General features: G+C 44.5%; 4 protein-coding genes, 2 long non-coding RNA genes, 1 other non-coding gene and 2 pseudogenes across 10 annotated transcripts in view; 3 read left to right on the top strand and 6 right to left on the bottom strand.

Annotated features, from left to right (window-relative positions):
- Positions 1-9878: 9878 nt before the first annotated feature.
- On the bottom strand, positions 9879-15996 carry LOC118722455. The gene is made up of 3 exons (XR_006742156.1): positions 15020-15996; positions 14361-14572; positions 9879-11894 (listed from the first exon to the last, which is right to left on the bottom strand). It is a non-coding gene; the product is annotated as an uncharacterized LOC118722455 (long non-coding RNA).
- Positions 15997-21385: 5389 nt separating this feature from the next.
- On the top strand, positions 21386-21470 carry TRNAR-UCU. The gene is given in 2 exon segments: positions 21386-21422; positions 21435-21470. It is a non-coding gene; the product is annotated as a tRNA-Arg (tRNA).
- Positions 21471-26266: 4796 nt separating this feature from the next.
- LOC118723067 lies at positions 26267-26737 on the top strand (annotated as a pseudogene).
- An 8839-nt stretch (positions 26738-35576) lies between these two features.
- Positions 35577-36236, bottom strand: LOC123652690. The gene is made up of 2 exons (XR_006742155.1): positions 36118-36236; positions 35577-35880 (listed from the first exon to the last, which is right to left on the bottom strand). It is a non-coding gene; the product is annotated as an uncharacterized LOC123652690 (long non-coding RNA).
- Positions 36237-37086: 850 nt separating this feature from the next.
- Positions 37087-54231, bottom strand: DNTTIP2 (deoxynucleotidyltransferase terminal interacting protein 2). Of its 3 annotated transcripts, none has more exons than XM_045584329.1 (7): positions 54220-54231; positions 51105-52592; positions 48576-48732; positions 44779-44874; positions 42351-42515; positions 40534-40643; positions 37087-37493 (listed from the first exon to the last, which is right to left on the bottom strand). In XM_045584329.1, exons 2-7 carry the CDS (start codon positions 52535-52537, stop codon positions 37400-37402), a joined length of 2055 nt encoding a protein of 684 aa, XP_045440285.1. In that variant the 5' UTR covers positions 52538-52592; positions 54220-54231; the 3' UTR covers positions 37087-37399. The 3 variants fall into 3 exon arrangements, with proteins under 3 accessions (XP_045440285.1, XP_036299812.1, XP_036299813.1); XM_036443919.2 differs by lacking the exon at positions 54220-54231 and adding an exon at positions 53644-53799 and having other exon boundaries at positions 51105-52690; XM_036443920.2 differs by lacking the exon at positions 54220-54231 and adding an exon at positions 53644-53799 and having other exon boundaries at positions 48576-48714; positions 51105-52690.
- Positions 54232-58323: 4092 nt separating this feature from the next.
- Positions 58324-61473, bottom strand: LOC118722454 (long-chain-fatty-acid--CoA ligase 1-like). Its single transcript, XM_036443921.2, has one exon. The coding sequence runs from the start codon at positions 61456-61458 to the stop codon at positions 59359-59361; it is 2100 nt and encodes a 699-aa protein (XP_036299814.1). The 5' UTR covers positions 61459-61473; the 3' UTR covers positions 58324-59358.
- Positions 61474-72685: 11212 nt separating this feature from the next.
- Positions 72686-92118, bottom strand: GCLM (glutamate-cysteine ligase modifier subunit). Of its 2 annotated transcripts, none has more exons than XM_036445598.2 (7): positions 91691-92118; positions 86577-86642; positions 85345-85429; positions 82443-82502; positions 79399-79601; positions 77994-78108; positions 72686-73578 (listed from the first exon to the last, which is right to left on the bottom strand). In XM_036445598.2, exons 1-7 carry the CDS (start codon positions 91814-91816, stop codon positions 73409-73411), a joined length of 825 nt encoding a protein of 274 aa, XP_036301491.1. In that variant the 5' UTR covers positions 91817-92118; the 3' UTR covers positions 72686-73408. The 2 variants fall into 2 exon arrangements, with proteins under 2 accessions (XP_036301491.1, XP_036301492.1); XM_036445599.2 differs by lacking the exon at positions 91691-92118 and adding an exon at positions 90160-90222.
- LOC118724816 lies at positions 80257-81466 on the top strand (annotated as a pseudogene).
- Positions 92119-119653: 27535 nt separating the features above from the next.
- ABCA4 (ATP binding cassette subfamily A member 4) overlaps positions 119654-143050 on the bottom strand; it is a 203725-nt gene continuing 180328 nt past the window's right edge. The window contains exon 50 of the mRNA XM_036445578.1: positions 119654-120023. Within this exon, the coding sequence (XP_036301471.1) occupies positions 120018-120023 (6 nt within the window). The 3' untranslated portion in view covers positions 119654-120017. The remainder of the gene's footprint in view (positions 120024-143050) is intronic.

Below are 143050 nucleotides of genomic sequence, written 5' to 3'. Positions count from 1 at the left end.
GTCGCCCCTAGACCTCTTAGAATACTTGGTTGAGGCTCTCTTGTATCCTTTATACCATGGCTCCTCCAAAGTCACCTGGACACAATCCTCTGCTGCACCAAAGCATCTCAAAGTGCGGTCCAGACCACAGCACTGGTGGTGTGTTAGACACGTAAATTCTCAATCCCCATCCCAGGCCCCAGTGAAAATGGGAAATCTGGGGCAGCGGGAGAGGGAGCCCTCCAGGTGATTGTAGTGCAACTGGCCTGCTCTCCACCATTCCCATGGGCTTTTCCTACTTCATGATCTTTTCTATGGCAGCTCCTCATAGCGTCTTTTTACTGTTACTATTTTCCCCTGCTTATTCATTCTGGCAATTTTACCTTCTGGGAGGATTGTCCCAGCAAGGCTGTAGGTGGTGGTTCCACCCACCCCAAATCATTCCTTTTCTCCATTTCACAAGCCCCAGAATGCTCCTGTGTCCCCAGCCCCTACTGAGATGTAGAACCTATAGCTAGCTCCGGTCTGCACTCAGCTAGCTCCGCTGTTCCTTGTATCGGTGTGAGTTACACACACTCTTCCCGAAGCACTGGCAGGAAAGGCCACCTTCTAGGTCAGCAATTCTGTTATCTGTAAGCTTTGAGTGCAGCCACTGTGGCCAGCCCAGGGCAAAGGCCAGGCTCCCCAGTGGCTGAGCCATTTTCACTGAGAAGAGGCCTCTCCATGCCCTCTCCCCTAGAGGGGGCTCTGTCTGCCTAGAATCGGGTGTGGCTACAGGGTCCAACCCCTGCAGAACCAGGGCAGCCTCTTTTTAATTGGGGGGGGAGGGGGTAACTTTTTGTTTAGATATAATTCCAAAGTTATGGAAAAATCATAAGTGTAGTATAAAAAAAAACACACCCATATACCTTTTACCCAGTTTCACCCATCACTTACAATTTGCTCCATTTCTTTTACTACGTTAGCATTCTCTCCCGTATTTTTTCTTAGCCACTGAAAAGCAAATGAGAGACACCATGCCCCTTTACTCCTGAGTATGTCTAAGAACAAGGACATTCTCTTATATAGACACTAGTACAATTATCAACTTTAGTACAAACTTAACATTGATACAATACTGTTATGTAAACTATAGTCCAAATTCAATTCCTCAATTGTTCCAATAATGTCCTTTACACTACCCCCTTTTCATTCCCCTACCCAGAATCCAATCCAAGATTAATCATGTATTGCATTAAGTTGCAATGTCTCTTTAAATCTCCTTTGGTTTGGAACATTTCCTCAGCCTTTCTCTGACTTTTTTGACCTTGACATTTTCAAGGGCACTAACCAGTTATTTGGTAGAGTGTCCCTGAATTTGTTTACCCAGTGTTGCAGGATTCGATTTAGGTAAGCATTCTGGGGGGCTACAGAATCACAGGAGATGACGTGATATTCTTTTCAGTGTGTCTTATCAGAGGGTCCATGATGTCCCTGGCACTGATCTCTGTAAAGCCTCTTTGTGAAGGCTGCCCTCTACTGGCTATTTACACTATTGCAGTTGCTATGCCTCTGCTGCACAGGCTGACCAAAGGGCCAGAAGCCCAGTACAGACCCTGACACTTCATTGCTTCTGACACCTCGGGAAAGTCACTCAGCCTTACTGAACCTCGATTTTCTCATCTGTAAAATGAGCACGGGAGTGCCTGAGTGCCTCCCTCACGGGGATGGCTGGGTTTAGATGTGCGGTGTGGTTCTTCGCCAGCCCCGGACTCCCTGAGTGCCAGCAATGCTCTCCAGTACTCGTGTCCGCTACCTGCAGAACCCACAGCGGGCCCCGTCTGTGGCGGCCATGGCAGAGCTGCCTGCTTACCTGAGGCTTCTATGAGCAACAGGTTTCCTGGAGTCTATTTTGAAGGAGCTCAGGGAGGGCCAGGCCCTGCCTTCCATGTTTCTGCCCCAAGCATCCACCTGGGAGCCCCCACTGGTCTGTGCACTAGCTGCTGCATCCACATCCCCAGGGTTGCTGCCACCCTGCTGCTCCCAGGCTGGGGCACAGAGAACTCACGCCCTCTGATCCCCACCAAACCCAGCAGACCTGTCTGTGCTTTCAGCACATTTAGGCTCAGGGCTTTCACCTGCGCTAACCCGGGAAGCGGGAGGAGTGGGGCGGAGATTGTGCAAACTATTCTACAACCTAGTCTCTCACCCCATTTTTTAAAAATATATTTTATTGATTTTTTCACAGAGAGAAAGGGAGAGGGATAGATATAGTTAGAAACATCGATGAGAGAGAATCATCGACCAGCTGCCTCCTGCACACCCCCTACTGCGGATGTGCCCACAACCAATGTGCATGCCCTTGACCGGAATCGAACCTGGGACCTTTCAATCCGCAGACCAACACTCCATCCACTGAGCCAAACCGGTTTCGGTTCACCCCATTTTTTTGTTGTTGGAACTTTGGACGCACCTGCCTGCCTGTTTTCTTTGCAACTTTTAACACTGCAACTCTGCACTGGGAGAGGGATGCACACTTACCCCATAGCTCAAGATGCATTGGGGGAAGGGAACAAGCAGTGCAGCCATTGTCTTAATAACCCCTGTGCCTGAGGCAGGCTTTCAATGGCCCATGTCTTGGTACCTCCCACCTGGCCCCAGCCTCCTCATTATGGCTTTACATTTGTTAAGTGCTCTCCCAGGATGCCATAGAGATCCATTTTTGTATGGCCCAAGGAGAAGCTCAGAGAAGGAGGATTATAAGAAACTAGTGGCCTTGTGCACTAATTTATTTCCTTTCATGCACATTGAAAGGAAATAAATTAGAAGAAATATTTTTAATAACCTAACCCACGTCCGAAGGTAAAATCACACAGCCCCGTGAGGAATGGGGCTCCCTCCTTTCTGGTTCCGGGGTTGTGTCTCTGAGAACCACCACTGCCAAGTCACCGCAGCTTGGCAGCGCCTGCCTTGAGTGTCTGCCTCCTGGTGGTCAGTGAGTGTCATATGTATGTGCTAGTGGGACAGTGGGACGGTCACTTAGCCTATTATATCTATAATAATAAAAGCATAATATGCTAATTAGTCTGGACGTCCTTTCTGACCACCTTCTGGATGACCTTCTGGATGAAGCCGGTCTGTGAGAGATGCTCGGGTCCCGGGTGCCTGCCGGCAGCTGGAGGGAAGCCCAGGTCCCAGGTGCCAGAGGGAAGCTGGTGCTTGCAGCCAGGGGAAGAAAGGCCTAGTCTTGCACAAATTTCATGCATCGGGCCTCTAGTATATCGATAAGCAGATCAAGAAAGAGAGAAAACATTTGTCCACATGAAATTAATTAGTTGTCTCTTACTCAGATTTACTCATCAGAGCAGAAGCATCTGTTGTGGTGAGCTTGAGCCCTTCCCTGGGCCTCTGTGGGGTCTTGGGAGTCTTGAGAACAGTGACTTAATGGATGGTGCTCTGAGCCTGCTCAGAGGGAGGAGCATCACACAGGCAGGTGATCAGTACACGCTGACTTACGAGTGCACATCCCTTGTAAAACAGTGGAGGTTAGGCCAGACAGCACAGGCATGGTGGAGAGGGGCCCTGGTGAATGCCTGGCCCGCCCAGCTTCCCCTCACCTACATGACTGGAGGAAAGTGATTTCTCACCCATGTGAGAAATACCACTGCCTGATTCATTTGCCTTGCAGGCTGCTTCTGAGTGGAAAATGAAATAAAACATGGGAAGGACCCTGCGCCAGTTGTGTAGAGATGCCCTACATACCAATTAATGTATAGGCAATGTGTGTGGACCAGAGCCCTAAAAAGGAGTCACTTTATACCGCAGTTTTACAATGTTTGTTAGGGAGCAGCCATGCTTGTCTCCACCTGGTTAGGAGCTGCTGGAGCAGACTGCAGATTGAGCAGCCCCAGTCAGGGACTGTGTCAGGTTTGCTTGGGCGCAATTCACACCCGCGCTGCTTCCTCATTCATGTGTACACACACACACACACACACACACACACACACACACACAAATGCTGGGAAGAATAAGAGTGGGACACTCACAAATTCATCTTTACTTCACAAGGAACAGTTAGGTGAAGAATTAGGCCATACTGCTATGCAAGGAGCTGAATGCTATTTGGGAAAATAGAAAGTAAAATAGAAGAGCCCTTCAAAATAAGGACTATGCTGTCTCCTTCACCTCTTATACCCAGATCCTAGGGCCACGGCTGGCACATAGGAAGCCCACCTTGACCTCCATTGTTCTATTATTGTACCGTAGCTTCTGCTTGGGATCTGACAGGAGAAGAGTGTTTATGCTTTCTTGTGACCATATCCCCGAAGCAATACTTGGAAAGTATGCTGCAATCTCTAGCTTTGCTTTAATTAGTGAATAATTAATAAATCCTTTGGAAACTAAAACTGTTTAAACAAGCAATTGATGGTAATATTGAAGCCATTTAAGCTGTTGTTCATTGAGTTCTTGTTTGACAATGGCTAAACAACCAGCATAGCTAAGGCCAAAATATTCAGGAATGCAACAAAGATGAAGACAGAATAAAACAAAATCCCCTAACCTATCAGCTATAATTATAAAAACAGGTGCCAACTTGTATTTTGCTGAAATCCTGAAACTGCCTTCAGGGGCAAGAGAGCAAACAGTACACTAAGGGAAAGAGAGAGAGCACCGCAGCTATAATAATAGAACTGCTTTGTCTGTCCCAAGCCTAGGGGGGCAATGCCTTCCTGGATTGTTCCACAGCATTTACTCTTCAGCCATCTGTTTCCCTCCTCCCGCCACATCCTGTTCAGCCAGCACTGTCCCGGTGACGGGAATCCCTGCTGTGACTTTAAGGTATTGCTTCAGCTTCCTGGCCTCTCTGCAGGAGTTTTATGTAGCTTATATGTGAGGGTGCACATGCATATATGAGAAGAGGGCATCCACACAGGGGCTGAAAAAGGTCACCCCCAGGGCAGGCCAGCATGGTCTGGACTTGCTTCTGGTTCTGCGGGCCAAGAGCCAAGCATTCCTAGAGTATCTATTCCATGCTTGTTTGTTTGTTTCCATTACTGTCAACATACAATATTATATTAGTTACTGGTGTACAACATAGTGATTAGACATTTGTAGAACTTAGGAAGTGATCGCTCCAGTAAGGGGTTAATATCCAAAATATATAATGAACTCATGCAACTTAACACCAAAGCAAACAAACAATCCGGTTAAAAATGGGCAAACAGGAGAAACCAAGATGGCGGCATAGGGTAGACATCCGAATGCAGCCTACCACAACAAATTTGAATTTAGAACTGAAAAACAGGGGAGGCATTGCCCTGAAGCGCCAGACGGCTGGCTGAGAGGAGGCTCTGCCATCTGGGAAGGAGAGAGAAGGCACGCTGAACCTCAGGAACTGTGAAGGTACGGAGAACTGTGTGCGCAAAAAGGCGCTGGCTTAATCCCGGTGCGGAGAGGAAGGGCCGGACCGAGATTGCTGCTGGCTTACTCCCTGCACACAGAGAGGGCGGGCCAGGCTGAGTTCACTACTGGCTTACTCCTGGCGCGGAGAGGGCGAACAGCTAACGCGGCTGGCTTTCTTGTCCGAGAGGAAAACAGAATCACCCTATTGCTCTGATAAACGGCCCCAGACAGGGAGAGGCCAGACTGTCAGGCAGTGGGCAGAGATCTCTTGGAGGTGTGTGAAGCCAGAGGCCATTACTGCGGGACTTGGGGAGGAGCCGAAGGGAAAACAAAGTTTGTCTGCACCAACCCGAGACTCCGCCCTACCTGTGGCTGAGCACAGAAGCTCTCCCAGAGGCTGGCTTTCTCTAAGGAGGGACTTGCAAGAATCCAAAACTTGACTGCGCCTTTACCAAAGAGGTGCGTGTGCCTGCAACCAATCTTCCAAAACTCTCCACGAACAGGACTTTTCTAAGGTGAGACTGACAGGGAACCAAAGATTGTCTGCGCCACCCCGAGACCCCACCCTATTCAAGCAGAATACGGAAACCCTCCTAGCTGAGACACTGCTGATCCTCACAGCCAATTGGCTTGGAGATCAATGCTTCCCAGTGATACCAACAATAAGCAAGGCTTAACAACAAGACTGCACACACAGCCCACAAAGGGCTACACCAAGACTGTCCACTGCAGGTAACTGGGAAGGCTGTGCTACTGGGCTCTACCAGAACACCTAGCACACAAAGCTATTCCATCAAATCAGGGAAACAACTAAAATGCAGACAAGAAGAAGGACACAAAGGAAGGAGATGGAGGAAAAGAAAAGATTGGACATTGAGTTCAAAACTACAGTTATAAGGTTATTCAACAATATCCTAAAAAAGGACAATAAAATAAATGAGACCTATGAGGATATGAAAAGGGAGCAACTAGAAATAATAAAGGATCAACAAGAAATGAAGAAAACATTGTCTGAAATAAAAAATATTATACAAAGTCCTAAAAACAGACTAGAAGATCGCAAGAATCAAGACAAAGATTTAGAACACAAAGAGCCAGAGGACACTCCTCTGCAGAAGGGCGAAGATAAGAGAATCCAGAAAGTTGAAGATAGTGTAAGAAATCTCTGGGACAATTTCAAGCGAACCAACATCAGAATTATGGGGATTCCAAAAGAGAGAGAGCAAGATACCGAAAGAGTACTAGAAGAAATAGTGACAGAAAACTTCCCTCACTTGGGGAAAGAAATAGACTTACAAGTCCAGGAAGCCCACAGAACCCCAAACAAAAGTAATCCAAGGAGGACCACACCAAGACACATCATAATTAAAATTCCAAGAGCAAAAGACAAAGAGAGAATATTAAAAGCAGCAAGAGAAAAGCAGGTAGTGACCTATAAAGGAGCACCCATAAGATTGTCAGCTGATTTCTCAACAGAAACCATGCAGGCCAGACGGGAATGGCAAGAAATATTCAAGGTGATGAATAACAAGAACCTACAGCCAAAAATAATCTACCCAGCAAAGCTATCACTCAGAATCAAAGGACAGATAAAGAGCTTCACAAATAAAAAAAAGCTAAAAGAGTTCATCACCACCAAACCAGAATTATATGAATTGCTGAAGGAGGTTATTTAGGAAGAGGAAGAAGATAAAGATAAAAATTATGATCAACAAATATGTAGCTATCAACAAGTGAATCTAAAAACCAAGGGAATTTAAAAATCTGATGAATAATATTAACTGGTGAATATAATAGAATCAGAGGTATGGAAGGGGAGTGGACTGACGATTCTCAGGGAAAAGGGGAGTGGGGATGCGGGAAGAGACTGAACAAAAACTGTGCACCTATGGATGAGGACAATGGGGGATGGGAAAAGGACAGAGGGTGGGGTGGGAACCTGGTGAAGGGGAGCAATTGAGGGGGGGAAGAGGATCACATTTGTAATAATCTGAACAATAAAGATTTATTTAAAAAAATAAATAAATAAAAGTGAAAATAATCTAAATAAAGCTATCTTTAAATAAAAAATAAATAAATAAATAAAAATAAAAATAAAAATGGGCAAACAACCTGATTAGACATTTCTCTGAAGGGGACATAAGGATGGCCAATAGACATATGAAAAGATATTCAGTATCACTAATCATCAGGGAAGAGCAAATTAAAACTGGAACTGGACAACCAAGGGGTCTGGGCTGCCTGTCACTACTTGAGCCAGTGAAGCGGAGACAGGGTTGAATCATATATGAGGGTTTATTCCAGTGCTGCCGGCAGTGTGGGAGAGCAGCAGGTCAACAGAAATCTGCTTTACCCCTCCTCATAAGCCAGATGCTTGCATCGGGTAGAAGGGCAAATATGACATGGAAAAGGAAGAATTACAGGCATGCAAAGTAGGCATGGTGTAACCGTGACAGGTTATAGGCAATGCGGGCTGGGGGTTGCAAAGGGTAGGTGCCTCCGGGCGCCCTCAGGACCAGATCACAGGCAATAGGGGTTGCAAAGGGCAAGCATCTCCAGGACTTTGTAAATCTTTCCATCATGGTAGGCAGTTCCTGGGAAAGGAGGATGGACTGCATTCCGAGGATAGCTCCCAAGTCCCAAGGCATGCAGTTCTCAGCCAGGTTAGAATTGTTCTAATCAGAACAATCATAGTTAACAGAGCATGATTAATATTTCATACAATTATAGCTAGTCCTCAATATTCTATTTCTGCCCTTAACAAAACCACAATGAGGTACCACCTCAGAATGGCTGTCATTAGTAAATCAACAAACAACAAGTGTTGGCAAAGATTCAGAGAAAAGAAATCCTGTTGGTAGAAATGTAAATTGGGGCAGTCACTGTGGAAAACAGTATGAAAGTTCCTCAAAAAAAATTAAAAAATAGAACTACTAGCAATTACATTTCTGGGTGTGTAGCTGAAGAAAACAGAAACACTATTTTGAAAAGATATATGTACCCTTCTGTTCATTGCAGCATTATTTACAATAGCCAGCATATAGAAACATCCTAAGTGTCTGTCAACAAATGGATAAAGAAGAGGTGGTACTTATATATATAATGGAATATTACTCAGCCATAAAAAAGAATAAAATCCCGCCATTTGTGACAACATTGATGGACCTAGAGGGTATTATGCAAAGTAAAATAAGTCAGACAGAGAAAGACAAATACCATAGGATTTCACTTATCTGTAGAGTCTAAAAAACAAAGTAAATAACAAATGAAACAGAAGAAACAAACTAATAGATACAAAGAACAAATTGATGGTTGCCAGATGTGAGGGGGTTGGGAGGATGAGTAAAAAAAGTAAAGGAATTAAGAAAAAATATTGACATGCTCTCTCTTATGTGTGGAATCTATTGAATAAAATAAACTGATCAACAAAATAGGATCAGAGACATGGAGGCATGAAGCAGACTGAAAAATCTCAGGCAGGATACGGGAAGAGATTAACCAGAGAACATATATGTAATATATGTATAGTCCCCCATGGACACAGACAATAGTGTGGTAAAGGCTTAGGGTAGAAGAGGAGCTGGGGGGAGGGGGGAAGGGAGGATGTCTGTAATACTGTCAACTATAAAGAATATATATTAAAACAAAGAAAAACAAATTACTAGTTATAAAAAGTCATATATATAAAGTACAGCATAGGGAATATAATCAATAATATTCCATGGATTTTTAAAATTTTATCTTTATTGTTGAAAGTATTACAGGTGTCCCCTTTTTCCTCTCACTGAGCCCCTCCACCCCACTCTCACCCCCTCCCCACTATTGTCTGTGTTGATGGGTTATGCAAATATGCATATATGCTCTTTAGCTAATATTCCATGGATTTTTTTAAAAAAACTACCAATTATTGAGCACTGTGCTAAGTTCCTTATATCTATAATAAGAAAAGTGTAATAAGCTAATTAGACCGGACAGCCAAACACCTTCCGGATGTTCTTCCAGACAACCTTCAGGACCAACCCTGGGCTGTGAGGGCCAAGCCCCTAGCATGAATTTCGTGCGTTGGGCCTCTAGTATGTTATCTAATTACCTCATTAGATTGACCTCACAGCTACATAGTGAGAAGGGCGTGTTTTTGTTTATTTAATTTGTGTTTTTTTAACATTTTACAAATGAGGAAATGCGTCTGAAAGAAAAGTTGAGTAGCTTGACCTTTCATGTGACTCAGACGTGCCAGAGGTGCAGTTTGAACTCAGGCTGACACTAAAAACTGTACACCTGTAATACTTTCAACAATAAAGATAAAATTTTAAAAATCCATGGAATATTATTGATTATATTCCCTATGCTGTACTTTATATATTTGGACCTTTTATAACTGGTAATGTGTTGTTCTTTGTTTTAATATATATTCTTTATAGTTGACAGTATTACAGATGTTCCCCCTTCCCCCCTCCACCCAGCCCCTCTCCTACCCTAGGCCTTTACCACACTATTGTCTGTGTCCATGGGCTATACATTATACAAATGAGGAAATGCATCTGAAAGAAAAGTTGAGTGGCTTGACCTTTCACGTGACTCAGACGTGCCAGAGGTGCAGTTTGAACTCAGGCTGACGCTAAACACTGTGCTCCCAGCCACTAGGTTCTCAGGCTCCCCATCCTACATCCTCGCTGGCAGCATTCTACTCCTTGAGAGTCAAAAGCATCCCAGCCAATTACCAACTTTAAAGCCAGAATCACACGATGAGATCAGCATGTTATAAAGGCTCCTCCAGGGCTCAGGAGGGTGAATTAGGGGAAGATGCTGAGGGAAGAAGGCCCAGAGGCGGCCGATGTGTCTCCATCCGGAGGAGGCCTCCCTTCCCTCCTACCCTGAAAGGATTAGTGACTATTTTGGAAATGCGAGAAGAAAAATAAAATGCATAAAACGTTGGTGCAAAATCAAGTTAGTATTGGTGCCCCAAAGTCTGGACTGTGCTTCTGCTCTGTATTGCTGTGTCAGAGTTGAGAGGATCTGGTCCCAAGCCCCTCAACCTGGCTGAGCAGTGAGGACCACCCAGACCAGGCAAGCCAAACCACACCACGGCGCCTGCGGAACAAGTACTTGCCGTTCGCTTGTCCATCACCCCAGACAGAATGTAAACTGGAATCCAAGAGACAGAGACTTTGTCTGATTTGCTCTATTCTAGCAGACATTCATTCGACAAACGCTTGTAGAGTGAACAAATGAGCTCTGGGCCGTCAGCCTAGGCCTGGCCACGTGGCCTGGCCGCTCCACCCCATTCCTTCCTACAGTGCCGTTGCCTTCGTCCTGAGAGTTGCCCTGCCAGTACATACCCTGCTCCCAAAGGATCAAACAGTGTGGACAGAAACAGCTTCTCTCCACGTCCTTCTTCCCAACGCCCAGTGCGGCTGCCCCTCAGGCAAGTGCTGCTTGGCAGTTGGGTGTGCAGGTGCGGGGCAGGAGGTGGGGTCATCCACGGCCAGTGGCAGGTGGAGGCCGGCTCCAGCTAAGGAAACCAGAAGGGGCAGGAGGACAGTGCGTCTGACAGGGCTGGCCGGGCCCTCCAACTGGGGCTGCTACTCTCCAGGCCCCTGTGAAACTCAGCGTTGGGAGAAACACGGAGCAGGTTCTGATCTAGCAGCTCCGCCTTCCGCCTTCCACCCTGGCCACCCTCACGCTGAGATGCACCATCCCTGCCCCCTTTGTTCTCCCACCTCCTCCTGACAGAGGTCCTCCTCCGCTCTCTGTGGCCCTCTTCCCCGCCCACTCTGTTTCCTGGCTTTATTCCTCCCTGGCTTCCTGTCACACTACCCTCTTTGTCTCCTCTGCCCATTCTTCAAATGACATTTTTCTGGTGCCCTCTGTACAGTAAGCTCAAAGCTGCCTGCAGGGCCTTTCCTCCTCCTCCTCTCTTCTGTCTCATAAAAAAAAATTTTTTTTTAAATGCATTTAGTCTGGATTTGAATTTCCTTCTGGCCTGAGGGGCATCCCTCCCCGGAGGAGGGCTCTGCTGTCCTGAGGAAGATCCTGAGAGGCAGTCTGGTCAGGGCCGAGAGCTGCAGACCTGGGTTTTGTTTATGCCATGACCCCTCCGCCGCTCTCCTGCAATTCGCCCAAATGCACATGAGCTGACCATGACCCCCAAGTGGGCTTAGTCCGCTCTGGAATGCATTCCCTGGTGACACAGAAGTGGGTGACATTTCCTCAATCCCCAAGGTCAAGTTAGGGAGCCAGTACACACAGAAGTCCACTCCATGATACAAGATACGTATATGAGTGAAAAACCCACACCCCCAAACCAACCTCAGGGCTACAGTCCCCTCCCCAGTGCTGTCAGCTCTGAGCTCTCACCTGAGCCGTGGCTCCCCCGGCACACGTTTCAGCTTGCAGTGCAGTGTGTGCAGGGCAGCCGGCCTTCGGAGCTCCCCCTGCCCTCTGTTCTGTGCTGAGGAGCTGAGGAGCAGCGCCCTGGCATATTCTGCCTGCTCCTGCAGTGAGGTGACGCACTTTCAGGCTTAAGCTTCTCCCTGGTGGAGAAAGAGCAGCCAACACATTTAGAAGTTAAGGTCTCTTCAGAGAGAGAGTTCCAGGAGTCACCGCAGCAGGAGAAAGCAAACAAGGCCACACTCCCGCTTTCTGCATTCCCTGCCTGCCTCTCTGGGTGGGGGTTCCAGGTGCCCTTTTACCCTCTGAGCTCAGCCTCCTCCTTCCCCAGGGCCAGTGCCTCGGAGTCAGCACCCTCTGCCCGAGTGTTCACAGAGCCACAGGCCACGGGGAGCAGGGACAGAGTGTCACTGAAAGGGCATGCAGTGTGAGGGAGGCTGTTCTGCACTTTCTTTCCTCCGTTTCCGTTCTGGGCAGCCTGCTTCAGGATGCAGCCAGAGTCCGTTTCTGCCCCTCTGCCCACGTGCCAGCCCTCTACTGCCCCAACCATCGCTCCAGCCCAGTGGCTCCATTTCTGGGTTTTGGCCGGATTCATCTTTCAAACCTTCCAAGAGAGTGAGGAGAAATTTCTTTCTCCAATTCTTGACACAGAGAAGGAGTTCGGGAAACATGAGTTGAATTTGGTAAGGAATGAAAGGAAGGAGGAAAGGAAGAGAGAGAAGGAGGGAGGGAGAATTCTGCTCTCTCGAATGGCCTGCCCCCTGGGGCTCCAGACCCAGGGCTTCTGAAAGCTCTTAAGCAAGGTGTGCGGTGGTGGAGGAGGGCTTGGGGAGGCAGAGCAGAGGCAGTGAGTTGGCAGGTGCTCCAATGCAAAAGCCAGCCAAGGGCTGAGAGCTCACAGTGCCCCCTGCCGGCCCTAGATCCTCCAGGTCGGCCTTACTGACCTTCCCAGGCCCTGGGACTGCCAGGGACCCGGCTGCTGTCTTCACTCTTGCCATTTCTTCTTGCCTCTCTGCTGCACTTTTCTCATTCCTACTCCTTTAAGACCAGGGACACATCTCCATCCCTCCCCAGAGGCCGGGGCTCTTTTCACTCTACCAGCCTGTGCCCACATTCCTGGTAGAGCTCGTGACAGACTATGCCTGTCTCTGTGTCTCTCCCTCTGACAGCTCCCTTCACCCATGTATTGGTTCATGCTTCACTTGTTGAGGGCCTACTGTGTGCCAGGAAGCGATCCGGTGGTGGTGATGAAGAGAGACCGGGCTCCCCAGCTCTGCCACAGAGTCCGCACCCTGAGGAAGAGACTTCAGGAGCAGTGAAAGGTGGTGAATGTGTTGAAAAGGGAAATCGGGGTGCTGGTGGAGGCAAATGTGAGGGAGGAGCACGTTATCCTGGGGTCGGGGGTGAGACAGCGGGGAGGCAGAGAACGTTTCCCTAAAGATGGAATATTTCAGCTGAAACCTAAAGAATGAGAAATTCACGGCCAAGGAGAGAGGTAGTTGTGTGTGTGTGTGTGTGTGTGTGTGTGTGTGTGAGTGTGTGTGTGTGTGTGTGTGTGTGAGTGTGTATGTGTATGAGTGTGTGTGTGTGTATGAATATTTGTGTGTGTGTGTGTGAGTCAGTGTGTGTGTTGTGCCAGGTGAGAGAAACCCACACAGAGCCCTGTAGCCAGTGAAGGGAAATAGGCCGGAGAGCAGGTGGGGAAAGAGGTGGAAGACCAGGAAGGCCAGGGCCAGGGCAAGCTCAGAAAGGAGGGGGGGGGGGGGGGGGGGCTGTGACTTGTTTGTTTTATTAGTCCCGGGGCCCCGCAGAGCAGCAGGTGCTCAAGAAGTGTTTATTGAACAAATAAAGAAGTGAAAACATGTTAGCTTAAAGAAACGGAATTTAAACAGGGCCTGGGAGTCTGAAAAATGAAACAAAACCTCCTCCTAAGGCCAGCTGTGCCACCACACGGGCCACTTCAGCGTTAGCTGGGAGCCCAAGGCTGGCACAGGGACAGGCTGTAATGAGCACATATGGATGCTTTGCGCTGGTCAGATTTAGCAGGACAAGTGGGCCGCTCTCCAAAGCTGCCCATGTGGAGCCGTGGGGGGGATCTGAGTGGCATCAGCCAGGCTGGGATTTTGCCCACAGGGGAGTCTACAGTCCGAGACCTGGCCGCGGGCTGTCTTGATGCTACTCATCCTGGAGGGGTGCTCTCTGCTGGCCCCACAGCCCGCAGACCTTGGAGGATCAAAGCATCTTAGAGCTACAGAGGACCCTAGGAATCACCTGGCCAGCCCTGCTTTACAAATGAAGACACTGAGGCCAGAGAAGTTGAGTGACTTACCCTAAGTGAGTGGCAGGACCAGGCCAGGTCTCAGGTCTCCTGAGTCTGTATTCAGTCCCCTTATTAGTACATTTAAAGGGAAGACAGGAGGAAGGGAGAAGAGAGAAACGAAGGGAGGCAAGAAGGGAAAAACGTTACACTGCTGCCACTTCATGGGGAATAAAACCAAGAACAGAAGTCCATAGTCAAGGGCAACTAGGAAGTACAGTGCCTGTAACAGACTGCTAACCCGAGTTAAGGCGACATGCTGAAAGGCAATGAGCAAGAACACAGCGCTCACCTTTCTCTGCTAAGGGCTCAGCCCCTGCGAGGGCAGTTTCCACCTCATGGATCCAGGATGCTGTTGCCTGCAGTTGTGATCACATATTTTCCTGCTTAAGGCTGTTCCACCCTTAACAAGGAGCCAGGAGCTGGGAGCTGGGACAAAACAGCCAAAGTTTGTCTGAGTCCCTGCTCTTGCATTGTTTCCCAGTATCTCTTCTCACCTTCCTCCTCCTAGTAATAGGAATCCTGACTTTTTAGCTGCCTGGAACAAAGACCACATTTCCCAGCTCCTTGTCACTAAGAGTTGCCTTTGTGACTAAGTTCTGATCAAGGAATGGAAGCAGAGGGATCGGTGCAGATTGAGGAAATCAACTGAAGGCACTGATTCACTATCCGGGGAGATTTAGCGCACACACACACACACACACACACACACACACACACACACTCCTCCATCCCACCTCTCCACCCCTAACACGGACATCTGGCAACATTTGGAGAAATTTTTTGGCATACCTGGGAAGGAGGAAGTAACACTGCCACCTGGTGGGTGGAGGCCACGGATATTGCTAAACATCCTACAGTGCACAGGGCAGCCCCCAAAACAAACTATCTGCCCCACATGACAAAGTACCAAGACTGAGAAACGTGCCTTAAAGTTAGGGGCATGCTCACCGTGCTCCTTCCTCCACCAGCTGGCTGGAGTCAGAGCTGCCACTTTTGACCAAGAGGGAGAAGCAGTTGAGGATGGTGAGGCAGCAAGAGAGGCGTCTGGAACCGCGATGCTCCTGGAGCTGCCCTATCAGCTGTGGACGGCTCATTTCCAGAATCGCACTTTCGTTCACTGCAACGTCTGTTGCTTTGGGTTTTCTGTCCCTTATAGCTGAACTTCCTGACACATCTTCCTCCCTCTTGTTCCTTCTTCATTGCCTTCCACTTCAGTGAGCCCCTGCCCATCCACCTCTTGCTCCTGGTCTTTGTACCCCTTTGCTGCTCTCAGGTTTCACCTCCAGATTTACTCAGGAGCTATATTCACCCATTCTGTGTGATCTACTTTAAATCCCGATACTTTCTCCAAGATCCACCTTATTGCAGCCCTGAGACTATCCAGAGCCCCAGCCAATCAGGTTCTAACCAGTCCTAAGAATATGTCATATTAATTGAGTTCGAAACATCTCTTTTTAACCCAATTTGCAATGTGGAGACCTGTTCTCCCAAACTGGGGGCTATCTCTAATGATTAATGTACAGTCGGGGTGCCGGCCCAATAGGGTGGAGTTTTGACCAATGGGAATGAACCTTGGCCCTTATAGGCACCAACAGCTGGGTATCGGCCCTGGTCATAGTGTAGCCTGATAATTAATCCATTCACCCGTGCACTGTTTCAACACTGGTGTGAGTCATGTTCAAGGCTCTACCATAGGATCTGCTATGACAATACCTGCAAGTCTTTCCATTTATGATTATTGTTTACCACGGGCTTAAAAATGACAAACCCAGCTCTCCTTCCAGGGAGCATGCCCCCATACCTTTCCCTCCCTCCTCCCCTGCCCTGCCTCAGGCAGGTTACCATTAGCTTCCTCACTCCCACGCTCTAAGGGCACTTCCTTTATCCTATAACTTGTTTCCTAAGCCCATTTCTTCTAGGAATTGCTTTTTTATCTCTGTAATTTAACCAATAAATTATTTTTAAAAATAAAGATAAACCCTTGGCCCCGAGTAGGATCTCCCAGGGAAACAGAAGAGAAGGGCTGGCCCCTCTCTTATGCCTCCTCATTGCTTCTGGTGGAGAACTCGATCTTTAGGCCTTTCCTTTCCGGGATTTTTAACTCTGCTACTGGCAAGCTGAGAAAAAAGCCATAGTGACCCCATCACTATACAAATGACTTAACAGTGACGTCATCACACTGTCAGGAATACAAAAGTAAACCGTTTGTAGTCAGGGATAGATGTTCCAGAACAAAAGCGGACTTTCAGCCAGCACATGTGCCACTGCTTCAGATTGTCCACCCGACACCTTGAAGATATAAAATGCTTAGGATGGATCATTCCAAGGGGAAAGTGGGCAAGAATCAGAGAACAAACAAAGAGCATCCTGGCCAGCCTCCGAGTCCTTCCTGTGCATTGGAATGCGCAGCCTCTACTGCTTTCCAGCCTGTCCTGTCTCCTTCACTTCCCCTGCCCACCGAGGCTGGATGCAGCAGGTTCAATACCCTTTCCAAATGCAGGTTTCTCCCTGATTACCCCTCTCAGGATGTGATCTCTCTCCTTCCCTGAAAGTCGGATACCACTGCACCTCTCTCACTTGGAACCCTTTCTACCTTGCCTCACAGTTGTGTGCCTGTCATTATTCCTATGAGGCTGTAAGCCAGGCACATCCTTTTTCTTTGTAGTTTGACTTGCTGGAGAGATGAAGTCATAGGAAAACACCAAGTACAGATTAATTGGGATGTAATGTTCTCCCTGACCCTCTGCAGCTAGTCAAGTCAGCCAGCACTCCATTCCCTAAATTAATCACCAAAAGGAATAGCTCCCCAGTGCCTGCTGCATTAGATCCTCCTCCTCCTCCTCCTCCTCCTCCTCCTCCTCCTCCTCCTCCTCCTTGTTCTCCTCCTCCTCCTCCTCCTCCTCCTCCTTTTTGTTCTCCTCCTCCTCCTCCTCCTCCTCCTCCTCCTCCTCCTCCTCTTCCTCCTTCTTCTCCACCTTTTTCTTCTATATTTTTAGTCCTCACCCAAAGGTATTTTCCATTGATTTTTTTTTGAGAGAGAGAGTGGAAGGGAAAGAGACAGAAAGAGAAACATTAATGTGAGAGAGGCACATTAATTGGTTGCCCCTGGGCCGACCCAGCCTGCAATTGAGGTCCGTGCTCTTGACTGGAATCTAACTCAGGGCCCTTCAGCGGGCCAACACTCTATCCATTGAGCCAAACTGGCTAGGCGCACTTTCCTCCTCCTGAATCAAGCCTGCCTGTATCCTCTTTGCCACTACTGGACTCAACCCTTCCTGCCCAACCTTATCTCCCTCATCCCCAACTATACAACCATAAATACCCACTTGTCTCTCTGTTCTGTATTAATGTCCAAATTCCTTCATTCTGGAAAATTTCCTTTCCCTCCCCCTATTCCCATATTGCCACCTACTATAGTTTGGTTATTGGCTTAAACTCAGGACCAAGATATTTATTTATTTACTTACTTATTTAATTTTATTTTTTAGGATGAAAAGGGTCATCATTTAAATACTGCAAGTAGATTTTGTCTGGAAAGAGACAAGTCTTCGTAAGTTCTTTGGGGTGGACCATACCTTTGTTCTGGGAAACTAGATGGTTGGAGATGCATGAAAATAAGAATCCACATAAGGATCTTGAGAAGAGAACTGTGAGAAAATCATGAAACTGAAGGTAGATGTTTTCAGTCCGAGAAGCTGGGTGTTCTGTTTAGTAGCAGACATGACGTCTACAGTCAAGTAGGAGTAGGTAGGGAGGCAGAGAATGTTTCTTGGATTGCAACAAATTTAGCTGATGCTGTATCTGAATTTTGGTTTCTTCTTGCTGGATGTGGGATTTCTTTATTGAGAGTTGCTTGCTAACAACAAATGCCAGAACTGAGATAAAATTTTACAAGGACTAATCCCTGTAATCCTCACAATTTTAGTGTTTTTCAGATGAGGAAAAGAAGGTTCTGAGAAGTTAAAAAATCATGTCTTGCAAAGAGGAGGCAGGTTCCAAGATGTAAACACTAGGAGTCTGACTCCACAGCCTGTGTTCCTGACCTCTATAAGTCTTTGTTTTTTTAAATCTCACACTTTTTAAAAATATATATTTTATTGATTTTTTTACAGAGATGAAGGGAGAGGGATAGAGAGTTAGAAACATCGATGAGAGAGAAACATCTATCAGCTGCTTCCTGCACACCCCCCACTAGCAACCAAGGTACATGTCACTGACTGGAGTCCAACCCAGGATCCTTCAGACCAGAGGCTGATGCTCCATCCACTGAGCCAAACCAGTCAAGGCAAAATCTCACACTTTTAAAAAATTTGGGGGTTATGTTTTATAATTAGGATAGTAGTAAGTGCTTATTATTTGGGAGTATAAACTCAATATTTTATTGGTAGGGTTGTCCAATCACATTTTGCCTCTTTTTCATACACTATCTTGGTATTTGCCTATTGCTCCATATTCATGGCCATATTTCTCACAAGGAATTTGAAGTCTCCGTGAATTGTATCTTAAACTTCCACTCCGTGTCCCACAGTAGACTCAGCTCTATCCTCCTTAAACACTCGCTGCGGTGAATTAAACTGGTACTCCACCTACCTTCTCCCTCTGGAGCAAAGCAAAGCGAGTGAAAATATATAACAGTATAGTAGACTTCTACTTCTGGGGAAGGCTGAAGCTGCTTCCAAGCATACAAACAGAAAAATATCTTCACTTAAAAATAATTATGCTGTACAAACATGAAAAGTGTTATTACAGATTCCCAATGATGTATAATGGATTTGAACTTTAAAATACCGAAGTGAAGTAGGGTTTAAGTTAGGGTTCTGCTGTCCAGGGAACTCAAAATTGCAGAAGAGCAGAGAACAGCACGCTTATGGGTGGGTATAGTCCATGCTTTGGCTCCCTCTGTTGGCAGGACAGAAGCGGTAATTATGTCATTCTTTTACCTGCAGGAATGCTTGATTCTGATTATATAATAGCCACTGTTCAGTGTATGTACTGCCTGTGAATATTCTCTCAGCTTTAACAAAGGGGGAGACCAAACCACCTGTAACTCTCTCCTCAGATGGCAACTAAATACAATCTTCACCCCTTTTACACTGCTGCCTCTGAAGCCAGGCTCACGATAAACCGCTTATTGTCAGAGAACACATGCAGCCCTCATTCAGCTGTGGCTTTCCCACTCTTTTGTTGTGCGTGAATAGTACAACCTTAACTGCTCACGGTTTGTCATACAAGCCTGCTGACCCTGTATCTTTTTTAAAAATATACCTTATTTAAATAAAAAAAAAAAGAGAGAGAGAGAGAGAGAGAGGGGAAGGGAGAGGGATAGAGAGTTAGAAACATCCATGAGAGAGAAATGTTGATCACCTGCTTCCTGCACACCCACACTGGGGATGTGTCCTTGACCAGAATAAAACCCAGGACCCTTCTGCCCACGGCCGGCTCTCTATCCATTGAGCCAAACCAGTTAGCGCTGACCCTGTATGTTGGTAACGCTTTCCATGACATAAGGAGTTTGGAATCAAATATCTAAAATTCTCTGATTCATTAAGTGGAATTAAGGACACACACACACCTTTCCTTAGCACGAGGGTTCTTTCCCAGTTCCCCTTGCCATAACTTTCCTATGAGTCTAAGTTGTTACTTACTTACTCATGTCAATGACTCATTATTGGAGAGTGACTGCTCCACCATCTCCAGGCCAAATTCCTCTGTGTGATGTGCCTACAGGGGTACTGAGCACCTCTCTTCCCCTGACTGCCATGTTCAATCCCAAGGACCAGTGAAGACTCTGAGATGCCACCAGTGCCGGGCACATTGCAGAGTTCGATAGAACTTTTGTTTAAATAAGTATGATTGAAAGTCATATCCTATTTTATATTTACATACATTTTTATTGATTTAAGAGAGGGAGAGATAAAAACATCAATGATGAGAATCACTGATGGGCTGCCTTCTGCGCGCCCCCTACTGGGGATCGAGCCAAAAACTCAATGCTCAACCATTGAACCACACGGGCCAGGCTAATCTTTTTATTTTATATTTTATTTTATTTTATTATTTTATTTTTTGCAGCTTCTCTTCTTTATAAAGGGGACAATTACCTGCTCATAGTATTGTGTGGGGGTTAAATAAGAATGTAAGATACCTAGGGCGCTAGGACCTCCCTTTCTCTCTTTAGAACACTGATCGAGACTGCTTCGATGCTGGTGATGTCGGGCAGGTGTGCTGGGCCGGGGGAACGGCGGGCCCCCGGGCTGAGGCTGCCCGGGTCCGAGCAGGGCTGGGCCGCGCGCGGACCAGGCTGCAGAACGCGAACGCGCACCGCGGCGCCTCCGCAGTCTCCACCGGGGCGGGGCCCGGGAAGGGGCGCGCTGATTGGACCGGGAGGCTAGGGCTTTCTCCCGCAGCAGTGGTTGCTTAGCAACCGCGCAGCTTTTATTTAGATCTTCTATTTCAAGTGGCTTCAGAGTCGTAAAGATGGGGCACTGGAGAGCCTCCCACCCCCCCGAAATCACTCCCCTGGTTCGTGGCGAGCGCGCCCCCGTGAGCAGGCTCTGGCTGCGGCGCCCGCCGCCCCGAGCATCCCCGCCCGCGCCCCCCGCGCGCCGCCCCCGCAGGCCGCCGCCCCCGCCGCGGGCTCCGGGCCGGGCCTGGCGGCTGAGCGGCGCCCCGGGCAGCTCCGGCCCCCGGGCCGGTCCCCGCGAAGCTGCGGCGGGGGGCGCGTTGCCTCCCTCGGCCCCCCAGAGCCCGGGTGCCTCCGAAATTGGCTCCGGGTCTGCGGGGAGCGAAATGCAAGCCCCGTTTCAGCCAGCCCCGCGCACATAAGCACTCACAGGCCCGCACACAGACGTGGCCGCCCGCGCTCCGAGCGGCGGGAGAGCCCGGACCCGCGCGGAGCCGCCGCTCCGAGGTGCGACGTCAGTGCCGGCGGGACTCGCCCGGCTCAACAGGCGCAACGGCCGCCGGAGCCCGCAGCGCCGGGCGGGGGAGCCGGTAGGCGGGGCGCCGGGCAGGAAGGAGCGGGGAGGAAGCCCGCGGTGATTTGTCCGGCGCGGCGGGGTGCGGCGGCTCGGAAGGTCCGGACACCCGGCCCTCGGACCGCCCGGCCGGGACCGGCGGCTTGAGGCCGCTCGGATGACGGTGAGAGGCGGCCGCCGGGGGAGGACGAGCGGACGCCGGCGGCCCCTGTCTGGTGGCGGCTGCCCGGCTGGCACGGTCTCGGCGGCGCAGAGGGACGGCCCCAGGGGCCTAGGGAGCGGCGCCCGGCCCTCGCCTCTGGTTTAACAGAGCAGCTGCGCGGAGGCTCCAACAGGTGGCTCCGTGGCGCAATGGATAGCGCATTGGACTTCTAGAGGTTGAAGGCATTCAAAGGTTCCGGGTTCGAGTCCCGGCGGAGTCGTAACCTTTTTTCCTCTATTGTAAATCTCTGTCATTTCTCTCCTTCCTCTCCTTTTCCTGAACTGTAGAACGCTTTCCGCTGCGTGATCTCTCTCTCTCCCCTCTCTGCATTAGGCTTCTGCAACCCTTTTCCCTGCAGCCAGTCACACGGATTTTAATCACCCCAGCGGCGGGGGCTGGTGCCTCAGGGCCAGGGCTGGTGCCTCAGGGCCAGGGCTGGTGCCTCAGGGCCTGGGCACAGCAGACCAGGAATCTAATGCAGGAACTGGAAGGAGGGCCCCGGCGGCGGCGGAAAACCCATTGTGCACCACTGGGAACCTGGCCTCGCGATTTGTCCTAAATGAAGATTGCGGGGAGGCCGGGTGCTCGGGGGGGGGGGGGGGGGGGGGGGGGGGGAGCTGCCCTCGCGCCCGGGGCTGATCCTCCTGGGACTGCAGTGAGGGGCAAGGAAAGACTAGGAAACGCATCTCCGCCCTTTGCTGCGCGGTGCCGGCTCACTGCCCCGCCCGCCCAGAAGCCTTCAAAATTGTCGCCGAGATCCTCGTGGAATCCTGGCATAAATGCAGATTTCTGGGCGTTACTCCCGGACTGTGATTCAGTGGATCGGAGGCGGGCCCAGAACCCGTATTTCTGATAAGAATGCCCGCTCCGTCCCCTAGGTCCCTATGCGGAGGTCTCAGGTCCCTCTGGTCCTTCAGGCACCACATGGCACCTCTCCTGACCATTTGTACCTTTGCACAAGATAAGGATTCCACCTTATTAAATGCGAGCAAATTAATAAAAAGTCACTGTAACAAACGAATTTCATTCATGCAAAAAAAATTTTAAAAATCCGAAATATTCAAGAAAGGTACAAGGAGCAGTAAACACCCTTATTGTTCCTGTATCCCAGTCTATAAGCTGTTAGTGAAAATAATTTCTTGAAAATATTTTCAGATTTTTATGCACATGTTAGCATTTTTTGTATCTATTGTCTTGTGTGTTTATTGATGACAGTCATTTAGGTGATACAAAATTGGTAGTATACTAGCTCTTTTTATTTTTCTCCTTTCTCTTTACTTTTTTCTTTTTAAATATATTTTTTATTGTTGATAGTATTACAGGTATCTCCCATTCCCCCTCTCTCCCCGCCCCCCAGACCCCCCATTACCCGCCTCTTCCCAGCCCTTACCCAAGCCCCCAGGCCTTCACTACCCTATTGCTGTGTCCATAGGCTATGCCTGTATGTAAGTTCTTTGGTTTATCTCTTCTCGTCCCCCCAACTCCACATTGAGATATACTTGCTCCTTCTCTTAAGGCAGGTAGAGCTGCCTTGTTCCAATGTACATGTGTATCATGGAGATTTAACAGCCCCCAATAGTTTGGCATTTAGGTATCCAATATTTTCCTATGACAAACAATGCTTCGGTGAACACCCTTGTTCTTACATTCTTGTACACAAGTGCAAGTATATTCCTAGGAGGTTGAACTGGTGGGTCAAAGGTTTGTTTGTGCATTCTTAGATAGCTATCGCTAAATTGCTCTCATAGAGACTGGACCATTTTACTCTCACCAGCAATCTGTGAGAGTGTCCATTTCCCCACAGCCCACATGCTATCAAAAAAGATTTCTAGTTGTAGTTTCATGTCTTTTATTATGAACGAAGCTGAGCCTCTTTACATACATAGAATAATTTGTATTTCCTTTTTGTGATTTATCTGCTGTGAGTTTTCTTGACTTTTGCTATTGCATCATTTGGTCATATTAAGGAGACCAGCCCTTTGTGATTATGTTATCATCTTTTCCAGGTTATTAGTCTTTTGGTTTTGTTTATGGTATTTTATTTTTTACCTTACTGAAATTCATATATCTGGATTACCAATCTTTTATGGCTTCTAGGTCTGGGGTTATATTACCTTCAGATTATTAAATAATTTCATCATATTTTAGTGTTCCTGGTTTTATTTTTATATTCAAGTCTTTACTTCACCTGGAAAGTATTTTTTTTAAAGGAGTGAAGTGGGAGTTTTGTCCAAGAATCACTGATAATGAATGCCTCTCCTTTTCTACACTAATTTGAAATGCCCCCTTTATCATTTTCTGAATTTCCATATGCATTTGGTTTTCTGGATCCTCTTTTCTCTTTCATTGATCTGCCTATTTTAATTCTGATTGACCAGAACTGTGCTATTTTAATATCATAGTAGCGCCAGCCCTCTCTAAAAATATGCTTTTTAAAAAATATGTTTTTATTGATTTTCAGAGGGAAAGGAAAGGAGAGGAATAGAGATAGAAACATCATTGAGAAACGTCATGGATTGGCTGCCTCCTGCAAGCCCCTGCTGGGGATTTAAATCTGAAACCTGGGCACATGCCCTGGCTAGGAACCAAATCAGTGACCTCTTGGTTCCTGGGTCAACATTCAACCACTGATCCACACCAGCCAGGCCTTCATAACTTTTTTAAAAAAAAATTTAATGTATTTTATTGATTTTTTACAGAGTGGAAGAGAAATTGACAGAGTTAGAAACATCAATGAGAGAGAAACATGGATCAGGTTAGCTGCCTCCTACACCCCCCCCACTGGGGATGTGCCCACAACCAAGGTACATGCCCTTGACCGGAATTGAACCTGGGACCCTTGAGTCCACAGGCTGATGCTCTATCCACTGAGCCAAACCTGCCAGGGCAATAATATTTTTTATGCTCATAGAACACAGAGCTGATACTACAGGAGATCCCCTCAACCATCCTTTACCTTATTTCCTCATCCTAGAGACACATGGAAGAGGGATGGGATGGGATGGGATGGGGTGGGGTGGGGTGGGGTGGGGTGGGGTGGGGTGGGGTGGGATGGGATGGGATGGGATGGGAGGGGTGGGGGTGGGGGTGGGGGTGGGGGTGGGGGTGGGGTGGGGTGGGATGGGAGGCAGTTTGGCAGACATGAACAGAGCAAGGACAATGTTCCGGGTATAGAAGGTCACCAGGGTGGGAAGCAAGTATGGGGTTGGCCCTCATCCCCAGGGAGACTTTTCCTCCCCTAGAGTATTATTGGTCATGCGGTTTGGACCTCCTAACCCTCCCTCCCTAGTGATAACATCTAGCAGGCAGTTGTATTTCAGTTCCAGGCCCAAAAAGCAGGCAAACCAGACCAGTGACCCGCTGGCTGACCTCAGGACCAGCCACATGGAATAATGACCCCAGTCCTGGCTGGCTGGGTAATCCTGGAGATCCTGACCCTGGAAGGACACACCTGGCAAGGTTATGGTTATGGATGTTAACCTGGAAAACTGCTGAATATTCTATTGAGATCTTCCCCTGGGACTTCCCCCAGAAACCCCTCCCTTAAAACCCTCAGGACGCCTGGCTCAGTGGTGGAGCAATGATCTATGAACCAGGAGGCACAGGCCCGGGTTTCTGGCTCGATCCCCAGGGTGAGGCATGCAGGATGCAGCTGATCAATGATTCTCTTTCATCATTAATGTTTCTCTCTCCCTCTCCCTTCCTCTTTGAAATCAATAAAAATAAGATTTTTTTAAGAAAAACACACCTTAGAACAGAAGACCCAATATTAATCAGCCGCCTCCTGCACACACCCTAATGGGGATGTGCCTGCAACCAAGGAATTGAGCCCTTGAGTCCGCAGGCCGACGCTCTATCCACTGAGCCAAACCAGCCAGGACTGAGTTGTACACTTTTTAAACGGGAGTTTGGCTCAGTTGGTTGGGTGTCACCTCATGAACCAAAAGGTTGCAGTCAGGACACATGTCCAGGTGGCTGGCTTGATCCCTGGAAGGAGGCATGAAGAGGCAGCTGATGGGTGTTACTCTCTCTCCCTCTCCCATCTTCTCTCTCTAAAAATCAATCAATGTGTAATTGTATGGTATGTAAATTATATCTCAATTTTTAAAAAGAGGAAATAGCCTGGCCAGTGTGGTTCAGTGGTTGAGTGTTAACCCATGAATTAAGAGGTCACTGGTTTGATTCCCAGTCAGGACACATGACCAAGTTGTGAGCTTGATCCCCAGTAGGGGGCATGCATTCATGTTTCTACCTCTCTATCCCTTTCCCCCTCTCTAAAATCAATAAAACAGCCCTCACTGGTTTGGCTCAGTGAATAGAGCATCGGTCCCAGGTTTGAGTCTGGTCAAGGGCATGCACCTTGGTTGCGGGCACATCCCCAGTGGGGTGTGCAGGAGGCAGCTGATCAATTTTTCGCTTTCAATTATGTTTCTAACTCTCTATCCCTCTCCCTTCCTCTCTGTAAAAAAAATCAATAAAATATTTTTTAAATAAAATCAATAAAACATTTTAATTGTTTAATTAATTAAAAAGGAAAAAATTGTTTTTTAGTTGAATAATTTGTATTTTCTGGACATATATTTTCAAGGGAGGTCAAATGGTATTTTTACTTTCTCCTTTCTGATTTTTATGCCTCATCCTGTTACTCTTGTAGTAACATCATCTAGTATATTCAGAAAATGGTAATTTTTCATGGAAATGAAATGGTAAGTAATTTTCATAGCAACTCTTTACAGAATAATTTCAGCAGGCACTGTGTCCTGAGGGTTATGCACACCATGTGAATGAGTATGGACTTTACCCTAAAACAATGGGAAGTCACTGAGTAGCTTATAGGGGGGATGTGTCTTGTACCATCCCTCTGGCTGCAGTGTAGATCCCAGGCTGGAATCGCTCAGACCAGAGGCCAGAATACCAGCCAGGGCAGCTGGAATTATCTAAGTAAGAAAATGGTGAGAGGCCTTTTCTCGCCAGCGCCTCTGCGTTGCCCGGAGTGTCGGCTGAGCAACATGACTTTCTGCTCTGGAGAACCACATCAACCCAATGGTTGCTGTTATTACTTCTGACGGGAGGAGGATAGTGGGAACACTGAAGGGTTTTGACCAGACCATTCATTTGATTTTGGGTGAAAGCCACGAATCAGAGTGTTCAGCTCTCCACAGGGAGTAGAACAAGTGGCCCTAGGGCTGTACATCGTAAGAGGTGACAGCGTTGCAGTCGTTGGAGAAATGGATGAAGAAACAGATTCTGCACTTGATTTGGGGAATATTCAAACAGAACCTCTGAACTCAGTAGCACATTGAGGAAAAATCACATACATTGGACAGCTGTAAATCTTTGTACAGAAACTGATAATGCTGAGGAATATGTGTGGAATTTTTATAAACGTGTAATTGTGCAATTTTGACTTTATTGATTAATTGTGATATGATATGTGAATTGTAATATTTTTACATTTTGTTGAATAAAGATTTTTTTTGTCTAAATAAAAAAAATGGTGAGAGTTGGAATTGAGAAGGTGGATTGGAGAGACATATACAAATTGGAATGTACAAATTGGAAACATTTCAAGGGAGGCTGAGTTGATGGTATTTATTTGATTAAGGGTTATCTAGTGGAGAAGGAGGGAGCAGTCAGAAAAGCCTCCCATTTCAAATAGGCAGATGGGTGGATGCCAAAATATCCACTGGGACAGCTAAGGAGAGAGAATGGGTTTGGGGAAAACGAAGCACCAGCACGGATTGGCCTGTGCTGAGTTTGATGCCTCCGCAGACCCTCCCTGGAGAGGATGTACAGTGGCAGTTGGATATGCAAATACCCAGCACCCAGCAAGCTCTCAGTAAATGTATTTATTGAATGAAAGAACCAAAGGAAGGTAGGTATGTGGGAAGAGAGCAAAGGAAAAGAAGAGACAGTGTGGAGCCCAGGAGAACGATCTAGGCTTGAGACTTAAAATTCTTTATCCTGCAGATGGCATTTAACACTCTGGACTTAGACAAGATCATGCAGGGAGTGTGGAGTGAGAAGAGATGACAGTTGAGAACAGAAATGCAGAGCACAGACATTAGAAGGATGGACAAAGCTTAATGAGGTCTTCAGAGAAGCCAGGACAGTACCCCTAACTGGTTTGGCTCAGTGGATAGAGCATCACAGGTTCAGTTCCTGTCAAGGGCATGTACCTTGGTTGTGGGCACAATCCCAGTGAGAGGTGTGCAGGAGTCAGCTGATCAATGTTTCTAACTCTCTCTCTCCCTCTCTGTAAAAAATAAATAAAATGTATTTTAAAGAAAGAAGGAGGAGGAGGAGGAGGAGGAGGAGGGGAAGGAGGAAGAGGAAGAGAAGGAAGAGGAGGAGGAGGAGGAGGAGGAGGAAGAAGAAGAAGAAGAAGAAGAAGAAGAAGAAGAAGAAGAAGAGAGAGAGGGGAGAGAGAGAGAGAGAGAGAGAGAGAGAGAGAGAGAGAGATGAGAGATAGAGAGAGAGAGAGCTGCGCAAGAGACGAAGCTCAGAACGACCAAAGCAAGCACAAGCTAAGGCAGTCGATGAAGGACCTTCAGTACAGGAAGGCGTGCCGTCCTCCGCCCGCCCCCCCCCGCAATCCATCCCGACCCCTCCCTCCTCCCTCCCTCAATCCCCTCACGACCCCCGCCCTCCCAGAATCCTCCGCTCTCCCAGCTGGTATCTCTCTCTGTTAGGTGTCGTCAAGCCCGTTTTTTACCTCCAGACTGATGGAACAGTTTCCTCTAGAGAAGGGAATGAAGAGGAAAAGGGCCACAGCTCATATTTTTCTAAACAACTGCTGTATGGGAGCAGCGTTAACACTCACCATTTAATTACCTCCCAAATGTTAAGAAGTATGAATTACCCTCATTTTACAGATGAGAAAATTACGGTGCAAAGATGTTATGAGTAAACTGAAAGATTAGCTTAGAATGATGGAAAAGCGCCTCCTCTTCTGAGGCCAGTAGGAAGAGGACAGATAAAAGCATGAAGGCGGTGAAGGGAAAACTGCGGTGCTCATGTCTGAGGACCTGTTGTGTGCTCTCCTCCGTAGCTGTGTCCAGGACTCCAGGAAGGTATTGACAAAGTGGGAGCTGCCACACAGGGAGTTCCCATCTTATTGCCACTTACGGCCAATGCAGACTCTAACGACCAGTGGCCAGGAGTGGTTTCATTTCAACTTCCTGCTGATCAGGGACTTTCCATATCCCATCAGCGTTTAAAAAATAAAGCTTCTCCCAGGCCCCCTTCCTTGTGGCACTGAGCAGCCCCTTGGAGATGCTGGCCTTGGTTATTGGCCACTTCCTTTACAGCAGCCTGTGCTCATGTGCCCAGTTCTGAGGCCCCTGGGTCAAGCCTTTGCCACCTCCAGCCCCTGCTTTACACCCACTGTCTCCACAGATCTTTTTTTTATCAAAGGTCTTTAGTTCTCACGCACTATGCACTCAGAAAAATCCAGGCTTAGTTTTGTTATTGGTTTTTTATTCTCCAGCTTTCAGTGCCAAAGAGGCTAGGCTGTTAGATAGGAGGACACTGCCCAGGAAATAGATTTCAATAAAACCTCATTCACTTTCAATTTTGTATCTAATCTATTTTATTTTTTATTTATTTTTTTTTTTTGAGTATTGGCTTTGTGCAAGGAACTATGTTGGAAGGAAATATAAAGAGGAATTCAATCAATCGCATTTTCTTAGAGTTATCCTAGTGAGGGACAGAGAGCCATGGATTGGTGATTCAATTAATTAGGATTGGATTTGAGTGACAGGAAACTCGAAATAACAGTGATAGCGATTTGATCATAAGAGAACCAGGTTTCTCCTCATTGTTTTTCCTCAAAATACAACTTGTCACTCTTGTTCCAAGATGATTGCTTCTGCCTCTACCATCAGGTCAGCACACAGCTCCTCTCTAAACTCGCCTTCCTTTGAAGGACACTGTCCATAAGTTGCATATACACTTTCACTCCCATCCCATGAAAAGGTGGGAATCATAGCTTCCCTCACCCCCAGGTGGCTATATTTCTAGCTATAACTCATGCATTCCATAACAGTAAAAGAAGAGAAAAGTTCAGCAGTTTCTGCTGGTGATACTGAAGCAGGTATGCAGATAGCTAAAGTGCAAGGCCAACATAAAATGGAAATGTGACAAAAGAGTTATACTTACTTGCTCTGTGACCTTAGGCAGGTTACTTAACCTCTCTGTGCCCGTTTCTTCAGGTATAAAATGAGGATTATACCTACCTCATAGGTTTACCTAAATTTTTGTATATGTATGTAATATATATGTTCCATATGTACACGCATATGGAACAGTTACATAAAAATAAGTTGTATTTGCTAAGTAATTACAAATAAAATAAAAATAAGCACAGTAAAATGGGAAATTCAAGAGTATACACATCAGCCAAAACCGGTTTGGCTCAATGGATAGAGCATTGGCTTGTTCAAGGGCATGTACCTTGGTTGCGGGCATATCCCCAGTAGGGGGTATGCAAGAGGCAGCTGATCGATGACTCTCTCTCATCGATGTTTCTAACTCTCTATCTCTCTCCCTTCTTCTCTGTACAAAATCAATAAAATATATTTTTTAAAAAAAAGAGTATACATATCAGTGGAGAAAACATGAAAAAGGAAAAACATGAAAAAGGATTTCATGAAGAAATGTAGACTGCCAGCTCTGTGATGCCTGGGACACCTGCCCCCCCCCCCCCCCCCCCCCCCCGCCCCCTGTACCAAGCACAATGCCTCGCACAGAGGAGATGCTCAAAATATTGAAATTTTTGAATAGGCCTGAAAGGTCAGTAGTATTTTATTAGGTGGGATGGAGGTACGAAAAAGATATTAGAGGAGTTAACCATATGAACAAAGACATACATGATAAAATTCACTGTATCCAGCACAGCAGCTGGCATGCATAGACCTCGGTGTATGTAGACTGCCTGCAAGCATTCAATATCAACATTTGGTTTGGCTGAAATGTATTAGTCAAGTCCAGGCAGAAATACACATCACTTTAGATTTCTGGTCGGCAAACTGCAGCTCGTGAGCCACATGCGGCTCTTTGATCCCTTGAATGTGGCTCTTCCACAAAATACCACAGCCTGAGCGAGTCTATTTTGAAGAAGTGGCGTTAGAAGAAGTTTAAGTTTAAAAAATTTGACTCTCAAAAGAAATTTCCGTAGTTGTACTGTTGATATTTGGCTCTGTTGACTAATGAGTTTGCCGACCACTGCTCAGAGACTATAATATAAGGGGTTGTTACACAGGTGGTAGAAATGCTGAAAGTGTAGGCATCCAGAGATGGCAACAGCAGGACACCTCTATCACCCCTAGTGCTAGAGAGAGAATGGGAGGAGATGGTGTTACCAGAACCCAGAAGCCTGGGCCAATGGGTGGGAGGCTGCCTGGTGGGATCTGGGAAATAAGCGAGCCACAACCCAACTCAGGGCAGTGAGGGAGATAAATACCTGGACTTCTCCCCTTCTGCTCCCCAGACTTAGGGCATTGTCTCACCTGAAAGGTAGTTGGCAAGGGAATTCGAGAAATGTAGCTTCCGGCAACCCAGAGTAACAGGCAAATGATCAGCACAAATGGAGTTTGGTGCACGGACAGGGGACTGGGGAATATAAACCTGTGGTGGCATCATTTTATAGAGGATCTTGAATGTCAGATCTTGAATGTAGGGTTTTCCACATGTTTTGTTAAGCAAAGGTGGCTCATAGAAAGTAAAATGCAGGAAGTCACTAAAACTGTTTTAGGAAGACTTCCCCAATGGGGGTATGATAGCGAACAGAGAAATAATAGCTTTCCTTTGAGTACCTACTATGTGCCAGGCAAAGGGAGTGCTAAGTGCTTATTTAATGATCTCAGAAAGTAGATGTTTCTGGTTCTGGATATGAGATGACTTCATGATACCTGGCTGGGCATATCACAGTTATTGGAATAATGTGCATGTGGAGCAAGGCTGTAGAGATAAAGGATGGAGATTTTTGAGTCTTCTGAAGAAAGGTGAGAGCAGAAGCTGAAAGAGAGGGAGGACAAAATATTCATGTCACACAGTATAAGAAATAAGAGATCAGGCATTATGGGAAACCCACAAGTAAGAAAGCCAGTGAAGAAAAGTTTATTTTCCTGCAGAAGCCAAAAGAAACTACAGCTTCAAGGAGGGAAAGGTCAGCCCGGCCAGCATGGCTCAGTGGTTGAGTGTCCACCTATGAACCAGGAGGTCATGGTTCCATTCCCAGTCAGGGCACATGCCTGAGCTGTGAGTTCGGTCCCCAGTGTGGTGGGGGTGGGGTGACAGGAGGCAGCCAATCAATGATTCTCTCTCATTGATGTTTTTTGTCTTCCTTCCTCTCTGAAATCAATAAAAAGGTTTTTTAAAAAGGGGGAAATGTCAGTGGTGTCAAACATTTCCTGGTCAGAAGAGATGAAGACAGAGGGGAGAAAAGCCATTGACTATAGCAGATGGGATGCATATAGAAATTGTTTCTCTAACAGGTGGAGTTAAGGCAGCCTAACCGGATGGCCTTGGCAGGCTGAGTGAAGCAGGAGACAGGGTAATCTGCTGAGGGTAGGAGTGGGTGTTGGGAGGCCTCTGGGAGAATGCAAGCATGCTGTTTATCTCCCATGAGCTCCTTGGGTGTAAGAGCTATGTCTTCTTCACTGGTGTACCCTGGTACTTATGTAATGCATAGGACTCAATTTCGTGGTTACTAGCTGACTTGCAGAATGATGAATGAATGAACAAATGAGTGAATTTGGTGGGAGTTAACCCAAATTGAAAATAAATGTGGAGTAGCAGTGAACGCTCAGCTGAAAGTAAATAGCTTCATTGTACTTTCCTAAATCTCAGTAATCTGGACAGATAAATAATAGTTCCCTGGCTGGGAGTAAATGAAACAAAGAAACAAACAAAACAAAAAAACCTAGAGAATAAGATGAATGGGATATAGAAATAATTTTTGAAATGTCTAACCAATTGGGTCCAAATTGGTTGGGAGGAAAATGTATCCTGATGGGGGTGGAGGATTGCAGAAAGTGTCTGGAATGCTTGAGATCAAGATTTCACAATATTTGGACTTGGGGCCCAGGCATCAGTATTTTTGAAACCACAATAGGTAATTACAACTGCAGCCAAGGTTGGGTCGGAAAGAAAAGAGGGAAGTCTAACAGGAAAGTGGATTGAAATCGTCAAGAGCTAAGAATCCTGACCACTGAAGATTTAAGTAATGAGTAGAAGGCCATGATAGTGATTAGCTGAGGTGCAGTGAAAATGAAGGTAATTGAAATTGATGAGACTGAGCTTGAGGAACTGTAGGGTCATCATGATTCCAATGCCTCAGACTAAATCAGGATAATTATTTCACTAAAAAATATAAGTCAACTCTAAAGGACTATAGTCATGTAAAATATGCAACAAGGGCTAACGTTGTGATCAAATGAAGAACGAGGAAAGGCACTGGGCCAGTTTAACAACCTTTTATTTCACTTGGACATCTGCTACCCTCCAGATCAAGGCAGCTGAGATGACCTTCTGTCATAGCTGAAGTAGGGAGAAGTGACAGATTTGGTTGGAAGGTCATATGTTACAGATAAATTCCAAGGGCCCTCCCCCATTCTGCTACCCCCCTGCCCTTTGGTAACCATCAGCTTGTTCTCTATATCTATGGGTCTGTTTCTGTTTTGCTTTGTTTTTTTTAATGTTTTTATTCATTTCAGAGAGATAGAAACATCAATAATGAGAATCACTGATCAGCCACCTCCTGCTGCCCCACACTGGAGACCGAGCCCACAACCCGGGCATATGCCCTGACCTGGAATCAAACGGTGACCCCGCACCCCCACCCCAGTTCATAGGTTGAGGCTCAACTACTGAGCCCCAGTGGCCAGGCTGTTCTTTCATTTCACTTAGCATCATACCCCCTAGGTCCAACAATGTTCTTGAAAAATGGCAAGATTTCATACCTTTTATTACTGAACTAGAGGCCCAGTGCATGAAATTCATGCACAGGTAGGGGCCCTAGGCCTGGCCAGCAATTAGGGCTGATCTGTGGGGTGACCAGGGCCCAGCTTGCACCCGCCTTGGTCTGGCGCCGCCCACTCACCTGCTCCACCATCCCACCATGGTCCCACTTCCATTAGGGTCCATCAGGGCCAGCAGCATCTCCACTGCTGCCTGCTACCAGTGCCACATCGCCCCCTGGTGATCAGCACACATCTAGTTCCTGGTCAGTTGAACTCCCAACCACGGGGACAATTTGCATATTAAGCTTTTATTATATACCTGATATATAATAAAAGCCTAATATGCTAAGTGTCTGGTCATCCAGTCAACCATTCAGCCAATCAAAGCATAATATGCTAATGATAAGCTAAGGCCATATCATTAGCATATTAGCAACCACTTGCTATGACACACACTGACTAAAAGGGGCAGATGCTCCCACTGGTAGTTTAGCTTGCTGCTGGGATATGCCCAATCAGAACTGGGCAAGACAGGGCTGGACATACCCTGGAGCTCTCCTGCAGTCTCTCCCCAGCTGGCCAACCTACCATGGGGACTGCGCAAGACAGCCCCGATCGGCCCCAATTGCTGGCCAGGCATAGGTTCCCCACCTGTGTATGAATTCATGCACCGAGCTCCTCTAGTAGGATATTACAGTGTGTGTGTGTGTGTGTGTGTGTGTGTGTGTGTGTGTGTGTGTGTTAATTCACATCTTTACCCATTTATCACCTGTCAATGGGCACCAAGGTTGCTCTGTATCGTGGCTATTGTAAATAATACTGCAGTGAACATAGGGATGCATTCATCTTTTTGAGATCCTATTTTTGTTTTCTTCAGCTACATACCTAGAAATGTAATTGCTATCACATGGCAGCTTTAATTTTTTTTTTTTTTTTTTTGAGGAATCTCCACTGTTTTGCATGATAGCTGCACCATTTACAATCCCTACAAAACAGTTCCCTTTTCTCCACATCCTTACCAGCACTTAATGATTTCTGATGGGTATGAAGTGGTATATCATTGTGATTTGCATTTCCTTGATCAGTGATTTTGAGCTTTATTTTTGTCTATTGATCATCTAGATGTTCTCTTTGGAGAAATGTCTACTCAGGTCCTCTGCCATTTTTAATTGGATAGTTTTTGAGTGTTAAGCTGTATGAGTTCCCTATATATTTTGGGTATTAACCTCTTATCAGGGATACCATTTGCAAATAATTTTCTCCCATTCAGTAGGTTGTCTTTTTGTTGTTTATGGTTTCCTTTGTTGTACAAAATCTTATAAAATTTGATATAGTTTTTATTTTTGTTGTTGCCTTTACCAAAGGAGACAAATCGAAAAAGATAAAAGACTGATGTCAGAGTTTGCCTGTTTTCTTCTATGTTTTACATTTAAGTCTTTAACCCATTTTTTCATATATGGTCTAAGAAAGTGGTCCAATTTCTTTTACATTTATCTGTCCAGTTTTTCCAGCACCACTTATTGAAGACTGTAGTGAAAGCTGTGATATAGGTTCACATTCTAGAGGTAAGCTATGACTTATTCTTCTACTAACTCATTTTCTCTTTCATTAATGAACAAGATGTCAAAATTTCAGAATGTTGCATGGGGTTTGAGGTCAGAAATTTGGTGCCTGAGTGCTACCAGTCCCTGCTTTGCAAACTTCTAGAAGAGCACCCTGGCTGCAGAACTTCTCAGGTAAGCCATAAAGAATAATCCACCATCCCTTACCTTTAATAGAAAAAGTCTGGCTCGGGAATGCCACAAGTTCAATTTCCGCTTGTTTGGAAGAGAGTGACAGGCTTCTCCCTAATAGGGCGATGGGACTACACAGGGTGACCTCTTAATACAGCAACCTTATTCACTTCAATCTGGTAACTCTCCTTACCTTAGAGAGCGATTATGGAGGAGGTACACGGGAAGTAGAACGTCCTAAATACTACGTGCTGAGGCCGTTTAACCATGCTAGAACCTTCAGTGCCACACAAAACTTGTGAGTTTTGTTTTGGTTTCATAGCAATTTTTATGCTATACTGTTTAAGAAAAATTTCAATTATCATCCTACTTTTAAGAGAACATTATAAGGTGCCAGACATGTTGGGGAGCGTTTCGAACCTTCCAGATTTGCTTAGCTGTCAGCTGAATACTACTAATTCAATAGCATGTAAAAGCAACAAGCTGTGCCCCATCAAATCATGATACAATGAAAACAATGGTTATTCTGAGTCACTGATTTTTGGGGTAATTTGTAACGCAGTAATAACTGGAATGAACATGCATGATGAACCACCCATCACCTGAGACTAAAACAGTTTTTGTCTTGCAGTTGGTGTTTAGTATTTACTAATAACCTTTTCCATATCAGAAACTCCCCATACCTAATTTCGCATTTCATTTTGAGATATTTTCTTTGATAAAACACTGATCTGCTATGACATTTAATTACAGGTCATGTTGTTGACCCTGCTTCATGGACTCTTATTAGTAAGTGGAAGCATTCCTTCTATACTTTTAAAGCAGGAAACATTTCTTTACTTGCTGTTTCTAAGAGTAGGATCCCATGAATTTATCCCAAAACTTTACTCAAGGGTCTACTGAACTTTTCTATACAGCCTCCTGCCCCTTACCCCTTTTCTTTCTTTTTTTTTTTTTTTAAAATACATTTTATTGATTTTTCACAGAGAGGGAGAGAGATAGAGAGCTAGAAACGTCCATGGGAGAGAAACATCGACCAGCTGCCTCCTGCACACCCCCTACTAGTGATGTGCCCGCAACCAACGTACATGCCCTTGACCGGAATCGAACCTGGGACCTCCCAGTCCGCAGACCGACGCTCTACCACTGAGCCAAACCGGTTTCAGCATACCCTTTTCATTTTCTTAAAATTCTGCCATTTATGGTCTCGATTGCCAAGTATTGCCTCTCATCTCACATTGTTATGGGAAGGACCCAAGAACGTTTTCTCAGGTCTTAATAGGAATGTTTCTTTAAAGTAGTTTTTTTTGGCAGAACACTGACATGGAACTGATTTTTGTTATTAGATGTTAGAAAATTCACAGCCCACCTTTACCATATGTGTCACAGAATTGTTTTATTAACTTTCACCCTGGCTTCATCTAATTTATTCCATCCTCAATTTCCTTTTTCTAATTTCTTCACTTAAAAAAATAGCTGTGTTGTATGCATTTTTTAAGTAAGCTATCTTAAAAACATTTTGAAACAAGACAGGCCATTTTATAAATCGTTCAAGATCTTAAGGTATTGCCGAAAACAGTTTGGCTCAGTGGATAGAGCGTTGGCCTGTGGACTGAAAGGTCCCGAGTTCAATTCTGGTCAAGGACATGTACCTTGGTTGCAGGCACATCCCCAATGGGGGGTATGCAGGAGGCGGCTGATCAATGACTCTCTCTCATCGATGTTTCTAACTCTCTATCCCTCTCTCTCCCTCTCTGTAAAAAATCAATAAAATATATATATATTTTTTTAAAAATCTTAAGGTATTTTGAAAGTCCTTCTTTCATCAGCTTTAATCCAATCTTTCTAGGTAGTCTTCATTATATTTTAAGTCCTTTTGTATTATTCCTTCAGTTTCAACTATGACTTTTATACTGGCCACAAGTAGATCTGTGTATCTCAGTCCAGAACTCTGTATTTTTTGGACCTAAATTTACAGCTAACAAAAGAGCATTTCCTGTCTACTATCTTTCCCTTACACACACCCTATCCCCCACATCTTTAATTAAAATACTGTTAATTACAATATAATTACATATATTTTTTTTATCATATTCAAGTATTTTTAATATATTAACAAACATTATACTTTCTAAATCTCTTTTAATTCAATTTTCTTTAATAACCAAGCATTGAAAACTTTACAAAATGTCCATTAAATCTGTTAAGATTCTTTTCCTTTTCCCCCCCTCTATGGGTCTAAACATGGGTTAGGTTTTTGTAGACCCATCTACTTTTACTCCAAGGGGCACATGATAGGATCTCACTCAAATCAACTTTTCAAAACAGAAAAATCCCTATAAATAAATAGTGCCAGTCTGTGTTAATTTTTTGTGATGGTGTTAGTTTTGAAAGACATCTTTAGTAAATAAATAAAGGGGAGAGTGAAAATACTGTGGCTTGCTTGGCGAATCTTAATTGCGAAATTTCTTCTTCTTTCGGAACTTCTTTCCTGCTGCATTTGCTGTTTTTTCAGCCATGATCTCTGAGTATTTCCTTCGGTTATATCTAAAAATAAAACCCAAACTTTTAAGTTCTAAAGTATGACAAATCAGACTTTAGAAGTTAATGTAACATTTTGGGAAGGTGGAACCCGCTTTTAAATTTCAATTTTTTTGTGTGTGCATTTTTACCATCTATTCATCACATTTGTACTAAGTTCCTGTGTTTGTATTTTTACCATCTATTCATTATATTTGTACTAAGTTCCACTATGTGTAAGGAGCCATAGTAGGAGTTAGGGCAGAGGAGTGAACCATACAGTCAAACTCTCTGCCCTCCTGGAGCTTATAGTCTAGTGAGAAAAAGTGACAACTATAGAGGGAAGCTTCTGAAAACTTTCAGACACTAGAAACTCATGCACTACATCCAGCTAATATCAAATGCTTTAAGTATTTCTGTGAGATAAAAATGTAAATAAAGGATTAAGTAAAACAAAAAGTTTGAACTTACCTGTAAACACACAACATACTTCTTAGAACCTTAAGAAATATTCCAAAGACCAATGGTTTCAAAATATGGTCTGGGAATGAGACCCTTGCAGGAGTCCGTTAAGTAAACACTATTTTACAAATATACTGACATTGTTGCCTACCGCATGAGTGTACAGGGAAGTTTTCTTGAGGCTACACACACAATGTGTTGTATCATAACAGACTGACACAGAAGCAGGTATGAGGCTCCAACTGTCTTTAAGCCAGACATTAAAGATATTTAAATTTAATTATTCTTGTTTTGTTCATGAAAACATGTTAATCTGTAATGGGTTTATTACTTGAAAATGAATTGATAAATATTCTTAAAGTTTCTAAATTCTAATTTCCATTATGGTAAATATTGATAAATGTAACCCACAGAACACAAGTTCTCTGGGTCTTCAATAATTCTTCAGAGTGTGAAGGCATCCTCAGACCAGAGAATTGCTACTATAGGCTATATTTCCCCATTGAGCTTTGGAAACACAGAAGCATAATTTATTGCAGAAAAATAATGCTGTTGTAGCTAGAAGCTGTCAGTCCACAGTTAATTACGAAGTTAAGAAATTCTCTAAACATACAAAATTCATTTGTTTTAAAGCACATTCACTGTGTTAAATGTTACCGTGTTTCCCCGAAAATAAGACATCCTCCGAAAATAAGATCTAGCGTATGGAAAGATAAGACATCCCCTGAAAATAAGATCTAGCGCAACTTTGGGAGAAAAAATTAATATAAGACACTATCTTATTTTCGGGGAAACAGGATATCACATTACTAAATCCGAGGATTAGCTAAAATTCTCTCTAAAACAGAAGCTATTTAAGCCTTTACAACTTTACAGCTCATTCAATGTCCAAAATACAACTTATACAGACTTTCTAACAAATCTAAGGTTAGATTAAAAATAAAACAAAGCCAGTCCTGACCAGGTAGCTCAGTTGGTTAAAGCATCATTACAACAGGCCAAGGTTTTGGGTTCGATCCCTGGTCAGGGCACCAACGAACAAATAGATAAGTGTAACAACAAATTGATGTTTCACTCTCTCCCCCTACCCTCCCTCTATCTCTAAAATCAATAAAAATAATTTGAAAAAAATGAAACAAAACCAAAAACCACCTAACAAAGAAAAGCACATTTTCCATACCCACAATCTATATTATTTTTAGAACCCTTAATAAATATTTTCATTTTTGCTATTAAACCAATCTGGGATTTTAGCAGAGGTATGCTTTTAAATCTCCTATAATATTCTAGAGGCCCAGTGCATGAAATTCCTGCATTGGGGGGGGGGGGGGGGGGCCTCGGCTCCCTCAGCCAGGCCTGCACCTTCTCCAATTCGGGACCGCTCAGGGGATGGCAATTGGACATCTCTCTCACTATCCGGGACCACTGGCTCCTAACCGCTCACCTGCCTGCCTACCTAGTCAACCCTAACCCCTCTGCCTGCCAGCCTGATCGCTCATAACTGCTCCTCTGCAGGCCTGATCGCCCCTAACTGCCTCTGCTTTGGCCCCACCACTGTGGCTTTGTCTGGAAGGAGGACCAGATGACTGGAAGATGTCCCAGTCGACCTTGTTTAATTAGCATATTACCCTTTTTATTAGTATAGATAAGTAGCTGCTTCAAGGAGCTTTAAACATATTCAAATTGTTCCACATCTACTGCCCTGCCTCTTTCTTCCTCTTCACAACAGAACTTCAAAGAGTTATGTCCATTTCTTCACTTTCTTTTTTTAAATTGCTGAGACTTCTTAAAAGTCTTACTTTAAAAAATATATTTTTAAATTTATTTCAAAAAGGGTGAGGGAGAGAGAGATAGAAACATCGATGATGATTGAAAAATCACTGATCGGCTGCCTCCTGCATGCCACTTACTGGGGATCAAGCCTAAAACCCCGGGCATGTGCTCTGACCCGAAATCAAAGAGACCTCCTGTTCGACACTCAACCATTAAGCCACAACAGCCACACCATTTCTTCATTTTCAACTCACTCTCCAGTTGTTTTCTTCCCCATCACTCCCCTAAAGTCCCTGCCAAAGTTACTGTAACTAAATCCAAAGGAAGTTTTTTTAGTTCTTATCTCTCAGCAGCATTTGTTAATCACTCCCTCTGGCTGATACCTGCTTAAAACATTCTTTCCTTGACTTCTATGTCATTGTGTCCTCCTGGTTTTCTTAATATCCCCTTGGTTATTCGTTCCTAGTCTTTTTTTGCAGGCTCATTCATCTCTAGCCAGTCAAATATTTTCATCTCTCTAAAGCAGTAGTTCTAAAATGGGAATGCTTATGCTCTGCAGGGGACATTTGGAAATGTCTGAAGACATTTTTATTGTTATGAATGGAGTATTGCTACTGGCATATAGTGGGAAGGGGCCAAGGAGGCTGTTAAACATCCTACAATACACAAGAAAGGCCCTCCTAATAAAGAATTATCCCATCCAAAATGTAAGTAGTGCTGCTTTTGAGAAAGCATGCTAAAATAAAGCATTTAAAAATATCTGAAATTTTAAGTTTACACATATTCTAAAGGAAAGCATACATTTTATAAAGTGAAACATAAATTCCTTTACCTTCTAAACTCAGAATCGGCCAGCAGTTCTTCCACAATAGTTTTCTTCCTTTGCTTCTTGGGAATTCGTGAATGATAGAAGTCAGCTGGATTGTCAACAATGGTGCCAATCTATGAGCAATTGATAAAATAAGTCATATGACACCTGAATGCAATGCTGCTTTCCTATTTCAGAGTAGCTCTTATTTATAGAAGTGAAAAACATAAACATACATTACACCAACATTAAAATTAATTTTTGCTATTTTTAAGAGCAAAAATAAATCACCGATTCAATCTGCATTAGGTCCTAATGACATTTCTTCATTAGTTTATAATAAACCCAAAACTCCTTATATAATTTTGTGTTAGACAGTAAAGTGAGTTCTTGATGAACAGTGTAATTACAGGAAAAAAGTGGGACAGATAATATAAACTCCTGTTTTAGCTTCCCAATTTAATGAAACCGATACATAAATTCTACTTCACATCTATTTCATCTCCTAAATCAGTGGTCGGCTAACTCATTAGTCAACAGAGCCAAATATCAACAGTACAACGATGGAAATTTCTTTTGAGAGCCAAATTCTTTAAACTTAAACTTCTTTTAATGCCACTTCTTCAAAATAGACTTGCCCAGGCCGTGGTATTTTGTGGAAGAGCCACACTCAAGGGGCCAAAGAGCTGCATGTGGCTTGCAAGCCGCAGTTTGCCAATTACTGTCCTAGGTTATTATAAATCCTGTCAGCTTAGAACCTTTTTACTGACCATTCTTCATTAGTTCATAGATTCAAACCATTTTATATAGGACAGCCAGGCACTGTCCTAGGAATAGGGAAGCAAAGATAAAGATCTTATGGTCCCTGGCAGTGAGTAGCTCAGTCTTAGAAGATCCACAGATAGGTAACTACAAAATTAAAGCATAACACAGTATTATGCTGAACAAAAGATTACAATGCTCTAAAAACTGAGTGACCAATTGTGTCTGAGAGAGAGAAAGGTTTCACAAAGGATGACATTTTATCAATAGCTTGGATTTATATGGGTAAAATTTCACCAGCAAACATGGCAGAGCCACGCACATGCCAACAACAGTCTGTGTATATTCTGAGAAGACCGAATAGTTGAGTGTGTTCACGCATAAGAGGGCTATGTGACAAAGTGAGGGCTGGTGAACTGGTTTGGGTGCAGATTGTGAAAGGCCCTATCAAGGCCACAAAGGATCACTTTAGGTATCATTAAGTGATATTTGTGCTATCACTGAACAGATCGCCCCTTTTTTAGAACAACTAGCTGCAACATGGCGGATGTACTAGAAGGGAGAACAGATTATTCTAATTAATAATCCAGATGAATGACATGAAAGGTAGTCAAGAACTAAATGAACTTGAGAGCTCCAGAGAATGACTCCATGACTCCATTGGGCTTTCATCTGAAAATACTTTGAAAACCAATTTTTAAAATTTGTTTTCTAGTTGCCTGGGGATACCCTCTACCTTGAAAAGAAGAGTGGGTACAAATGACTCCCTCCTTCCCCCTCTATTCTGAAAGAATTCTTGCTCAAAAGCTAGTAGGATTCATAGATGGAACACTCACCTTATAGGTTCCTTAACTTTTAGAGAGCTGACCTAGGAACTAGTTACCATCTGCAACACTGTCTCTCTCTATGAAAAGCCATTACAAGCTGGTGGCTATATGAATTGGGTTCTGACTGTTTTATGGCTTGAGCAGATGTGCATTGCAAATATTCATCTAAGAGTAAACAGAAAGATCACACAATAATGCTTTTCAAGCTAAAATCCACAGAATGTCACCACCACTATTCTGTTTGCTTCATACCTGGAAGTACTTAGGGAAGCCATCCCTGTCGTTTTTCTTATAAAACCTTTTTGGGTCCATGCCAGCTCTCATCTTTAGTGCTTTGAGATCATTTTTCAGTTCATCTGTTAATTCTGGAGCTTTCATACCAAACCAGCCATCACCTGCTGTTTTTTGTCGTTCTTTCTGAAATTCAGATTTCAAAAATAAACAACATTCTAACTTTAATAAAGTGTATAAACTCTATCTTATTTCCCCCAAAATTGTACACACAGAAAATTTCATTTAAACAAATAAGGTGTGCCGAGACCGGTTTGGCTCAATGGATAGAGCGTCGGCTTGGGGACCGAAGGGACCCGGGTTCGATTCCGGTCAAGAGCATGTACTTTGGTTGCGGGCATATTCCCAGTAGGGGGTGTGCAAGAGGCAGCTGATTGATGACTCTCTCTCATCGATGTTTCTAGCTCTCTATCTCTCTCCCTTCCTCTCTGTACAAAATCAATAAAATATATAAAAAAAACAAAAACAAAAAACAAAAAAAACAAAGTGTTACTTTACAGACTGTATTAGTCTCCAGATTTATTTTGTATAAAAGGAATGAAACCACAACAAGTGATCTCTATGGTAAATTAGGTACCATATTACTAATTTCATACATGAGGGCTACTTTAAATTTGTTGGTATTTTAGTAAGAATTGCTGACTTACTAGGAGAATAATTCACAGCTTATTTTCTATTGTCTAAAATATGTAGCCTACACAGCCGAAACCGGTTTGGTGCAGTGGATAGAGCGTCGGTCTGCGGACTGAAGGGTCCCGGGTTCGATACCAGTCAGGGGCACGTACCTTGGTTGCGGGCACATCCCCGGTGGGGGGTGTGCAGGAGGCAGCTGGTCGATTTGTCTCTCTCATCGACGTTTCTAACTCTCTATCCCTCTCAATTCCTCTTTGTGTAAAATTAATAAAATATATTTAAAATAAATAAATAAATAAATAAAATAGCCTACACAGCCGAAGCAGGTTTGGCTCAGTGGACAGAGTGTCGGTCTGCAGACTGAGGGGTCCCAGGTTCGATTCAGGTCAAGGGCATGTACATTGGTTATGAGTACATCCCCAGTGGGGGATGGGCAGGAGGCAGCTGGTCAATGTTTCTCTCTCATCGATGTTTCTAACTAACTCTCTTCCTTCCTCTCTCTAAAAAATCAATAAAATACATAATTAAAAAAAAATACAAATAAATAAAATTTAAAAAAATAAAATAGCCTACACAAGAGATACTGTATAAAAACATTTTTGCTTCTGAAGCTTCTATGTAAACATTAACACTTTTCTTTAGCGAGTCAGGTATCTCAGTTATTCACTCCAACAGTCCAGAAATTTGTATTACTTCTTAAAAAATAAAAGTAACCTGGCCAGTGTGGCTCAGTGGTTGAGAGTCGAACTATGAACCAGGAGGACACAGTTCCAATTCCCAGTCAGGGCACATGCCAGGGTTTCAAGCTTGATCCCCAGTGGGGGATGTATAGGAGGCAGCCGATCAAAGATTCTCTCCCATCATTGATGTTTCTATGTCTCTCTCCTTCTTCCTTCCCCTCTGAAATCCATAAAAATATATTTTAAAAAATAAAAAATAAAAATAAAAATTAGCCGTGGCCAGTATGGCTGAGTTGGTTAGGCATCTCATCCCATGCACCAAAAGGTTGCCAATTTAGTTCCTGGTCAGGACACATACCCAGGTTTTAGGTTTAGTCCCCTTCAGAGTGCATATGGGAGGCAACTGATTGATATATCTCTCTCTCTAAAATCAATTTAAGAAAATATTAAAAAATTATTCTTTTAAAAACTCCTAGCAAGTGATTTGCTTAATTTTTTGTTGCATTCATACAACCAATATTATCAAGTATCTACCATGTGCCTAGGTGTATCATATTAGTGACATTATTGGAGCACCTTCCTTAAATTTCCTCCAAACTCCCTTGATAACTTCTTTATGCTTATCAGTTGAAATGTCAGATGGAAGAAAACACCCCCATCCCACCATATTCTATTAAAGAAACCAGTTCGTTTGGTAGATTAAATAGACCAGATTTTTAGCTGGCTACATTAAGTTCCCTACAACATACTACAACAGACAAACAGTTCTTGGCCTTTAGGGAATGGTAGCGTAAGCCTAGAGGAATAGACAGTGATCTTGCATGGTAATTGTCATTGTTTTTAAGGAAAAAAGTTATGCCTATGTGCACTTTCACTTTGTGCACTTTCACTTTGTGAAAATCCATATAAAACATGTTTATGGAACCACATTTTATAAACACTTGGGTATCCGTAACAATTTTCTTTAAAGAAAAAATAAAAAAATAAAATATATATATATATATTTTAGTTGTATACCCTGTCATATATGAATTGAATATATCTAAACATTGTAAATAATGAGCCATTGTACTTACTCTGCGTTGTTTTTGAAGCTGATGTTTTGATTCACGATACGGTGGGACACAGTAGTTTTTTTCAAAATCAGGAGTAATGATGGCTTTCTGCATAATCTGTGAAAATATTAAAATTGTTCTAAAATTACAAAATGTCATATAACTTTTTCATCATTTTTTGCCTTATTACAGAAACATCTTCCAGACTGAAGACTACTCCAAATAAATTCACCTTTTAAAAAAAATGTTATTGATTTTGGGGAGAGAGGAAGGGAGATACAAACATCGGAGAGAAACATCAACATGGATCAGCTGCCTCCTGCACGCCCCCCATTGGGGGTAGAGTGTGCAACATAAGCATATGCCTTGCCCAGGAAACTGAACTAGTGACCTCCTGGGGCACAGGTTAATGCTCAACCACTGGACCACACTGGCCAGGCTATATTAACCTTCTTTATGCAAAGTTGTACCTGTCTTTAAATTTGTATATTATATTACAACTAGAGACCCAATGCACAAAATTCTTGCAAGAGTAGGCCTTCCTTCCCCTGGCTGCCAGCACTGGCTTCCCTCTGGCACTGGGGACCCGGGCTTCCCTTGCAGCCCCAGCTTTGCTGGAGGGTCATCCGGAAGGACGTCCATTTAATTAGCATATGATGCTTTTATTGTTACAGATAAAAATGTTTTAGAAAGCAAATTGAATGATTATTTTAGGAAATCTATGAAATTGATCAGTTCAACTTTCTTTTACTAATCTGAATTTGCACATATTGGATTTACATTGTGTCCATTTGTTATTTATCGGTGTGCAACCAGCCACCTGGACCAACAACTGGAAAATAAAAATAATAGGAACAATACCACAATGGCTCTTGAAATCCCTAAAGAAAACCTGACTGGTTTTTAGTAAGTTCTTTTGATGTTGTTAAACAGGCAAACTCATTAGGGAACAGAGCCAAATATCAACAGTATGCTTGAAATTTCTTTTGAAAGCAAAATTTTAAAATTTAAACCTTCTTTTAACGCCATTTCTTCAAAATAAACTAGCCTGTGGTATTTTGTGGAAGAGCCACACTCAAGGGGCCAAAGAGCTACATATGGCTCGCGAGCCGCAGTTTGCAGAAAACGGGGCTAGACTATTAAGTATGTGATACAGATTTTTTTTTAAAATATATTTTATTGATTTATTCACAGAGAAGAAGAGAGAGGGATAGAGAGTTAAAAACATCGAGAGAGAATCATCGATCAGCTGCCTCTTGCACACCCCCTACTGGGGATGTGCCCGCAACCAGGTACATGCCCTTGCCTGGAATCGAACCCGGGACCTTACAGTCCGCAGGCCGACGCTCTATCCACTGAGCCAAACCGGTTCCTGCTGTGATACAGATTTTGATTCAACAACATATACTTTTTATGTTATATTAATGAGATCATCCTATCTAGTCAAATCTGCTTTTTTCAACTCGGTATGTCTCAGATTACCTCAGGTATCTTTCAATGTCAATGAATACACAGGTTAACAATTTTCTTAATCGCTGTATTCAACACAGGTATCCTTCTGACATTTAGTTTTAACCATTTCTATTAAACATTTTTCCATTAGTCATTATAAACACCACCTCTGAACACTTGTGATTACTTCTATAAAACAAATTCCAAAATGTTATTTAAAAATTATACGGGTAATGCTAATTGCCTTGCATTCAAATACAATAGTATAAACTTGTACCAACAGTTAATTAGAGCCCTTATCTTCATATTGCCACCAACACTGGGTATTATCTTCTTGTATGTTGTCAGTGATGTCTCTTGGCTATTTTCATTTATTGTTGATCATCTTTACACATCAAGTCCTCTTCTTTGGGAATGCCTGTAGTGGTTTTTTTGTTTTTTAATTTTAAATTAGGGTTGTGTTCTTACTAATTTATAGAAATGTATTTTGTATCTTAGTGATATGAATGTGGTCCTTTACTTGTCTTTAACGTGCTTTTAATTGCTTAACATAGTAAGCGCCAAACCTGTTTTGTCTTCTTTTCCCTTTGGCCCACGATATCTGATTTCACCAATATTCTGGCTGCACCAGTGACTGAGGAGGTCTGGATGAAAGTACAGTGTGAGTCACTGGGGACTGACATGGCGCTTAACATGTTAAGTTTTAAAAAATTTTGTGCAGTCAGTTAAATCTGTTAATCTTTCCTAAATTACTTCTCCATTTTTTGTCTTTTTGCCTAGGATAATTAAATATTATAATAAATACCATTTATGTGACTAAAAGAAACCTTAGGGTAATTAGTAATTTCTCCCAGTGTAAGAACTAAAAAAAGACTATTCCTTTGTTCTCAAAGTAGTTATAGGAATACAGAATATATTAATTTGGTTAATAACATGTAACATTATCAATTATTAATCCAGACATCCCCAATTCAGGTTTAGGTTTAGAAGTTTCTGGATAGTACAGTAGCAGTCTAGACTTTCCTATCACTCAGAAAAGAGAGCAGCCGTTTAACAAATTATTAAGAACTTGTTGTGTGTCAAGTATCATACTAGGGTTTAAGACAGTGGTTCTCCATTGGGAGCAAGTGGCAATGTCTGAAGACATTTTTGGTGTTTGTGAATGTGTGTGTACATGGTGTGGGGTGTGGATGCTACCTAGTGGGTAGAGGCCAAGCCTGCTGCTAAACATCCTATAATGCGCAGCACTCTCCCACAACAAAGAATTATCCAGTCCAAGTGCAAATATTCTGAGGTTGAGATATCCTGTTTTAGGAATACAAAAATTAAAAACAATAAAATAACAATTGTATAACTATTAAATTAATAATAAAATAACGATTAATAATGGATTCAATTGATACTGGGTGTTGCAGACACACAAAGGAGGTTAGGGGAAGCACTAGGGTCAAAGAATGTTTCTCAAAGACAGTGATCTATCTCTCCATTATCCTGGGAAAGACTGCAGTATGTTTAGGTAACTATAGAAGTCTTTGATGGCAAGAACGCAGCAAGTGAATAAAGTTGGAGTAATAAAGGCACCTTAAAAACTGAGGAACCACTGAAAAACTTGAACAGAATATCATGCTCAGATTTATGTTTTTAGGAAATCTAGGAAGAATATGGAGAATAGTTTGAAGAACAATGAGTAAGAAGGCTACTGCAGTAGTCTAAAGGCCTGCATGCGCCAGTGACATTGGGGTGAAAGGAGAGAACAGAGTAGAAAGTATGTAAGAAGCCTCGTAGCCTATGTTTTCTGATTGCAAAATGGAAAGATTTTGGCATCATTAACCATGATAGAGAATACAAGAGGAGGAGCTGGTTCAGGCAGGAAATAAAGTATGGCAATTCTTGAGGTCAAGTGCCTGAGCACATATGAAAGAACAGACAAGAGGCACCTGGATTTAAAGTCTTGAAGAAAGACCTGAAGAGGCAGTAAGGCTAGAAAATACAAATGTGCAGCTGTGCAAGGGGATGGCTAAAGCTACCCTATGATTTTCTTCTGAAATTCAATGTACAATTTTAAGTATTTTTCTGGTGAGGGAGGCAGGCACTCACAGCCTTCAGATTCTCATCACAGTCCAGAACAGTTAAGAACTAAAAGTATAGCAAGAAAATAAAATATAACTCTCCCTAGGATCATAACTGGTGGGTACAAGAGAGTCATCCTTTGCAGGTAGGACTTCATAAAAAAAGAGTAACAATTGTTCTGGAAAGAAGAAAAAAAGGAGCACAGCAGGCTTGATGTGATTTCACTGTGGAAAAATTGGTATCATATCAAGGACTAATCACTTCTACAAGTAATTGGCTGGTTCTATGTAACTGACCTCATTTTTCTTTTTCTCCTTGATCTGTGTTAGGGTTTTCTTGTTTGATTGTAGTTTGTCTGCATTAAAATTTATATACAAACCACCCAACTGCTTGATACTCAGACCAGGGTCTATGCTGCTGCTTGTCAACTTCAGACTGAAAGAGAAACGATCACTTAAAGATCAAGTAATTAAATCAAAATGGAAACAATTGAGACTATTTCAAAATCACTTTTTTAAAATATATATATATTTTTTATTGATTTCAGAGAGAAAGGGAGAAGAAAGAGATAGAAATATCAATGATGGCCAAGACTGGTTTGGCTCAATGGATAGAGCGTCGGCTTGGGGACTGAAGGGTCCCGGGTTCGATTCCGGTCAAGGGCATGTACATTGGTTGTGGGCATATCCCCAGTAGGGGGTGTGCAAGAGGCAGCTGATCGATGATTCTCTCTCATCGATGTTTCTAACTCTCTATCTCTCTCCCTTCCTCTCTGTACAAAATCAATAAAATATATTAAAAAAAAAAAAAAAAAAAGAAATATCAATGATGGCCGAAACCGCTTTGGCTCAGTGGTAGAGCGTCGGTCTGTGGACTGAAAGGTCCCAGGTTCGATTCCGGTCAGGGGCATGTACCTTGGTTGCGGGCACATCCCGGTAGAGGGTGTGTAGGAGGCAGCTGGTCGATGTTTCTCTCTCATCGACATTTCTAGCTCTCTAGCTCTCTCCCTTCCCCTCTGTAAAAAAATCAATAAAATATATTAAAAAAAAAAAAAGAAAAAAAAGAAAGAAACATCAATGATGAGAGAGAATCATTGATCAGCTGCCTCCTGCACACGCCCCACCGGGGATCGAGCTCGCAACTCAGGCATGTGCCCTTGGCTGGAATCGAACCTGGGACCCTTCAGTCTGCAGGCTGATGCTCTATCCACTGAGCCAATCTGGCCAGGGCTCAAAAATCACTCTTTCCCCCTTTTCTCCCCTTTTACTGTCAATGATCAAAACAGATCCTATCTTTACAATGAAGTTTTAAAAATCTGAAAAATGCATAATCTAGTAAAAGACATTAAGAAAAAAAATTCTGGGCCCTAACTGGGTTGGCTCAAATGGATAGCGAGGACTGAAAGATCCCGGGATCGATTCCAGTCAAGGGCATGTACCTTGGTTACGGGCACATCTCCAGTAGGAGGTGTACAGGAGGCAGCTGATCGATGTTTCTAACTATCTATCCCTCTCTCTTCCTCTCTATAAAAAAATCAATAAAATATATTTGAAGAAAAATTCTGGGATGAATAATAAATTAAACAAAAAAGTTTTTGGGGGGCACATGCAAATTTATTCTCCAGATTTTCTTTAAGAGGATTAAGCCATATAATATGCCAATAGATTTCTTAACAGGATTTTTATAAAGAAAAGAATTATAGAAAAGAAGATGAGTTGCCACTGGCAATTTGGCTCAACTCAATATGTAGGTAGTGAGTTAATAAATGTACATACTTACATCTCTAAAACCAGTGCGATAATACATGAAAATAATAACTCTGATAAAAATTAAAAATAAAACCAATGAGAAAAGATTCTTCTACTCTGAATTTTCAAGTTATCCAAACTTAGAATATTCTGGGTAACCAAAGGATTTGGTAGTGCTGCTAAACCAAGGAAGTTTTAAACAGATGAGCATCCATATTTCCCACAGGAACTTTTAAAAAAATACTATGTCTTTCCCCAGATCTAACAAATTACTCTTCTGCTATTGGCCTGGGGTCCTACTATATTAATGTAATGAGAATTTCTACTTTATACTACTGAGAAGTCCTTTTTATAAGCAAGTATACTTGGACTTAAGTCTCTTTCTTTCCTAATTATTCATATAAACGGAGCAGCTAAAAGTTTTGATAATCAACCTTTACTGGAAAGTGAAATCATTCTATTGCAGTATCTTTAAATTCTCAACCCTGAATGTACGTTATAATTATACTACTATGGAGGACCGTGGCTTTTAAAAAATAAAATTGCCTAAGTTTATCCTCAGACTGATTTCACTAGGCATCCATTAATATGTAATTCCTTATTAGGATGCCTGTATTTTATGGATACACTGGTACCATGGCCTGTACTTGGAAAAAACAAATTTAGAGCAGAGAAAAAGAAACTAAAGAAGTAGCCCTAAACATTAATGCCTTTCAGTGGGTGATAGATGGCTTTTCTTTATTTTTCAGCTTCTCTACAATCAACATATAGTAAAAAACAAATTCTTTTTCTTCCCTTTTATATTGCTATTAACAATCATGCAGGAAAATACTAACAAATGACTTTTAATGTATCACCAAAAGAAGCACTTTTAGCTATCACTGTTGGGGAAAATATGATTAACATAGGCATCCAGATTAATGAAGGAAATTCTGGGTAAAAGAGCGCTTCCATATAGAACTCGAGGCAATAATTTTCTCAACTCCCTGGCTTTTTAATATTTTATATTTTTATGGTAAATTAGCCACTTGAAATATGTATCAAAAACTCACTTTTTAAAATAAAGGCAAGACTTACAGTTTAGACGTTGTGCCACTTAGTAAGTCATCTTCATCACTAAACTCATCTTCATTTTCATCTTGGTCTGATGGTTCTTCAGTTTTTTCATCCTCCTCTTCTTTTTCTTCCTCAATGGCAACCTCACTTGCCTTGTCTTCCTCATCCAAGTAAAAATTTTTATCAGCACTTAATCCAGGAGTTGTGTCAATTACAAACAATGCATTGTCACATAACTTATTTTCTGAGTCTCCATGTAATGAGCCCTTTTGAACACTATTTTCAACAAAGCACACAGTGTCCTCTTCAACCTCACTGTTTTCAGACTGCTGGCTTTCATCACTGCTGAGAAGTAACAAAACAGAATCATCCTGGGATGTGTTGAGCTCAGACTTGTCCAGTTTGGTATCACACGCAAAATCTCCTTCTCTTTCCTCATTCACGTCCTCACTATCAGCTATAATTGTGCACTCTTCTTCATCACTACCACCGTCATCGCTAGATGTGAAGTCACTTCTTTTTGGGGTGCTCTTTCTCTCTTCAGTCCATCTGTCTATTTCCACAACTGCAAATGTTTGAGCTAATGATTTCATTATAGCCTCAGAGTTCAGACTTGAGGGCTTTGATGTAGTTTTGTTATTTTGGGGGGTCGAATGCCTTTGAGAAACTAACTGCTGAAGGCCAGCGTCCTGAAGTTCAGGAAAACTCAACTCGGAATTTTTCTCAATTTCTTTAACCTTATCTATCCTTCCTTCAGCTTCTTCATCTAAACTCTTATAATTCTGCTTTGTTGTTTCTTTGAGAGGTGCAACATTGGCCTGTTTTTCCTTTTTTATATTAAGACGTTGGCATTTTTGCACTGTTGTTTTTTTTCCTGACTTTCCATAGAAGGAATCATTATCCATGTCATTACAGATTTCATTAGAGAAATTTGGCTTATTTATCTGAGAAAGAGATCTTGCTTGTAAACAAGTTTGTCTAGTATCTGAATTCATAGATGTATTTATTACTTGATTGTCATTTCCTGGTATAATTTCAGTATCTTTCTCCTCTGTTTGTGCCTGTAATTTCCTCTGCATACTCCTTGTTGTTCTAGTAGAAATTCCAGAAAATGTAGACATTTCTGAGCATGATGATTCAGCATCAGAAATAGTTTCTGAATGTAATTCTTGGCTTGGCTCTGTTAGGGATTTAGCCTTACTTCTGGTTCCCGTAGAAGGCACAATTCTAGAAATACCTGAAACATGTGATTCTGCTTCAGAGACTTCTTCTTCAGTATGAGACTCACTTATTGAAGTTACTTTCAGCCTTTTCCTAACACTGGACACTGGGGTGCATGCAACTAAGATTTGCCTCCTCCTAGTTATTCTTAAAATGGAATTCTGGGGCTCAGATACAGAACAAAAACTTGACTCTGCTTCAGAGGTCTCTCCATCAGTATCTGGTTTGTTCATTTCTGATAATGAGGCTCTAGTTCTGTCCTTCCTCTTCCCAGTTTTAGGGGTTGGTCTTTGTTTCCTATTGCTCTGTGAATCAGTAGTACTTGAGTCATCAGATGGAGATTCCTTCCTGCCTTTTGGATTCGAATGAATTCTTTCAGCAGAATTCTGTAAGCCAGAGAACGCACACTGTTAACAGGACATGGGCAAGGTGAGTGAGGTGCTACCCACAGGAGCAAATTTTAAGACAGCACTAAAAAAAACTAAGTAAACTAGAAGCACTAAAAAACAAAAGTCTCAGTAAACTAGATAAACACAAAACCCAACACCACCATCCATTATTTAAAAAAAACTTACATGCTGTATCTGTCCCTGCATTTGCAGGGCCCTGCTTCACTCGCCTCACCCAAGTCCTTGAGTCTGGCTTTAGAGAGCAAAATAATGATAATAATAACAGAAAATATTTCTACACCTAAAAATGTCAAATATTCTAGGTGAACCCATATTCCGAAACATATCGGGGAGAGGACATAAGGAGACTATTATCTCTGGGCAAAGATATGTTTAGGAACACACACCAATAGAACTGGTCGCTGCCCTCACCTTTGCATACGTTTAACGTTCATCACAGAATTTTCCTTCATCACAGAATCAGAGGCAGCAACACCTAGCGCCACCAGGCGGCATCACCGTAGACCTCCCCACGCCAAAAGGGGGTGCTGTGGGGTCACCGCCGGCCTCCCCATGAGAAAAGGAGCCCTTCACTCCAAACCCGCTAAATCAGCTCACGCTTGGTGGCCAAAATAAATCCTTAGTACGGTGTTACCAGTAAAGTTAAAACGTCTGAGCTGTTCATGTGCATTGGAGCTGAGCTACCCGAAGCAAGTTAACTAACCTCTCGGTTCCACACTAAGGGCCGCCTTAAAGACAGCCAAGGAAGTGACAAGCTCAGCGGCGGCCGGGGCGCAGCTACGCGCGGCAGGCCCGTCCGGATGCTCCAGCCCCTCGGTCCCCCGTCCCCCACACACACTGCGCGGGACACTGACGCCGCCCCCTGCCCCTCACTGGGAGCCACTCTGCGAAGCGGCGAGCAGACTTGAGGGAGCCTCGCTATTTCCTACCTTCCGCCTGGAGCGTTCGGGCGACGTAGCTTGGATCCCGGCCCGAGGCCGCGCCGACCTGGTGACCACCATCTCTCCGGCTGGCAGCCACCTGGCCGGTCTCGGTTCCGGAGCCCCGGAAGTGCGTCAGAGAACGGTCTCGCTCTCGGTTCCCGCGAGAATTGCGCATCTCGCGAGAGCCTCTTCCCTAACCTCCGCCCGCCTGCGGAGTTCCGGCGGTGCCGAGATTCCGCGGGATTCCCGGGGGCCGGGTTTGGGCGTTTCTCCGCGAGTCCCATCCTTCCGCAGCGAGGGCACGTTGTGGGCGCGGTGACACTCGCCGTGACAGAGGCCTTCGTCCCCGTGTCCCCTTCTCAATGCATTCGGCAAATTCTAAAGTTTTAATGTAGCCTGGGGTGTGGCCGAGAGAGAGGTTTGCATTACGTACACTTAAAAAAAAATCTTGTATTTGTGAAGTTAAATATAAATAAAATAAAATTTAAATTCAAAGGATTGGTTGCGGTAAAGATGTTTGTTAAATTTCCTAGGAACTCAGACTAGTTAGGAAGATATATAACCTAAAGGGGAGATGGTGACTAGGGACTGGAAATAAGCAGAAAAGAAGAAATGTTATAGAAATTGTAAGGAGAGTGACAAAAAATGTCTTGCAGTGAAGGGGAGAGAAGGACCTAAAATTTCAGGCGTCTTCAAACTACGGCCCGCGGGCCACATGCGGCCCGCAGAGGAGTCTGATCCGGCCTGCCAGGTTTTTTGGGCAGTGAGCACAGCCGAGGTGTTACAGTAGGAATTAGTAGTAGTTCATATAGTCCGGCCCTCCAGCTCTCTGAGGGACCGTGATCTGGCCCCCACTTTAAAAAGTTTGAGGACCCCTGATCCTAAATCAACAGAAGCTTTTGGATTTCTTTTAGGATGAAGGATGGAGAGCTAGAAAGTTTGAGGGGGAATGGAAAGGGATTGAAGAAGTAGATGGATATTGTTGGAAGTGAGAAAGGATGAGTGCCTCACTAAATGTATTCTTTTCTACATTCATAAAAGAAAACCTTTTTCCACCCTTACAAAACACAGATTTTTCAGTGGGCACCCTGCCACTCAGCTAAATAGCTCCTTTCATTGTTTCCCTTGCAGCCAGATGTGGCTAAATTTTGGGCAATTATATATAAATTGAGTGTTGTGTAGTTCTTAAGGAACATCTTAAAAGCTAGGATGTCTTCCCTTGCTTCCTCCTCCTCCTTCCTTCCCCTCTCACCCTTTCCTCTCCCCTCCCCCTCTCCCCTCTTCCTTCCCACCTTTCTCCTCCTTTTCCTCCTCCCCCCTCACCTCCTCTTTCTCCCTCTTCTTCTTTTGGTTAATCCTTACCTAAGTCCATTGATGTTTAGAAAAAGTGGAAGGGAGAGGGAGAGACAGAAGCATCAATGTGAGAGAAACATAAAAACACATCCACTGGTTGCGTCCTGCATGCACCTTGATCAGGTCAGGGGAACCTGCCTTTTACCGGAGTGGAACCCTGTGGACCTGCCACCCAACCAGCAGCCCAGACCTGGCACCGCCAACGGGACCCTTCAGTCTGTGGGCTGATGCTCTATCCACTGAGCCAAACTGGCGAGGTCTTCCCTTGCATTCTTTAACTTCATTTTACACCCTGAAAAGTAGTGTGTGCTATCTGGTTTGCAAGCAGCAAGTTTGTGCCACTTTAGTGATGGCAGAAGCACGAGAAAGAAAAAAAGCATGGGTCCCAGACAACTGGTGGAGCTGCCATATCAAGTCTTAGACTAGTTCTAGGCCTGTTCCACGTGAGAAAAACACTTGTCTTTTTTTAAGCCACGGTTATTTGGTGATTTTCCCGTTCTCCTCTTTGGGCCCTTACAGCAAATACAGGCCAATTGGAAGACTCGGGCCCCAGTGACAGAGCCAGGCCCCACAATCACTGGGAATTTAGGCCTAAAACAACTGGGTAGCAATCTCCATGGAACAGAACACACTATTTTAGAGTCTTAATTCTCCCCTAAAATGTGTACTGCTGCTCCTCTTTAGCCAGGAAAGACTGAACTAAAGTAACCCAAAGACCGAGTTTCTTTTGAGGTGGGATCCACAGGGAGCCTGCTGGTGACAAGGCCTCTCACAGGCAGCTGCCTTCCCCACAAGCTCGGTGTGCTCTGAGCCTGTCTGTTTCTGGCAGTGCCAGGTCTTGGGCTGCTGGTTGGGTTGCAGGTCCACAGGGTTTCTTTCCACCACCTGGCCCCCCTCCTACCCAGTGTGCCAGGCGGCTGTTGCTAGAGCTGGGACTCAGAGGGCAAAGGAGCTGGCCTGCACCAAGAGGGACCTGCAGATGGCCAGGCTGTACCCCACATCCCACTTCGCACACTTACTCGTGTGGATCCAGCCAAAGCCTGCTGCCCGAGACTGGCACCTCGCGGGGAGGGGAGAAAGGCACCCTGACCTGCAAGCCTCGGTGACAATCATCTCGGTCCCCAGCTGATTGAATCCGTCCCAAAAAGCCTTCATCTCAAGCTGCATGCTCATGCTGGCCAACTTCAATTCTTTTTTTTTTTTTTTCCTTCAATATATATTTTATTGATTTTTTTTTTTTTTTTTTTTTTTTTTTTTTTTACAGAGAGGAAGGGAGAAGGATAGAGAGTTAGAAACATCAATGAGAGAGAAACATTGATCAGCTGCCTCCTGCACACCCCCACTGGGGATGTGCCTACAACCAAGGTACATGCTTTTGACCGGAATCGAACCTGGGACCTTTCAGTCCGCAGGCCAATGCTCTATTCACTGAGCCAAACCAATTTCGGCAACTTCACATTTTTCTTTACCAGGGCCTTGGCAGAGGCTGCGCAACTGGCCCTGGGGGCCCTTGGGCTCGGCAGTGGCGCTGGTGGCAACTCCTGTGGCCAGCTTGTCATAGCAACCAGTCGTTCTAGCCATTCCACTGTAATGGTTGCTGGGCTTTTATTATATAGATGTCCTAGGCCAGTATCTTCCCTGATTAAGGTCAATCTTTACCTTAACTGAGCCTGTTGTCTTTTTGTATCTAAGAACATATTTGTGAAATATCAGGGTAACGTATAACTTCCTTTTTTCAGGACCACTCAGGGCACAACCAAATATGCCTGGGCGGCCAGGACTCGAGACTATAAATTCCTTCATTATTGCTAACTGTTGACTGTTAACTATCCTATACCCATCTATGTAAAAGAAGTATGTGTCTATCATTTTACTTTTTAATCCAATCCAAGAGATTGCCCCCACCCCTTTGCTTTCTCCCGCCTCCCTAATCTATCACCAAGGGATTTCACCTAACCCACTTACATCTCTTCCTTTGATTGTAATGTACAAAACAAGGCGATAAGCTGCCATTATTCCGATCCATTGAGATTCTGCTTCCCAGCAATTGTGGACATTTTGGCTCAAATAAACTCACAAAAGTTCTTTACATGTTTGAATGTTTTTACATTAGCATAAGCAAATACATGAAAATAGAAATTAAGATCACAGGAGTAGGTATAGAAAATGAGGAAAAGTATTTGAAAATTAATTTGTGATATTCACTTGCAATCATGGCCTTTTAATGTAAAACAGAAAAAAAAATCCCAAACATTAACTAAAAAAGATAAAAAAACAAATAGTACCAAAATTAAACTGTCAGTACGTATTTGTAATCTGAGAAAATTGAGCTAATCTACCACCAACAGGTGGTCTGATGCTAGGCTAATAACAAAATGTTCTGGTTTTGTTTTATGTGTACTTACCAGGTCTGTCCTGTTTCCCTGTTTCTACCTTCTCTGCCTACCCTCTTTACCCAAAGTGGATTTGGAGCAAATACAGTATTCTCACTTTTAGATAAGTACAGTATAAAAATATAGTAGTTGTTATTCAATCCCAAAGAGAAATTCTCCCTTGACAGTCTGATAGTCTATATTTTACTAACTAAACCCTTAAACTCAAGAATTGGCCCTCTGGAATTTTAGGCATCAACTAAAAGATGGAAGTTTTAGTGCATGAGCCGCCTTCTTTTTTTTTTTTTTTTTTAAGTACATTTTATTGATTTCTTTACAGAGAGGAAGGGAGAGAGATAGAGAGCTAGAAACGTCGATGAGAGAGAAACATCGACCAGCTGCCTCTTGCACACCCCCTACTGGGGATGTGCCCACAACCAACGTACATGCCCCTGACTGGAATCGAACCTGGGACCCTTCAGTCCGCAGACCGATGCTCTACCCCTGAGCTAAACCGGTTTCGGCCTTCTTTTTTTTAAAATGCAGAAATATTTTGGTTTCCTTCAATGTTTTCGGAAATTCTGTTTTGGCTTATAAAACAGAAATAGTCAACACAGTAATGCAAACATTCAAAACCACCAATGTGGCAAGTTATTGACTTTTTATGCGCACACACACACACACACACACACACACACGCAGTTAGGCTCTGATGATGACTTGAATGCAAACCCCTGTGCTGTATAGCACGTGTACTCACACCCAGAAGCGACTGCTTCAAGTGCATCATGACAACTTACTCCAGTCACATGTGGCAAAGGTTTTCGGTACGTGAAATGCTGCTAATTTCCCAAATTAACTTAAAGAAATCCTGGGAGGAATGACTCCTAGGAAATGAGTGTTTGGACTTCCACCCCCAAGAATGTGGCTTGCCAAAACATTTCACAGGAGCCAGGAAGGATGATGGCAGGAGAGCAAGTTTATTAGCATCCATTTCGATTAGTACCCACATCTATGCACTTCCTTATCGCCTTGGAGATGCACCTTGCCTGAGAGTTTATTCTGGGGGAAAGCCAGTTAATCACAATGGGAACTTCTGATATGAAAACCACATTCAAAAGCCGTTGGCCATTACAAACTGAGGGATATTCAGTGGAGATAAAGTGGACGGTTACTTAGGCTTCACAGTTGATTCTTTCTTTCTTGAAATGCTTGTCTTCACTGTCGAGTGTAAGGCAGATTTTCTCCTAAGCCCAGGGACAGAGGGAGGGAGAGTCTGGAGAGAAGGTCCCAAGAGCACCAGAATCCATTCACCCTGGGAGCAGCCCGCGAATGAGACTCGTTAACTACATTGTCCTGAGTTGGTCTGTCCTGCACTTTGCTGGGAACCTTTGGCTCCAAAAGGAACAATAAAGGAGTGAGAGGAAGAGCAGGCGTTTAAGAAGCCTTCATTCAAAGAGACATGAGCGTGGGGAAGGGGTGGGGAAGGGGAGCTGACAGGGAGGAGAAAAGAAAAAAATCTCTGGTCCACTTGTGAAGTTCTCCAGCTGGGCTGGTTGTTTGTAAGGGACAGTTTCCTTCCAGTGCACATATTCTTTCGAGCAGCCATCAACTGCAGAAATTGCAGCAAGCAGCAGACATTCAGGAATAGTAAGTCCTAGTCCCTTGGTTAGAAAAACGGAGATAGAAGTTCCACATCCACCTTCTGAGCTAAGGAAGTCACAAATAACTTAGCACAGGTATAGTTTCCCTCGGCTATTGTTAAGGCTCGTTTTGGAAATGGTGCATCACCATGTGGGTCCACGATCTGCCATGGAGGTGACTGCAAGGCAGAGCCCCGCTTCCTCTAATATTCCTATGACAAGAATCCAATGCACACGTCAAACAAGGCGTGCCCTTTATTCCCTATGCTCATGTAGTCAAATTGCCAACGTGAAAGCCACCAGGAGAAGAAGATTGTGGAGGTGTGTGGTTTCTTCTGACCGTTCCTCCTCCCTTAATCTTTGATGGTGGAATAAAGCTCTTCTATCTGTGACTTGAAATAACTCCGAAGTTCTGGCCTCTTTGCCTTCATTGTCGGGGTCAGAAGGCCGTTTTCGACAGAGAACGGTTCAGGGTGGAGAGTGATGCCTTTGACCTGCTCCATTGGGTTCAGGCCAGACTCCTCCCCCAGCCTCACCAAGTCTTCTAGGATGGCTTTATTGACTTCCTTGCTGCGGCACAGCTCCTCGAAGGATCCCACCAGGCCTCGCTTCCTCGCCCAGCGGCCCAGTGTCTCCACGTCAGGGACCACGATGGCTATGAGAAATGCCTCCAGGCTGTCTCCATGGACGAACACCTGCGCGACGGGTTCGCTCCGTTGGTAGATAGTCTCGATCTTTTCGGGTGCTATGTATTCTCCTTGTGCCAGTTTAAATATGTGCTTCTTCCTGTCGATGATCTCCAAGGTCCCATTCGGTAACCATTTCCCGATGTCCCCTGTGTGCAGCCAGCCCTCTCCGTCCAGAGCTTCGTTTGTTTTCGCCGGGTTCTTCAGGTAGCCTTGAAATACATTTGCTCCCTTCACACACACCTCGCCCTCGCCGTTGGCAGCCAGATAGTTAATCTCTTTCGCGTCGACGAGTTTTATCAGATTGCAAGGCACCGGGGCACCCACGTGGCCTGCAGTCCACTCTCCGGGAATGGTCATGGAGCAGCAGGCTGTGCACTCAGTCTCTCCGTAGCCTTCATAGAACTGACAGCCCAGCACCGCTCGCATAAACGTCAGCACCTTGGCTGACACGGGCGCAGCCCCGGTGATCATCAGCCGGACGTTCCCTCCCAGCTTTGACTGTATTTTGCGGAAGATCAGTATATCCCACAGGCTGTTGTTTCTGATGACGCCTCTGCGAACCTCCGCTTGTTTCCTCTTGGAGGCGAAGTCCAGTAGCAGCCGTTTCGGAATGGTGTTTGCCTCTCCCCAAATTCTGTCCAACATGCGGGTCAGCAGCCTCGGGACCACAGGAAAGATGGTGGGTTGAAGCATTTTGAGGTCATCCATGAGCAGCTTGATATCTCCTTGGAAAAATCCTATTCTCGCCCCCTGGCACAGGATCGCGCTCTCCAAGAGCTGCTCATACATGTGTGCAAGCGGTAAAAAGGAAATGAGTGTGTCACTGGCGTTCAGGCCAACGGCCTCCTCTGTCACTTTCAAAATCCCTGAGAAGTTGCTCACTATGTTGCGATGAGTGAGCATTGCCCCTTTGGGGTGGCCTGTGGTTCCACTTGTGAAACAAATTACTGCAAGGTCTTCAGGAGCCGGAGGCTTGGGCTTCTGTCTGTTGGCTCTTCCCAGGTCCTCCATGGCCTTCATGCTGATGATCTCCACCCCGCACCTGTTGCCGAGTTCCAACAGATCGCTCTCATAGGAGTCCATGACGACTATGATTTTGAGGCCTGGGGTGGACGTATTCTCTACGCCTTCCAATAACAGGTTGGCCTTCTCTGGCTTGTCCACAAAGACCAGGGCGAGTTCAGCACTGTTGATTATGTAAGTGACTGCTTCCCTACCCAGGGTGTCGTAGAGGGGAACGGGCACCATCGAGTAAGCAAAGCATCCGTACTCAATGACCACCCACTCGGGCCTGTTCTGGGAGAAGATGCCGATGTACTGGTCGGGTGCGGCCTTGAAGCCCTTGTGGACCAGGGCGGAGCCCACGCACTCGGACATCTCCGCCACCTGCCGGTAGGAAAGCCATTCGTAGAGCTGGCCTGTCTTCCGAAAGCCCAAACAAGGGCGGTCCTTGGATATGCGGACGCCCCTCTGGAAGCTCTCGTGCAGGGTTCGGACGTCATCGTACAAGTACACCAGGAGCTCGTCGCTGTCCAGGAGCGCGGATCTCCGGGCGCCGCCGGTGCCCGCCACCTCCACCGACTGCATGGAGAGGCCAGCCGGTGGCTTGGGGCGCCTGGACCTCATGACATAACACAGGGCGGTGAGAGCCGCGAAGGCGCTGCCGAAGGCCAGGAGCGAGTGGGTGGGCAGCGCGCGGAGGTACTGTCGGAAGTCAGCCAGCTCTGGGATCCGGATGTTCCGCAGCAGCTCGCGCGCTTGCATGTCCCGTGCTGGTGCTGCCCGCCGCTGCCGTACTTTACTGGGCCGCCCGCGGGCTTTGAAATCTTAGGTTCTGGAGGTAAGACGGGTGCCCCCCAAGCCGAGTGTCCTCTTGGAGGCGGGCAGCACGGGGAGCTGAGTCCTCACTCCACCCAAGTCTCCGGCCCAAGACCGTGCCATCCACCCCTCCATGCCAGCCACATCACAAGGAAAGTTCCATCAGGTTCCTCCCCTCCGGACCCCACAAAGGCTACACCCACCAGAACACCGTGCTGTCCGCCCCGCACACCCCAAAACTCCTCTAGGGATCAACTCCTTGCGTTTGAAGCTCAGGCTCCTCCGCACGGCACGGCCGGCCGTCCCTACCACCGCACAAACGGGGAGCCGGACCGCGGCGCACGTCACCGGGCCCCGCGGTGAACCAGCGCCAGCCCTGGGGCCCCCGCGGCGGGCACCGAGGCCTCCGCAGCCGCCCGGCAGGGCAGCCCCCGGGGCAGGGCAGCCCCCGGGGCAGGGCAGCCCCCGGGGCAGGGCAGCCCCCGGGGCAGGGCAGCCCCCGGGGCAGGGCAGCCCCGGGCAGAGGCTGGAAAAGCGGGGCGTCCCCACGAACCCAGCGGCTGCTCACGAGCCTCGGCTGCGGCACTTGAGCTCGGGCGGCGGGGCAGACAGAGCCCGGCTCTTCCAGAGCCCGGCTCTTCCAGAGCCCACAGGCGCCACAGTGGGACGTCTTCTAACTGTAGATATTATACATGGTATATCATTGTACAATAGGTATTTATTATACATGGTATAACATTGTAGATACTATACAATGTTATTATACAGAAACATTATTTTCAAATTAAGTTTGACTTTGTAAGAAGTTCCCAAAGAATCCCATCTCCTGGTTTCAAACCCTGGAGTGTGGACTGGACCTGGTGACTTACTTATTACTACCGTGTTTCCCCGAAAATAAGACATCCTCCGAAAATAAGACCTACTTACAGGTTTCCTTCTGAGTGAAATATAAGACATCCCCTGAAAATAAGCCCCCCTCCCCCACCACCACAGGCTAAACATGAGAGATTTGGTCCACTGATTCTGAAAGAAATGGAGTCACAAGAAATTCACCAGGAAATTCAGGAATTGGATTGTTATGATGATGTTCCAGAAGATGATGACATGATTGTCATTGAATAAATGAGTAAATTCTTGATACTGTAGGATTCACAGTTTGTCTGGTTTGTGTTGACAACGACCGTACTACCGTACCATATACAGGTAATAAATTTCCTTTATTTTCATTTAACAATAAATGTGTACCATATTCTTCTTCATGGAAAAATAAGACATTCCCTGAAAATAAGACCTAGTGCATCTTTGAGAGTGAAAATTAATATAAGACACTGTCTTATTTTCGGGGAAACAGGGTATAATGAAAAGGATGACAAAAGTGATGGGTCACCTGACCCACGTGCAGTGGCCTCCAACTCCTGCAAACACCACCCTCCCCTCTCCCCCCCAACTGTGGTGCCAGGGAGCACCTACTGCTAAGGACAACCCGCTGGGCGGGCCCCAGCTGCCCGCAGATGCCTTCAGCGGCTGCACATCCTCCCCAGGCCCAACCTGGGTGGCAGCTCCTGGTGCCTGTCTGGTTTGCTGCTCTACCTGGATTGCAGCAGGACCGCCTTGGTGGGGGAGGGCACCTTCCAGAACCTCTTGGCCTCCTCATTCTGCACCTCAATGGCAGCACCTCACTGTGCTCATCTGGGCAGCCTTCCAGCCCCCAGGGCTTCCAACTCGGCTCTGTGACTGCTGCCTGCAGAGGCTGAGGTACTGGATGGAGAGCTCTGAGCTTGTCGCCAGTGTGCCTCCCAGGTCTCCGTGGCAGCATGGACATCAGTCAGGTGGCCTTTGGGCTCTGACCCATGCAACCAGGCCAGTCCCCAGAGCCAGTCGTCACCACTGTGAACGGGCTCAGCCGCCTCTTCTCCAAGCTGCTGGCCGGGGGCCCTGGTGGAGGAGGTGGCCACCACCACCTCCAGGCCAGTCAATACCTCCACAGCCTTCCTTCCGGGGAGTGGGAGCCTCGGGCAACAACACCGTTTCTCCTTGGCTCTAGTCTCCTGTTCAGCGTGGCCCAGCACAGGGTGTTTGTCCTGTGACCCTGCCACACTGGGCGCCCAAACTGCCTTGGCCAGCTGGGAAATTTTACTTAATTGGGACTTAAAGTGTTTGTGATCGCGGGAGAGGGAACAGGATGGGAGCAGGTGGTGAAAATTCCAGTGGAAGGTGGAAGGAACTTTTTGCCTCCAGAGATGGTGCTAGGAAGCGGACAATCCTGGGGAATGTTATGGGGGTGGGGTGAGGTATGAATTTCTGTTCTTGTCACATGGACATCAGCTGGAAAAGAAAGAAGAACGAACATGGTGGCTCTCTGATAAGAAGGCTGGGAATTCCTAGCGTCTCGGCTCCACCTCTATCCCTCCTCACTCCCCCTCCCTCTCCCTCTCCCCCTCCCGCCAAGGACTCACTGCAATGCCTGAATTAGAATCAGTTCTTGGCTAAGTACTGAGAACTGTGCCAATTCTTCTAATGGGGCAACCCATTGACCCAGACCTTTTGTTTTCCATCTCAGTCCTCTTCTCCCTGGGACTGAAGACACTGGGTCCAGGAAGATGGACCAGACAGGACAGAAGGGGGAGGGTTCCTGGAGTCTGAGATGTGTTACCTGGTGGTTCAAACAAAGACCCATTTCATTTACTCCACAATTATTCCCAGGGGTGGCCGTAGGGCAGGTAGAGGAAAAACAGGGAGGAAGTGTCTGTGGACAAATCAATTTGTAAAATCCTAAGATTTTTTTTAAAAAGGTTTTTCTACTGCGGGACCTTTCAGTCTCTCATAGGCAAACATGCTCTGTGAATCTTTGGGGAGGCATAAAATATTTTCTTAGTGTTTTGTGGCAAGAGTGTCCCGAAGGCAGAGAAATGCTTTGTTAACTGGACAGGAAGTCTCCAGTTTGGGTTCTATTAGCTGTGAAAATTATTATGGGATGCACTCTCAGGGGCTAATAGCCAAGAGGAAAGAAAGCAACCAGTTTGGGGGAGGGGGGAGGAGAGAAGGTGTGAAATATCCCCCAGGAAGGAAGTTGCTAACTGTAAATCCCCAGATCCCACAGTGAGAGCAAACGCTGTTAATTCTGCAAAATCCTTGCTTAAACTGTCCTCCATAACTGCATTTGTCAACACTAGAAATCCCTAATCTTAACATCCTGAGTTCTTCTCTCTGTTTGAAGAGGTAGGTTTTCAAAGTCCACAGATTCAGGGTGCATTGAGCTGTCATTTCTTTTTTCTTTTTTAATAAATCTTTATTGTTCAGATTATTACAATTGTTCCTCTCTTTTTCCCAACATAGCTCCCCTCCACCAGGTTTCTACCCCACCCTCTGCCCTTACCTCCCACCCACTGTCCTCATCCATAGGTGTTTTAGTCCAGTCTCTTCCCGAACCCCCGCACCCCTTTACCCGTAAGGATTGTCAGTTCACTCCCTTTCTGTGCCCCTGATTCTATTATATTCACCAGATTATTCGTTCATCAGATTTTTTATTCACTTGATTTTTAGATTCACTTATTGATAGATATGTATTAGATAGATATGTCTTCCTCTTCTTAAAGAATACCTTTCAGCATTTCATATAATTCTAATTTGATGGCGATGAACTCCTTTAGCTTTTTCTTACCTGTGAAGCTCCTTATCTGACCTTCATTTCTGAATGATAGCTTTGCTGGATAGAGTAATCTTGGTTGTAGTTTCTTGCTATTCATCACTTGGAATATTTCTTGCTATTCCCATCTGGCCTGCATAGTTTCTGTTGAGAAATCAGCTGACAGTTGTATGGGTGCTCCCTTGTAGGTAACTGTTTTTCTCTTGCTGCTTTTAATATTCTTTGTCTTTTGCTCTTGGCATTTAAATGATGATGTGTCTTGATGTGGTCCTCTTTGGATTCCTTTTGTTTGGGGTTGTGTGTGCTTCCTGTACTTGTAAGTCTATTTCTTTTACCAGGTGGGGGAAGTTTTCGGTCATTATTTCTTCAGATAGGTTTTCAATGTCTAGCTCTCTCTCTTCTGGGACCCCATAATTCTGATGTTGGTACGCTTGAAGTTGTCCCAGAGGCTTCTTACACTATTTTCAACTTTTTGGATTCTTTTTTCTTTTCCAATTGAGTCTTTTTTGCTTCTTTGTATTCCAAATCTTTGACTTGGTTCTTGCAATCGTCTAGTCTGCTTTTAGGTCTCTGTATACTATTTTTTATTTCAGTCAGTGTATGCTTAATGGTGATAGTACTTCTTTTGTGTTTCTAGGTGATATTAAACATTATAAATGTTGCAAAAGCATTTCCGAGGTCATGGTCAAATAGGATGTGGCCATTAGAGGTCAATACAATTTAATGGGTCATAACTGGCATTTTAAAAAACAAGAGCTCTAGCTGGTTCAGCTCAGTGGATAGAGCATTGGCCTGAGGACTGAAGAGTTGTGGGTTGATTCTGGTTAAGGGCAACCAATTGATGTGTATCTCTCACACATATTTTTCTGTCTCTCTTTTCGTTCCAATCTCTCTAAAAATAAATGGAAAAAATTTCTTGGATGAGGATTAACAAAAAAACAAAAAACACAAAACAAACAAAAAAAACCCACAAAAAAAAGTAAAACTAGATAAAACATAGCCACAAGCATTACATGTAACATAAAAGTATTGTTTTTTGAAACTTGTTAATTTTTATGCATTTATTCAGATTATATATGTATGTATATGTCAGTCTGGATTGCATCATACAATCTGTATTTTATTGTGGGTTAGCATTCAAAAAGTTTGAAAGTCACTAAAAAAAAAGATTAGGTTACAAAAATGGCTGACTTCTATCTTGCAATCTCACTTATTTATTCTGTGGGAAGCTAGCTGCACATTATGAGCTACACTATGGAGAAGGCTTATACCTGTTGAGAGACTGAGCAAGGTTAGAGGCAGACCAACCTCAAGCCAGTATACAGGCAAGATTAATTTCAGCTGACACTTTGCAACCATTTGAGACATATTTTTTGTGTTCTAACATTTTATGTAAAGAAATTAGCACAATATGTACTTTTTCATATCTAGCTTCTTTCACTTAGCATGTTTCTAAGATTCATCTGTGTTACTGTGTAGTGTACACTTCATTCTTTTTAATTGCTGTGTAGTATTCCATTAATTGATAATATAACTCATCCATTCAACTGTTGATAGCATTTGGGTTTCCAGTTTTCAGATTTATGAATAAAGTACTGTAAACATTTATATATTTTGGGACACACGTTTTTATTTCTCTTGAGTGAATATCTAGAATTGCTGGTCATAGGGTAAGTGTACATTAATTTCGTAATAAATATAAAATTTTCTAGAGTGATGACATTTTACATTTTTAAAAAATATATATTTTATTGATTTTGTACAGAGAGGGAGAGAGATAGTTAGAAACATCGATGAGAGAGAGTCATCGACCAGCTGCCTCTTGCACACCCCCTACTGGGGATATGTCCGCAACCAAGGTACATGCCCTTGACCGGAATCAAACCTGGGACCCTTCAGTCCCCAAGCCAACGCTCTATCCATTGAGCCAAACCGGTCTTGGCAACATTTTACATTCTTATTAGCAATATGAGAGTCCTGTTTGCTCCATATCCTCACCAACACTTGGTATTCTCAGTCTTTTAAAGTTTTAGTGGTATTTTATTGTAGTTTTAAAGTAATTATTCCTGACGACAAAGATGTTGAGCATCTTTTAATGTTCTTACTAGTTATTCATGTAATCTTTGGAGAAAAATGTTTTAATCTTTTGCTATTTTTATTTTTAAAAAATGTTTTTTAAAAAAATATATTTTATTGGTTTTGTACAGAGAGGGAGAGAGATAGAGAGACAGAAACATCGATGAGAGAGAGTCATCGATCAGCTGCCTCTTGCACACCCCCTACTGGGGATATGCCCGCAACCAAGGTACATGCCCTTGACCGGAATCGAACCCGGGACCCTTCAGTCCCCAAGCCGACGCTCTATCCATTGAGCCAAACCGGTCTTGGCTATTTTTTAAAAATGTTTTTATTGACTTTAGAGAGATAGAGGATAGAGCAGTAGAAACACCAATTGGCTGCTTTCTGCACATCCCTTACTGAGGATTGAGCACGGAACTTGGGCATGTACCCTGACCAGGATTCAAACGAGTGACCTCTTGGTTCATGGGTTGATGCTCAGCCACTGAGCCACACCAGTGGGCATGTTTTGCTATATTTAATTGGGTTGTATTACACATTCTGGATACAAGATCCTTATCTGATATGATTTGTAAATATTTTCTACCATTCTGTGATGTCTTTTCACTTTCATGATGGTGTCATTTGAAATACAATTAAAAAAAATTGATTATGTCCAATTTATTTTTCATCAGAAATATGTATTGGAAATATTCCCCCAGTTGATGGCTTCAATTTTCATTGTCCTTTTTTTAATTGGGGGGGAGGGGGCGCGAGGGAGTGTTAATCCTCACCCGAGAATATGTTTTTTCATTGGCTTTTAGAGAAAGTTGAAGGGAGGGAGGGAGGGGTTGCCTCCCAGACACTCCCTGACTAGAGGCCAGGATTAAACCTGCAACCCAGTTGAACCCAAGATCCTTTGGTGCTTGGGCAGACACTCCAACCACTGAACCACACCAGCCAGAGCACATTTTCATTTTCTTAACAGTGTCTTTTGAAGAACTGAAGATTCAACTTTTGATTAAATCTAATTAGTTTTCTTATATGATTACACTTTTTTGTTATAAAAAACTTTTGCAGCCAGTTTTAATTATTTTGCTTTATTTTAATTCTATACATATCAAAATAAGTTGAAATCTCAACTAAAAATAAAAAAAGCAACTAGAGAAAAAGTCATTATTTCTAGGGAAGGAAATCCAGATTTTCATTAACAAGAGTATATATACTGTCAGTGGAATATTTAAGTTGCTGAGGGAAAGTACTTGGAAAATTAGAATTCTTTAGTGTCTAATGACCATTAAAGTTGAGAACAAAATAAATACATTTTCAGACAAACAGGGCCTAAACATTTATTGCCCAAAGACCTTTGCTAATTACTAAGGACAGACTTAAGAAATAAGAGAACATAAATGGAGTAGGATGCAAGAATCAACAGTGAGTAAAGAAACAAGATAGTGCTCAGTCAAAATAAGTAATGCATATTATAAAATATGAATCTTCTTAAAATAACAGACCAACACACAAAAATCTTATATAACATTTTATACATTTATTCATTACTGAGGGATACATATTAAGTTTTTGACTTTTCTGGTAGTGAAACTACGTTAGAATATATCCTGATATGTTCAGGGGATTTGAGCAAGTTTTAGTCTCCCTTTTATATAACCGGACTTTCCCAACCTTACCTACTCTTTTCTCATCAGAAGTCATTCCTTTCTCTTTGGTAAGCACAAGATCTTAAAGTGTTTCCACTAAATTTCTAAAGTTTATATTATAAACTGTCATTCAATAAAAACACATCTATAAACTGGGCAAAATGCCTGCCCATACCTCCTCTTCTGATCCTGTCCTAAAGCTAATTTCTTCAGAGGAGTCTTCTAAAAATAGTGCTTCCAAGCCCCACTTCCTTCCACGCATCCCCCAATCTCTTTTCACCATAGCTATCATTAATAGATGCAGGTTTTTATTGGTCTGGTTCATGTACAGATCTTTATATTTCTGTGTGTACCTGCCAAATACCTTGCACAATGTGTTACATATCAGGCATTTTATATATAGCTATTGAATGAATGCATGAATAGCTTTATGGCTTGGATATTTAAAAATTATTTATAATTTATTTTCATATACTTAGAGTTCAAAATCAGTATAATGTTTCAGGATGTTTTCAACTGTTAAAACAACTCAATTAAAATATACTCACACTTTAAATTCATAAGCAAAATTAAAAACTATTATAAATATGAACTAGGGGCCCAGTGCGTGAATTTCTGCACCTCGAAAGGAACTGTGGGTGGCAAGGCTGCGGTGGGCACAGGGGTGGGTTTCGGCGCATCCCCGCACCCCTGCCCAGCCCCTCCTGCTGTGGCTCCAGTCCCCAGTCTGCTGGCAGCCCCGCTGCTCCCACGCGCTCATGGCGCTGTATTATATTTTTGCCCTGGCCAAGTGGCTCAGTTGGTTGGAGGGCATCCTGTATCCCAAAAAGTGTGGGTTTGATTCCTGGTCAGGGTGCATACAGGAGGCAATTGATATGTTTCTCTCTCTGTCTCTCTCAACAATGAAAACATATCCTCAAGTGAGGATTAAAAAAACTCAATGCTTTATATTTTGTCTGTATTTTATAGTACATTAAAATAGACAGTAGAATTATCTGGTAGGGAAAAGATATGTTACATATTTTCAAAAATAAAACTGACATCCCACTAACATTATGGGAAAATAACAGGTATAAATTCTGATACATTAGGAAGTTAAGTTTAAAAAAATAGGTTCAGCCTTGGCTGATGTTCTCAATGGTGAGAGCACTGTCCCATGCACTGAAGGGTATTGGTGCTCCCAGTCAGGGCACATACCCAGGTTTCAGGTTTGATCCTCAGTAGCGGCATGCGTAGCAGGCAGCCAACTGATGTTTCTCTCTCTTACATCTATGTTTCTCTTTCTCCCTTTCCCTTCCCCTCTTTCTAGAATCAATGAAAAAATACTAAACATATCCTTGGGTGAGGATAGAAAAACAAAATAACTAAATTCTCATTAAAACAACTTCAAATTTCTTTAAATGTACCATTGGCAGAAAAATGAACTGTCAGCCAATATACGATAAATATATTGTTGCTTACATTTCCAAATATTGAAAATGATGGGTGGAAATATTAGAACAGAAATCTTGTCTGAAGAGATATAATTAAGATTCTATTTCAGTTATTGATTGGCTCTGGTAGAGAAAAGTCTGAACTATCCATTCAAAATAGAATGACTTTTTTCCCCATTTCACACATAGCTGTCTAATCTTTCTTGAGAAATTAGGCTGTACTAAAAAATTATTAGCTGTTGCCAAAATCAGTTTGGCTCAGTGGATAGAGCATCGGTCTGCAGACTGAAAGGTCCCGGGTTCGATTCTGGTTGCGGGCACATCCCCAGTAGGGGGTATGCAAGAGGCAGGTGATAGATGATTTTCTCTCATCGATGTTTCTAACTCTCTATCCCTCTCTCTTCCTCTCTGTAAAAAAGCAATAAAATATATTTTAAAAAAATTATTAGCTGTTACTTGTGATTCAAATTCTAGCATGGGTTATCCCTAAGTGAATATCTACTAGTGTACTGGCACAAGTGGTCTTCAGAATTTACACTATGTGGACGTATTTTATAAGACACCTTGGTCCTTCTGGTGACTACAGTTTCTTGGATGGGAATTCAAGATAGACTTATCACAAAACAAACTCCCTAGTTACAGTATATTGTGCTAAAGTAAGGCTCCAGTGTATTTTGGAAATGTAATGATAAGCTGCAATGTTTTTGGTTTTTTTTCATGTTTACTGAAAAAAAAAAATTAGATGAATTCTTTCTGTCTTGGTCCCTGGATACTCATCTCCCCAGAAAATATATCTGTTGTAGACACTATTGATAACTTAGCTTTCAGCTTTAAGCAATTATTTGGTAGTACCACTTCTTTTATGGCTTTTTAAACATTAAGTTCTTAAATATTTGAAAAGTATTCACTATTTTCTGATAGTTCACACACACAAAAAGATGTGAACATCAGCTTGAAAAATTATATAGTCTTAAAAAATCAACTTTTTCTTTAAAAAGTTTATTCAGCCTGGCTGGTGTGGCTCAGTGGTTGAGCATTAACCTATGAGCCAGGAGGTCACAGTTTGATTCACAGTAAGGGCACATGCTGGGATTTTGGGCTTAATCAGTAGGGGGCACGTGCAAGGGGCAGCCTATCAATGATTCTCTCTCATCATTGATATTTCTCTCTCTCTCCCTCTTCCTTCCTCTCTGAAATCAAAATAGATTTTTAAAAAAAAGTTATTTAATAACTAATTAAAGATAGAGAAATGAAACAAACACTCATTTAAATATTTCAAACATGATCCCTTTCACAAAATGAATCTATAATCTTCTTTGTCAGGAGTGGGGGGGAAAGAACACAAAAAGGCTCCTCTTAAGTTTGGATACATTAACAGCATACATTTTTTCCCATTTTCAAAATAACCCTTCAAACAATCCATTATTTGTAAGATGAGGGTTAAAAGAAAACAATAAATGTGATATTAAAATTTCCTCTTAAAGTATCTTGAACAACTTGTATATAGGCTTAAATTAAGACGAGCATTTGTTTAAAGACTTACATTATATGAAAAATGTATGTTTCCAAATAAAAAAGTTAATTATATACATTTAATAACATTACACACAATTAATATAAAGGCTGTATAAGGCTTTAGGAAGCTCAAAGTCTAAGTAAGTTTTATCAGGTAAATCAATCGATTTAACAATACAATTCTGATGATCAAATTATCTAACCACTAAACTCAAAACCTTATTTATGATAAGAGTCTAGTGTATTTACTTTGAATATGGAACCATAGTTTTTTTCCCTACATTGAAAAAAGTTGGGCAAATTAGTTTTATATAATATATTAGTTTATATATATGTTTATATATATGTTTATATTTATAAATCATATATTAAAATGCATGGTTTAAAAGTATTAATTGAGAGAAAAGAGATTTTTAAAGAACTTCCCAGTTTATAGAATTAAGGAGATATATAGTATATATCATAGGTCAAAGATTATTTATTTGCTATTTTCTGGCTCTTTAATGAGGAATTATATTAAATGATCTAAAGTCTCTTTTAGCGCTAAAGTTCTGATTATATTGTTTTGCTTTTAAATAAGTAAGGCTTTTTATACCTCTTTCCTTGCTTTTAGTCCCTCATAGTCAGTTTTTAGTGGGGAACAAATATCATAGTTAGCAATTTACTCTTAATCCCTGAGCCCCCTCCTCTTTCCAGAGCCCACAGTCCCCAGCACATGGCAATTGCTCAATATTTATTGGGTATTCTTGAATGAATAGCAAAATATTAAGGGTAAATCAAGAATTAAAAAGAATCTGAAGGTAATAAGTAGCTTTTATAAAACTTCCAAACAATTATTTCAAAGTTTCTATTCTCATTTTTCTTTTTTCTTTTTTTTAAGTTGAATTTATTGGGGGTGATTCTAGTCTCCTTTTTAGATTTACTTTGGTTTGTCTTTGTAAATAACAGCAAGAGAAAATATGGCACAGGAATACAAGGTTTTAAGTCATTATAGGTAAACTACCAGCAAGGTTATTAAGTAAACTTAATAAAAAATTGTTTCTATCCATGTACTGAAGACATGAATTTTATTTACACTACTACTAGATCCCAGCTACTCCAGTTACTCTGAGATATAATAATCTTATCAACAGGAAAAATATCTTCCAGTATTTCAGCAGTTTTAACAATTGTAACCAAATTGCTTAGTTATACTATAGAGTAAGAAGCAATTAATGAGTTTTTTTGAAATAAAAAATATGTACCTACTACTATACATTATCCTGATGCGTAGGCCAAAATATACCTAACAACAAACATTCTTAATTTCTATTAGTCATAAAAATAAAGGCAAAATATATTGCAAATATTTTCTTTGTAGATGATTTGAATTAGAAAACAATAGTTTAATGAAAACAATACAGAGGTTCATGTGAGTTAAGTGATAGGAGGCAAGAGAAGTATTCAAAACTTGACAGGTAACATGTCAAATATTACTAAAGAATATTTGCCTCAATGACACCACAGTAAATAGATTTTTACATATCTCAATTTTATCTTATAGTCAAAGAAAATACAAGTCAGTAAGTTATGATCCTAAGTCATAGTTAAGGACCCCTTCTTTTAGCTTGTAAGATGTAGCCTTTTGATTTGATAATTCCTCTACTTTTTACAATGACTGAATATCGCAGTAGCCACAGTGGCACCCACTCATGTGCTTGAATGTCAGGGATGCTTTCCCGAAGAGCTTCTTGAAAACTTGTTTCAGAAAGCAGTTCTTAAAACAAACAAACAACAACAAATAAAAACCAGAGTTAAATTTGAAAACAAAAGCACCTACTATGTAGGTAAGCATCTATATATACAAAAGCCTAAGCGATCATTAGGATTGAACCATCTGAAAGAATGAGACGACCAGTAGATTAGTTGCTATGATGCACACTGATTACCAGGGGCAGGTGTTCAATGTAGGAATGATGGTCAGTGCACTCCAACAGCAGGAGCACTGCTCAGCTGACTGACCCTTCCCAATGTCCCGTCAGCCTGGGGGCAGCCACGCTCTCCCTCAGTAGTCCTGTAGGTCCAATTTCTGGAGAACGGGCCAGGCACCGCTGGCACAATCCTGACAGTGCTGCCTCCGGCCTCCTGGAAGTCAGCCTCGGGCACCGTGAGGCCTCCCTGACCAATAATCCCTAACCTGAGCACACTTCTCCCTTAGCCAAATTTTCTCTATCACCATTTATCATTTACGTTATTGTTTGTCTCTGCCCATTAGAAAATCAATTTGGTGAGAGCTGGAATTTGTCTGACTTGGTTGTATATCTCTAGTACTTAGAAACAATGCCTGGAACAGAGTAGGTGTCTGCTGAATCAATCAATCAATATGAAAAGATTCCACTGGGTCAGAAACAACCATACAGTTAAATATTATTTATATCATAGAGGCCTGGTGCATAAACTTCATGCACAGAGGGGGAGTACCCTCAGCCCAGCCTGCACCCACTCCAATTGGACACCCCTCTCACAATCTGGGACCACTTGCTCCTAACCACTCACCTGCCTGCCTGCCTGCCTAATTGTCCCAGCCCCTCTGCCTGCTTGCCTGATCACCCCCATCTCTTTCTGCCTGCCTGCTTGCCTGATCTTGCCCCCGACTGCCTGTGCCTGCCTGATCGCCCCTAACTGTCCTGCCTTGTCAGTCTGATCTCACCTCCAACTGCCCTCCTCTGCTGACCAATTTGGTTCTGACTGGTCAGTTTCTATGCCAGTCAGCATCAAAAGCTCTGCCTCCTAGGTAGCCATTGGCTCCTCACAGTTGACCCAGATTTGGTTCTGGCTGGTCAGTTTCTGTGCCAGTTAGCATTAAAAGCTCTGCCTCCTAGACAGCCATTGGTTCCTTATAGTCACCCTGATTTGGTTCTGATTGGTCAGTTTCTATGCCGGTCAGTGTCGCTGGACCTATCAATGGGGCCTGATCAGAAAGGTGGAGCTCATCAGCAGCCCCTGTGGAGACCTGGAGAGAACTGAAGGTGGGGCTGTTGGCCAGGCTGGGAGAGAAAAAGAGGCAAGTTCTCATCAATGGCTGCCACAGAGGTTATGGATCAGACCCTGCCTCTCTCTCTGCAGGCCTCTTTCCAGGCCTGATCCACAGCCCCCTAGGCAACCCAGCACTGACTTCTGGTCTGGTCAAGCCTTCAGTCGTAACAGTCATTATGACCCTGGCTCTTTATTATATAGATGATTTGGAAGCACTAGAGGACCAGTTTGCTCCAATGAACTGTTGTGATATTTGAATAGCACCAATAGTAAATCCCCAGTAAATCTATTATTCACCAGGCACTTTTCTAAGTATTTTAAATGTATTAACTCATTGAATCCACACACTAACCCTAAGAGATAGGTAATATCCCCCTTTACAAGGGGACACTAAAACAGACAAGTTAGATAACCTGCCCAAGATCACACAGCTAGTAAACATCTAGTTTTCCTATGTAGAAAGCAAATGTCTCATTAGGAAAAGTAACATTAACATGAATTTGTTTATCAGACAGTCTAAAGGAGAAGAGACTATCTTGAGGGAAGAAGGATAAAAATTGAGACAATGCTCCAATCAACTGAGCCACTTGACCAGGGTTTAACTACATACTTTTGATTCAACTATGTTAACTCCTTAGAATAAGTAAACATGACAAATCTTTTAAGAGAAGAATTGCTTCGTTCATAGATCAAAGTGTATGAAGATTCGTTACTGGCATATGCAGGATCAGTCTATATATTCTAATCAAAGGGTTTAGAATTAAAATTAAAAAGACATCCAGTGTGGGGGCGAGCTAGAAAGGGTCAATGGGGGGAAAAAGGGACATATGTAGTACTTTCAACAGTAAAGATTAAAAAAATAAGACATCCAACTGTCAAATTATATTAGTAAAACAAAGACATAAAAAAAAAGGATTACATTTCTCTTCTGCGATACATATGCACTATATTTTTCCTAACTATTATGTATTAGCACATAATCCACATGCCAACATTTAAATAACATGGAAACAAAATACTAGACACCTTAGTCTTTTCCTATTTCCTTTTCTACTAGAAAAAGGATAGAGTTTTTTCCAAGTGGAACTAATCAGGGTACAGGCTCATCTATGAGCTGCTGGTAACAACTGCTATTGGTAATAATTACTGTTGAAAGAGCTCCCAACCCAAAGTAAAAATGTAAGTTGATATAATATTACCAACCTATGGAAAGTTAAAATTTTAATGGTTTATATTATAGAATGAGTCAGCAGTAGCAATTCTTTGTTAGATTTTCACTAAAACGACTTTTAAAAAAGTGAATCTGTGCACTATGTTGTTCTGGCTGATTTGAAATGTTACAGATCAGAGAGACAGTATGACATAGTGAGGAAAGGCTCTAAATTCAGCTAGGACCTAGGTCAAGTTCAAACTTTACCCTGGCCAGTGGAGTGACCTTGGCTAGTTTCTTAACCTCCGAGGCTTCCATTCTCATCAATAGAATGCCTAGTTTCAGTTGTTATGAAGATTACAGATACTCTCTCTGAGGCATTTAGCAGGATGCCCGGCATCTGAGGAACAAAACTATTAAAACTCCTTCTCCTTGCCCAGCTCAGTGGTTGAGCATCAATCTGTGAGCCAGAATATCATGATTGGATTCCCGGCCGGGGCACATGCCTGTATTGCAGGCCCCATCCCCAGTGTGGGGCATGAGGGAGGCAGTTGATCAATGATTCTCTCTCTCTCTCTCATTCTCTCTCCCTTCTTCTCTGAAATAAATAAAAATATGTTTAACAAAAAATAAAAGAAAAGCTCTTTCTCTGCTTCCCCCAGAATGTAAAAAATGAGACAGAGGGCTAACAAAAGTATAAAGTCTTAAGAGGTTATCCATAAGCATCCTAAAAATTAACTGAATCAAAACACTAATATAATGCCATCTTTTTAGACATGGAAATAAAAACCCATTGTTTTTTCTCCAAGGATGATAATCTATAAAGTGTAATTACCTCCAATATGGATATTTAAAATTCACAAGACAGTTGTCACTTAAAACTGCACCAAAAAATGCCCTGGCTGGTTTGCTCAACAGTTAGAGCATTGCCCTCAGACTGAAGGGTTATGGATTCAATTCCCAGTCAAGGGCATGTATCTCAGTTGCAGGTTTCCCAACCTCAGTAGCAAGAGCCAACCAGATTTTTTTTCTCTCTCTCTCTCTTCCTCCCTCACTTCCACTCTCTCTAGAAAGCAATGGGGAAGAAAATATCCTTGGTGAGGATTAAAAAACAAAAAGAAACCCCAAAACTACACCAAAAATACTATTTCATACAGCCTGTAGATTTACTGAGTAAAATGCCACCTCCTTTCCCTACAAAACAGTAATAAAATGAGAATAGAACAGAATAAACAACAGTATCAAGTGTAAAATATTCTCTCCCCAGCTTCTATAGTTCTCATATAAAAGTTGACAAAAAAATTATTCTACAGAAGGCAGACAAGCCATTCTCATTAATCAAATAATATTTCTATTAGAACCAAATATATATGTCTTAATAAAATACCTATTCAATCACCAATCCTAAAATGCTTACATTTCAAATTAAATTGTCTGCCTCTTTTTCCAGATATTTATCCTCTTTAATTAAGTGCCTCTTTGGTACAATCTTTGTTGTACTTGGTAAAATTATATATGATACTATTTAGAATAACTTAAAAGATCTTTTCTGTGTAGCTTAATACTTATAAATCTAAATAGGCCAATATTCAGGAAACAATCCCTTCACGTTTTCCCCCATTGGTACAAAGACAAAACTAAAGCTCTCTGAAACAAAAATAAAAGGCATATATGGTCTTGAAATAGCCATTACCAATAGTTCTGGAAATAGCATTGTGCCCCTCTCACTGTACACAATTAGAAATTCAATTTTAACAAGTAGTTTCTTGTAAGATAAAAGCTCATGATCAAAGTCTACAAATGAAAATCTGGGAGAAATGGGGGAGATAAGAGATCAACCGAAGGACTTGTATGCATGCATGTAAGCATAACCAATGGATGCAAAACTCTGGGGGGGGTGGGGGGGGGCGGTGAGGGCAAAACTCTGGGGGGCAATGGTAAGATATGTATACATATAATACCTTAATAAAAAAACAAGAAGAAAAAAAAAAGAAAATCTGTCTCACCTTTTGGGTCATTATGAGTCAATAGCTGTATGTCAAATTGTTTAGCAAATGCAGTCAAATCAGGTGGCATCACACAGCAGGAGGCAAGATTAACTTGGTTACTATTTGGTTTGACCTAGAAATGAAAAAATAAATAAATAAATCATGATATCTCCACTAAATTAAGTACTACTGAAAGTAGATGATGATACAAAGACTCAATTTGGAAATTATGAAATATCACATTCTATAGCACTTAAAAGTTTATAAATTACTTTTACATCAATGTATTTATTAATGTATGTTTTCTAACTCATGTTAGCAGTAACAGGGAAAGGAAAAATAGCTCTAGGTGGGGGGAAAGCCAATATAGTACTACAATATTAAAATGTCTCCTGCTAGAACCTGCAATCTAATACATCTGCCTCAGAAACAGACTTGATGGTTCCAACTACAGAGGGAATATGTCTTAAAGGTAGAGGATCAAACACAAATGACAAGTACATTTAATGTTAAAGTATAAAATGGTTATTAATCAGAGACATTTTGAAAAGAGAATATTAGATCATTTCTAATAGCTCCTCTGGTTAATTTATAGATACATTCTGGATCACCCAAGGCTCTCTAGCAGGGCCTCAGACACATTCCAGCTACCACCACGTCAAAGGAAGAAGAGGCAACACTTTCTCTAGGGTCTTCTTGTCAACAAGAAACTGAAAACTCTGAAAAGGATAAGCTTGGGATGAAGTAAAAGGAATAGAGATACAGAGAGTAAAGGTAAAATACCAGTAAGCAACTTCACTAATAGCTTGTATGTTATTAGGCCAAATAGTGGGGAGAGGGGGGAGGAGGAACATGGGGGGATTAATTTGTGACTCCATTATCAAGTGTATAAACTAAGCCTCATGTAACTTTAAACAATAGTCAGCAAAATATTTGTTATATATAATAGCCCCTTACTTTTAGGAAATCAGAACCATGGTTTAATAATAGCTCATTAAAAATGTAATATTTTAATCACATAATTAAACAAAAAAACTGACTTAATTCATTTGGCTATGAACGCTTCAATACCCACTTTCTAGTGTTTTTGTCACTCATTTTAAATGAGACTAATATTAAGTTCAATTAGACATATAGGGTGTCCCAAAAATGTATACACACTTCCATTTCAATTTTGAAACTGAAATGTATTTTAATAAACACTGTGTATGCATTTTTTGACACACCCTATATATTTGAGGGGGGAAAAAAATCCAATTCTGTATATAAAATCAGTCTCAAAACTTCCACATTTGGAATAGGTACTCCACAGTGAGTGTCCACTATATGCACGATACACAACAGAATACAAGAAAGACTGTAAGGGAAACCCCCCTCCCCGTAACCCCTCCCCTCCAGTGCTCGTGATCTAGCTGTCCTTTACCTTGGCCCACTGATACAGCTGTTCTAACTGTGTTTTGTCCAGATCAGAGGTACCTATGGCAACAATTTTTTTATTCTGAACTAAGTTTTGTAATTCCTCCCAGTAAGGCTGCAAATGCTCCAAGGAAAGATTAACTCCATCTTCAGTAGGAGGTGAAGCAATGATCACAGAATCCAGCTGTGCAACTCCAAGGACTGAACAGGCTGATGTGAAGGAAAACGCAGAGGATAAATGTTAGTTACATAATAAAACAGGTATTTCTAATGCTTCAAACATCCCACTGAATTCTGTCCATATATTCACTATTTTTCTATATACGAGATTGCTCCGATTCACAATTTATCTGTTCCTTAGAATATTTCCATTTTCTAGCCGAAACCGGTTTAGCTCAGTGGACAGAACGTCGGTCTGCAGACTGAAAGGTCCCAGGTTCGATTCCGGTCAAGGGCATGTACGTTGGTTGTGGGCACATCCTCAGTAGGGGGTGTGCAGGAGGCAGCTGGTCGATGATTCTCTTTTATCGACGTTTCTCGCTTTCTATCCCTCTTCCTTCCTCTCTGTGAAAAATCAATAAAATATAATTTAAAAGAGAGAGAGAATATTTCCACTTTCTAAAAAAAATTAAGTGTATAGTCCTGGCCAGGTGGCTCAGTTCGTTGGAGCATTGCCCCATACACCAAAAAGTTTTGAGTTCGATTCCCGGACAAAGAATATACCTAGGTTGCAGAGTTAATCCCCTGTCGGGACTCAAATGGGAGGCAACCGATTGGTGTTTCTCTCACTCAAAATCAATAAAAACATATCCTCAGGTGAGGATTAAAAAAGGAAAGTGTAAGTGTTCATTCACCTACTTGGTCTATGTAGCAGGTAAGTGAATTTGTTTCTTTCTTTTTTTAAAAATATATTTTATTGATTTTTTATAGAGAGGAAGGGAGAGGGATAGAGCGCTAGAAACGTCGATGAGAGAGAAACATCGACCAGTTGACTCTTGCACACCCCCTACCGGGGATGTGCCTGCAACCAAGGTACGTTCATGCCCTTGACTGGAATCGAACCCGGGACTTTTCAGTCCGCATACCGATGCTCTACCACTGAGCCAAACCGGTTTCGGCAGGTAAGTGGATTTCTTTGGCCTGTCTCTTCTTGGGGAACCCACCTCTCTCGGGGAGAACAAACCTTCTGGTTTCCTGGGTGCCAGATTTTTTGGTGCCTTCCTTAGCTTCATAACGTTTTCTTCTCTAGTTCTACTAATAACTCACAGATATGATCATGAGAATTCTGACCTAATATTCTGCAACTGGTGGTCATAGCAAAAAATAAATTTGAGACTGAAAAACAATGTATGGTCTTAATCTATATTTATAGAGGTAAATAGTAGTAATTTCTTAGTTTCTATAAACATCATTTGAGTTTATTTTTAATGATTATTGTGTACTCCACAGTTTTATTAAAGAGCTAATTATTTAAGTATTCAACATATGTAAATACTGGAAGAATGCTTTAAAAGAAAAAAATACTAGCAGCTACAGTCGTGTTCTCAGGCTTCCCATGTCTCTGCCAGCGCTGCCCAGGTGGCTTCCCAGAACCGCAACCCAGCGGCCACCAGCATCACTGCAGCTTGTAAAGGAGCCGAGCCCAGTGTGGGCCCTGCCCTGCCTGGGCCAAGTGAGCAAAGGCTGACCCCTATGATGTCTGGTGACAAAGGAACTTCTGCCTTCTCTGAATGTGACAACCCTTTCTAATGGGTGGGAACAGCTAGCACAGTACAGGAAGCCTTCAGGCGTAAGCTCTCCCTGGAGTTCCTCAGTGACTACCAGTAAAACGTGCCCACAGTGAAATCCCTCATCCCCACGTAGATATCCAGGGTAACATCTGCCTGGACACCAAAAGGACAAGTGGTCTGCTCTGTATTCTATCAGGACCATCCTGCTCTCCATCCAAGCCTGCTAGGAGAACCCAGCATTGATAGTCCATTGAACACGCACACTGCAGAGCTCTGGAAAACCCCGTCTTCAAGAAGTGCCTGCAAGAAACCTACACAAAGCAGGTCTCTGGCCAAGAGCCCTGACCGGGGCTGTCCAGCCTCTCTTCTTTGCTGCCTTTTTATTTTTTCCTTAGATAGTCTGTCCTTGCCTTGATTTCTGCATAGGACCCTGTATCTTTAGCTGTGGTGCTGTATTTGTTTTGTGTCTGTTTCTTAAATTAAGTCTGGTTGAGCCCCTGTGATGAATATATTTAATAAATACATGGGGGGAATGGGGGAGACACTGATTAACTGTAATAATACCACAATAACCTAAACCAAGTACTAAAATAGGTAAAAAACGTTTTGTTTGTTGTTGTTTTGATTTCATCTATAGTATTAAAAGGGCAAAGAATATGATTAAGGAGAATTTCTATTTCCAAACACATAGTTAACAGTAAAATCTTACATCTTTTATATTCCTCTTATATATCAAAATATGACCCTCCATGATTTAATATGATTTTACAGAAGCTTTAGAAAATTAGGTTAGCACTTTAAAATGTAAAATCAGCTGCCCTGGCTGGTATGGTGCAGTTGGTTGGGCATCATCCTGTGCACTGAAAAGTTGCCAATTTGATTCCAGTCAGGGCACATGCCAGGAGGGGGCGTGCAGGGCAGCTGATCTATTTTCACTTTCACATTGATGTTTCTCTCTCCCTCTTCTTTCCCCTCTCTCAAAAATTCAACTTTAAAAAAATCTTTTAAAATAAAAGGTAAAATTGAATGAGTTCATTTTCTATTTTATGTGGGTCTGAACATGGCTGGGGTATGGGTGTGGAGGGGAGTGATTAACCGGGAATCTTATATGGACATATGCATAACCCATGACACAGACAATAGAGTGGTGAAGGTCTGGAGGAGTGGGACGGGGTGGAGGGGTTCAATGGGGAAAAAACACACAAAGGGGACATCTGTAACACTTTCAACTAAAGATAAATTGTAAAAAAGATATAACTAATATAACACCTACACTAATTTAAAGTCCACTATAAAGATAAAACATTAATATTTTGCTTACCCATGTCAACTGCATTTTTAGTTGATGATGAAGAATTTGATGCTACCATGAACAGTTTTGCTGGGTAACAAAGAAAATAAAACTGATTACTACATTTGGGTAACATTGTACTATAAAGTATTAATACTGCTACCAATACTAAGATGACAGATAATTCTGAATGGATTGTTTTTTCTTTTCTAGTAACATTATTTTATAGTTTTCATTTTAAGACATAAAAGTATATTCTCACTGTACTTTTTAAATTATATGCTAGTTGCCAACAAATATGTCAAAACAAAAAAAGCAAATATTAATTACCCATTAGTTAGAAGGTAGGTCAGATAAATAGAAACTTTTTACTCAAAATGTACATTTAGTAAATTAAACATTAATGGAGCATATTATTTATGCTCTCCAATAAACTATAATATATAGAGAGACTAAAACTGCTTGTAATGAGAAGAAATCAAAAACAAACAATCCTCCTTGTGACCTCCTGGTTCATAGGTCTCAATGCTCAACCACTGAGCCACTGGTTGAGATCAACTCAACTTTACATATCTATATTTACTTGATGTAAATTCACTGTTTAAAAAAATCTAAATTCACTCAAATAGATAAATGGATTAGTAGGAAGAGAAAATCCAAAAGGAGAATGAATAGAAAACTGGCTAATAAAATGCCTGGGATTCAACATACCAGTATACCACAAATTTTCCTTATACATTTCTTTTATTTCTCCTTTCCTTTCCACTACTAGATAATCTTCCTAAAACACCGCTTTCCTCATGTTCTCTACTTAAAAGCCAGCACAGCTCCTCTACCAGGTGAGTCAATCTTCACTTAGTCCAACCTTAGCTCCCATAATCATACTCTTTGCAAACCCTCCCAACCACAGTCCCTCTGACCATTAATGTCTGACATTTGAAATGGTCTTCTCTCTCAAAGCGACATTTTTAGATGAGTAGAGAGAGGAAAGCTATTCATATGGGGAGAATTTGGGTAATGAAGCTCTCCGGGAACTAAGGACAACTTTTGTAAGAGATCCAAGATGAATCTAAACCATAATGAAGTGCAATTAACCACAGGGAAAATGTTGCTTTCACTTCCTTTTCAAGACAAACAGCAATGTGAAACTAATAGAAAGAAATGGGTTTTGGAGTCTGGATGGATTCCTGGTTCAACCACTTACTGGGTTGGCTGTATGACAACTTTCAAGTTATTTAATGTCACCTGTGCAATGAGGATGACAGACCTACCTTATAGAACTGTTTTGAGAATTATAAGAAATACAATAAAAAAGGACATGCACAATGCCTGGTACAAAGTAAGACTCAACAAATCTCATCTCATAAGTCTATCCCCCACCCCAAGAAAAAACAACCACAACACAAACTGTAGAGCAGCGTTTTTCAACCACTGTTCCGCGGCACACTTGCCTGGTGGGCCGTAGGTGCAGACAAGACAAGAATTTTATAATTTTTCACTATTTTGTTTACTTAATATTTCATAATAAAGTAATTATAAAATACTTTGTGTTTATTTGATTCCTATTTAAGAGAATTACTTTATATATAGTCAATATAGGCACAGAGTTAAATTTTTTAACATTTTCTAATGGTGGTGTGCCTCGTGATTTTTTTCATGAAACAAGTGTGCCTTTGCCCAAAAAAGGTTGAAAAACACCGCTGTAGAGAGCCGCCTGAGAAGGCACATGTACATTCTTTTAATTCTTATCAGCTGAGCCCGAGGGCACTGGCAGAATCCTGTTATCAATACTGATTTCTTAATCCAAGTGCTTGGAATGAGGAACAAATAGGACCTTGACTCATCCAGGTCTTGATATGCTAAATCTTGTACCAAAAAATAAGGAGCTTACCCAGATTTTGATGAATAGGATCTGGGCACACTCGAAACTCCCTTTGACCTTAAACTCCCCTTTGGAAGCCAATAAATATGCTGTGTTGTCTGTGGTGAGTGTGACTGTCTCTCCATCAGAAAGATGGCACCCACCTGGCTCCCAGCTTAATGAATCTATTTCTGCCTCTTGTCTCTTTCTTTCTCTGATTTCTTAATCCCCAGCTCCTCCCCTCAGGAACCTGTTGTTTTTCCGTGTGGGACACGAAAAGAAGAGAAACACCACAACAAACACAAATGGTAGTAAATAATAGCTACCTAGCACTTAACTTTATGCCAATCACTGTGGTAAATGCTTTTGTAATTTCATGTAACTTACAAATAAGCCTGTGAAACAGATGCATCCCCATTTTATAGATGAAGAAACAGAGTCAGAGAGATTAAATACTTTCGTTAACCCAAGATGATCCGAGTCAATAACCTGCACATCCAGAAATTTCAATTTAGTCAAGTTCAAGCTTTTCATTATTGTGTTATGCTGACTATACTGAGTGCAAGAACGGGCACCTTTTCATTTGTTGAGCTTCACACAGTCTCTGGCAAGTAGTCACTTGTTGAATGGGTATAATATGTATTTTATTTCTCTCCATGAAACTTGTTGCCCAGGCTTCTTTCTATACTCCCAGGCCATCCCAGCCACTGTTTGGCAGGGTCCCACCAGGAAGGGAGGGCTTATGTCTTCTTTGGGAAGACAGTGTTCTTAAGACTCCCCTTTATTCATTCCATTTCCTCTAGCTTAGTCATCCCACTGCTCTGAAGTCCAGAATGTAAGTTAATAAATGACTGTGAAGAACAGTAAGGTAAAGTTATATTGTGACTCCACTGAAGTAGCCAACAATGACCTCCTGTAACACCCTCTGAGAGCTGACATTAAAATTTCTATGTATCACACTTTGTAACCAAGTCACTCATTACCAGAAGCAAAGAAAAGCTTGTTGCCATGCCCAATAAAAACTATCACTTCTGCTGTATGACATAACGAATTGGAAAAGCTAGACTTTACCAGAAACTTTCATTTCATCTCTTTCATCGGGACTTATCTTTTCAACTGCATGAGGTACAGTACATTCCAAGACATCTGGAAACTCCTATAATAAACACATGATGTTTACAATAAATATAAAATGTTTTAGATTAGCTATATATTTTCTACTATTCATAAAGCTCTTTAGCAGCAGGGAACCCAAAAGATAGTAGGGTTCTTTACCTGAGGTCTGAATGGGCTTCATAATGTTTGGAAAGCCCTGAAATGCAGGTAAAACACTGTGTGTGTGAGTTCATTTTCTGGGGAAAAGTGTCTCATTTTGATCAGGTGCTCAGATCACAACACATACACAAATAAATGGGGGCAGAGAGCAGGAGACTGTAAAAAGTTAGAACCACTAATACCATAAGTAATTTTACTTATAAAAGAAACCAATGAAAAATACTATTATCCATTCTGAATAATGACATGCTAAAAACATTTCATTAATCACAAACATTTCAAACAAAGTAAACAGTGAGGTCTTTCTCACAAGTCATGAGCATATTACAATACCTGGTCAGTAAGTGTTTTCTAATGATGCATAAATAAGGTAAACGGTAATTTTAGAGAAACAAAGACTGATAATAGGCTTTAATCAATGCATGTCTAGCAGTTATCAAGTTGTAAAACTTGCAGTATGCCCAGGGATCAAGTATATCTAGCATAAAACTTCCTCCATTATTTTAAAGCAGTCTGTGTGTGATTTGTTATATACCTTTGGCTGATATGGATCCCAAAGAGTGGTTTAGAGACAAGTGTTCTGTATATCGTTATATACTAACATTTAATGAAATACAGCTCCTTACTGTTTCAGCAGAAAATGACATTTAAAAAATTATTTCTAGTGACTATATTATTGGGGTGATATTCTAGCAAAGCAATTTACCAATCAAAACTACTTAATAATAGTTATTGCTTTATCAAGTCAAATACAAATTGGAACAAAATACATTATGAGAAAACTCTAGTGGGAATTAAGTACAGAGAATCCTAGTATCTTGAATAGTTGAAGAGTTGACTACACAGTCTAGATTTTCTGTTTAAGCTTAAGCTTATACTGACTCAGACTGCCATCTCAGAATATCAGCCACAGGGAGTTTTATGCTAATTATCTATTTGACTTCCCTATTAAAACTAAGGAAATTGATTTCCTGCTTACTTCCCTTCCTTTTTGGACTACATGATTTCTTGGCCCACATTTTACTCACCCTGACCAAATCAGGGCTGATTTGGGAACTCCATTCATTCAAGGTCTTTTGGATGCAATCTCGAAGCTGCAAAAGGAATGCATTTTGAAACTGTTAATCAAACTCTATACACTTTTCTGTACATATATAATAAGAATGTATTGGTTTGATAAGTAGAAAAAGACGTCAATAGGAAATGTTATGCAAACCAAAATTTTAGTTCTACAAGGTTGTTTGTTCTCTATAACAAAGGTAAGTTTATATCTATTTTATCCTCCTCTTAATTCTCAAATGTTGATGATCTAAAGCAGTAATCTAATTATTTAAAAAGTATTTTTGGCCAAAACCAGTTTGGCTCAGTGGTAGAGCGTTGGTCTGCAGACTGGAGGGTCCTAGGTTCGATTCTGGTCAGGGGCATGTGCGTTGGTTGCGGGCACATCCCCGGTGGGGGGTATGCAGGAGGCAGCTTGTTGGTGTTTCTCTCTCATCAACGTTTCTAGCTCTCTATCTCTCTCCCTTCATCCCTGTAAAAAAAATCAATAAAAAAAAATATATATATAAAAAGTATTTTTGTACCAATAAAATTTTAAGTAAACTGTTAAGACGTAAAAACATACATAAAGAAACAAACAAAAAAATCAGTAACATTTATAATGGAGAAACATGGGTTCATGTCCAGGCAGCCTGACTAGAACTAATATAAACTATTGTTATAGTCCTCAAAAACAAACACACGATTCTCTAAATGTGGCCAGAGGGACTACTACCTCAGACTCACCTGTGGTGTTTATTAAAAATTCAAATTCCTAAGCCTCATAATAGACCTGTTTAACCACTCTGTAAGGCAGAACTTTTTTTAAAATATATTTTATTGATTTTTAACAGAGAGAAAGGGAGAAAGATAGAGAGCTAGAAACGTCGATGAGAGAGAAACATCGACCAGCTGCCTCTTGCACACCCCCTACCAGGGATGTGCCCACAACCAAGGTACGTGCCCTTGACCGGAATCAAACCTGGGACCTTTTAGTCCGCAGATTGACGCTCTACCACTGAGCCAAATCGGCTTCGGCTATAAGGCAGAACTTTTATTTAACAAGCATCCCTAGCAATTGATATGTCCTCTGAAGTCTGAGAACCACCACAGTCGTATCTTACAAAAGTCAATGTGCATGTCAGTCCATATGTCATTTCCTAACACTTAGACATTGTCTACAGACTGTCCAACCTGTCTTCAATGTTTTCTTTTTAAAAAAAAATATATATTTTATTGATTTTACACAGAGAGGAATTGAGAGGGACAGAGAGTTAGAAACGTCGATGAGAGAGAAACATCGACCAGCTGCCTCTTGCACACCCCCCACTGGGGATGTGCCCGAAACCAAGGTACATGCGGTTGACCAGAATTGAACCCGGGACCTTTCAGTCCGCAGGCCAATGCTCTATCCACAGAGTCAAACCGGTCCCGGCTTCAATGTTTTCTTATATAAGCAAATAAAATTTTACACTAACATTATGGTATGTTATAAATTTTTTCAAGTGTTTGTATTCTTTTATCTCTTATGTCAGTATACTTCAAACTTATTTGATAGTGGTAAAGCAAGACATAATTCACCTCTGGAGGACCTACATACATATAATAGAAAATTTGCAAAACAATATTTATGTTCACTACATGCCAAGTGCACTGTTTGTTTTTCTTAATTAGAAAAAATATGCTGTTCCATAACTCACTAAATTGACTTATGACTACTAATGGGCAACACTAGCAGTTTGAAATCACTGCCTTATAATTATCCAAGGGCACAGTGCCTTGCAGTCTATAGACAATCAATGAAAAAATAAACGTGTAACTAGCAGCAAGTCCCTGAATTGCAAAAGCACTTTCCTAATAGCAATAACAGAGACTATCTGATCTATGACTGCTTATGATAGAAACTGATATATACACTTTATTGCTTATATCTTAGTGCAGATAATTACAAGGAACAACTGGTTTATCAATTGAAGAGCTCAGTCACCTATGTTAAGATTTACAATCCACAACAATACAATAATCCACATAGATTTAGTTTACAAGGTTTATATCTTTATAGAAAGTATATTTATAATAAAATTTAAGTCTGTAGATAAAAACTAGTTGATAATTATTCCAGATAATTGCAAGTCAATATTCTTTTTAAAAAGTAGTAAAAGCTGAGGCAGCAGGACAGATTGTAATTTAACAATTCTATCAGGAGTGCTTTGGCTCAAATCAGGGGAGAATGTGATGAAATTTTCCTTTGGAAGAATGGCTCGTTTGCATACTTAAGGCTTTCCTAGTGAATTCCAATTCAGGAAGGTAAATCTATTTTCTGGGTATTCTCTCCCTTCTTGAAACCGTTTCTTAAAAAAAAAAAATAATATATTATATATATATATATAATATATATATATTTGTATATATATTTTATATATATATATATTTGAAGGGAATATATATATATATATTTTTCCCCCCCCCCTTTTTTTTCTTGATTTTGGAGACACAGGAAGGAAGAGGGATTGAGATAGAAACATCGATTAGCTGTCTCCTGCACGTCCCCTACTGGGAACCAAGCCCCCAACCCAGGCATTTGTTCTGACCAGGAATCAAAGGTTCATGGATCAGCATTCAACCACTGAGCCAAAATGGCCGGGCATTGAAACCATTTCTTTAATAAATATTGGATTCTGAAAATGTCATAGAACAGTCCAATGTATTATAATAATAGAAGAAATTCATTGACTATATCACAACCCTAGCGATTTTTAATCTTTTACATGTTATCTGTATCAACTGAACATTAACCTGGTACTGTTTGCTCTTTGCTTCTTCATTCTTACCCTTCCCCCCCTACACACACCCCTACATAGTATCACTGAAGGTAAGTATTATTATAATGTAGTATATCATTAAATCTGCAGTTGTATAAGAGTTTAAAAAATAGCATATAATTCAACTGGCCAACTACCATTACAATGAAGAATTGGGTCACCCTGACATGTTTGGCTCAGTGGATAGAGCGTCGGCCTGCGGACTGAGGGGTCCAGGTTCGATTTCGGTCAAGGGCATGCTCCTCGGTTGCGGGCACATCTCCAATATGTGTACAGTGGTCAGCAAACTCACTAGTCAACAGACCCAAATATCAGCAGTACAAATATTAAAATTTCTTTTGAGAGCCAAATCTCTTAAACTTAAACTTCTTCTAACGCCATTTCTTCTAAATACACTCACCCAGGTTGTGGTATTTTGTGGAAGAGCCACACTCAAGGGGCCAAAGAGCCACATGTGGCTCCTGAGCCAGTTTGCCAACCACGGTACTAGTGTGTGTGTGTGTGTGTGTGTGTGTGTGTGTGTGTGTGTGTGTGTGTGTGCGCATGTGTCTGTATATAACTGTATTGCAAGATAAATGCATTTCTTACTGAGTTTGCAGTAAAAGACTTTGAAAGCCACTACTCTAGAGTGTGTTGTAGTGAGATAAGAGAAAATTTCACTTAATATTATCAATATACATGTAAAATAGTATACTGAACCAGCAGCACTGGAGGAAATTAAAGGTCTAGAACTAAATATAGAAATATTTATCTTTGGGAGAAATAGTCCAACTGGGGTGGTTTGAACAAAACAAGACATGCAAACTGAGCTGGAACCTGGACACAGTATGGTACAGGATTCTGATTCCTTTTAAATTACAACCAGTGCTCTCATCTCTGGACAACACTCACTGCAAATACCAGACCTGTGCACAGGCCTGGCACATACTTGGATGGATGTCATGTGCTGCTGTAGAGTTTATCACCAATATTTTATATTAAACAGCAGAAACTACCTAGGAACACAACTGATAATGTCACATTCTGATATAGTTTAGGGCGTTTTTTTTTCTTTTAATCAAGGTTTGTTTTATTGGTGCCACATGGGTACCAGACTTATCTGTGTGATCACTTCATAAGTGACTTCATAAACGTCTAATCACTATGTGGTACACCTGGAATTAATATAATATTGTATGTCAACTGTAATAGAAAAATAAACAATTATTAAAAAATATTCATCTTGCCCCAGCCGGTTTGGCTCAGTGGATAGAGTGTCGGCTTGCAGACTCAGGATCCCAGGTTTGATTTCGGTCAAGGGCATGTACTTTGGTTGAGGGCACATCCCCTGTAGGGCGTGTGCAGGAGGGAGCTGATCAATGTTTCTCTCTCATCGATGTTTCTAACTCTCCACCCTCTCTCTCCCTTTCTCTCTGTAAAAAAAATCAAAAATATATTAAAAAATATTCATCGTCCCGATTGAACCAGAAAATAAGGGAGATAAAATGCCTGCATGGTGAGCGTTTTCACATCTAGTTTCAACCTCACAACAGCCTGCTGAAGAAGATATTAGGCAACTTTAAAGCTATCAGTCAGAGAGAGTAGCCTTCTCAAAGTAATAGAGCTCCTAAATGGAAGTTTTATTTCGTTTGTCTGTTATGGAATTGTCCCATACCACCAATATGCCTCCGCAATCATTCGTGCGGAGTCAATGATTTACTTACTGTCCGCTCTGAAATGTAAGGAGCATAGGATTCCACCTTCACCTCCGCCACTTCAAACCAGTGATCAGTCTTTGGGCAAAGAAACTGAGACTACTCTTGGGCAAGAAAAACATATACTTTGTTTCAAAGCCGAATTGGAGTGTTTAGTCAATGTGTCTCACAGCCACAGAGAAACTATTGTCCACATCCTACAGGCTAAGTGGGTTACTTACCACTCCATCTGAATTCTCAAAAGAAACGAGTCTCTGTCTAAACTATCTTTCACCGGAACGCGCCGTGGGAGGAGAGCGGGGCCGGGCGCCGCACTGGCCTCCTCTGACCCCGCGGCCAGAGTCGGGACACCAGCCCCAGGCACGCCCGGCGGAGGCATCGCTCGGGGTAAAGTTGCACCTGCCAAGTTTGTAAAGACCCGTCGCCCCCAACAGCAGCTGTGGGTCCCCAGGGGCGGGGGCCGCAGCCTCAGCCTCAGCCTCCTCCGCGGGCAGAGCCCAGGTGCGCCCCGCGCCGCCCGCCCCGGGGCCGCCCGGCCCGCGCGGCCTGCCCGGAGCCCCGCGTCTCCGCCCGCCCGGCCGCCCTCACCTCCTCGCTGTGCGTGGACGGGCACTTCTTCCGCAGGCGGCCCCAGTTCAGCAGGTTCCCCGTCTGCAGGTGCAGGGTGCGGGCCCGCGCCAGGAGCGCCCCGGCCGCGCGACTGTCGGTGCCCATGGCCGCGGCCGCCGGCGGGGAGGGAGGCCGCCCCGCAGACACGGCGCCCCGAGGCGGGAGAGCCGGGCGCGCGGTTGCCTGCCCCGCGCGGCGGGAGCTCGGCCTGCGCTCGGGCCCGGGGAGGCCGGCGGCGGCGGCGGCGGCGGCGGCGGCCCGGGAGGAAGGACGCACCGGGGCTGCAGCTCCGGCTGCTGCGGCTCCGGCTGCTGCGGCCGCCGCGGAGAGTTGGCTCCCAACTGAGGCAGCGCTTCCTGGAAGACAATGACTAAGCAGAAATCGCGGCGCGAAAGTGCTTCGTAACCGTTACCCGTCCCGCCGCGGAGCCGGGCGGGGCGGAGCGGGGTGGGGCGGGGGCGGCCAGCGCGCTGCCGGCCGCTGGCCCGCGAGACACTGGCCTTCGGACGGGGGCGGGCGTGGCGTCGGGAGGCGGGGGGCGGGGCGGGGCGGGGCGGAGCCGCTGCTCGCAGGGCGCCCCCTGCCGGTCAGAGGCCGGCTCGCAGGCCGGCGCCCATCCGCCGCGGGCCGCCGAGGGCACGGGGGGTCTCGCCGCAGCCAATGGGCGGCCGCGCTGCGATTTCCTCTCGCGCCTCTTAAAAACCCGGCGGGACGCACCGAGACTGCAAAGGCCGAAGCCTTCAGCTGTCAGAAGCCGGTGTGAGTGCACAGGCGCCTCTCCCCTTTGCTGTGCTCCCCTCTTGGCTCATCTCCTTCCTCAAGGGCTTTCCTCCAAAAGGCCCCTTTTTCATGTCGTTAATTAAAGGCCTGTTGACATAAAGCCATGGGCCGGGCAGTGTGTGAAGTCAAAGAGGGGGAGTCTTTGCCAATGAGGAGCTCACACTGTAGTTCCGGAGACAAGGCCTCTAGCATGTCCTAAGAAGAGTAATGATCGAAGGCAGCTCCCAGATGAGCTCTGATGAAAGAGAACACTTAGACCGGCGATACCGGGGAAATATTTTATCGTCCCTTTCCTCAGATAATTTATTCCTATTAAATTTCACTTATGGTAGACTTAGTATGCATCTCAGATTGAACATTTATTGAGCTCTCTTCAAGAAACTTGTACTTTTGTTGAGAGTAATCAGCTATATTAAAAGGCAAACTGCCATTAAAAAGAAAGATGAGCCCAGGCCGCGTGGCTCAGTGGCTGAGCGTCTACTGATGCACCAGGAGGTCAGGGTTCGATTCTGGTCAGGCACATGCCTGGGTTGTGGGCTCCATCCCCCAGGAGGGGGTTGTGCAGGAGGGAGGCGATCAATGATTCTCTCTCATCATTGATGTTTATTTCTCTCTTTCCCTCTCCCTTCCTCTCTGAAATCAATTAAAAAAATTATTTTTAAAAAAGTTGAATTCCAGTTGGTAAGAATGAGTGGAGGGGAGGGGAAAAGCTCCTCCGACTAGGTGTAAGTAACACTGTCTTGGTGTGCACATTTTCTAACTTAACAGCTACCACTGAATCAATTTACACTCAGACCTAAAATGCATTTCCTCCCAAAGTCACCAACACTAGGTATTTATCTGTCTTGTCAGTTTTTGCCAATCTGATGGACAGTAAGTGGTATTTCATTATTTCTTGATTATTAATAAGATTTATTGTTTTATGATATATTGCAATCATCGTCCATATAATTTTACATCTGTTTAAAATTAATATTGTACGTATGCATTTTCTCATGTTATTAGACAATATTATTTTCTAGTCTGTATAAACACAGACAAGAACATTGATAATTCTTATCATATCCTTTGGGCCTTAAAACATGTTTAATCAGGGTAGCTATCACATATCTATTGGCAGTATGTAATCCCTGAAGACAAACAAGCTCTTATCAAAGTAATTTGACATATTTTACAAAATTCACAAGCCAAGTTTTTTCTCCCTCAGTTACTGTGACAGTAGCAATTTCAGTGACACATGTTAGACAGCATTGCATGAAGCACCAGAGACTGCTGTCCAATTGAGGTGTTGGTTTGCAGTGGGACATAGACCACAGTGTCTCACAGCCATAGGAATTCCATGCGAAATTACTTAATAAGGTGCTTTGTGGTGGAAATCTTAAAATGGCACTCAATCACCAAATTCCTTCTAAGAGTGTCTTTCCTGTCTGACAGAACCTGGAAGCTAAACGCTGTAACTCTCAATCCCTTGCAGCTCTCATTCTAGTACACATTAGATTATATCAATTCCAGCTACTAGTTTTAGACTTCAAGGTAGGAATGCAATGCAGAGCATCTTCCTGGGTCTTCAGCTGTTGAGTTTTGTTGCAGCCATGCTCCAATGTCCTATCCCCAGTTTTGCGGGTGATAGGAAAAATAAGACATTTTTGGGGGGGGGGGCTAGCAAACTGAATCTGTGCTAGCAGCCTGAATGCACATTCCTGTTAGCCTATAATCTAGTCCCTGCTCCTTCCTTAATTATCTGGTCTTGCAAGACCTGTTTACCTAAGAACTCCCATTTCACAGAGGCCAGAAAGTGTGAACATTACACAACCCTCAGAGGGGGCTGTCAGCACTGGCGCCAGGCCATGCCTTTAGGTGTGGTCTCAAGGCCCCCATCCCAACACACTGGGCTTTATGCAAAGCCAGTGAAAGGTCCGGAAGTCCATCCATATCTGGGGGACAAAGAAACCAAAGGGGCAGGGGTCCTCAAACTTTTTAAAGTGGGGGCCAGATCACGGTCCCTCAGAGAGCTGGAGGGCCGGACTATATGAACTACTAATTCCTACTGTAACACCTTGGCTGCGCTCACTGCCCAAAAAACCTGGCGGGCCGGATCAGACTCCTCTGCGGGCTGCATGTGGCCCGAGGGCCGTAGTTTGAAGACGCCTGGAAGGGAGAGCTTCTCCATATTGCTTTGCTCAGGATTTGGAGAGAAACAGTCTCCCCTGAGTAACTGTACTAGTACACGTGAAACATCTGAAAATAAATGGGGTTTTCCTGTGTCTCCAGTACTCCTGCATATTTTTCATTCGTCTGGTAAATTCTGTAACACAGGTACCAGGGAGCAGTTATGGCCACTTTCTGATCCCTGGACCATAAGCTCTGAAACTCAGCAGGTTCAATGGCAGTCTCCGGATTGTCCGCCCTCCTACTGTGGCACAAGAGCAGCTCTCCTGGAGGGACATTCCGGGAGTTATTTCTGGAGGCTCAGTCCAAAGCTTGTTTTCCAAACCTTCAATTTTGTGAGCATTTAACTCCCTATATACCTTCTGCTTAAAATAGAGCGGTGGCTTTTTCCTGCAATTGAACCCTGACTAATGCCATTTCTGTTCTTATTACCACATTTGAAAGGTACTACTCTACTGAAAATGTAATGAAATTTTTTTCATCTTTGACAAACATCACTCTATAATTTTTAAATATACATGGATACAAGTGTTCACACATTTGGGCAATGTGTTAACCACAGTTTTCAATTACATACATAAAAGAGTACCCATAATTATGATACACATATTTAAAACTCACTTTTATATAAAAATATTAAGTTCTAGGAAGATTAAAAATAGGGGAAAACTCATAATTCTGATATGCATTTTTGAGAATCATAGTCATAGATAAATGATAGGTGACAGAAGCATTGTAGTAGAATTGTTGGGGAAGCAAGATCATTGCATCAGACAACTTTAGTTCAAATCCTGGCTCCAACACTTGCCAGCAGCATGCTTTTGGGTAATTTTTTATTCTTTCTAAGCTTGGGTTTTCTTATAAATTGAGGGTAATTCTAGCACTCAACTCATATAGTTATTAGTTGGTGGAAATCTTACAATAAACATATGTAAAATTCTTAGCATAGTATATGACACATATATCGATAGCTCAATAAATGTTAGCTGTCATAGGAACAGATATATACAGATATATTAAATTATTTTGCATGATTTACTCTAAAAGCACAAGACTTTTGGGACTAATAAAACTTTCTAGCAAGGAGACTATACTTATTAATTTCTAGTTTTAGCCAGTTCTGTAAATTATTCTATATAATAAAAGGCTAAGATGCAAATTGACCCAATGGTAGAAGGACTGGTCGCTATAATGTGCACTGACCACCAGGGGGCAGACGCTCAATTTGGAGCTGCCCCCTGGTGGTCAGTGCACTTCCACAGGGGGACCACCACTCAGCCAGAAGCACTGAGCCAGGCTCACGGCTGGTGAGCGCCTCTCCTGCCCCCATTGCAGTTGGACATCCCCCGAGGGATGTCCTCCTGGACTGCGAGAGGGTGCGGGCTGGGCTGAGAGACACCCTCCAAGTTTCGTGCACCGGGCCTCTAGTTTTACGTAATTTATGGTATGCTGGCTGCTTTCTTCAGAGATTCATCCAAAATCCCCGAGGAAATACTCGATGATGAAAGAAATGTATTTACAGCTTGCTAATACTTGCTATTTCGTACAAGTTGTGTTTTAAATCTGACTAGTGTTGAGCCAACTTTGGGTTTTCATGAACTTGCCAGATGTGGTTTGGGTACCCGTGGACTGTAGGAACAAGTCTAAACTTCAGTGCACAGTGGAATGTGGTAACCTTGTCTTAACTGTCCCTGGTGATGACCCCATCCCAAGATGAACACGAACTGAAGTCAGGATAGTGTGTTTGCTGTTAAATGAAGAATTACCATTAAAAAAACCAACCAACCAACCAACCAAACAAACAAAAACCCCAGAAGGGGTTGGAAACCCCTCACCCTCACTGCTGAGAAATCAGGAGCCCAGGGGCAGGGGCTCAAGTGGTAAGCAATGGACGAAACTCAGGAAAGCTGGTAACTTTCTCTCCTGTCAGAATCTCATTTGTGAAGTGAAGGAACTGAATTGGAGCATGTTATTTCCCAACGACTGACCCATTTGCCAAAAAAAGAGGACTTTTTTTGAATAACTGGCAACTGAGAAAGCAAAGGTTTGTTATCATAAAGATTGAGATTCCGAGATAAAGGAAGGAACACTATTACAATATTTAAAGATAGAATGAGAAATGTGTTCTATAGAAGCTATTGAGTGGATGGAGGAGTGAGCTGCTGGTTTTCTGCCATCACTGTGAGATATACATGCCTGGCATCCTGCTGGCTTAAAGGATGAGAAACATGAAACAGACCTGGACCCAACCTTCAGCTTGTGACAAGCCCAGCTGAGCCCAATGCCCCAAATACCTTAGTTCCTTAGTTGACCTGCATGTCATAAGTGAGAATGAAAGTTGCTTTACGCCACTAAATTCTGGGGCTGTTTATTATTAATCATTTGTGGAAATAGCAAACTGATATAACCCCCCAGCTACTTTCCTACTTCAGTGTTTTTTTCTTCCTTGCTGATTTGTAAGAACTAAAGACATAATAGCATTGTTAGTCATTTTTATCTTTTTCAATTTTCACCCGAGGGTATATACTTTTTTGTTGTTGTTTGTGGGTGGTTGTTGTTGTGTTTTGAGAGAGAGATCTATTGGTTACCTCCCACACATGCCTAGACCGAGAATTAAACCTGCAACCCAGGTATGTGCCCTGATCAGGAACTGAACACAAAACCTTCTGGTGTATGGGACAACAATGCTCCAACCAACTGAACTGCTTGTTGGTCCTACGTCATATAAAATTTCTCCTTTTTAGTGTTTTATTTTTGGTTACTGTGTTTATTGATCTACAGAAGCTTTTTATTTCTTTATGGACAAGTTTGACACTTGTCCTCATGGCTTCAGCCTTTGATGTTATGCTTAGAAATGCCTTTCCACCTAAAGATAGTACATCTCTATTTCTTTCTTTTTTTTTTAATATATAGTATATATTTTATTGATTTTCCACAGAAAGGAAGGGAGAGAGCTAGAGAGCTAGAAACATCGATGAGAGAGAAACATCGACCAGCTGCCTCCTGCACACCCCCCACTGAGGATGTGCCCACAACCAACGTACATGCCCTTGACGGGAATCAAACTTGGGACCTTTTAGTCCACAGACCAACGCTTTACCACTGAGCCAAACCGGTTTCGGCCATCTCTATTTCTTTAAGTACTTTTATTATTTCCATTTTTTACACTAAAATGACTCCATTTGGAATTTATTTTTATAAAGGATATGAAATAGGTATTATCTAATTTGTATACATACTTGAGTCTGTTTCTAGTCTTTCAATTCTCTTACATTGTTCTGTCTTCTATCCAGTAGCACACTATTGTGCTGTTTTATTTCATTTATTTTAATCTCATGGTATGATTTTATTTATACTGATAAAATGATGCTATACCATTTGAGGATGCATATGCAAGTATTAAAAGTAGAAAGTAAAGGAAGAATATTGTAGTAAAAAAATTCAGGAGAGTGGTCACTTCTGAGAGTGAGGGTGGGGTTGTGAATTGGAGGTGCACACAGCTGGCTTCTGGGGTGCTACTAACATTTTATTTCCTGACCTGAGGGAGGTCACACAAGGGTTAGTTCACCTTTATAATAATTCTTTGAACAGCACCAATATGGTTTACTTATTTTCTCTATAAAGAATTTCTCACAATTTAAGAATGTTTTTAGAAGTCCTTACTATACTCAGAGTCTGTAAAGAGGATTTTACAAATAGCAATAGTGGATCCTGACACTTGGGAAGGTTCTGTGCTGTCAATATAGACATCACACCGGCACGGTTCACAGTTCATGAAAGTGGGAGATCTCTGCGGGTGGTTGCTCACACCTCCTCTTCCATTAGACATTCAGACTTCCAAGTCAGGCCCTTGTTTCCCTCCTCACGTTTTTGTTCCTTTTTTGTCACATTGCTAAATGCCCACCTCCAACTCGGGTAGGCAGTGCCTGTGCCTGCTCCTTCCCCCTTTACCCAGCCTCAGCAGCTTTCTCTGGTCTTTCTCCACCATCCTTACTACCTGTTTGAAACGCCGTGAAGATCACCACCAAGTCTCAACAGTGGAGCTATCATTGCCAAGTGTTCCTCACACACTTCTCATCTGTAAGTCCACTTATCATCCACTTTCAGGGCGTCCCACTGCCTGTTGGGTAAAGTCCAAATTCTCTGCAGGCCAGCTCCCTCTGCCTTTGGCCTCATGCCTTTGACTTTGCCCACAAGCCTGCATTCAGGGCAGCTGAACTTTGTGCCTTTCCTTTCTGAACAACCTTCCAGCCTTCCTTTGTTCTCCCACCTCCGCACCCCAAACAGCCTTCTCTTCATGGCTTCATGCTCTCTTCATGAAGCACCTCGGTTCTGCACCACTTCTCCCGAGGGTGTGACCAGTTAGCAGCCTTGACTGGTTATGTGCCCCCCTTCCACCCCACCAGTTCCCTATGTCCTTTTTGCTCAGAGCCCCTTCTGGGATTGCCCATGACTTCCATGATGAGGCCTGGCAGGGGTTAAGGCCAGCAGTCTCCCTTCAGTCCTGTTTCGGGTCACTCCCACGTGTGAACCCTCTGCTCCAAGCAGAATCTCCTCTTCTCTGTGTCTGAAGCACTGGGCGGTAACCAGGCCACACCTGCAGTCCATTCTCTCCCTCCACCTTACCTGCCCTCTCCTTTATTTGCATATTGAAACCCAGCTCGTCCTTGTGCACTATGTTTAGATGGCACCTCTTCTCCATGGAACCTTTTCTCGTTACTCTGGTTAAATCTTCTATTTTCTACCTCTGAACTTTTGTGACATTTAATTTCTATTCACATTGGTCACAAATGTCCTTAAATTTTCCTTTGTGTATTTGCTTCTCTAGCCAATGGGATGACCAGTTCTTAGAGCTGGGGTGCTATTTCTTAGACTTCTATTTTACTCTCCCATGGCTTTGAGCGTTGTGTCTCAGTGCCAGAGGCTACTTAGTGAAGACATGTTGATTGAATGACTACCCATGTACCTAATTCAATTCTGAGTAAGTACAGGGTTCCCTGGCTTAGGCAACTGCACTTGTACCTTCGTCATCTCTTACTTTTCTCAGTTGCAGAATGGTGATGATTTTATCCCATAATAGAATGGGACAAAGCTAAATTGGACAGATGCTCTATACTTTTCAATGTCCTATATTTTTATTATCGCTTAAAATAAATTTGCTTCTTAATTGAGAGGAAGCCAGTTTCTCTGGGGTGTGGTTGCATTCCCCAGCTAACTTGTGGTAAAAGTTGATAGGGTTTGGATTCTATTAGATAACTTAGGGAAAAGAAAACATCCAATGCACAATTTCAGTAAAGTCTACTTTTAAAGGCCCTCAAGCTCTGTACCCACAGGGAAAACAGGCAGTGCCTTTCCCCTTAGTTAAGCTGAAGCCCGGCCTAGCCCTCTGCTGAGTATACCCTCCGATCCCTACACCCATCTCCCTGCTGGATATCTTCATTTGGAGGACCCACCAGCACCTTGAACTCTTGATAGCTAATGCTGGCTCCTTGTTTCCCTCCTCACATTTTTTTTTTTAAAAACAAAACAAAACAAATTATTTATTGTTATTATTTTTAATAAATCTTTATGGTTCAGATTATTACAATTGTTTTTCCTTCCCCCTCCCTTAGCTCTCCTCCACCCAGTTCTCCTGCCCTTACCCCCCTATTGTCCTCATCCATAGGTGTACCATTTTAGTCCAGTCTCTTCCTGCACCCCTCCTACCCCTTTTCCCCTGATAATTATCATTCCACTCCCTTTCTTTGCCCCTGATTCTATTAAATTCACCATTTTATTCTGTTCCTCAGATTTTTAATCCACTTGATTTTTAGGTTCACTTGTTGATAGATATGTATTTGTTGATCAAAAATTTTATCTTTACTTTTTTCTTCTTCCTTTTCTTAAAAAATACCTTTCAGCATTTCATATAATACTGGTTTGGTGGTGATGAACTCCTTTAGCTTTTTCTGATCTGTGAAGCTCTTTATCTTATCTTCAATTCTGAATGATAACTTTGCTGGGTAGAGTAATCTTGGTTGTAGGTTCTTGCCATTCATCAATTTGAATATTTCTTGCCCCTCTCATCTGGCCTGCATAGTTTCTGTTGAGAAGTCAGCTCCTTGTAGGTAATTAACTGTTTTTCTCTTGCTGCTTGTAATATTCTCTCTTTGCCTTTTGCACTTGGCATTTTAATTATGATGTGTGTTGGTGTGGTCCTCTTTGGATTCTTTTTGTTAGTTGTTCTGTGCGCTTCCTGTAAGTCTATTTCTTTCACCAGGTGGGGAAAGTTTTCAGTCATTATTTTTTCAAATAGGTTTTCAGTATCTTGATCTCTCTCTTCTTCTGGCAGCCCCATAATTCTGATGTTGGTATGCTTGAAGTTGTCCCAGAGGTTTCTTACACTATCTTCAACTTTTTGGATTCTTTTTTTCTTTTTTCATTTCCAGTTGAGTGTTTTTTGCTTCTTTGCATTTCAAATCTTTGACTTGATTCTTGCATTCCTCTAGTCTGCTGTTGGGTCTCTATATAATATTTTTTATTTCAGTCAGTGTATGTTTAATTTTTAGTTGGTTCTTTTTCATATCCTCGAGGGTCTCATTAAATTTATCAGCCTTTTCTAGGAAATTCTTGAAAAACCTTATAACAGTGGTTTTGAACTCTATATTCAGTCTTTTGTTCTCCTCCATTTCTTTCATTTGTGGTCTGTTTTTTTGACTTTGCATTTTTGCTGGCCAGGTGGATCAGCCTCCCCAGTTACCTGAGGTGGTACACTCTTGGTGCTCCCCTTTGTGGACTGTGTGTATAGCCTTGTTGTAGTTAAATCTTGATTATTGTTAGTATCACTGGGAGGAACTGACCTCCAGGCCAACTGGCTGTGAGTATCAGCTATGTCTATGCCTAGATACCTTCTGTATTGGAGACACCCTTACAGGATCAGACTTGCAAAATTGCAAAAGCCTCTGCACTCAGCTTGAATGGGGCAGAATCTCAGGGCTGAGCAGACAGTCTTGGCTTCCCATCAGCCCTGCCCTTGCAAAAGTGCCTTCAGATCTCTTCCTTCCACAGATCCCCTGAGTTTATGCCTGACAGCCCAGATTCCCCCTGTAAGAGCGTGGGTCCCCCAGGGGCTCGCCCAGAACTGGGATTCAGTGCAGTCAGGAGCTTCCAACTCCTCCCACTATGGAGAGGCTGTGACAACCTCTGCAGTCAGACCTCTCTGCGTGCCTCCAGACCCCTGCCCAAAGCACTTCCCCTGAATCTCCGAGTCTCAATCTGCCTTTCTCTACAGTCCAGATCCCACCCATATGAGCCTGGGTCCACGAAGTTTTGGCCAGAGCTGGGGTTCAGTGCAGTCGGAACTGAAGTTCAGTGCAGTCGGGTGCTTCCTTTCCCCTCCCACCAGCCAGGCACTCAGCTGCCCTTCCTCTTGTTGCTCACATCTCTGTACATCAGCGCTTTGTGGCTCCTCTGATATGTGAGCTTTTCTATTTCCTTCTAGTTGTAGAACTTCCACTCAGCCAGCTTTCCTGTGGTTTTGGATAATGTCCGTTCTGGCTTTTAGTTGTTGTTTTGAAATTGTTGTGCAAGGCAGCAGTTTAGGTGTTTACCTAGGCCACCATCTTGGCTTCTCCTCCTCACTCAGTGGCACCACCTCCAGCAGTTCCCCAGGAACCATGGAAACCAGCAGAGGCCCCCAGCCCTCCTTTATTGCTGCCATTCCCCATACTGGTTTTCCTAATGAAAACCACCATTGCTTTCATCACTATGTGCAACCATTGTGGAAGCCTCTTCCTGCTGTGGATTTTCACAGCGCCACCTGGTGGTTTTTCTAAACTGCAAATAAGCGCCTTTGCCTCTGTTTCTGCTGTCTCCCAATGAAATGATACTCCTCTCCTGTTTGCCTCTCCTGTTTTAATTCTTGGAAACCCTGTATGGGTGTCAGTACTGGACTGCAAGCACTGTGGCTTACTCACATTTGTATTGCTGGACCCAGCATACTGCCCAGCACCTAATAGCAGATGCTCAGTTCACGTCTGTTGACTTAATTGTGCAAATTAATCACCGCAGGCTGGTGATACAGCAGAGGGATGAAATATGCTATCTTCTCTTTTAAGTAGGCATCTTTAAGCTCCCCAGCAGCTGGTAGCCACCGCGTGCCTTTGTCCTGCCCTGTTCCTCTGTGCATTTGACAGGACAATCCTCCTCCTCTTGAGTGCTGTCTACTTCTCATCAGCCACCCTCCCCACGTCAGTAAGCGTGGTTTAGTGCAAGCATCACTGAGTTTGGAGTGAGCAAACCTAGGAACTCCTTTACCTCTGCTAGCAACTAGCTGTGTGGTCCTGAACAAGATAACTATTTTTTTTAAAAAATATATTTTATCGATTTTGTACAGAAAGGAAAGGAGAGAGATAGAAAGCTAGAAACATCAATGAGAGAGAGTCATCGATCAGCTGCCTCTTGCACACCCTCTACTGGGGATATGCCCACAACCAAGGTACATGCCCTTGACCGGAATCGAACCCGGGTCCCTTCAGTCCCCAAGCCGACGCTCTATCCATTGAGCCAAACCAGTCTCGGCTTTTTTTTTTTTTTTTTCCTTTTTAATTTCAGGTTTTTCTTTTCTAAAATGGCAGTGGCAGTGGGTTAGACTAAAACAGTGGTCGGCAAACTGCAGCTCTCTGGCCCCTTGAGTGTGACTCTTCCACAAAATACCACGGTCTGGGCAAGTCTATTTTGAAGAAGTGGTGTTAGAAGAAGTTTAAGTTCAAAAATTTGGCCCTCAAAAGAAATTTCAATTTTATACTGTTGATATTTGGCTCTGTTGACTAATGAGTTTGCCGACCACTGGACTAAAATGAGTGCTTTTTGAAATTCTCAGGGGTAGAGGTGCAACAGCTGTCATTGGGGCCCAGACCTGGCCTCAGCCAGAGCAGCTCTGTCCTGGTGCGTTTTGTTTAGACGCCTTGGTAAACTTTCATTGGAGCAAAGGTTCCTCAGTTAAAACCTGTTTTAAAATCCCTGAATAGATGAGTTTTAAAATCCCTTGCCCCTTTTATTATCTCAGGAACCACAATTAACAATCTTACTAATCTGGACAGGCTTCGGTGGTCTTCTGAAAAGGATTTTTTTTGCCCTTTTTAACTCCTGAAATCTAATCCTAGGCTCACTGGTTCTCTGGACTGACTTGTACAATCTTGGCTTGCTCGTACTTTTATTGTCTTTCCAACTTCTGCTCTCAGTTCATGCTGAGGTTTGCTGGCTGATTATAAAACAGCTCCGCAGTGAGGTCACCCCAGAGATCAGCGTGCCACTCCAAGGCAGGCTCAGACTTGCTTTCTACAAGCCGAGTGGATAGAGAAACTGGGCATTGCAGCTTTCATCTTAACACTCACATTGAAAAAGAATTTGTTAAAAAAGAAAAAAAAAATCAAGATGCAAACTAAAATTCAGTGTATTTGAATATAAAAGGAAAAAGACGACACAGACCCTTGTTGGGTAGCTACCATGTGCAAGGTTCTGTGCTGGGGGTTGGTGGTGGTGGCGGTGGCGGGAGGGGCTAGTAAAAGCCAAGCCTGCACCATGTTATGTCTTAGGGCTTCCAGAGATCAGAAATCTTCCAAGAATGATCCCACTAACCTAAAATTTGAGATTCATAAATGTTGGTTTCCTAATGAAAGTAAATAGAGACCTTGTGAGCCATTTTGACTTTGTTGGTCTAACCTTTACAGATGAATTTGGTCCAGACTTGCTCTTTGTGATCTGACTCTGAATTCTTTGCCGTTGGGACATGAATCGTTCAGTGGGCAGAAGGCACACTACAAATTCTGTAATAACTGTTACTTAGTGACTGAGTTACTGTTTTTTAAAATGAAACAAACTTGCCAAAGAAAGCATGGACTTTTGCCTCCATGCCTTTTCACGTGCTATTTCGTTACCCTAGAACATTCTTTTTCCTGTCCTTACATCTTATTACTATGACTTACTGAAACTCTAAGTCTCTGTTTAGAGTAGGGGTGTCGAACTCAATCAGAGAAGGGGCCAAAATCTAAAATCCAGCCTAAATCGCGGGCCGAATGGTTTACTGAACAGTCATAAACTGTCATTGTGATGGAAACGCAGCGGAGTGCAGTGATGACAGCGCGGTGCGGGCCACATTGCAAGGCCTGGCGGGACGGATTTGGCCCGCGGGCCTTGTGTTTGACACATGTGGTTTAGAGCATGATGTCCTTTGGGAATTTCTCCTCAGTCGGGGTTATGCACCCATCTTGTGTCCTCCTAAAGCATCTTGCACTTAAGCTTGCTATAGAGAGCACTTGTGTTTTATTGTCTGTTTCATCACAACTTATATATAGGACTTACTGGGCACTAGCCATAAACATACAACATATATATGAATGCACTTAATCTCCTCCATGCTATGAGGTAGGAACTGTTATCTTCACCATTGTATACATAGGGAACTAAGATATACAAGGTCAAGTGACTTGCCTGGGTCACATACTAGGTAGCTGAGATTCTAATCCAGGCAGTCTAGCTCCAGAGTCTAGCTCCTGAGCAGTGCTGGACAAGTGCAGCAGGACACCTTGGGAAGCAGATGCAGTGCCAGGCAAGCCCAGCACCAGAGCGGGGAGAAGTGCCCCAGAGGCCCACCTCTCACCTTGGGAGCGCCGCGCAGCACCTGCCAGCGCCCAAAGAAACACCTCGGGGCCGGTGCATCACTGAGAAAGCTTCGCACAGCACCTAAGGTGCCCGGAGCCTAAACACCCGGGGAAGCCTGGCGCGCAGCACCTGCCAGAGCTTCTCAACGCCTGGGGCAGCCCACTGAAGCACCTAGGATAGCCCGCACACCCAGCACAGCCCCAAGTGGTTTTTGAAAAGCCCTGCACAACACCTTGGGAGCCGAGAGGAGAGCCTGCCTGAGCCCCACAGAACACGGCAGGAATCCAGTGCCTGGATTGCTGCACAGCGCTTGGGATCTCAGCAGAGCAGGCCTGGAGCCTCGGATGACAGGGTGGCGGACACATTGTGAACACATGGCCCTTTCCCCACCTCTGGCTGAAACTCCCCGTCCCAACTCTGCCAGCCAAGACAGCACCATGGCATGGACTTTGGTGTGTGGCTTCTGCAATATTCTCCAAGATTCTGTGAGCAGTGACTACAAAAGAAGCCTTCGAGAAGCAGACGGTGAAGTTGTCCTGTGGAGCCGCATCCAACTGACAGGTTTACGGACACAGGTGGGCACCCTTTTGGGGTCTTCCAGAAAGAGCCGAAGGACGTTTTGAGGGGCCTGAGAGCCAGATTTTACTTGGGATACTGTCGGGGCACACGTACATATGCACTTCTTTCAAAGACTGGAAGAATCATAATTTTCTTGGGGAAATGGGATTATGAGTAAGGCAGGAAATTCCACTTTCTACTGTATACACTTCAAGGATTTTTTTTTTCTCACTAAGAAATATATTACTTTCATAATAGTAACATGCAAGAAGGCAGTCTCATTTAGAAAAAATATATACAAAATACAATCTTTGACATTTAAGGATTGAGCCCTTCCCTGCAGTGTGGGTAAGAGCCTGAGCCCACAGTAATGTCACCAGTGACTGTTGTGATCGGTGGCAGGAAATAAAGCACAGGGCAGTGGGGTGCACGCAGTTCCCTGGCCCCAGTGTCTGGAACCAAACGATGTCCAAGGGCAAAGGCTGGTGTGTTAGCCAGTGTGAAGCACCCAGGCTAGTTACTCTCCCTGGCCTAGAGGTCCTGACTTATTCTGCCTCCAGAGATCTTAGGAAAATACATTCTTCTGTGGACAGTCATGCATGCTTAGATTGCAAACAAAAGGTGGACCTGAGCCCTGGCCAGTGTGGCTCAGTTGGTTGGAGCATCGTCCTGCACACCAAAAAGGTGATGGGTTCAATTTCCTAGGTTTCGGGTTCAATTTAATTCCAGGTCAAGGCATGTATGGGAGGCAACAGATCGATGTCTCTCTCTGACACTGTTTTTCAATCTCTCCTTCTTTCCTTCTTCCTTTCCTCTCTGAGATCAATTTTAAACAAGAGAAAGAGATGGACCTGAGGCCTCACACCCTGCTACGCTCATGAAAATGTCGCAGTGTTTTCATCAAGATTCACAAGGCTTGGCCTGCCTTCCTCTCCGGCTTCGTCTCTCCCCTCTTCCAGCTCTTGCTCCAGGCACTGGGCTAGGTGTAGTCCCCAAACTGACTTCTATGCAACCTGGAACCTCTCACCTGCTCCTTAGCTCATTCTTCCATTCCCGGCTGTTTCATTACCTCTGCAGAGGGTCCTTCCTGGGTGCCCGGGTCATCCCCTGAAACATTACCTTAGGTCCCCTGATTCGTATGTGGCCTCTACCAAACTGGTAGCTCTTTTGCTGTCAAGACCTGAATTCTGAGCTGTGGGTTCAGCATTTGGCCCTGACCATGATTCAGGGTGGTATTACCTCAGTAGCCTCCAGCTCTGGTATTACCACAGTAGCCTCCAGCTCTGGGCGTGGAGCTCCACAAACGTTTTCTGAATAAATAACCTGTTGGCCTGGCCTGTCCCTTCAGGCATTCTCAAGTCAGGCTGCCCTGGCTCACGTAGAAGCTCCTCACAGCCGCCGGGGGAAGAAAAGGCAGCAAAACTCCAACAAATAACTGCACTTACTAAAGTGTCTGTTCCTGGAAGAGAACCTTTAACACAAAAGGAGAGTTAAATGCCAACAGAAGTAACTGTTCTCAGTGTGTCCATTTATTTACCAGGGACAAAGAGGACTTCTGGATCTTCCCCAGACTGCCCTGACTTTGGGCAAATCCCTTCACTTCTCAGGCTGTGAAGTAAAGAGCTGGGTGAGGTGCTGGCTAAGATCCTGGGATGGCAAATAGAAGAGGAGCTGACCAATCTGCAAAGCACATCTGTTGGGCTCTACCCAACCTTGACCTCAGCCCTGGATACGGCCCAACCCAAGTCCTCCTGCCTAAAGCAAACTCTGCAGCAAGCATTCACAGTCTGGGTCACAGGGCAAAAATCTCACCTAGGCCGTTGCAATTGGCACTTTGAACAAACAAGTAAATCTAGACTCTCCTCTGAGAGTCCTCACACCCCATTTCCCACAGAACAAGTTTTGCTCAGACCTTACTTCTTCCAACACCAGGCAGCCCCAGCCCCATGGTGCTGGCTGTGTCACACCCCTTTTCCAAGGTGTTGGAGTTAGGCCACTATGTTACCTGGAAAAGGGAAACATTTCTATCCCCTCCGATTTCACTGAGCTTGGGGGAAAGCAGAGAATTTGTTGATGTTTTTCCTCTGTTCTACTGAATGCACAGGCTTGGGCATCGATCAGACATGGGTTTAGGACTCAATTCTCCGACGTTCAGGTTATTTGACTTTATGACAATTTCCAACCTCTCTGCATCTCAGTTTTGAATCTGTAGAGTGGGAATATGATGCCTACATTGAAGGGCTGTTAACTTGTTAACCAAGCGGGACGTATAAATACGTCAAACGTAAACAATATCGGGTACAGGTAGGATATATGAATATGTCCTTGAAATATATGTTGCGCCCTGAAACGGGCGGGATGTATCTTTCCGAACAACAAAGGTATTAGTCATCCATACATGTCTGGACATGAATTTAAGACACGGAGGGAATCAGTATAATTTCACTAGTGAGAGTGGTGGACGTGTTCAACAAGAATTGTTTTGGAGTTAACACATGACTTACTGAATAAAGGGTATAGGATTTACTTAGATAATTTCAAAAGTCAATTCATTTGGCTGAACTCGTGTCAAAACAATACAGACATTGTTGGAACAATGAGGATAAACAGAGTCGGAATCCCCAGTGAAATAAAAACAAAAAAATTACAGAAAAATGAACATATAGTAAGATTCAAAGACAAACTTATGGTTTTAAAATGGAAGGATAAAAAAGACGTATTGATGCTCAGTTCTATTCATAATGATGAAAAGACAATGATTGAAAAGAGAGGAAGAAGGCAAGAAAAACCGAATGTTGTCCTCGATTATAACAAGAATATGGGTGGCGTAGATTTGGGAGATGGAGTTATGGTGGCCTACACGGCTGTCCGTAATAGGGTAAAAAAAATTTATAAAAATTTTTTTCTACGATTGATATGTGCTGCTTCAATGCATATATTCTATACAAAAAAGATAAAGGTCATTTGGATCGATTACATTTTTTGATAGAGTGTGTAGAGAAATTGGTAGATAACAACACAGTGAAAACCCACCCAAGACATCAACTAGCAGCGCTACATAAACCATCATGCTTAGTTGAAAGGTATTTTCCAGAACAAATGAAAAGCGATATAGAAAAAACTAAATTCAGGAAATGCCGAGTTTGCTACAAAAAGAGGTGTTAGGAAAGAATCTACATACTGGTGTCCGGATTGCAAGGTAGCACTATGTATCAACAATTGTTGTAAAATATATCACACGGAAGTTGAGTTTTGAATTTTTACATCTATATTTTAATTTTTTAAACTCAATATTTCTATTTTATTTGTGTGCTTTTGTTTATTCTGTAATTGTTAACTTTTTATATTTTTATTGTGTATAGAAATAAAAGATATATTTTTTTGTAATTTTTATAATTGTTTGTAAAATTTATAATTTTTTAATTCCATGTTTCCATTTTTTTTTGTTGGTATTCTTTTCTATTTGTTTGTAATTTTGTTTTTTCCTTTCTGCTTTAGATATAAATAAACGAAAAAATATATATTTCATAGTCTTTTCATTTATTTAAACTATAAATAAAAAATAATAATAATATGAAATTACATCCTCCGGGCGTGACGTACTGACACGTCCTAGTGAAAAAGTACGCGCCCGTTATATGTTGCATAATTAAAAAGGGAATTCCCCGGTTATGAGGGTTACATGAAACAACACCGTCAAACACACAGCACAGGGTCTGCCTAAGCAAAGTAGTAATGCTTAGCAAATGTTAGTAACTGTCAACAGCCTGGAAATGTCTTGCACAGGGTAACAGGGTATATGTTTTTAAAAGAATTTCTCCATGAATCATGGTCAGGGCCAAATGCTGAACCCACAGCTCAGAATTCAGGTCTTTCCAGGCCACCCACTCACCACCCCATAGTTCCAGCTAATTTGGATTAAACAACTGAAAACTCAGAATTGCAAAACAATTAAAAACCCCATGTAGAGACTGGCCTGTTCCTGTCCACAGTGGCAGATCCCAAACCCAGGGATCCAGGACTCAGATCTATGGCTTCTTTCTGCCCTGGCAGCACACTATGAGATCAGGCTGCCCAAATTCTAGTTACCAACTTTGAACCTGAAGCGCCTCTGCCCCAGTGAGCTTTTGCTTACTCATAGTGAGACCTTCAGAATAGTTATTCTTTAATCCCAGGACAAATCCCTGCAGCTTGATCTGTGAGGGAGTAAGTACCAGGAAGTTGGAGCCCCAGCAGGATGTGTAGAGGTGTGGGAGCCCCAGTGACTCTGCCAGTTCTGGGTTGTTAAACCTTTATTGTCTATTTGGATTGGCTTCAGTATCTTGTCCTATTAATATATAATAAAAGGGTAATATGCAAATTAACCATCACTCTGTCACAAATATGGCGGCACTCATAGCCACAAGATGGCGGTGTTCAGTCCCTTCAGCCTTGCCACAGTCCCCCAGTCCTGGGGGAAGCTGCCAGTGAGAGTGGGCAGTGTGAGCAGCCCGGCAGAATGCTTGCTTCATCGCTGCGGCAACCAAGGGCTTCTGGGCAGTAAGCACAGAGCAGCCATTGTGGGATGCTTGCTTCATCACCATGGTGACACCCCAGCCACATAGGCCCTCTAGGGACAGGGGGGCATGCCCACAGCCTCCATGGCCCAGAGAGGAGACATCAGGCCCACGTCCTGCGGAAGCAGGTCCCTCCCAGCTCCCATAGAAGCAGCGTAGCTCCTGGTGGCGCTGTGCGGTTCCTGCCAGCTCCCGCATGGCCTACTGCACATAATATCATGCGATGGGCTACTAGTATGTAAATAAAATAAAAAGATCAAGATGAACGTTGTGGATGGTCTATCTAGGCAATTCTATCTAAATAAAAGAGTAATAGGCAAATTGACTGTCACTCCAATACACAAGATGGCTGCCCCCATGAGGACACAAGATGGCCACCACAAGATGGCCAGCAGGGGAGGACGGTTGGGTGATCAATCCTGCAGGGGAGGGTGGGAGGGTGGTTAGGAATGACCAGGGCAGCAGAGGAGGGAAGTTCGGGGTGACTGGGCCTGCAAGAAGGCCAGCTGAGGGCACCAGGCCTGCAGAGGAGTGTACTTAGGGATAGCCAGGCCAGCAGAGGAGGGAAGTTTGGGGTGACTGGGCTTACAGGGGAGGCCAACTGAGGGGACCAGGCCTGCAGGGGAGGGCAGTTAGGGATGGCCAGGCCTGCAGGGGAGGGCAGTTGGGGGCAATCAGGGTGGCGGGGGAGCAGTTAGGTATCAATTAGGCTGGCAGGGGAGTGGTTGGTCATGATCAGGCTGGCACACAGAAGCAGTTAGGGGCAATCAGGCAGGCAGGCAGGCAGGCAGGTGAGCAGTTGGGAGCCAGCAATCCTGGATTGTGAGGGGAATGTCCGACAGGTAGGATCGTGCCTAAACGGGCAGTCGGACATCCCTGGAGGGGTCCCAAATTGGAGAGGGTGCAGGCTGGGCTGAGGGGACACCCCCCCCCCCCTATGTACAAATTTCATGCACTGGGCCTCTGATCTATGTATATAAAAGCCTAAGCAACCGTTACAACCAAATGATTGGAACGCCCCGTTGACCAGTCTCTATGATGCACACTGACCACCAGGACACAGGCTCTCAAGGAAGGAGCTGCCTCCTAGTGGTCAGTTTGCTCTCACAGCCAACCTCCTGCAGCCAGCCAACCTTTCCCAATCTCTCTCCCCAGCCAGCCAACCTCCCACAGTTCCCCAGCTGGCCAACCTCTGGCGGTACCTCCCTTCTATTCCTCCCCCTAGCCAGCAGGCCCCAATTGGCCCGGCTCCTATTGGCCCAGTCCCTCAGCCCTCATCGCCCATCAGGCCTAGGGACCCCACCCATGTGCGAATTCATGCACCAGTCCTCTAGTAGAGTGAATAAGGACTAATGCTCCCAATGTTAGTTAGGATCTTCAGCCAAATCTCTCTCTGACTTAGTTAACAAATAATCCAGCAATTAACCTGCTCTGACACATTCTATTCTGTAGACGAGAAGGGTTTCTTCCCATCACGAGGGACACAGACACTGGATGAGTAGTTTTAGTCCCTGTCCCACTCCCCTGTGTCTGTGTCTACTACATGTGGTGTGTAACAAGACCATCTCCAACCCAAAAGTCACTTCTGGGACACCACCAGAGAGGACTCGGAGACAAAAGAAGGCTCCTGGGGCCCTGTTGTAGGGGATTGGCCTATGAGGGTGTGGTCTGTGCTTGGCACTGTGCGGGCCACATTACATGAATATTCTCAGTTAATGCCCATAATAATTCCATTCACAGGAACTGTTATTATTGTGACGGCTCAGAGAGGTTAAGTGGCATGCCAGAGAAATTGTCAGGAGCAGGTCTTAAACCCCACAACTTGATGTGGGAGAGCATCATATTATACTGCTTTTACCATTTTACTACAAATTACAAATGTTGTATTCCCCAAAATGGGGGTGGGGGATGAGTGAGCAGTGGAGGTCTTTGGAAGGGCTGGGTGGAAAAGTGGAAGGACTTGGAGGGGCCCAGAGGAGCGGAAGGGGCAAGGAACCCACATGCTTTGAAAGAATCTGGCATGTTTGTAGGCAGGGGCAAGACCAAGCACAGACTTTACCAAAAGATCTCACATTCTTGCTGAAATATTTCAACTCTGTAAATTAAAGCCTACTTGACCATGCATGAATGAGTGCTGTAAAAACACCTGTTAATTTTACCAACTCTTGTAAATGCCTCACCCCCTAACTCTCCAGAAGAATGAGCTGCAGGGCAGGCAGGATGTGCCCTTCCTCACAATTGTCCTCAGCCCACCTCTCCCATACCTGGGGCATTGCAAACCGGGCTGGCTCAAGACAGCTTCTTCTACTCAAGCACTTTAGAGTAAAAATCCTTTTAAAAAGAAAATTGCTCCTTCTTTGAGCTTTGGAAATCCCACTGTGTAGTTGATTCTGTGCAAGTTTAATTTCTTCACTCTTTGACATTGAAAGAAATTTTTGTTTTTGTTTTTAATAGACTTCTACAAAGCAAACACATAAGATTTCTCTTAAAATGAAGGTCATCTGGGTAACTAGTTCGTGATTCACAACAAAACACATTTCAGGTTGTCCAGACACAACCAGAGAGGCCGGTAGTTCTCTGGCTGAGACTCAGATTCCTATGGGAGAATGTGGAGCCCACATGTCAGCCCCCACCTCCCAGATGGCATGAGTCTTTCCCTGCCCGTCATGTCCTCAGCCCTGGGTCTGACCTCCTGGAGGTGAGGATGATGCTTCATCCATTCTTCCAACAAGAATGCCTTAATGCCTTCTAAAGGCCAAGCACGTTGCTGGCCCCTGAGCTATACCTGGTAGCAAGACTGTCCAGGTATGGGAAAGCATCATGCTTAAAAGTATAGACTCTGGAGCTAGACTGCATGGATTAGAATCTCAGCTAGCTAGTATGTGACCCAGGCAAGTCACTTGACCTTGTATATCTTAGTTCCCCATGTATACAATGGTGAAGATAACAGTTCCTACCTCATAGCATGGAGGAGATTAAGTGCATTCATATATATGTTGTATGTTTATGGCTAGTGCCCAGTAAGTCCTATATATAAGTTGTGATGAAACAGACAATAAAACACAAGTGCTCTCTATAGCAAGCTTAAGTGCAAGATGCTTTAGGAGGACACAAGATGGGTGCATAACCCCGACTGAGGAGAAATTCCCAAAGGACATCATGCTTTAAACCACATGTGTCAAACACAAGGCCCGCGGGCCAAATCCGTCCCGCCAGGCCTTGCAATGTGGCCCGCACCGCGCTGTCATCACTGCACTCCGCTGCGTTTCCATCACAATGACAGTTTATGACTGTTCAGTAAACCATTCGGCCCGCGATTTAGGCTGGATTTTAGATTTTGGCCCCTTCTCTGATTGAGTTCAACACCCCTATTCTAGGGTGACGAAACAGCACGTGAAAAGGCATGGAGGCAAAAGTCCATGCTTTCTTTGGCAAGTTTGCTTCATTTTAAAAAACAGTAACTCAGTCACTAAAAAACAGTTATTACAGAATTTGTAGTGTGCCTTCTGCCCATTGAACCATTCATGTCCAAAGAATTAAGAGTCAGATCACAAAGAGTAAGTCTGAACTAAATTCATCTGTAAAGGTTAGACCAGGTGTCGGCAACCTACTGCTCCAGAGCCGCATGCAGCTCTTTTGAAGCTTTGCCGTGGCTCCGACAGCAGGGCTGACACTAGCAGGGCTGATAGCGGGGGAGCGCGGGGAGCTTTATCACCTAACCTCCGTCGCCTCAGCCGCTCCCTATGCTCTGTGTGGCAGGTTGCCGGTGACTTAACGTCGCTAGGCAACCACAGCATCCCTGTCCTGGCCCAGCCTCCTCCCTCACATCATGATGTCACTGAGGGGCCTGATGAATTGTTTTTTTTTTTTTTTTTTAAATGGTGACTTGTTAATTTAACGTTTATTTCTATGAGGAGGAGTAATTCTGAGGGGGTCAAACAAAGAAATAATAAAAAAAAGTGGCAAACATTATTTTTTATGATGAGGAAGAGTAATTCTGAGGAGTTTGGAAAAGAAATAATAATAAAAAAAAGTGAGAAAAAATATTTTTATGATGAGGAGGGCTTCTTGAGGGGGTCAGGAAAAGAAATTATTACCAAAAAGTGACAAAGAAGTTATTTTTATAATGACGAGGATGATATTGGGCCCTCATTATTAATTATTACTTACATCAGGCACTGATTATGATTTATGGTACACTGGGGCCCTGATTAATTTTGTGATTTCTTATTACATCCCTGTTTTTGACCTCCCGGTAGGCAAAGATAAAGGTGATATTGTACAAATAGCGCTGTTCTGCTGATATGTGAACTTTTTTGGCCATAGGAAGAAGGGGTGAGGATATCTGTAAGGCTGTCCTAGACTATTTAAGTGCTGAAAAAATAAACACCAACCACCTGGTCTCAGTGGCTACTGATGGGGCACCGAGCATGAGAGGAGCACAGAAGGGTTTTGTGGCTCTACTGCAGAAGGCTCTGGGTAGAACACTGCTGTCATTTCATTGCATCCTGCACCAAGAAGCATTGTGTGCTCAAACATTTCCCCCAGAATGCACAAAAGTGATGGATGTGGTCATTCAGATTGTTAATAAGATAATGGCAAAGGGTTTAAACCACTGCCAGTTCCATTTGCTATTGGATGAGATGGAAAGCATATATTCTGACCTCCTGCTCCACAACAAGGTCCGGTGGCTGTCCAGAGGCGAGGTGCTAAAACGCTTTGTCGCATGTTTGGAAGAAGTAAAAACTTTCCTGGCCAGCAAAGAGCTCACCTTTGCTGAGCTGGAACAACCAGAGTGGCTGGAAAAATTACATTTTATGGTAGACATGACAGCACATCTAAACACACTAAATACAACCCTTCAGGGGAAAGGAGGCACAGCCCTGCACATGCTGGAGGAGGTTTTGGCATTCGAGCGCAAGTTGACAGTGTTTGTCAAAGATTTACAGAGAGGTACACTGACTCACTTTCCCTCTTTGAGAGAGTTCAAACAAAGTCATGATATGATAAATTTGGAATATTTGAAGTCTGCAATCACCCAATGCAAAGTTCATTTGGGAAACTTTTCCCAATGCAAAGTTCATTTGGGAAACGATTCTGTGAGTTCAGAGAGGAAAAAACCACATTATCCTTCCCTGTCACTCCCCTGGTGATCGATCCATCCCTATTGGATATGACTGCATATGATGTTCTTCAATGCACTCAAGGCATTTGCTATATCCTCTTCGAATTTGACTGTTGAGTGGCAATAATCCTAAAAGTAGTTTTTTAGGACCTGTAGATGAAATCATACAAAATGTGAAACTTGCGCTGTATTATTTGTCACAAGTCTCGTCAACTGCTATTTTTTAAAAAATATATATTTTATTGATTTTGTACAGAGAGGAAGGGAGAGAGATAGAGAGCCAGAAACATCAATGAGAGAGAGAGTCTTCGATCAGCTGCCTCTTGCACACCCCCTACTGGGGATATGCCCAAAACCAAGGTACATGCCCTTGACCGGAATCAAACCCAGGACCCTTCAGTCCCCAAGCCGACGCTCTATCCGTTGAGCCAAACCGGTCCCGACTTGTCAACTGCTATTAAAAAAGCTGAAACCAATTTATGATCATCGACTTGCTGGTCAGTTATATTCGAAGACATTTTGACTGTCTTATCTTTCACTGTTTTAGCATACAATGGTAACTTTAATTGGTTTTTAGAATATCTGCTTTGTTCTTAAACTCCCAAAATAGCTCTTTGGATGCATTTATAAAAACAACTTTTTATGTATTCACCGTCTTCTCTCTCAGCAATGGTTTTCTCTCTCAGCAATGTCTTGACTAACCACAAAACTTGCAATATAAACATTGTTGGAAGATTGCATCCAGTAATTAAATACAGAACTTGATTTTTCTTGACTCCTCTGAAGTTACTCAACTGCTTTCTTCCTTGCATCACCAATAGGATATTTAGTACTAAATGACACGTGTTTAGTTGTAAAGTGTCTTTCCAAATTTGATTTCTTGTTATGCGCCAGTTTTTCCTGACAAATAAGACAGGTCGGAAGGCCATTTAAGTCTTGAAAAAATGGTACAGTCTCAGTCAATTCACCTTTAACTTCACTGTTTTCATCTTCCGTTTTTCTTTGCTGCTGCTTTGTAGCCATGTCAAACAGGGCACCTAAAAAAAGTTTCATTTTATAATAAAGCCACCAACACAAAATAATTACAATTCTAAAATTGATGACAAAAATGCAGCAGGTTGGAAAAAGGTAGGTAACTTTATGCTTTGAGTAGGTACTGTGGCGCCTTCTGCCCAGTCAGGTGCCCTACGCAGAGAATTTCATTGTGTCTTCAAATAAAATGCACAGAAAAATAGTTATTAAAAAAAAATTCTTTGACTCAGAGCACATTGTGGCTTTCTCCACTGCTTTTGGTCATCCACTGTGGGTCTATGGGTGTGACAGCAGGAGGACATGGGACCACAAGTGGCCCTGAGCTTGCTTGGGTTTCATGACTCTCACGGTGACCTGAGAGAATATCAATTATAAAACAAGAGCAAGGTATCTAGGGTGTGGGTGTGGGAGAACACAGAAGGTAACATTAGTATAAAAACATGATTCCCAAATGAAAACATCATGCAGATACAGAGCAAAATAACAGAAAATAACTTAGCCAAAAATCAAAGTCTCTTAACATGGAATGTGAAGAATTATTGTAGATCTTGGAAGTGAGAAGGGAAGTAAGTGGTAATTATAAAGAATTTAAGTGACATGGAGAACAAAACTAGTGACAATGTGTTAGGGTTTCCAAAAGAGGCAATGAGAGGATGAAAGAAATAAAGTGAACATATGCCCCAGGTGGGCAGCAGGCTCTCTCCTGGCCTGCCTCATAGACGGCCCCTGGTGGTCAGTGTGCATCATTGCGACTGGTGGTTCTTGGTCATTCCACTGTTAGGGCAATTTACATATTACCCTCTTATTATATACGATAGAAATAAATATGGGCTATTCTATCTATCTCCCTGGGCTCCTCGGGAAATGCCTGATTTCAGATGGGAAAACGGCAGGATGAACCTGAAACATCTTGTTGTGCCAGAAAACAAGGGAGTGCTCAAACAATGGTGTGAAATGTGTTAAAAGGGCACAAGAGCCAGCTTGTTGGATTCCCATGGGCTAAATCAGGGACAAATGGAGCATCAAAAGAAATAATAAAGAAATCTATTACATAAAATAGGAAACCATGAATTCATGAAAATGTAAATAAATGATCATATTAAGTATTTGAAGAGGAATGGCTTAATTTACATGGTATCAAAAATACATCTCCACAAAATACTCATTCATTACAAAGGGAAAGGTAATTTTACAGAGGAGAAGTCTGACAGAAATCTGTATAATCATGTAACCAAAGTGAGCAGTATGACCATGGTCAAATACAGATCCTGTGCCATCCAATGGTTCAGAGCTTGTTGTCTCCTGGTCACCCCTCTTTTCATCCCTCCTGTGGTTTTCCAAGGGCCTCACGTGCCAAGTGTAGACGAGAACCTGTGTGATCACGGTCCACTATTACCCATGAAAGAGGCCCACAGAGGCCCAGAAAGCAGGCTTTACACAGTCAGGGTAGGGAAATCCAGAGTTCTGGTTCTGGTTCTGGTTCTGGTGGGCATTTCCCTTTGGTCTTGGGAGTGAAGTAACTGGAGGGGGACCAGCCTGGGGCCTACAGGGAAGGCTGGATGGCCAGCCAAGTAAATTCATCCTTCTGAGACTCGGTTTCCTTTTTATTAAAATAAATGTATACGGTCTTAGTTTTTAAAAATTGAGAACTTTTCTCGCTCTACAAGCCTGTGGTTCCGTGGACCTGCAAATTCTAGTAGCTAAGCTTTTCCGAACTTGAAACCCACCTGAAACAAAAGGCGGTAGCATTCTGCTCTGTGAGCATCTCAGGGGACCTACTGAGGCACTGGGTTCCCACACGGAGGAAAGCAGCCTGAGCGCCCGGGTCCAGGGGCCTGAGGCCTTCAGGTGCCTGAAGCAGCTATCCCTCGAGGGAGGGTGAAGCTGCCGGGTTTTGAGGGGACAACCTTCTTTTCTCCATTAGCCCCCAAGGCCTGCTGGTCCCCCTTCCTCCTCATTGGGGGCCCTGGGCAAGTACCCAGGGTGTCGCTGAGACCCTTTCTTCCAAGCCCAGAGCTTTGCTGCCCTGTGGTCTGGCTCACCTTCTCCTTCCTCTCTTCCCTGAGCCATCGCAGCAGCACCCCTGAAGCACTCCAGGAGCTTTCACTCACAGTATGAGCAGAAGGGGCAGCTGAGCAAACCTGGCAGCAGCCATGCTCCTGGAGCAGCCCCAGCATGCTCTTATTTTCTGGGTGACTCTCCATTTTCTCCTCTTCTTTGGGAATCTCCCTGATTAGACCAGAGAGGGAGGCCTTTCCATAGACCAGCATAACTCTCATGTGTTCATCCATCTCCAGAAAACATGATTTCATCCTTCACATTTTCAACAGAAGGTGCTCCTGCAGACCCTTTAAAATCCTGGTTGTTGGTGATGTGATCTAACAAATGCTCACAGCAACTCAGTACTTGGCAACCTGAGAACCAGCATGCCCATCATGCACAGCAGAGAATGACCGTGTTTTAAGTCCGCTTGGCAAACCAAATACTTGCCCAACAGCTGTAAGTGCTTCCTCAGCTCACCAGCCTTGCATGCTGCTTAGCCCATATCACAACCCACTACCCTGCCCCTGGGCATTGTGTTTTCCCACCTTTGGCTAGTCTAAAAATGTTCCTATTATGTCTTGATCCCTTAGGTCCAGAGCAGCCGCGGGCCTGCAGGTCGGCAGAGATGGGGAGGGGGTGGGATGGAGGTCACCAAGGCAGCTGCAGGACGGGTCAGGCAGGAGATAGGGCAGAGGAGCCCTTGCCTCTTCTTCTCCTGTCTGAATTGCACCCAGGAGGTAGGCACTCAATGAGCTGAGCAAACAGATGTGAAACTGAAATGCAAATAATTCCCAGGTAACAAAGGATAATGCTCACATTGCCAGTGGGTGTTTCCTTCAAACCCCACAGAGCAGACTTGGCATGAATATCAAGGTGAGTCCATTCACTTCCTCCCAGTTTGAGAATCCTGCCACAACGGGTATTCCTGTGGCAATGACCCTCACAGAAGCTCATGCAACGACAGGAAGCTGCTTGGCCCCAAATTATGCCTAAAACCATACCAGACGGGGCACACCAGGGGTCAGTGAATGTAGAGAGTGTGTGATAAACAAGTTTGCATTTATTTTCTCCTTAAAAATAGAACAGACACTCATACACGTGCAGAAAAGCAGATCCACTTGACGTGAGAGTATGTCCAGATCAAAGCTCCCAGTAGGATGCAGTGGGCTTCTGCCGCTGTGGTGCGGACCAGGCGGGTCACTTCCACCAGCAGGGTCCCAGTTTGGCTTCCTTCTGAGAAAGCCTTTTTGGGGATCTGTGTAAGCCCCCGTGTCTTTTTCTGCTGCAGAGGCGTTACTGAGTCTGGCTGGTCGGCTCGGGCGGCCACGTGGCAGAGGCTCCTGCACTTCCCGCTGCCCCAGAGCTGCTTTCCTGCTGCAGAGAAGGGCAGTGTGCGAGGAGGTCAGACCTGTGGACAGAGACCAGATAGACTTTTGTCATCTCACCTTTCTGAAGAGATGGTACAAAGCATTTAGATTTTAAAAGTTAACTAGCCATCAATTAATGGTTGGAGGAAGTTTAGCCAAGGGCACTGAGATTCTGTCTGATGTCCAAGGTTATAGGCTCTGCTGTGTACGTGTCTGTGAACAGTGCGGGCCAGGTGACCCCTCAGGTCTGCCTGGATCTAAGGTGCAGATGTCAGGATGCTCACATCCTCTCTGTGGTACATGGTCCCATCTCAGAGGAAGTTCCACCTGTGGGCGGTTTCCAAAGACTGTCATGTGTCCTAGGTTTGCTTTTTAAGTCCTAGAAAGTTATCAGGTTCTTCCTGACTTAAAATCCAAGAAGGCAGGTTGGATATGAATTGCTATAGTCATAGACCCTCAGCTCCCCTCACCAGGCCCAGAGATGGCTTAGTAGTAGCCCTGTAAGAGAGAATAGACCTGGTGGGGATTGGGAACACATTGATAGTTGTAGGCAACACTTTTGCTAACCAATAATATATTCTGAGCCATGAAATGGATTCATACTGCAAGTGGCTTTCAAAGACTGATTTTCTACAGTGTAAACAGCAGGTTAAAGGCCATACTATGAGAAAGAGTGGCTGGAAAACCTTAGCCAAGCTAACTTTCCCTGGACAGGTACCTTCACTCAGACATTCCTGGGCCCTCTGCAGAGACGGGGCCAAGTCAACCTTGCCAAGTAGTCATTCGGTCTCTACTAGGCAAGGGACAGGGACATTCATCCTAAGCATGGCCTTGGAAGGGAGATGTCCAATATTAGCAGTATTTGGTTTCCTTGTAACTAATAAGATGGTGGGAGGAATGAGAAATTTATGGGAAATAAGATTTTGCACATCTTTGCTGGTTGGAAAAGCACTTTGATTTTATTCGATTTACTCTCCAGGTAAGTCTAGAGAGAATGACTGAGATAGTTTGTCCCCTTATCATCCCAGGCTTAAACCAAGGCACCTGGGTCTGGGTGCCCCCCCCCCCCCCCTCTCTCTCTCTCTATTTCTCTCAATGGGGTGTGAGTGCTCCCTACATGGTCTTGGGGGTGTGATGCCAGGGCAGGAACCTGGATGCACATATCCCATGAGTTATCACTGGCCAAAGTACATACCTTCTATTGCTTCTTCCTCTTTTGTCTTTTCTTAAATTATTTTATAAGAACCAAGAGCCCTCTTTCTAAAACAGACCATACTTGCTTTAACAAAATTTGATTACCATCTAAATCAAGTGCCACTTAATTCTTTCTTTTCCTTTGAAATTCAAACACATGACCAGGTATAGATATCAAATATCCCAACAATCAAGACAATTTATTTATACTCCTATTTTCCCTGCTTCTAATTTCCAAAAATGTAAATCCTTTTTGCTGTAAAAAAACACATGTGGGAAAATTCTTTTAATAAAATCTCTCTACACCATCCAAAGAGTTTCCTGACTATAAAAGGAACCCATGCCACTACCACTTGAAAGTCCTTTAGCACAGAACTTGAGGGGAGGGGACACGCAGTGTGTGTGGTTGAACAGGAGGCATATCTGAGCCTTGGAGGCCTCAGGCCCAGTGGACCAGCAGTGGGCTGGGAAAGAATGGTGGTACCTTGTCTTGTCCGCTGGCTCCAGCAGCTCAGGGGTGCAAAGGGAGGTCGTGAGTTTCAGTGTGCTGCTTAGCAAAGTTCACAAATACCTGAAGGCAAGGAGAGAACAGGAATAGGTATTTGAGCAAGAAAAGAGAAGAATGGTCCCTTCCACTCACCCACCCACCTCCCCACCCCCACTGGGCTTTCTCTTTCCCACAGTTCATACAGAGCCGGCAGGAGCAGCTTGTGTGCTGTGGGAGGGGAGGCTGGCCCACCTGAGACAATTTCTGACAGGGCTTGTTTTTTAGAATTCTGAGCTGAGCCACTGGAGGGCCCCTGGGAGGACTCAGAGGATGTGGGGTAAACAAGGCAAGGCAGATCCCAAGTAGCAGCATCCTTCTAAGCCTCTGAACAAGAAACTAAAAGTGAAAAACAAAACAGGATCTGATCTCATCTCTGCTCTGTCCTTTATTCAATGCAGTGTGGCCGTGTCTCCTGCTTGTGCCTTCCTCCGCTTATGGCTGTGAAGGTGCTGCTGAGCCAGCTCATCAAAGGCTATTGCCGATGTCAGTGTTTTATTGCACAGTCTGTGAGGATGTCTATTTAAAATAAACACACAGCGACAACAAAAGTCCCCAGGAAAAAAACTCAAATATTCAAATGGATGAGTAGATAAATATGATATAATGGAATGCCACTCAGCCTTTCATAGAGGGATATTCTGACACATGCTACATCATGGATGACCTTTGAGGACATTATGTCAAATGAAATAAGCTAAACAAGAGGAACAGAATACTGCATAATTCCACTTATATGCGGTACATGGTGCAATCTGTATTAAGTAGAACAGTGGTTACTGGTTGCGGGGGTTGGAGGCTATTAGAGAGTTTTAATTTGGGAAGGTGTACAATTTCTGGAGAAAGATGGTAGTGATGATTAAACAACAATGTGAATGTACTTCATGCCACTGAATTGTACATTTAAGACAGGCGATTATGTTATATATATTTTACCACAGTAAAAGTGATCACATTAAAAAAACCTGACACATAGCATAAATATGTATCAAAAATCACCAAATTGTACAGCTTAAATGGGTGCATTTTTCTTTTTACAAAAGTTAAGTCACATTAAAGTTGATTTGAAAAGAAAAAAAGAAGCCGCCAACACAAACCAGGAAGGTTGAAATAAAGTCATAGTGTAGAAGGGAAGGATGAAGCAGTTAATGAAATTTGCTGAAGATTAAAATAGTATTAGACAATTTCTGACAGACTGAGTTTTACCCGAGTGGACAGATGCTCAGAGGTTAAACCCCAGGCCCGTGCTGCCTGCCTGTGGTGGGGATTCCAGCCTGGTTGGGCTGTCTGGTAAGGACTTTGCATAGCCCAGCTCTGCACCCGGCTCCCCTCGGGAACTTGCCTGGTCCAGCGTGGTCTGTGTGACCGAGTACTCCTCGATGAGCAGGCTGTCCTTGTGGGAGAGGAGCAGCCGGAAGATCCTGGCCAGGGAGGAGGAGGGGACCTGGAACTGGAGCATGTTGTGGTGCCTCTCCCTCTGCACGCTGCCCGGGAAGTTCCCCTGGAAGAACTGCTCCACGGGGTTCAGGTCGGGAAGCAAGTCGTCCTTTGGAGATCTGATCTTCATTGTGACGATGTAGCCATCTCCGAACCTATGGACGCCTGCTGCAGTGTGGTACAGGCCCGTTAGTAGTTGGGTCTAAGGCAGTCTCAAAATCAGGAATAGACTCCTCAAAGTATTGGGGGATTAAAGGATACCCTACAAGCCATTTGTGCATGTTTAAACCTAGGAGTTCAGCAAATCTATGTTAAGCTTCCTGTGTCCCACTCCTGGAGGCATGAATGTTCCCTGTTCCTTTTCCTGTCACATACTTGCTGAAGTCAAAGGTGTTTTAGCCCTCTACAGAGATCACAGACCTACCCAGATGAATATTCTCCAACTTAAAGGTATTACCAGCCTGGCTCTTGCATGAGGTACACAACTGATGGCCTATTCAACCACCGTTTCCCCCTCCCTGATTTAGCATATTCTTAAGGGCCCTAGGATTTTCAGAATAGTAAATGAGCAATGGCTTCAACTTAAAGTCACTGGCTGCATTAGCCCCTCACAAGAGAGTCAGCCTGTCCTTTGATGCTTTGAAGCCAGGCGTAGACTTCTCATCTCCAGCTATTGTATATTGCATTTTCTTCCAACATAGAGCTCCTTTGCCTGCATTGAAAATCTGCTGTATAGTGTAGTCACCTTCATTCATTATCATAGCTAGATCTTGTGGATAACTACTACAGCTTCAGGCCCAGCTTTGCTGTTTCCCCTTGCCCTGTTATGGTATGGAGATGGCGTCTATTCTTAAACCTCACGAACTAGTCTCTGCTGGCTCTGCTTCTCTTCTGAAGCTTCCTCACCTCTTTCAGCCTTCACAGAACTGGACTTAGGGCTTTGCTCTGGATTCAGCTTTGGCTTAAGAGAATGCTGTTGCTGCTTTGATGCTGTATCCAGTCCACTAAAGCGTTCTCCGTATCAGCAATAAGGCTGTTTTGCTTTCTTAAAATTTGTGTGCTCCCTGAGGGAGCACTTTTCATTTCCCTCAAGAACTTTTCCTTTGCATTCACAACTTGGCTGCCTGTGTGGTACAAGAGGCCTAGCTATCAGGCTATCTTAGCCTCTTTGCTCACCTTAATCATTTCTAGCTTTCTATTTATGCGAGAGGGCTGTGACTCCTTCACTTAAATGTTTAGAAGTCATTGTCAGGTCATCAATAGGCCTACTTTCAACATTGCTGTGTCTTGGGGAATAGAGAGGCTTGAGGTGAGGGAGAAAGATGGGGAATGGAGAGTTAGTGGAAGAGTAAGAACACACAGCACTTATTGATTGTGTTATCATATACCACTGGTGCCCTGAACCAGTTATGATAGTAACATCATAGATCACTGATCACAGATAAAAATAAAATAGTATAATAATCATGAACACGTTTGAAATATTATGTGAATTACCAAATTGTGACACAAGGATAAAAAAGCAAGCAAACCCTTTTGGAAAATCAGTTGCTGATAGACTTGTAAGATACAAATTAAAAAATTATATTTTTAAGTGTATTATCTGTGAAGCACAATAAGGTGAAGTACAATAAAATGAGGTGCGCCTGTATATAATGTCAGTCCAGTTAAAATTCTAGGATTCTGGAAACTGAACAAAATGATTATAAAGTTGATGTGGAAAATAAATATGTGAAGGAACTGTCAAAGTAATAAAAAATCAAAAATCTCAAGAGGGGATTCGCCTACCAGATATTACAAGGTAGCTGAGTAAACACTGCCATGGAAACAGCATGTGCTGCTGTGGGACATGGAGCCCAAACAGCATCTGGAAGCAGATCTGAGACCCGTGTCCCCAGGAAGTGGGGGTGAGGAAAGGGGCCATTCACTTTGACAAGGAAAGGCCACAAGGTGACCAGAGTTATGTTGTGACAAAGTAACCTTAGGTCCTATGTCAGTGAATGAAACATAAACTGAAAACCACTTGGAGCCTGGCCAGCGTGGCTCAGTGGTTAAGTGATGACCTACAAGGCACAAGTTCAGATTTTGGGCTTTATTTCCAGTAAGGATGTGCAGTATGCAGCTCATCAATAATGATTATCTCTCATCATTGATGTTTCAATCTCTGACTCCCTCTCTCTTCCTCTCTGAAATCAATAAAAATGTATTAAAAAAAAAAAGATGACTTGGAAAACAAAATATAAAGAAAGCAAATGAAAATGTTAAAATTAGCCAAGAATATGGAGGATGTTTGTTTAACCTTACAGTAAGGTAGCTCTTTAAAGCAAAACAGCGTAAAAAGAGAATACAAATCATTTTCAGGAAAAATCACTCCAGTAAGATTACAACTTACCTCCGTGCAAATGAACCCAGGTTGTGATCTGTTTACTGTGGAGAGAAATGAAAATACATAAAATACAAAAATGTTGCTGACACTGCGCTTATCTTACACTAAATTCAAGTCAATTTTTAGTCCATTTTGAGTACTGGCACCTGAGAGACTCCTGGGCCCAAGGAGAGGGGACAGCACGTGTGCGCTTCCTCCCAACGCTGGTGACCTGAGGACCTGTGTGCTCTCACTTTCCTTTTGTAAAACCGGGAATGGGATTGCTGCTCCAGGTGGTAAATACTTCAGTTTTTAAGAGGATGGCAAACTGCTTTCCAAAGTGGTGTAACTTTCCTTTCCCACTACCAATGTGGAGATCAGTGTCACCAATACTTGGTATTGCTGGCCTTTTGATTTTAGCCTCAGGTCTCTGACTCAGGTCTCTACGACATGGTTGAAATGCCTGGCCGGGCTCTGCTGTTCCCTTCCCTGAGAAGTTCCCACAATTCAGGGGGTCAGCAGTGCTAGTGAAGGAGCCTCCTTGTAACCTCGGCGCTCACTGACAAAGCCAGCGCTCTCCGGTGTGGTCTCTCACTCCTCAGTGGCCTGGTCTGAGGTCTGGTTTGACCGATCAGGAGACTGGGCAGCTGCCTGGCACCACTGCTGTTGTGAGGGCCTCCTCGGGTCCAGGGTGGAGGCTGGAAGGACTGGGGCAGTGCGCTTGTCTTGGCCCCTCTGGCTTCACTCTCCCCAACTCCTGGTTCAGCCTCCAAAACTGAGGTTGTATGTCCTGCTGCTGAGCCCTCCCCATCTCCCACGGCCAGGCCTAGGTAGCTGCCTGCACTGCTGCCTCCTTGGGCCATGGGGACAGAGGCCCTGACATCAGCTTCTCTTTCAAAGGCTTCTTACTTGGCAGAGGGCCAGCTGGAGGCTTCTTGGGGAGAAGAGACTTGGCTGGCGGTTCCAGTCTGGTCCAATGGGTGGAGGGGGCCGCCCTCCCCTCGGCCAGGACAGCACCCCTCGGAAGTGAAGACTCACCCATCTCAAGCAGCAGAAAAACTGGCTGGGGCTGGTGAAGGGGGAACAAGAGGGACCTGAGTGAGGACACCTTCCTTGGGAGGAGGGTGGGGGGTTTGGGGGTTGGAAGTTGGGGGGGTGTTTGGGGGATCCCTGTCCGAGGGGGCCAGATTACCTCATGGGCCTCGCTGCCCGTTTCTGAGCCCCGTTGCTGGTGTTGCTTGGGGATCTCACCACACTGGGAAGCCTCACTTGTGTCTCTGGCAGAGCGACCTCGGGGTGCAGGGGGTGACTGGGCCTTCCTGCCCCACCTGCCTGCCCACCATCTCCAAGAAACTCTCCGGAACTGGGACTCTCAGCTTCGGCCCCCTGGTCCTCGTGCCCTTAAGTCCTCCGGAAACCTCTCCCTCTGGCTAAATCCTCGCCTCACCCCTGCCCTCCGATGCGGGAAGGTCCCACTGGTAGGTGAGTCTCCTTAGGGCCCGTCTTCCCCTTTGCTGTCCTGCGTGGGTCTGGCTTTGGGACTTTGAGGGTTTCACCCCTGTTCGAGGGGCTTGGGAGGCAGCGCTTGGTCTTTTGCAGGTGGCGGGGAGGAGGGGACTTGGCCTCCAACTCCTCGCTGGGCTTGCGGTTGGCGCTGCACCTGTTAGCTGTGGAGTTTCCTCCTCAGGGGTCTCTTTCTTGGGTGGGGAAGCTAGTGTCTTGGCTGCCTCATCATTGCCTGGGCGCCGGGGAAGAGGGCGGGCCCTGGGGCAGCGGGCTCCTCCAGAGGGACATGAAGGACGGTTCCCAGGGGCTCCATTCTCAGGAAAGCCGGGATCACTGGCCAGATTAGGGTGGAGGAGGCACCTCATCTCCTGGTCCTGTGAGTGGTGAGGTAAAAGCGGGCAGGGTGGGCGGGTGCGGTGGCAAAGACGTACGTCTCCTACCCAGGCCAACTTTGAGTCCACTGGTGAGGCGCCTGCAAATGGCTCCGAGCTTGAGCCTCCACTGTCTGAGCGCTCCCGGGGAGCTAGGCCAGAGGGATGCACACCAGGAGGGCAGAAGTCCAGAGGGGGTTCGCCTGAGGAGAAACCATCATCCAACGGGGACCAAAGCTCTTTGGGGGCGTGAGTGGGGGCCGACCCGAGCACCTGGGCACAGGGGGCTTGGGAGGTGGCTCCTGTGGAGCTGGCACAGCTCCAATGGCACAGGCTGTGGTGGCGATGGGGGTACCGGCCGGGTGGATGCTGCTGCACTGCTGTTGTTGCTGCTTCAAGAGCTGCTCCTGCTGCTGCCAAAGGAAATGCGGAGGTAAAGGCTTCTGATATTTGGGGTCGCCCAAGCCCTGTCTGGGGGCTGCTGGGTTCCTCCTTTGGGGTTTGGGGTGTGGCAGGAGAAGGAAGCTCTTCTGGTGGTTCAGGGCCCTCTTCTGAGGGCAGTTGGGGTTCCCCTGGGCTGGCTTTGAAGCTGCCTCTGCTGGTGCTGCTGGTACTGCGGCCACCACTCACCAGGACAGGAAGATATGGAGCCATCCCCGGAGGGGGGCTGAAGGGGCAGGAGGAGCCTGTGCTGGCTCTTCCTGTTCTTTTCCTGGGGTTGGGGTACTGGTGAAGGCACTGGTGAAGGAATGGGGGTACTTTGGGGACAGCAGTAGGTGGCGCTGGGGCAGGAGGGGCAGCGGGGGCGGGGTGGGCCACAAAGGACAGCAGGCTCTGCTGTGAGCCACTTGCCAGGTGCCCCAAACTTCTCATCACGCAGCTTGAGCTCCTCCGCCTGCACAGGCTGCCAGTGCTCCGCCTGCATGCTCCGCGCGCCACCACCCTCATCCTTGTCTCCAGGCGCTGGGCCTTGCAGGGTGGCCCACCATCCAGGCAGTAGCGGTGAGGGGTGGGGTGGGTGGGCTTTGGGGGAGGAGGCCCCGACTGTCTCTGAAGCCCAGAGGTCTCTGCCCTGGCCGTCATGGGAGGGGTGGTCACTGCCAGCCTCGTGCCCTGTTCGTCTTCTGCTTCAGGGGCCGTTCCTCACCAGCAGCTGCCTCAGCTCCCTCCTCGTCACTGAACTGGAGCTGTTCAGTGTAGTCAGCCTCCTGGTTGACAGCTGCCCAACCCTCACCATCCTCCTGGTCCAGCGGTCAGACCCTTTGAGGTGATCCTCTTTAAGAATGGACAGCCAACACATAGGCTCTGTAAGGCACATGGGGCCCTGGGGCCCTCAGAGGTAAGGGCCCCTCAGGGTGAGGGTATGGGTAAAGCCCCTGGAGTCCATAGGGCGGAGGGGGTGGCAGATATGAGGGATACAAGAAGGGGGCCTCATTCCTGGGTAGGGAGGGAAGGCGGGGGGAGGGGAGTGAGGTGGGCTGGAAGGTTGCAGTCTCCTCGGGATCATGACCCTGGTGAAGTATGAGGTCTAGGCCCTCCAGCTCACCAGGACCACACCCCCGCCCTTCCCTCTAAGTTGTAGAATTTGGGGGGCTAGGCTTGGTCTGGGCGAGGTGACTGCTCTCCAGACTCCCTCTCCTTGGCAGCCTGGTTCTGGTCGCCAGCCGCTTGCAGCATCGGGAATTCTTGAGAGAATCGTGACAGGAACTTGATGTCCTGCATCTCTCCCTGTGCCCAGGACTGTACCCTGCAGGCTGCTGGGGTCCTTCCGGCTGGTCGCAGGCAGGCATCCAGCTGCCATCCCCGTGGCTGAGCGGCTGAGCGGCTGAGGCATCGGAGCCCTTGGGGTCCGATGATCCAGTTTGCTGGCCAGGCTTGTCTGTGTCTGCACTGGTGAACCTGAGGGTCACTGCCTTCATTCTTGGCTTTCAGGCTTGGAAGGCTGGCTTGGGGTGGCACATGCAAAGAGCCAGGCCATCACGAGAGGAAACAGCGCGTTTCTGGATCTCGAAGGACTTGACCTTGTACACATCCAATAGGTGGAGCGAGGAATACTTCTTTCCATCTTTCCCCTTGGCTGTGGATGCCCAGCGATCTGACATTGCATTTCGCTGGAATCTTATTGGGCACGATGGGTCCTTCGGGCACCTCCCCCAAACCGTGCCAGGGGGGAGGGTCTGGCCTGGTGCTGGGATCCAGGATGGGTCTGGGAGCTCCCTTGGTGGGATGGCGGCGGAGTGGGGGCCAATGGTGTCTCCCATCTCCAGTCTCACTGCAGGGCTCGGACTAAGGGCCCATCCAGGCGACTGCACAAAGTGATTTTAAAGTTGATGTGGAAAAATAAACGTGAATTAATTGTCAAAATAATTATAATAAACCCCACCCCCCCAAAAAAAAATCTCAATAGGGGAAAGGGCTACCAGATATTACAAGGTAGCTGAGTAAATGCTGCCATGGAAACAGCATGTGCTGCTGTGGGACATGGAGCCAAACAGCATCTGAAGGCAGATCTGAGACCCGTGTCCCCAGGAAGTGGGGGTGAGGAAAGGGGCCATTCACTTTGACAAGGAAAGGCCACAAGGTGACCAGAGTTATGCTGTGACAAAGTAACCTTAGGTCCTATGTCACTGAATGAAACATAAACTCAAGATGGCTCGGAAATGAAAATATAAAGAAAACAAATAAAAATGATAAAATTAGCCAAGAATATGGAGGATGTTTGTTTAACCTTACTGCAAGGAAGGCTCTTTTAAGCAAAACAGGGTAAAAAGAGAAAACAGCTAACTTTCAGTTAAAATCACTCCAGTAAGATTACAACTTACCTCCGTGCAGATGAACCCAAGTTGTGATCTGTTTTCTGTGGAGATAAATGAAAATACATAAAATACAAAAATGTTGCACACACTGCAACATTTTACACTAAATTCAAGTCAATTTTTAGTCGCTTTTGAGTACTGGCACCTCAGAGACTCCTGGGCCCAAGGAGAGGGGACAGCACGTGTGCGCTTCCTCCCAACGCTGGTGACCTGAGGACCTGTGTGCTCTCACTTTCCTTTTGTAAAACCGGGAGTGGGATTGCTGCTCCAGGTGGCAATACTCATTTCAGTTTTTAAGAGGATGGCAAACTGCTTTCCAAGTGGTGTAACTTTCCTTTCCCACTAGCAATGTGGAGACCAGTGTCACCATTACTTGGTACTGCTGGCCTTTTGATTTAGCCTCAGAGTCTGTAGTGGTTCCTTCTGCTATTCATCTGTGCCCCCTAGTTCCAAAGGAGGCCAACCATCCTTTTTTTTTTCAGTCCTCATCTAAGGATACATTCTTACTGATTTTAGAGAGAGAGAGGGAGGGGGAGAGAGAAAGAGAGAGAGAGAGAGAGAAAGAGAGAGAGAGAGAGAGAGAGAGAGAGAGAGAGAGAGAGAGAGAAGGAAATGTGAGAAAAATTGACTCTTTGCCTCCCTTTCATGCCCAACTGGAGATGAAACCTACAACCTTTGATGCTTGGGCTGATGCTCCACCCAATTGAGACACCCGGCGACAATGTCGCGCATGTTCACAAGTCCACCTGGGTAAAGTTGTTTTGCTCCTTAAAAAACGTGGTCATTATTCTCATCATTGAGTTTTGAAAGTCTCTTATGTGTTCTGGATACAAGTATATGATTTGTAAGTATTTTGTTTGTGTCTGTGGTTCCTATTGTCATTTTCTGAATGGTGACTTTTGAGATAAGTGTTTCAGTGTCTGATGAGCAGCAGCTCAGGACATGGACCTTCCAGAGTCAGCCCTGCTGGCACAAAACCAAGCAGAGTGAGTATAGAAGTGATATAACACACATATGCACACCACACACACTCACACTCCCACACACCACATCACACACATACTGCACACACTCACACTCACATGCACCTCAGCATACACACCCCACATACTCACACACACATAGGACCATGCCCACACAGAAGCAAAGAACTGTGACTAAGGGGTGCTAGCCACAAGGTGACCTTGGGCCTCTTCCCAGCCCTGAATAAACAGAAATGATGAAACAAGGGCACATCCATACCTCTGGCGATATTTGTTTACGAAAAGACGGGACTTTGTCTCTTGATGAGCTATGTTTTCGGCTTGGATACAAATAATTGTAAGTGCTCATCCCCTTTGACACTAAAAAGGAGAAGAGAGGAAACATCAACCACTGTAGGCACCTACCCAGCTCCCCTGAGCTGCACCCTGGGGCGTCAGGTCCTCATCCTGTTTGCTCGGGAGCCGCTGGACAGACGGCTACTGTACAGCCCGCCTGGGCTTGGGGCAGCAGCCAGCAGCTCCTCACACTCCTGAGCCTGCTGTCCCGCACCCCTGGTCCCTGGAGGGGCCACCCTGCCTGCCTCACAGCCCAGAGAGTAAATATGGACCTATGAGCGGTGCCTGCCCAGCGCACTCGTAATTAAGCTGAGAGCTGGCTCCAGCCTGGGACAGGAGCAGGCCACCTCGGCTGCTCACCCAGGTGCGGGCCGCATGGAGCAGAGCCTCTGCCCTGGCCTGAGCCGTCTGCACAAGAGCTGTGGCTCCTGTTGTGTTTGGACCTGACTCATCTGCCCTGATTCACTGCACCTGGCTCCTCCTGCATTCTTCCACCTCCCGCCCAGCCTGGGATCACCTGGAGGATATAAACTTGCATTGGGTATATTCCAGTGGGTTTGCATAAATACCATCAAAATCAGGGTGAGCTCATGTCCTCCGTGTCTCCCAGAGCTCACACTCATTCTGAGTACATTTATGTAACACATTGAATTCTGACATAAGGATAAAGTAGGGGAGGCACAGCACACAACTTTAAACCTCAAGGCGAGGAACTTTGAGGCCTGAGTGCAAAGTCCGTGCTTTAAAAGGACGTCTACCCGTTTCTCTCCAACATCAGCTCGGGGCAATTTCTAGAATCCTGCTCTTCCTTAATTCCACCCAGGTGCTCTCTGTTCCATGTCCCATGACTGTGGCTTTTCTTCTTCGTCTTCAGTGGGCACTCTCCATGTCCTGCGTCTTCCCAGCAGATCTCACCCTCACAGTGTCTCTCCCATGAGTTCTGAGAACTCATCAGGAGCCCCTGTCCCAAGCTTCAGATGGCAGAGTCCAGCAGCAAGCGGCTTCCCATGTGCCCCTGCAGCGCCCCCTGCAGCGTGTTGGTGCCTTGTGGGCTCCATCCTCTGGAGTGCGGAGTGCTTCTAGTGACTCGCAGAAAAGGCAATGGGACCCCCTCCACGCCTGGTTAGAGGGACTGGCTTCTGCCCTGCTGCCCCTGCTCGTCCTCTCATTCGCTCAGCAGCCGAGCTATGATTTGCTGTGCCATGTTGGAAGATGCATGTGACAAAGAAGTGAAGGTTCCACCTGCCCAGTTCTCCTGTGGACTGACCCTCCAACAGCCTGGTGATGAGCCTGGAGTGGGCCTCCCCGCTGAGATGAGACCACAAGCCCAGCCAGGACCTTGACTGAAGCCTCAGGGAAGATCCCGGGCCAGAGGACCGGCTGAGCTGTGCCGGACTCCTGACCCACAGGCCCGGTAAGGTACTACACGTGTGCTTTTAAGTGCTGCATTTTAGGCTAATTTTCCTGCAATGAATATCCCAACTTTACCTGGAAATTTACTTTTTGGTGTCCAAATGCCCCAAAGTAGACATATTCAATCCTGAACTCACTATGCTTCTCCCCTCTCAGGGGTGTCTTCCTGTCTGCCCCTGGGCTGGGAGATACTCACCTAGACAGGAAGGTGGTTTCCTGCTTTCCACTTCCCCAGTTGCCTGAGTTACAAACCTGTAATTCCCAGTCCTCAAATCTCCACTGAGTGAGTCATGATTCCCTGTGGATTTTGAGTTCTCTAGCCCTCCCATTTGTGCCTGTAAACGCATCATGCATGTTCCGAATGTCTTACTGGCTTCCAGCCTGGCTTGCCTGTTCAGCTGGCAGCCTCCATGCTACTGTGCACCCTGCTGGAGAGATGCTCTTTCCCCAATGTGTCCCTGACCCCATCACCCACTGCTCCTTTGACCCCCACCAGAATATTTGGGAAGAGCCTGGGCCTGCCAGGGCTTTGGGCACAGCTCCTATGGACTCCATGGCACAGCTGGGCCTATGCCCTCATTAGGCCAGCTTCTTTCAGAGACTTCAGGGAGGAACCATCCTGACTTCCCAAGAAAGGCTTCACAGGACAGGAAAGCCCCGCCCTCCCCTATTCAAGGACATTGATGCAGCTGCCTGGTGCCCTGTGCTGCCACCTTGTGGACAGGAGGAAACCACCAGTCCTGCAGCTTGTCTGGCTAGTGGACACCCTGTCGCTGAGTGGATGTTTGCCTTGTTAGGAATTTCTCAGTCCCCCCTTTTGTATTTCCATGACTCGAAGTTCTGGTCCTAACTTAAACCCTATGTATCTCTCTGAACAGTTAATCTACTACTTTTTAATCTTTCGTGTTTTCTGCAGTTCTTGAAACAGGATTGGCCCGGCTGTCTCTCAGAATGAAGGTTTGCCCCTTGGGTGGGGAGCTTGTTTCTGTTCAGGTCACATGTGAACACGAGGGGAAAAGACTAGCCAAGCTGGACCGGGGCTCGGGGGGACACGTACTTAGATAAAGATGGAAGATGAACAGTTGCCCGATCATCAGGAGGCTGATGAGGTCCGACAGCAGCACCACCACCCATATTATCATAAGCACATGGGTTTTTGCCTCTAGGTGGAAATACGGCAGGAACAGAAGCCATGTGCTCTGACTGGTGACTTCTGTGGAGAGAAGACACAGGCATTCAGCATCCAATGACATGGCAGCCCCTCTGCTTAGGTCAGCACCACGGACAGAGCTTGGCAGGGGGAGGGAACACCACCTTCCTGCCCAGCTGAGTATCTCCCAGCCCAGGAGAACTCTTCCTCCTTAGCCAAGTGAGCACCTGCCTACCCAGGTGAGCCCTTGCTCCTTACTCAGGTGTGTGTCCTGCCTTTACCTAAGTGCCTTGTAGCCCTCGCTGTCTGCAGTGGCTGTTATGATTCCTCCTTATGGATCTAGAAGGTGAGGCTGAGGGAGGGTAACTATGTCTAGGTCACAGAGCCTGACTCCCACACCTACCCTGTCCTGCAGGCCTGCAGGCTGGTCAGTCCCTGGCCATTCTGCACCAGCCACTCTCACACAGCCCTGGAAGGCTGCAGCCACCACGGGGTGCATAGTCCCCAGAGATTCTCACAACCAAGCAGCTTCCAAACATGAAGTGTGAGAAGTCTTGAAGGCTAGTGTGGGCAGAGTAGTGACAATGGGACTCATTCCAGACTGGAGGGTGGGCCAGACTGGAGGTTTCTCCTGAGGAGAAGCTACCAGGAAGCAGCAGCAAGTACCTTTGTACTGGGGATCCGTGCGGAGCACACGTGGGTCAATCTGATACTGGGCAACAATATACAGTAAGATGGAAAAAACACACAGCAGCCAGGCCAATGCGGAAGCTAAGCAGGTGAAGAACCACCTGTGGGAAAAGCAGACACGGCTCAGAGCTGGGTCAGCTGGCCTGAATCACACTGACCAGCACCAGCCCATCTCCACATGTGGGGATCAGGTGCCCAGGAAGTCTAGGACACGTGCATGACCTTGGCAAGGGCAACCCTGACCTTGACTGCTGCCCTGATTGCCTGGTAGAGTTCAACCCTTCGCTCGCATGCTGTCTTGAGCATTTACAGTGCTAGGTGATGTCACTGATTCACTGCCACTGATCACACCGTTTTATGTTGCCTCACAACGTACAGATGGTGATCTCATGTAATCTCCACCAGAGGTTGCAAAAAGGGGGACCACCCTCAGCTCACAAAGGTAAACTGACTCTCAGAGCTGGGGTGCTACCTTGCCCAGCTGCCTGGCCCATCTAGAACTTTGGTGCAAGTTTCATGGTGACCCCAGCCCATGGGCCAGCCAGCTTTACCCTGCTCCCCCTGGTTCAGGCCAGGACCCCTTGCATCCATCCTCTGTGATTAGGGCCTGACAGCCCAATGGACAGAAAGCAAAGGGACCCAGACCAGCAGGTCAAAATCTCTCCAGCCTAGTCCGAGTCCTGAGGAAAGGGCTGTTCCTCTCCAACCCTATAAGGGTCTCCAGCGATATATGCTGAGGACAGACTTCACACAGCTTGTCCAGGTTCGGCTTCATCCAAATATGTTTCAGAACCAGACACAGAAGGTACCCTGAGCTCCATTGTACAGAATTATGGCTCACAGCCCCCTCTGCCCATTACCCCCCACTCTAAACCCAGCCCTCCAGCCCGCAAACAGTACTTTAGGGCCCCCTTTTTCCTCCCCCACCTCTCAGCTCCCTCACCGGTAATTCCTGCTCCCAATACAGTTGTTGAGCCATTTGCAGTGATGGTCAAAGCCAGCGATGCATTTGTTGCAGGCCCGGCAATGTTTGGCTTTCTCAGTCCTGAAAGGAAATGTTTGGGAGAGGCAGCTTGTCAGCACCGTGTGCAGGTGAGAGAGGGGTCAGAGTCCCCTCAGCCAATAGGAGGGAAACAGGAAGCAGCAGCTCCAGTCAGAGCCAACTGTGTCCAAGTGGTGGGGCGGTGCCAGGGTTTGAGGTCTGGGGCCAGGCTAGGATCTGCCCTACTTCCTGGGCCCCACTCCCAGGCTGGCCACTTAAGGTCCCAGAGCCATGGGCCACCCACAAACCTGACGAGTCCTGTGAACCCCTGGGGCAGGGGAATCATTTGAGAAACCCCAAGACAGACAGTGCTCTCTGCCTCCTAGATCAGCAAGGGGCCGGGGAGGTGGTGTGTGTCTGATGTCACAGCACCAGCTGCTGCATGTAAATAGCCCTGCTTCTATGGGGAAGCAGCATGGCACTGCCCTATGAGGGGCCATAGCGTTGAACTGGGCCGGCCACCCAGAGGGTGCAGGTCCATGGTGCCGCCTGGCTTTGTGCCCCAGCACTCACACGGTCACCCCACAGAGGCAGCAATACAGATCTTGTATAACATGCAGTTGCTTGGATCTGTCGAAGGCAGGCAGTGGTTTACCATAAATCTTCTTCCTCACATTATCCTCTGCCGGGTCGATGGAGACACACACTAGGTACACTATAATATTTACCAGTAACATTCCGCCGCTCACCTGTGGGAACTGTGTCAAGGAATAACAGCCCTGGCCCTGCACAGCACGGCACAGCACAAGATGTCCAGGCCCTGGTGCCTGGCCAGGAGCTGTGGGCACAGCTAGTGGCAGGGACCGAGGACAGCCTGTCTTGCTCCTCATTTCTCCCTCCAGGAAGGACAAAGCAGACCTGCTGGAAGGAGGCTTTCACATTGGACCACGGTCCTGCAAGGGGCTAACAGTTGCATTTCTAAGGGTGTGGGTCCCACGAGCTTCACCAGGGCAAAGGCCTGTGTGTCTAGGTGGGCACGAAGGTGCACTCTGAAGGCTGTGGGCGAGGGGCAGCCAGCCTTATTGGGGAACGGACAGGAGGTTGACCAGGTGGCTGTGTGGCATCTTCTCTGGGAGCAGGAGAGGCTGGGACTGAGCTGTGTGGCTCACGGCCTTCGCTCCTATGCCTAAGCTCTGCTCACACACCAGACCACTGCCAGGGAGTGTGAGGGCAGCACTCCTCACACTCGGACTTTCAGCCTGGAAGTGTACATGCTGGGGGCACCGGTCCTGGGCCTACCCAGTCAGCTCTGCAGAGCTGCCAGTGGCCAACTTCCCAAGCCTTTCCCAAATTGCTATGGACAGGCAGGCTCCCCGAACCTGTCCCTTGGGAACAAAGTGGTGAGTCCTCCAGATATAGGGACTTTGATTTGTAACCCCTGCCCACTCTAGACAACAGGCAGGTGATGCCAGTAAAAGGATACTCCGTACATAATGTATTTCCACATGCCAGGCAGCATGGGAATAAATATGCCAAAAATGGCTATGGCCAAGGTCACAAACATGGCCCAGGATCCTGCCTGGTATCGGTGGAGTGGCTTCGACCAGCCGTTCACTCTGGACAGGCGAGGCGGCGATGTCTGCTGTGTCCTGATTTTGGATTCTGGGAGGACCCTTCTCTGGCTCCTGCCACAGAAGTCGATCTGCCAAGAGGAAAAGGGGAGCCTGGCAGGCCCTGGGCCTCCTTCCCACTCAGGCGTGGCCAGGGCCACCCGAGGTGTGGGAAGCCTCTCCTGGTACCAGTGGAGCTAGCAGAGGTGGTAGGGCTGGGGCTGGGCTGGAGCAGGCGGGGGACCCCGGACAGGGGAATCCAAGGCACTCATGCGGGGCCATTTAGGCAGCCATGACACAGCTGTGGCAAACAGCTCTTACAGGGAAGGTGGCCCACGGGGCTCAGGAACCAAGGGGCACCCCCCCAGCCACCAGCACCCAGGTGTGGGCCCTGCCAGGCCCTCGTGGCCAGGAAACAGACTACAGCGATGCAGATAGCTGGGGTCAGGGCCAGGAGTATTGCCCAGGCCATCATAGAGGAGGGGCTTTATAAACCAGTCAGGGACTTGGTCATAGATGTGCATGGACTCATCAGGAGACCCATCAGTGTGAAATGAAAACCCGGGTCAACACCAGGCCCTCCTCCCCGGGGGGCAATGAGGTAATGCAGAGAAATGGAACTGCTGGTGTGATGAGGTGATCCTTTAGTCTATAGAAATCCTCCCTCAGATTTCCTCCTGCAAGTTCCCCTCTAAAACAGAACCGGAGGCCACAATTCCCGAGAGTCCTGCGTTATTTCTTGTGTAGGGACAGGGAAGGTCTGTGACCTCTGGGCATCCAGTATCGCCCAGGTAGAGAGGGTGGGAGGGAACTGGGGCCCCTTGTGCCCAGTCTCGTGGGCAGGAGCCCCAGGAAAGGAAAGGAGTGGGAGTCAGAAAAGCTGTGGAGCATTTGAGACGTGGGGAGGGGGTGAGTGACATTTCACAGTGGCTACAGGTGGAGTTTTATAAAACTTTGCCACACTATACCCTGTGCAGAGAATTTCATTGTCTTTTCTGAATAATACCTATAGAATATATAGTTGATATTAAGAAATATTCTCAGCATTTTTCATGTTACTTGTGAATTCCCTTGGGAATTTTCCTCAAAGCACATTATGGCTGCTATCCACTGCTTTTGGTCATCCACTGTGGTTCTGAGTGTGACAGCAGGTGGCCATGGGGTCAAAGTGGACAAAAGCTTACTTGGGTTTCATGATAATCTCAGGATGACCTGAGAGGAAATCACTTATAAAACCAGAGCAAGGTACCTATGGTGGGATAGGTTGGAGAGAACATAGAAGGTAAAATTAGTATAAAAACATGATTCCCAAATTAAAAACTTCATTTACCTAATAAAAGAGTCACATGTTAATTGACCATACATTAGTGATGCCCACCAGCCAATCAGTAGTGACTATGCAAATTAACCCTAAAAATTATGGTGAATTAATTTGCATTTGAAGGCGTTTCACACTATCCCAGCCACTCTGGGCCTCTGAGCAGCATGGAAAGGCAGAAAGGCTGCCCTGGGCAGGATCAAAGCAAAGGTGGTGCTGGCAGCCAGGGAAAGGAAAGCCTATTCTTGCATGAATCTTTATGCATCGGGCCTCTAGTGCAGATATAAGAACCAATTAACCAAAAAAATAATAACACACAAACCAACATGGCAAAAAATCAAAGTCCAGAGAGGAATAAGAAAAAAGAAAAGAAATAAGGTTACCTCCAATAGATGGATACCTCTAAGTTGTAACTGGCTGCAGATTTTGTACAATTTAATACAGAGCAAGTATACAAGTTCTAATAATATCTGGAACTTAAAATATATTCAGTCAACATAGCACAAAAGTGTGAGAGCAAATTGGAAGCTCCTAAAATGTGTGAGAGTGAAAGTACACAGAAAAGGTTCTCACCATGAAATTGGAAAATTACCCACAGTGGTGAGCAAATGAATCTGCAATTACGTCTGAATCAAATCTACAAGGAAATCAAGTTGGAACAAAGCCTGATGGCAGAGCTATCAGTCTTTGCAACTGTCACAGGCACCCAGGGTCAGAAGGCAGATGAGAGCAAGATGGCATCTGCCAAACTATGCGTGCCAGGCAAACACTTACCTCCGGCTTCTTAGGAGACATGAATGAAAACAGTGACTGAAGCCTAGGGCACTCCCAGATGTTGCGTGGGGCTCCCTTAGGAACTCCAGCAGGCTCCCCAACGTGTGGGGTGGAGCTCTGGCTGGCACTGATGTTGGCTTTCCACGATGCGGTGGAGGACCCCTGCAGGCTCTGCTTGGAGATGTCCCAGGCAATGCTTGGGACTCCCTCAGTTCCTCTACCAGGCTCTTGAAGGCATTGGCTGGAGCTCTGGCTGGTACTGGTGGTGACATTCCACGATGTGGTGTAGGACCCCTGCAGGCTCTGCTTGGGGGGCTTCCAGGTAGTGCTTGGGGCTCTCTCAAGTGAGCCACCAGACTTCCCATGGTGTTGGGTGAGGCTCTGGCTGGTGCTGCTCTGAGCTCCTGAGTGTATTAAATGGGACTTCTGCAGGCACAGCTGGGTGTTCTTACAAGTGCTGTGGAGGACACTTCCAGTGGCCTTGCCTGGCTTCCCAGCCTGTTGGGTTGTGCTCTTCTGGGCACCACGTGACTTATTCACAGGCTGCATGGAGCTCTCCCAGGTGCTTTGCTGGGCTTCCACAGCTCTGCACAGTGCTATTGGATGTAAATGGATTTTGTAGGTATAAAGGGTAAGGATTGCCATTTCCCACCCCATGGTGCTGCACACTTTCATATCACTGATCCCCTCTTAGCAGGGCCTGCACACATTACCATTAATAAAATCCAAGTGTAATTTCCATCCAGTTTGAAATATGTGCAAAAGGGAAAATGTGTATTTAGCTTAAATTCTGATGTCTTGGGAGATTAGTTAAAAAAAAAAACTGGGACCAAATACCTGACTTCCTGTTTATTTCTGGGTTGAAATTGGCACAAGTAAAGTGGGCTCCTCTTGAGTACTCCCACAGCCACCCTGTGTGCCATGTCTGAGAACAGCCCCTCACCCCACCCGAGGGAGTAACTCCACAGATAATCAGCCTCCCATCCACCCAACCACCCATCCATCCAACTTCTGATATTCATCTGCATGGGGCCAAACCTTGTGGGAAATACCACTTCCTACTTTAGACTCAGCTCTACCCCACCTGCTCCACACATAAAGAAATGAAACAATAGTGCTGTCTCATCCGCCAATGGCACAGACCCATTTCTCTGTACTTCTTAAGGGAGGTGTGCTGGTGAGGATCCCAGGACTGGGAGAGCAATAAAGACGACAATGGCCAGAGCAGGCTCATTCTCTCTCATGAAACACACTTCCCACCACCGCCATGCAGCCGAACTGGTCAGGCCCTAGTGCTGAGAGCCAGGGAAACACTCTTCCTCCTTGCCCAACACATAGCTTTGATATTGCCGCTGGATATGAACACACACTCCACCATACACACACACACACACACACACACACACACACACACACACACACACATCACCACCACCACCAGCACCACCATCACGTACCACGTACTACACACACACCATCCTAGCCCACACAAAACACAACACACACACACACACACACACACACACACACACATAATCACCTAGTGGCCTCCTTATGACACTATGACCTCTATGTACAAATGTCTAAATCCCGTCACTGGACACAGACCCCCAACATTTATGAATCATTAGCTTGCTGTGTCCTGCTGGGACTTGGACTATCTTTCTGAACCTCCAGGGGCCAAACCTGCTAGTCCCCTGGAGAGGATCGAGGAAGAAGTGAAGCACACACCTCCCTTGCAGCCACACACACTCTCCTTTCTCAATTCTCAAAGACGTCCTGACTGAACAAAACAGTATGCTCGCTCTTGCTCAGGCCAGACCAAAATGAGGACATGCAAACCAGTCCCCAGGACCACCTTGGTTGACATGGCAACAACATAGAACAAGGACCTCATAAAGCCCAACCCCTGACCATGCCCATTGCCAATTGTGGGCTAATGGAGAGAGGGTGAGGACAACCTCTGACCATACCCATTGCCAGTTGTGGGAGGTGGAAGGGGAACTGGAACAGACCCTGTGGAGACCCCGAGGAGAAGGCACAGGGGGCCTCACACAAGCTGGGCTGATGGGCAGCACCTGAGTTCATTTTACATGGTCCTCAATTCTCCCTAGAATGCTTCCTGTCACAGCCCCTCAGTGGCAAAGTGGCTGGCTCATGGCTCTCCCTGACCTCTTGCTCACTGTGGCCCAGGAGTTAATCCCCACTTTCCTTGTCCCACTTGACAAGTGTGTTTTGCCACAGGAGCTGAGATTCACATACTCTGTCCAGGGCGTTGGTGCCTCTGGGTCAGATCTGTGGACCTTGGCACCAACACAGCCGCCTGAGCCTGATGGCCCTGCTGGATGCCCTTTTAGTGGCCACAAAAGTGCCACAACAGAAGAGTCAGGAAATGAGGGACATGTGAACACCATGTACCGAGTGGGGGGTCATGTGCCAGAGAGGGCTTTTAATGGAAACCAACTGGTCACTGGTAACAGCTCACCCACGGACCACACCTTCCTTTGGCTGGCCTCATTGCCTCCACATGGATGGCAAGATCCCAGCGATGGAACCAAAATCATTGCCGAGTGCCTCCTGTTTTTCTCCTTTCTCCTGATTCCCCATATTCCCCTGCAGGCCCAGGCTGCCACCTTGATACCAGACATGAGAGGTTCTGGCTGCCCACTGCTACCAGGGTCAATAAGTAGAGACAAGGTTGAATCTTTACGGTTTGTTTTATTAATCAGATAGCCGGCATCTGGGCAGCAGGTGTAACACCCTGAAAAGACTGCTCTGACATTTCATTCCAAACCAGCTTTTATATAGGCATAGTGAATGGGGAAAAAGCTAAAACCGGTGAGTTTCCAGGATCTGCCTTTCTTCACTGTCCCTGCAGAGATTAGCCTCAGATAAGATTAGCCGGGGTGGCTGTCTCCCTTCAGAGAGGTCCTGTCCTTGATCTGGACTCCAGGCTGCCTCCTCTCCAGGGCCTGTTCTTCCCTGCAACACACCCTCCAGTCCCCCAGGGTCTGTAAGAATATTTCTTCTTTAGAGGGAGTAGCTATTGAACAACTGTGATTCTATTTCTAGTATGTGCCCCTCCCCTATCAACCTGACTGGTTCCAGTTGATCTGGCCCATATCCTGAGTCCTTTTCAAAGTAGCCAGGATGTGTGAACTCTGCTGGGAGTCTATGAAGAAGAAAATGTTTTTCTTAGAAAAACCAAAATTGTTTCAAGTAGAAATAGAAAATTCAAATACACATAAAACAAGGAAAGTCATTGAATTCCAAATTTAAAATTTCTCATTTAGAAAATACCAGGCTCTGAGGCTTTATTTAGAGAGAGTGGAAGGAAGAAGGAGAGACACAGAGAGAGAAACATTTGTGTGAGAGAAACATGTTGATTAGTTGCTTCCTGTTATGAGCCCTCACCAGAGCCAGGGATTGATCCTGCAACCAAAGTATGTGTCTTTGACTGGAATCGAACCCAAGACCCTTCAATCCATAAGCTGATGCTCTATCCACTGAGCCAAACCAGCAGGGCTTTTATTTTATTATTTAATTTTTTAAATTCTTTAAGATATATTTTATTGATTT

This window comes from Pipistrellus kuhlii, unplaced genomic scaffold, assembly GCF_014108245.1.
Source record: "Pipistrellus kuhlii isolate mPipKuh1 unplaced genomic scaffold, mPipKuh1.p scaffold_m20_p_2, whole genome shotgun sequence".
Classification (NCBI taxonomy): domain Eukaryota; kingdom Metazoa; phylum Chordata; class Mammalia; order Chiroptera; family Vespertilionidae; genus Pipistrellus; species Pipistrellus kuhlii.
The sequence above is the reverse complement of the archived record's forward strand: the minus strand, read 5'-3'. Positions and strand labels throughout refer to the sequence as shown.

What these genes read in the sequence shown, in the direction of transcription:
- DNTTIP2 (XM_036443919.2), bottom strand. Translation starts at nt 53,715, where the DNA reads ATGGTGGTCACCAGGTCGGCGCGGCCTCGGGCCGGGATCCAAGCTACG. An exon ending in AGCTTCAAAAACAACGCAGA is followed by an intron (nt 42,516 to 44,778) that starts GTAAGTACAATG and finishes TCTGAATTTCAG; the next exon opens with AAAGAACGACAAAAAACAGC. An exon ending in GCCGATTCTGAGTTTAGAAG is followed by an intron (nt 37,494 to 40,533) that starts GTAAAGGAATTT and finishes TTTTATTTTTAG; the next exon opens with ATATAACCGAAGGAAATACT.
- GCLM (XM_036445598.2), bottom strand. Translation starts at nt 91,816, where the DNA reads ATGGGCACCGACAGTCGCGCGGCCGGGGCGCTCCTGGCGCGGGCCCGC. An exon ending in TCAGCCCTGATTTGGTCAGG is followed by an intron (nt 85,430 to 86,576) that starts GTGAGTAAAATG and finishes TGTTTATTATAG; the next exon opens with GAGTTTCCAGATGTCTTGGA. An exon ending in AGCTGTATCAGTGGGCCAAG is followed by an intron (nt 78,109 to 79,398) that starts GTAAAGGACAGC and finishes TTTCATTTCTAG; the next exon opens with GTCAAACCAAATAGTAACCA.
- LOC118722454 (XM_036443921.2), bottom strand. Translation starts at nt 61,458, where the DNA reads ATGCAAGCGCGCGAGCTGCTGCGGAACATCCGGATCCCAGAGCTGGCT.